Raw genomic sequence first — 144179 nt, 5'->3', positions numbered from 1 at the left:
CAAACAAAAAAAATCCTAAAGCTTTTATAGAAACACAAAGACACTAAGTAGCCAAAGCAATCATAAGAAAAAAGAACAAAGCTGGAAGGCTCACACTACCTGACTTCGGAACATATTACAAGCTACAATAATTCAAACAGCATAGTCCTAGCATAAAGGCAGACACATAAATCAATGGAACATAATTGAGATCCCAGAAATAAATACACCAATATACAGTCAACTGATCAACAAATATACTAAAAATACACAGTGGGAAAAGAGCAGTCTCTTTGACAGCATTGGGAAAACTGGATATCCACATGCAAAAGAATTAAATTGGACCCTTATCTTACACTATACAGAAAAATCAACTCAAAATGCAATAAAAATTTAAATGTAAGACCCAAAATTGTAAAACTCCTAGAAGAAAACCTAGGGGGAAAACTCCGTGACATTGGTCTTAGCAATTATTTCATGAATATGACAACAAAAGCACAGGCAACAAGAGCAAAAATAGACTAGTGGGAGTACATCAAACTAAATAGCTTCTTTATAGCAAAGGAAACACTCAGTAGAGTAAAAAAAGCAACTTACAGAATGACAGAAAATACTGCAAACTATATATTTGATAAAGGGTTAATTTCCAAAATATGAAAACAAAATCTACAACTCAATATTCAAAAAAGGAATAACTCAACTAAAAAATAGGCTATGGACTTGAATAAACATTTCTCCAAAGAAGACATACAAATGGCCAACAGGTATACAAAAAGATGTTTGATGTCACTAATAATCAAGGAAATGCATATCAGTATGGGAATATCACCACACAACTGTTAAGATGGCTATTATAGGCTATTATATATTTTTTAAAAGGATGAATATTAATGAGAATGTAGACAAACAGGAACTTTTGTACACTGTTGGTGGGAATGCTAAATGGTGCAGCCACAACACAAAACAACATATTGCTTTCTCAAAAAATTAAAAATAACAACTGCCATATAATCCAGAAATTCTACTTCTGGGTATATAACCAAAAAATAAAAATCAGAAATTCAAAGAGGTAATTAGCACTCCCATGTTCATTGCAGCACTATTCACAATAGCCAAGATGTGGAAACCACCATTGATATATGAATAGGTAAAATGCGGTACATAAACATAATGGAATAGTATTCAGCCTTTAAAAAGAATGAAATCCTGCCATTTACAACAAAGTACATCAGTATTGAGGATATTAAGTCAGGAATCTCACAGAAAGACAAACACTGAATGATTCACTTATATGAGGTGTCTAAAATAGTCAGACTTGTAGAAGCAGAGAGTAGAGTGATGGTTCGCAAAGGCCGGATGGTAGGCAGAATGAAGAGTTGTTATTGAATAGGTATAAAGTTTCAGTTAGGCATGATGAATTATAGATCATCTGTACAGCATTACACCTATAGTTAACAATAATAAGTTGTGTACTTGAAATATTAAGAGGGTATCTCTCATGTTAAGTGTTCTTATCACAATGAAATTTAAATACTAAAAAATGGTATCACAGCCACTTTCACTAAATACTCCTTCCATATCTTCATTAATTTTGTCAACACATCTTAGTCAGACAGAATTCTTTAGTTGGTGTGTATAGTCCAAACCCTCATTCCTGCAGGATCCAAGTTCTTGATGTTTGTATTTTTATGTGTTTCTAGAGATGTTTTGTTTTGTTTTGTTTTGTTTTGTTTTTTTAACTGATTACTGGGCAAGGGAATACTAAGAGGCACTCTACTGAATAGTGAACTTCTCAGGTTCCAAATATAGTCCTCATCTCTTCTATTATATAGACCATCTTTCTCCTCATAGTCAGTATCATTTACCTAGGCAATAGAGAGACACTTATTTCAGTTGTTCATTGAGCATCAAAAGGAGCCCGATATGGATACGGGACAGATAGCTTTCAATTAATCTAGAACATAGCCATTTTTCTCGTGGAAACATTCCTTCCTTGATCACCAAATCAACCATAACCAAGATTCTAGGGTAATGAGGCAAAAATTATTTAAGTACACTCTTGAATGTAACAGTGAGTAGGGTCACTTTCCCTTCGTTCCAAAACTGTTTACATTCTCATTAGGGAAGGCTGCATCATTTATTGACACAATTATTGAAAGCATATCTTTAATTCTTTATGATAGTGTCCCATCCCTTTAGAGTGTTCTCTCTAAGCTAGTATCAACACTGAGCCACCAGCAGGCTCTTCCACCATTCTATCAAGTGCATTACTTTAGAGTGATGGAGTACATAGCTCGATGAGTGATTTTCAGGGGCATGAATCAATTACTATAGTCTCTTTTCCCTAAAATGTGTTTCTTGGTAGGAAGCAACATTGCAAGGGATTCCATGGTAATGAATTCTGAAAGTCCATTAATCCATTAGTAGTAGTACCAGATGAACTACTGAGTACAGGAAAGGCAAATCCACATCTAGAATACGTGTCTACTCTGTGAGAACAAAGCAATCCCCCTATCTGATGATCCTCTCCAATGTGACCATGTCATTAATTGTTTTCCATCAGAAAATTGTCGGTCACTACTGCTGGCAAATTGGCAAACCAGCAATGGCCCTAGGTAGTTTAGTCTTAACAAGAGAAGAATCTGCTGTTGACCTCAGACATAACTTCCATCCCTGCTGCCACCAAAGTCGTTTTGCATGTGGACTTACAAAGAGAACAACTGTGGCTGGGCAAAGAGTTTGCCTGTCATCCACAGGATAGGCCATCTAGTTCATGATTAAGATTCTCTTCCAAAATGATTGTCCCTCTGATGGACATCTGTGAAGGACATAAGTGTCTTCACTCTCTATGTGCATCCATATACTTCTGTCTCACATCTCCTTACCACAAATGTTCAACTCTGTTCTTTCCAGCTCTTGACAGCTGACCAACCCATTAGCCATTGTCCATATATTTCTGGATTTAGGCAATTTCTCACTTCATATAAAGTTGAAAAACATGATATGCCATCTAATATAGTTTACCAATGTCTTTCATGGCCACTCCAGGGTGAGGTTTTCTGTAGCAGCCATCCACTTCCAGCTGGTGCTCATACAACATACATAACCATTCCTAAACCAAGCCTGCCCTTCACCTAACTTTGCAAACTAACAGATAATAATAGCGAACAACCCAAGGGGCCATAATGTACCTTAAAGGAGAGGTAGAAAGGCTGTAGGAAAAGATACGATGGAAGTCTGAGCTACTCTCTTATACAATTTGTGTCTTCTAGATGTGCTAAAGCCAACATCTATATATTCTATTTCTATTTTACAACGATATATTGATGATCATGCCAAATGTAAGGGTAAAATGGACCAGATATGCCCATTTCTTCAGGATGGGAAGATCAGGTTGCAGTTATGTGGTGTCCTCTGGACAGAAGCTCAAGTATATACCACGGCCCAGTGGCAAGCCAGATGCCACTTTTGAAATGAAAAAGAATTGCCAGCAGAGGGGAGGTCTGACTTCAAGCACTGGGCATCTGTATTGTGACTTTCTTCATGCAGTGTGACACAGGCTCTCCATTAACATCTCTGTCTGCCCCAGCTGCCTCCAATACAATTGTGTCTACTGAACCTCAAGACTCAAGTGTCAGCTTGCACTGTAGCCTGAACCTGCTGCTACATTTTATTTCTCTCAGTTCATCTATCTGCCGTACAGATTATTCCTAATAAATGTGTCAGAATGAGAGGTGAAGCTGGCTGGGCTTCTGGGTCTGGAGGGGACTTGGAGAACTTTTCTGTCTAGCTAAAGGACTGTAAATGCACCCATCAGCACTCTCAAAACGGACAAATCAGCACTCTGTAAAACGGACCAATCAGCACTCTGTAAAATGGACCAATCAGCTCTCTGTAAAATGGACCAATCCGCAGGATGTAGGTAGGGCCACATAAGGGAATAAAAGCAGGCCACCAGTGCCAACAGCGGCAACCCACTCCGGTCCCCTTCTGCAGTTTTGTTCTTTTGCTCTTCACAATAAATCTTGCTGCTGCTCACTCTTTGGGTCCGTGCCACCTTTATGAGCTGTAACACTCACTGTGAAGGTCTGCAGCTTCATTCTTGAAGCCAGCGAAGACCACGAACCCACCGGGAGGAATGAAAAACTCGGGATGGGAGGAATAAACAACCCCAGACCTGCCACCTTTAAGAATTGTAACACTCACTGGGAAGGTCAGCAGCTTCAATCCTGAAGCCAGCGAGACCACAAACCCACCAGGAGGAATGAACAACTCCAGACACGCCGCCTTTAAGAGCTGTAACACTCACCGCAAGGGTCCGAGGCTCATTCTTGAAGTCAGCAAGACCAAGAACCCACCAATTCTGGACACAAGCGCAGCATGCCCAAATGTGGTACACATTGCCTGCATAATCCAAAGAAGCCTACCAAGCATTGTGATGGGTGGTAGAAGGTACCAGCCTCAGATTACTGGGCACTTAAAAAACTTCATCTGTGAAGCAGACCTCTAACTTCTGAGGGATTTATCTTCCACTGCAATCACACATATTTTTACTAATATATCTGAGAAACTTATTTTTTGCTCACCAGGTACAATTAACAGGGTTTCTTCAATATAATGTATTAATTGAATTGCTGTAGAGACCATCACATCCAGAACAATCTTTGTACCTCTCTTGACAGAGTGGGATCGAGCTCTTATTATCAACCTAGACACAATAAGAGATGTTGGGATGGGAAAGAATTCACTCTGTCTTGGGAAGCAACTGTCCCATATGTAGTCAGGTTTTTTCTTTTTTCTCCCTCAGATAAGAGATTATTCTCTAAGAGAATGAAAAGATTTGTTTCTGCTTACACAGAAATATGGGGGAATTTGGAGTTTTAAGACTCCCAGCTTCATCTATGTCTAAATAAATGTCTTTAGTTTATGTGTCAGGATTTCAGTCCTTGCCACCAATACCACTATCTTAGAGATGTGTGGTAGAGCATTTAATTGGCACTGGAAACTCTGTTTACTTAAAAAGAAAATTTAGATTTCTTTTCCCACAAGAGGGAAATTTTTCCCTCTACTACAGGAGAGGAGGGACTCATTCAAAACTTCAGGGAATCTTTCTACTTCTCCCATGCATATCCCTAATTGCATGCTTACAGATTTTAATTTCTCATATTCCCTGTGTTTGTTCTCTAGGACCAGAAAAAGCAGCTGAATAGCTGCGATATCTGAAATCACTACTATATTCATAACAACTAAGTGAAACCTGATTTCCCTGAAATCCCTCTTCATCCTATGCTATCATCAGTAAAAATGAATGCTGGTAATCATGACACCTTCATCTGTCATAAATTTTCCATGTCTCACCACCTGTTTTTGTAAGGAGCATGTCTCTTGCTTCTCAAATACATGAGCAACCTAATTCTTCTGAATCCTACTGTGAGGTTCTGTTTTGTAGGGTCAGTTGCAGTACCAGTTGCTCTGTGTCTGGGTCCCCACAGAAAACAAAAACAGATGGCATATACAAACAGGCTGATCCAATTATATTTTACTTACAATGTACGTGTGAGTGAGGGAAATCATAAAAGTTGGTTGAATAATTCAAGGTTACTAGCAACGGAGCTGTTGAAATCCTTAGGCTGAGGAAGGAGTTCAGTCACTGAATACAGGAGAGAGTCATGTAGCGGTCACCTGGAAAGATGCAGTGACCTTTAGTGAAAGCATTCAGATCACCTGAGCTCACCTATGAGGAAGGAAGCCAGAGGGGGAGATATTCTGACCTCATTCTGCTTTCTCCTTTCTTCAGGCTCCTTGTTGGTATAAGACAACTGAAAGGCAGAGTGAAGGAAGCCTAATGATATAGTTTATACAGGTCAGCCACCTGGGGCAAAAAGCAGGGTGGAGAAGGGGAGAGAATGAATTTGAAGAGGAGGTACAAATATGCCAGTACATATAGGCCATTCTTTCTTAAGCTTAATCAAGATTCAGATAAATGTTACAATAAGAGAGGTACTGCTAGGCAGAGACAATGAAAGTTGAGATGCATAACAGATACAGGAGGGGGAAGATGTTGCTTTCATTGTCAATGGTTAGCAGGTAGATTGCTTGGTAGATGGTTTGTTTTTAAGGGAAAAGAAGGACGGTATGCTATCTGGGCTCCACTGGGGTTCCAATCCACTGATTAATATTTTAGAAAGATAGGAAGATAATGGAGGAGATGATTTGCCAGAATTTCTGTGAGAGAGAATGGCGCAATTTGTGCCATTTTAGATACTCGCCACCCCCTACTGCTCTGCCCCAAATTTGCTTGGATCATGATATGACTATATCATGATCCAAGCAAATATATATCATATCCAAGCATATATCATGGACACATTATAAAGTACATAGATGTTCTCACATACGGCGTTTGCATCAGGAGGTGGGGAAGGTTCTGTCATAGAATGGCTTCAGAAGTGTCAGACATTGATGAGGGGATGAGAACTGAAGAATCGTGGAGGAAACCTTTGGGAACATATGTGAGATAATTTCAGAGACACACAGAAGTGTGAAAATGAATTTTGGAAGGGCTAATGTATTTTGCAGAAGGTGTCAAGAGCCAGTAAAATTTTAAATATTATTTTTAAATGACACATTTTGAAACCACAGACTATGAAGACCTGGGGGAATACAGTTTGTACTGGTGAGATCAATTTTTAGAGACTTGGTTACCTTTCCTACTTGACGCAGACTAGACGTTTTTCTGATTTTCTGAATTCATTTTCTATGATGTAACTTTGTTGATAGAAATGAAGTAGCCAGAAAGCCCAAGAATCTGCCATTGTTTCCAACATAGACCAATAAGAAGCATAAAAAATTTACTCTCTAGTAATATTTTGTATGGAATATTGCAAAGAAAATTTATTTAAAAATTTTAGGCCAGGTGCAGTTGCTCACGACTGTAATCCCAGCTCTTTGGGAGGCCAAGGTGGGTGGATCATGAGGCCAAGAGGTTGAGACTATCCTGACCAACATGGTGAAACCCCATCTCTACTAAAAATACAAAAATTAGCCGGGCATGGTGGCGCACGCCTATAGTCCCAGCTGCTCGGGAGGCTGAGGCAGGAGAATCACTTGAACCTGGGAGGCGGAGGTTGCAGTGAGCGGAGATCGTGCCACTGCACTCCAGCCTGGCAACAGAGAAAGACTCTGTCTCAAAATAAATAAATAAATAAATAAATAAATAAATAAATAAATAAATAAAATAAATAAAATAAATTTTAAAAAGTAACAGGGCAATTATCTTTAATAAGAGTTTATAAAATACCCAACCCAAACCAAACAATATTAAAGACAGAATAGCCTAAATTTAGAAAGAAATATTACATTAAAAACAATAATTGTTAACATAATTAAACAAGTAAATGTACAGTTATGCACCAGATGATGATGTTTCTGTTGACAATAGACCACATATAAAATTGTGATTCCATAAAATTATAATGGAACTGAAAAATTCCTATTACCTAGTAAGATTGTAGCCATAATATTGTAACATAATGCATTACCCATATGTCTGTGGTAATGCTGATGTAAACAAACCTACTATGCTGCTGGTTTTAAAAAAGTATAGCACATACAATTATGTATAGTACATCATACTGAATAATAATACACAACTATGTTACTGATTTATGTACTTACTATACTGTACTTTTCATTATTTTAGAATGTACTCCTTCTACTTATTTTTTTTTAAGTTAACTGTAAAATGCTTCAGCAAGTCTTTCAAGAAATATTCCAGAAGAAGACGTTGTTACAGGAGATGACAGTTCCGTGTGTGTTATTGTCCCTGAAGACCTTCCCTCGGGACAAGATGTAGAGACTGAAGACAGTGATACTGATGATTCTGTTTCTGTTGTAGGCCTAGGCTAATGTGTGTATTTGTGTCTTTGTTTTCTTAAACTTTTAACAACAACAACAACAAAGTTTAAAAAGCAAAAAAGTAAAAACGATTTTAAAAATAGAAGAAAGGCTTATAGAAGAATATTCAAAAAGAAAATATTTTTTAAAAGATGTACAATGTGTTTGTGTTTTAAGCCAAGTGTTATTACAAGAGTCAAAGTTTTTCAAAGTTAAAAGTTTAAAAATAAAAAAGAAGCAATGCACTAAGAATAATGTATTATTGAAGAAAATAATATTTTAGAAATTTAGTAAGCCTAAATCTACAGTGTTTATAAAGTCTATAGTCATATGCAGTCATATCCTAGGCTTTTATATTCACTCACCCAGTAAATGTAAACTGGCTCACCCAGAGCAACCTCCAGTCCTGAAGCTCCATTCATGGGAAGTGCCCCTATACACCACTTTAATCTTTTATGTCACATTTCTATGATATACCTTTTCTATGTTTAGGTATGTTTAGATACACAAATACCATTGTGTTACAATTGCCTGCAGTATTCAGTGCAGTAATATGCTGTACAGGCCCCGCACACACACGGGCTGGCCAAGCAGCCACTTCCTGGTGCGACCGTCAGTGGCGGGAAGATGGCGGAGGTGGTCGTGGGCAAAGAAAAGCGCCGGCAGCAGCCGCTCCTCTGGCTGCCCCTGTCCCGCATCCGGGTCATCATGAAGAGCTTCCCGAGGTGTCCAGCGTCAACCAGGAGGCGCTGGTGCTCACGGCCAAGGCAATGGAACTCTGTTCAATATCTAGCCCCCTTTTCATAAAGACATGGCAGTGCGAAGGAAAAGAAAACACTGACAGCGATTTAGCAAATACTGCAGAGGAATCAGAAACTTTTCAATTTCTTGAAGATATATTGCCAAAGAAGATTTTAGCTAGTAAATACCCGAAAATACTTAAAGAGGAAAGAGGGAAAAAGATGAGGAGAATGACAATGATAATGAAAGTGACCATGACCAAGTTGAATCCTAAACCAAAGAAGTGCTTTAAAAACCAACCTGGCGAAGGAGGACTGCCCTGGACCCGCTCCACTGCCGCCAAGTAAACACAACGCTGCGCCCCTTTAGTGTCTTCACTTCTTCGCAGACTTCCAGTGCGTGGTATTCTTTCCAGGACAAGATTGAGGTCCTCATGTACCTGTGCCACAAACAGCCAGAGGGAAAGTGACCCAAACAGCAGCCCCTCTTTGACAGGTCCGCTCTACAGCTCAGACACCAAGAAAGCAGCGGATACCGGCAGCCATTGCGGGCTGATCTGCTGTAGCGCCAAACTGCAAGGACAATTTCCTTTTTCTTTCTTTCTTTTTTTTTTTTTTTTTTTTTTTTTTTTGAGACGGAGTCTCGCCCTGTCGCCCAGGTTGGAGTGCAGTGGCACGATCTCGGCTCACTGCAAGCTCCGCCTCCTGGGTTCAAGCAATTCTCCTGCCTCAGCCTCCCCAGTAGCTGGGATTATGGGCGCGTGCCACCATGCCCGTCTAATTTTTGTATTTTTAGTAGAGAAGGGGTGTCATGATGTTGGCCAGGCTAGTCTCGAACTCCTGACCTCGTGATCTGCCTACTTCGGCCTCCCAAAGTGCTGGGATTACAGACGTGAGTCACTGCGTCCAGCTGCAAGGACAATTTTAACTTTTAAATTCACAATAGATTTTGAAGAGCTTCTACAGATCAGTTATGTACATTCATATATGTAAATTTTGGAATCAGTTCCTATAAACAGCCTGATTCAATTTTAGCTAGTTTATAAGTAGTATGTTACATTTGAATTCTTGTCTTTCAAGAAAAGTTGACTATTTGTTCAAATATTATTTTTCTACTGTAAAGAAATATACTTTTCTATTAAAAATCTGTACATATTTTTATGGTAAGATGCTTTATAGAACTAGTTTTACAGCCCTCTATGCCTCTAAGTCCTTGCTTACTGCCTGCAAATTTTGTGAAATTTAAAAATAAGCATTCTAACACTTTTATTCCCATAGAAAAATTGCAAGTCAAATTATCAAACCAAATACAAAAATAAGCCTTACCTCTGGTATAAGCACGTTGTTCTAAAAAAACAAACAAACAAAAAAAACACACATTTTGAAACATTTCTTTGTTGAAGATCTCTCTCATACTGTTCTTTGCTTTAAATCCCTAGTACTTGTTTTTACTGTCTGTAAGAGAAAAACGGCCAGGCGGGGTGGCTTATGTCCATAATCCCAGCACCCTGGGAGTCCGAGGTGGGTGGATAACCTGAGTCCAGGAGTTCGAGACCAGCCTGATGAACAAGGTGAAACCCCATCTCTACTAAAAATACAAAAAATTAACCAGTCATGATGGCGGGTGCCTGCAATCCCAGCTACTCAGGAGGCTGAGGCAGGAGAATCGCTTGAACCCGGGAGGCGGAGGTAGCAGTGAGCCACGATCACACCACGCACTCCATCCTGGGCAACAACAGCAAAAACTTCGTCTCAAAAAAAAAAAAAAAGATGAAACCTATTATAAGACTTTTTTTTTCCACAAAGGGTATATGTTTGGTTCCTCTCTCTCACTCTTTTTCTTTTTGAAGAAAAGGTTTATAATTTACATTCAGTAAAATCATCCTTTTTAGTGTCTAGTCTGTGAATTTTGACAAATGCATAGTTTTGTAACCAGTCGGTAGGCAGGACAGATCCATCACCCAAAACATTCCCCTCTGCCCCCTTGTTTTCAGTGTTTTCTGCCCCCTGGCAATCACTGATGTTTTCTGTTCCTCTTGTTTATTAACATTTATTTTAATATAAAATATTTTAAAATCAAAAATTATATATGCTGTACAGATTTCGTAGACTAACAGCCAGAAACTATACCACATGGCCTAGGTGTGTAGTAGGCTATAACATCTAGGTTTGTGTAGGTATACTCCAGGATGTTTGCACAATGAGGACATCACCATTAATGACACATTTCTCAGAATATAGCTTCATTGTTAAGCGACACGTGACTATAATACTTGGATAAAATTATGCTAATGTCTGTGATATTTGGTCAAATGAAATTCCCTCATATACTGAATTTTTATTTGTATTGCTCTGTTACATTTTCATTCATTCCACAAATATTTATTGAATACCTATGTGCTGCGAAGAGAGAAACTAATGTTAATATGATAGTTTGCCTTCACAGAGTTCATGTTCTAGTGAGAGAGACAGACAATTGCATTGAAGGGCTAAAGTTGTGTATAAAGTTACTTCTGTTCTCAAGATAAGAGGCATGATTCAAATAACACAGAAAACGAATTCCCCTTTCCACTGAGTCTTATGGAAGAGCAAAATAAGGAAGATGTCAATCGCAGAGCCTTCACCAGGTTTGAGCTACTGAAGGACAGCACAGACCTTGGCTAATCTGTTATTTAATAGAGCACTTTAAGGAGTCCTTAGAAGTACAAAGGTGGATCTTAGCTAAAAAGAGGCAGAAAGAGCTAAATTATACTTATTGTTTTTTGAATAAAAAGAGGAGACCGGAATTTGGAGAAGACATCCAGTACAAATGGCCCAGAAAACAGAGAAGCAAAGAAACACTGCATAGTAGGAGGCTAGATCTCACAGAGAAGGCGGTCAGAAATTCCCAGGAAGGAGGACCTAAACTACTTATTTTAAAAATGGAGGTCTGATATTCAAAGTTGTATTGCTAGGACATAGCCCCTTTCCTTGTCTAAACCTTCAGTGTAACTTTGCTTTGTAGGTTGAGTTCCACTTCAGCCTACAACCTTGCTTCTGCAAGAGCAGAAAGCAGTTACTACCATGCTCGCTTCGACAGCACATGTACTAAAATTGGAACGATACAGAGAAGATTAGCATGGCCCCTGCGCAAGGACGACATGCAGACTCCTGAAGCATTCTATATTTTTGTGGGAATTGAACAATGAGATCACTTGGTCACAGGGCGGGGAACATCACACACCAGGGCCTGTTGCGGGGTTGGGGGCTGGGGTAGGGATAGCGTTAGGAGAAATACCTAATGTAAATGATGAGTTGATGGGTGCAGCAAACCAACATGGCATTGTATACCCATGTATCAAACCTGTATGTTGTGCACATGTACCCTAGAACTTAAAGCATAATTTAAAAAAAAAAAAGAAAGAAAGCAGTTACTACCTAGATTTTGGATATCTGGGGTAATGCCTACAACCTGTCACACATTTTAGTAAATCTGTTTTCAAAGGGAAAATAAATAACGGTATAACTATTGAAGAGTGAAGCCTGAGGAAAAATTTAGTCATTTTTATTATGACAATACAGAAGTTTTTATACTTGGTTACGGCAGGAAGGAATAAATGTTTCCTTTTCTAAAAAGAATAATTTGGTTGCTAAGTCTGTGAAGTTTTATGCAAATAACAAGAGAAACTGCAGCTCCAGTTGCCTTAACAGTAACTTAAATATATTGACTGATATAACTAGAATTCCAGAGTTATAGCAGAATTTGGCTGATCCAATTCACCCCAATCACTCTGATTTTCTAAAATAAGTTTTAGTCTAAGGTTAAGATTAATTCCTCTTACAGTTGTAGCAACTGGTGTTTACACCAGTTGGAGAGAAAGCACTCTGGCTACAGTATTCCAACTACATGTCCTAAGGTATATCCAGCTGGCTTGTGTAGTTTACATGGCCAGTACTAACCCAATACTTACAACAGGGGAAAAGAAATGCAGTGATTATATCTGGGACCTACCACTACAGCTAGGAGTTAGTGAAATGTGTTAGTATTGTTTCAGAATGAGGAGGAAGAAGAAAGGGATGCTAAACAGAAAAACAAGTATGTCCATTAGAGTAGATAAGCATGGGGCGTGGAGATAAGGCTAAATCTAAGGAAGAAGAAATTCTATGACTTCATACAGAAGCACATTTTCTCTAGACTGAGAAGACTTTAAATGGATTTGATCACTTATATATCATTTGCTATGAATATAACATTCACAAACTATTTATTTTTAAAATGTAGGTCTGATATTCAAGGTTGTATTACTAGGACATAACCCTCTCCCTTGTCCAAACCTTCAGTGTAAGTTTGCTATGTAGACTGAATATAGCATTCATAGCAAATTATATCGAGTGATCAAAATTCATTGAAAGGCTTCTCAGTCTCATTTCAAAGGTGTTCCTTGCACATTGTATAAACTCTGTGAACTCACAACCTGGGAGAATTTCAAGGTCATAAAAGTAGTTTGAGGCCCAAATAAACCCCGAACTATACAGAATGTCTTCTTTTTTCCAGCAGTTTTATAACATCATAAATATTTTTGTGTCTGATACTGCTAATGAATTCCACAAAAGAATTTTATCCCACAAACATCATTGTTCAGCATTCTCCTTTTGGCAACAGTAATTAGGTTTTTTTATGTGACTATGCTAAAATATATCATGATTATATAGCTATTTTTAAAAAATCAGAATGAGCAAAATTTTATCATATTATCACAAAATGACCACAAAGTTTGTTTTTGTTGTCCTGTTGGTTTTTGTTTGCCTACTTTTTTCAGAACTTAAATAGCAGTGTACTGACTGGTATGCTACCAATAAAACATTGTTGCACTTTATATCATGTATGAGGAATGTGTTAAAGTTGCAACCAGAAGATATTTTTCAGATGGTAACATTAAAGCTAAAATTCTAGTTAGAGTACATTGTACTGCATGCAAGGATCAAAGCTACTTACAGAAATAAAGAAAAGAAACCTGAAATAAGTCTCACCAACTACCCAAGGTTTTGAAAAATTAATTATAAATGTATACAATCTTACAACTCATTATTAATTTTAGAACAATATCCTGTCTGACACAGGTCTAATTCAGGTGCACTATAAACACCGCTTTCCACTGGAATGCATTACAGAGCATATTTTTAGTGACAAGAAGTCCTGGTACCATTAGTGATTAGACAATTTATAGACACAAATAATATGTTTTGATCCTACTCTTATGAAGAATTTTAAAGAATGAGAACTATTTTCCTTCTCACATTCAACTCTTTTGAAATGTTTTGCTGGGCTTTGAGTCCTAGAGGCAGAAGGATTCCCTTTTTCTAGGGTCAGATATAAGAGGCTTTGAATTAAATTGTCATAAATGGAAGGGTGTGGTTCTGAACTTAATAGAATATTAAGGCTAAAAGAGCTTCAACTTCTGGAAAATTTCTTTGAGATGAAGAATAGAGATGGGTGTTTTGTTTACTTTGGTTTTGATTTTTTCTTTTTCCTTGAGAGTAGTGGGGGATGTGGTTCTTCGTAACACATGGAGAAATATGGACTTGAGAGCCACTGAAACCTAAGATGGGGTGGCATGTGGATGCTTGGAGAGATGGAGAATGCCAACAACCATGGTATGGTTAGGCTTCTGCTCATGTTTCTCATGGAAGGATTGAGCTGTTCACATCTGAATAATCACATGGCTCAGAAAATGAGCATCTTGTCAACAACCAGATGTATTGCAGAATGTAGTTCTTCTTCCCGTATTCCAGGCATTACAAATTCTCTAGTTTGTCATGTGACCCTAAGAAGGAGAATGATCTCTCAAAATATAACCAAATTGAATTTCTTTCCACCCTGGGAAAGTGAGGACATTGAGTCAGATTTAACTTCAATTAGCAAAATAAGGGTACCGTGACCTCCCTTACAATTGAGGGTGGAAATCACATTCTCTATTTATTATTATACTTTTGATCAGTATTACAATCCAGCTGACACCAATAATTAAAATTCCCCTTCAGTTGGTGTATTTCAAAACTCTAAAATAATTTCCTTCTTTAAATTCCAAATAGTAAAGACAGAAAACAAAACATTACTTAGCCAAAATACTTCTGTAAAAACACTAAAGCCTTCTTTAATGTAGAAATAAATGAGAGGAAAAAAATGTTATTATATTAGGATGAAAACAATCCTGCACTCAAGCAAAGGCAACCTTTAGAACACCTGGCTTTTGTCCAGGTGCAGTGGTTCACACCTATAATCCAATCACTTTGAGAGGCCAGGTGGGTGGATCACCTGAGGCCAGGAGTTCGAGACCAGCCTGGCCAACATGGTGAAAACCCGTTTCTACTAAAACTACAAAAATTAGCCAGGCTGGAACCTGGGAGGCAGAGGTTGCAGCGAGCGGAGATCATGTCACCGCACTCCAGCTTGAGCGATGGAACCAGACTCTGTCTCAAAAACAAAAAACAAACAAACAAAAAACAAAACAAACAACCAAAAACAAAACACCTGGCTTTTAAGCAATCTATAGAGTTAATGAAAAAGGAAATAGATAGGGAGTTGATGAAAGGCCAAATAGATAGGGATAGTACTAAAATGTCCAAACTTCTCAAACAGCATTTTCTGCAAATGCAGACATAGTTTAAAAAACAGTTATATTACCTATTTTCCAGTCATGATCCAGGCAAGGCACAAGAAGAAGGCCAAGATTAGCTGGAATAACATTTATGCAGCTCAGTTTCTCCATAGATTAGCAAAAGAATTTGGGTCTGAAGGAGCTACTCACATCACAGGGCATCCCACCTCTGGCATTCTTTAAATGGTATTTTCCATTTACTGTCTATTTACGTTTGACCATTAAAATTTTAAAGCAGCTTTTCAAATTCAGTATGTTTTTAAATTATTGTACAGGGAAGGAGTCTAAGGAATATGAACAGCAAATCTTGATCATCAGTCTTGAAATTGTCTAGGAGAATGTTGGACAAGAAGATCTCCAATTTTTATGTCTCATATTAGAGCCAAAATTGCATTATTCAGATAAGTTATGTGTTCACATAAGTGAATATAATTGTGTTATATATGGGAGTAATAATAATTTCTTCTATCCTTATAATATATAAAGGAAAACATATTGCATGCTGAAAGTTCTGGAATATTGTCTCTGCTGAGTACCTACTGTATGCCAGACACTAGATGTTTTAAAAATTCACCTCATTTTATCTTCATGACAACCCTCTTAGACGTAACATTGTTTTATAGAGTAACAAACTGAGTCCTGATATTTTAAGCAACTCTGAACTAGTAGGTGATAGACGAGGAAATAAAAGTAAATTGCATTTAACTCCTAAAACCATATGTGATCCGCTGTTCTAGAATAAAAAAAGAATAAAAATGCATAATAAAATCATAGTAATGAGAAAGAAAATGTGATCCTCGATTTCTGACTCACATGTGCCATCTACCTCGCAGATCATCCCCATACAGGCCTCTTTCTATTCTTCGATTCATTGTTCAATTGTTCATCACACAGTTATTGAATTCCTCCTATTAGCAAGGCAAGGGACTGTTGAAGATACAGTATTAAACAAGTCAAACTGTGGCCCTTGTTCTTATGAAAATATTACTTAATATTTTTTACTTTATAACTACAGACACCAACAATAAGTTAATTTATAATCTAACAAAATAGTTACAGACTGTGATAAGAAACAAGAACAATTAAACAGAGACATGATGAGAAAAAGGGAAGGAGAACTGTCCTTTAAAGAATCGTTGTCAGAGAAACCAATTTGAAGCTGTTATCTTTTCTGGGAACAGAAGGGAAAAAAACCCCACATCTTTTAATACACTTACTTTCAGACTCGAGCAAGAGACACACTTCAAGTAAACCCATGACTATTCCAAGAGAACTCCAATAAAATCCATACAACAAAATATTATGCTCTTAGTCTCTGACTACATAGCTGGAGCAATACTTTAAAACTCGTTACTGGGGAATAAAATGTCGGTATATACTCACTGATAAGTAAGAATATAGCATAGATTTAATCTGATTTATACATTAAATTCTCTAGATCACTTAGAGTGGGAGATTGAGTGATTAAAAGTGCTATTACTATTTGTTGTTATTGTTTTCACATTGAGGTTTAGAAGTTAAAACATTTAAGGATGATCTGTAACTTTTGGACAACATTGTAGAGAACTCTGAAGCCATGTGTGAGCTCAGCAGGAACAGTGCCAGCATATGTGCAATGCACCTAATAAGGGGCAGCAGTGGCAGTGAGGGAAGCCTGATAGCAAAATGCCACCTATTTGCCATTTCTCTTGTAACACATAAAAGTTACTCAGAAAGATGACAGGAATTGGAGATTACTAACCAGGTATCTTAAGCCAGACTCTCCTAGAAGCAGAACCTGAGCCAAAGATTCAAATGCAAATGATTTATAAAGTACCCCCGGGAAAAACCAGTTAAGGAGTGAAGGAAGCCAGCTAGGGAAGGGGAGTGAGCCCAGGAAGGGTGTTACTTCAGGGGAAGTCCCTGATTCAACCTGATCCCTGTGGAGCACAAAGTGAAGCTTCCTTGCTCAAAACAGTTAGACTTACTGGGGACCAGGATGGTCCTCTGAAAGTCCCAAGGTGGAAAATGGGAGGATACGGAGACTCTTAGTGAAGGAAACCAAGGTATGGATGAAAGTACAAACTGGAAATTGAGGCTGGACAGATTCTTCTGTGGCCTCCTTGTCTTTAACTACATGCATAACTGGAATAGATATTATGCGTGAATGAGAAACAGGTATGTTTTTCGCAAGGGGTATAAACTAAGCCTACTTTGGCCCAATTTAAATTGGCCATAGTAAATGGGAACTTTGGAATTGCCTGAGCTCTCCCCAGTAAAAAACATTAAGCAATATAAAAATCCAGAAGGGCGATGAGATATCACTGTTCTGATTAAGGAAATGGGAGAAGTGATTCCCACTAACTCCTCTTTTATTGATCCTGTCTAGATAGTATATTAGGCAGACAGTTGCTGAAGGTTAACAGTAGACAATTTAGAATTACATATAGTGAACCTTTGATTCATTCAGTATACCTGATATGCCAAGGCTATGCAGGAAGTACAACAGGAAAAGGGAGGCTCATATGCTCCCATGTACCTGGCCAAAACCTAATTTTCCAATCTCAATTTTGAAGTCCAGCCAGAATATTTTGCATTCTCCTGGAACAGAGTATACACTATCAGTTTTGCTGTAGGAATATTTTAATTTACCAGCGCAATACAATAGTGTAATGAAGGATCTGAAAACCTTCACAATAAGTTAAACTCCTAAACTAAACTCCTAAACTATACTTGTTTCCTTAGATGGGAAATCTCAGGAGAAACTAAGGGCTAAACCAGTAGAGGCTGGCTGATGAATTCAGATTTAGCCTGGTCTGTGGAATTTCTGGGGATTTCTAAAACCACAAGAAATCAGTTATTATTTCTCACAGATCCTGCCAATAAACAAGAAGCTCAATGATTAGCAGGACTATCTGGGTTTTAGCAAAATCAACCTCATCTAATAATCCTGTTGGCTCCTAATCACAAAATCACCAGAAAGAAATCTAAATTGGAATTGCCCTCTGAGCAGAAACGATTAAAAGAGTCACAGAGAGTGGTGTGACAAGCAGCCCTACTGAGCCCTGAAGACCTAACTGCTCAAATTACATTAGAAATGTCTGTAACCAGAACATTCATAGACTGGACACTTTAGAAAATTTGAATACATCTATCCAACAAAGCTTTCTCAGGTTCTGGATCTGAGAGCAGCCAAAGACAGCTGTTAATCCTAGTCTACTTGAAAGATAATTGTTGTCTTGTTATTGAATGTTAATCAAAATGTCACCCACCACAAAAGGGGTCAGATAAATCTAAGGTCAGAAATATCAGTTAGGACTTAGGTGATGTCAGTGAAGTATTCTAACAGAGAAAGAGCTGTACAGCAAAGATTACTCCTAAAATGGAAGTGGTATATTTAAGAACAGCAAGAAGACAAGGAGTGGGTGAGAGAGTTCAATGGGGTGTATCACATGTACATGAATACATTGCTTCACTGCACATAGACCTTGTGACCTCAGAGGAACTCCTTGCTTCCAATGCTATGTAGGCCAAACCTTTTACTCTCCCAACTGAGGAAAAGTGGGCTTTCTGGTCACTTAGTGGGAGTTCCCAATCTTAGAGCCATATTGCTATTTGGAAAGCACGCACAATGTGCCCAGTGGGTGGTAAAACTTTGACGAAAGAAAGGAAGGGCAAGTTCACGTAGGGAAAATTGCTGAGAGCGGTTAATTAAAAGTAGAAGAGGAATTAGGCTCAGACCCTCTAAAGAGTGTTTGCATATTTATAGACTTGAGCTGTAGCCAAAGGGCTTGCTATATGATCAGGCAAATGGGCTGTAGATGACTGCATGATAAAAAAAATACTACATATAGAGCATTCGGATATGGAGTTCTCTATAGGAATTTAGAGGAAGAGTTAAACTGGTTCATATAGATGCCCACCAAAAAAATACTGTCGTCAGATAAGAAAGGGGTTGGAAAATAAAGGTAGATGCCTAGTTAGCTCATGAGTTCATAAATAAGTGGGCATGTGTGTGTTCAGGACATGTACTCACGGCCTGAGAGATGTCATGTACCTCTCTTCTAGGACCTGATGAAATGGCTAATGAGATAAAAACTGCCTACTGTCGATAGGAATGGAATCAATACCTGCAAAGCTGATTACACTGGACTTCAACCAATAGCCCCAAGAGCATAAACAGGTTTAACTGGGATTGGCACAGATTTCATTCTAGGCTTTTCTTACTCTACATTAAAAAGAACCTTAGATAAAACAATTAAAATTTTGGAACAGCAAATTTTCTACCATTTCAGACCACCTGGATATATTTCTTTTAAAAAATGTATGTACTTTACTGCTACCGATAAACAAAAATGGGAAAGAAATATAAAAGTATATGGACCTATAACATTTTAAAATTTTCATTGGAATAAGCAATTTGAATATTTATTATTCAATATAGGCAATGGGGACATCTTGAACAAATGGCTTAGATGTTTAAATGATTTTGTCCTCACATTGTCTGTGAAAAGAAGTAAGGCAAGGACTCTGCTGGAGAGACTTCTCAGATCAAGAGGTAGGAGTGTGTGAGGTGGTGAAGAATTAGGGCTGGCTATGAATGTACTATCATTACCAAATGGCAGCAACAATGCTCTCATCCTTTATCTGTCATATTCTGCAAGATCTGCTTACAGATAGGATAAATGGGGAAATTAGCAAGGCTGCTACTATGTCCAGCCCTATATGCGAATAGCACATTTGGGTCAGCAAGTCCACCAGGAGGCACAATAAATGAAAACAAGGGAAAATAATAGTAAGTGGAATAGGAACTCATAAGCGATTCACAATCCCAGAAAGGGATGCAATCATAATATTTCCACAAGAGTAACTAAAAACAAGAGAATAATATCTTACCAATGCTCTCACATCTGGCACTGAAGAATGGCTGATTTTTGTGGGCAGTGGGGGAGACCCTTAACTTACCTTCTCTAGAGAAGTAGAATTGAATGCTTGTTGATACATGAGCTCTGCCTAGCAACTCCACCAGTACGATATGGGAAAAAGGGCATCCTGAATACTCAAAATACCTGTAGGCTACTCCAACTATTATTCAGTTTATTGTATTTAGACTATAAGAGCATGAATAATTGAATAATTACTCTAATGAAACTCCATACCTGTCAACAACGATGACAAAGAACTGATACCATCACCCAGGAAAGACTTTTAATTATAATGAAATTTGATATATTTAAAGTTTAGTTCTAGAAGAAGTGACTGAGGGCTGGGGTAAGTTATGCTGAGATGTTACAGGATTGTTGGCTCTTATTGTTCTCTAATGATCCAGTTCTGTGAATAAAAAAGGACATTGTCATTGCCATGGGGCAGTTAGTTAGGATTGAAGAGATAAATAAACAGTACAGTACACTATGACCCTTGACATCAGGCTCCATGAAAATCTGTACTATAATATATGGGACATGGTTATGTCCACAGACCAGATAGAATCCACAATTTACAGAACAAAGGCCTCTAAATACCACCCCAGTTGCTCTGAGTGTATGCACTATATAAAACATGGTTTCTGTTAGGAATGAATGGAGACTGATACTGTCATTTTACTGATGGCTAGTGTGCCATATATCCCTTTTATTTATCTGCCACAGCGCTACAGGTAATACAATATGTGTAGGTCTATAGGTAGAATTAAGTACTTAATGATGACCTCCAGGATGAGAGAAATATTTGAGAGGCAAATTCAAAAGGCCAAGTGATATAAAAACTTTTATAACAGGTTTGCTAGAAAAATAATCATACGTTTACCCTTAAAACATTTGAAATGCCTTCACCAACATGTGCTTTTTAAAAAGTTTAAATAACTCCTGATGCTGGAGTTAAAAGAGTGAGTAAAAAAAAAAAACAACTCAAAGAAACTTGAAAGGATATGGTTACAGTTAGCACGCTTTATAGAGAAAATTCCTCCTACACACTAAATCGTTCAACTTCTGGTTGTTAAGGGGCTTAGGAGCTTCATTATTTAATATAACATGGTCCATAAAATTAAAAAAGAAAAATTATAAAAAGTTCCTGATAAGTATTCATCAAAGAGATGTCAAATGAGGTCAGAAGGTGGACTGGTAAGGAAAAGGTTAGTGGCAGGCCTACAGTAGATTACACCCCTTTATTGTGAATGTGCAGAAAAAAAAGGAGATGAAATCTTCTGGTAAACATGCTAGTGGAAAACTTCCTGGCAAACACATTAGCAGCAAGTGTCCTCATCTTTAGACTGTTGTTAGGAGGATATACCTAGTCTGCCTAGAATCAATCATCATAAACAAACATGAAGTATATGAATTTCATGGCTCCCTGGAAAATATAATGTAAGCCATGCAACTGTTATAATATAAAAGGAAAATGTTTCATGACCAAATAAGCTTCCTTCTGATAAGTTATAAGATCATATACTTCATTTAGAGGTCTGATATGTAAAAGTGAGTCTGCTGTACATACTAATGCATCAAGAAGGGAATACTGTTGGCAGTCCCGAACCTCTGCTTCTGTGTGCTTTGTAATGATTAGCATCATGGAAATTATTACCAAAGATTGATACTGGGTAATTTTTAAAGTGAAGACATTAAGAGGATTGTAGGAGTTTCAGAAAGAGAGGATAGGTAAAATGATGGTGAGGTTATAATTTAAAAAGCAATAACTAAAAATTTTCCCCGATCTAAGAAAGACAAAATCTTTCAGATTTAAAAATCTACAGAGTGTTGACATGGACTGACTAAAATAAATATATCTAATCAAAGTTTAGCCTATCATGTAAAAAGATTTTCCTAAAAGCTACTGAGAGAACAGGCAGATTGCCTACACGAAAATAAGACCTAGATTGATATCATACATTTCATCTGAAACAAGAAGGAAAATAACTTTAAATTTAAGATACTATGCTCAGTTAAACAGTCATTTAAGAGAGAAACAGAGATATTTCCAGATATGTATGAACTCATAAAGTTTACCACAGTACCGAGTGCCCTGCTGAACAAATCAATTTCTAAGCTGGAGAAATAAGTCAAGAGAAAGAAGTAAAAGGCATCCAAATTGGAAAGGAAGAAGTTAAATTGTCCTTGTTTGTAGATGACATCTCTAATATAGAAAACCCTAAAGACTCCACCAAAAACTGTTAAAACTAACAAACAAATTTACTGAATTTGCAGGATACAAAATTGACACGCAACTGTCAATAGTATTTCTATACACTAACACGAGTGATCTAAAAAAGAAATCAAGAAAACATCCCATTAATTCTAGCTATCAAAAAATAAAAATAAAATAAAATATTTAGAAATATATTCAGCCAAGGAGGTGAAAGACTTGTATATTGAAAACTATAAAACATTGATGAAAGAAGTTGAAGAAGACAGAAATAAATGGAAAAAAATCCTGCGTTCACAAATTAGATGAATTAATATTGTTAAAATGTCCATATAAGCCAAAACTATTTACAGGTTCAATACAATGCTTATCAAAATTCCAATGACATTTTTCGCAGAAATAGAAAAGATAATTCTAAATGGAACTACAAAAGATCCTGAATAACCAAAGCAATCTTGAGCAAAAAAAACAAAGCTGGAGGCATCACGCTACCTGATTTCAAAATACACCACAAAGCTATCAATCAAAACATCATGCTACTACATAAAACAGACACAGAGACCAATGGGAAACAACAGAGATCCCAGAAATAAACCCACACATTATGGTAAGTTGACTTTTTACAACAATGCCAAGGTCACACATGATAGAGAAAGGACAGTCTCTTCAATAAGTGGTGTTGGGAAAACTGGGCATCCAAAATTAAACCCTTATTTCACATCATATTTAAAAAACTGAAAATTCATTCAAAACTTAAATGTAAGAACTGAAACTATAAAACTACTGGAAGAAAACATAGGAGAAAAACTCTAGAACAGTGAATTGGGAAATAGATTTTTAGATATTACCTCCCAAACACAAGAAACAAAAGCGAAAATAGACAAATGGGAGTGTATCAAATGAAAAACCTCTGCACAGCAAAAGAAACCATCAACAAGGTGAGGAAAAGGTTAGTAGCAAGGCTACAGTAGATTATTTCCCTTTATGGTGAATGTGCAGGAAAAAAAGGAGATCAAATAAGATCAAAGGAGACATCTGCAGAAATAGAAAGCATACTTACAATATATCTGATAAGTGATAAAGATCCAAAATATAAGAAACTCAATAGCAAGACAAAAACCTAATTTAAAAATGGGCACAGGGCCCGAATAGACATTTCTCAAAAGAAAATATACAAATGGCCAAAGGTATGCAACAAATGCTCAACATCACTAATCAGAGAAATACAAACTAAAACCTCAATCAGATATCATCTCATGTCTGCTAGAATGGCTATTATCACAAAGATGAAATATAACAAATGCTGGTGAAGATGTGGAAGAAAGAGAACCTTTGTTCACTATTGGTGGGAATATAAATTAGTACAGTCATTGTGTAGAGCAGTCTCGTTATAATGTGTCACGGCAAAGTCCTTTTTGTGTTGTATTTTCTTCAGGGTCTCCTAGTCTCCTTTATCTGAGTATCTATTTCTCTTGCTTGACTTGAAAGGGTTTCAGCCAAGCATGGTGGCTCATGCCTGCAATCCCAGCACTTTGGGAGGCTGAGGAGGGCAGATCACCTGAGGTCAGGAGTTTGAGACCAGCTGGCCAACATGGTGAAACCCCATCTCTACTAAAAATACAAAAATTAGCCAGGTGTGGTGGTAAACACCTGTAGTCCCAGTTACTAGGGAGGCTGAGGCAGGAGAATCACTTGAACCAGGGAGACGGAGGTTGCAGTGAGCCAACGCTGCACCACTGCACTCCAGACTGGGTGACAGAGCAAGACACTATCTCAAAAAAAAAAATGGGGAGGGGCTTCATCTATTATTTCACTGAATACATTTTCTAAACCTTTTGTTCTCTCTTCACCTTCTGGGACATCAGTAATTTGAACATTTGGTTGCATTTTGGTGTCCTCTATGTCACAGAGGCTTTGCTTATTCTCTTTTTATTATTTTTTCTTTATTTTTATCTGTCTGGGTTACTTTAAAAGATCTGTCTTCAAGATCTGATTTTCTTTCTTCTCCTTGATCTAGTCTATTATTGAAACATTCAAATATATTTTATATTTCATTCCATAAATTCTTTAGTTCCAGAATTTCCTGAATTGTTTTCCTCATTGGTTTTTGTTTTTGTTTTCAAAATTCTCTTATATCTCATTGAGCTTCTATAGTATCAAAATTTTGAATTTTTTGGGGGGGATTTCATGAATTTCTTTTGGATTGGGATCTGTTGCCAAGAAATTGTTGTGTTTCTTTGCGGGTGTCATATGCCTTCCTTTTTCGTGTTTCTTGTATCCTTACATTGATATTGACACATTTAGTATAAACGTTGCTTCTTCCAATTTTTTGAATTTGCTTGTGTAAGGAGGAACTTTTTCCTGAAGATGTTCCTATGGTGTTGGTTGAGCAGGGCACTTTGGATAGTATCATCTCTGTATGATTTCTTTGACTATAAACAGCATCAGTTGTGTCTGTGATTTTTTTTTTTTTTTTGGGTGGCTTAGGGTGCAGTTGTTAGTGGAGACTGGTGAAGTTTTGTTGGGGACTGAGAGGCTGGGTGGGCCTGTCTTCAGTCCCCAGTGATGGCAGTAGTGGGCTGAAGGAGCCTGTTCGTGTGTCCCAGGGTGGTGTATGCTAGCACCAGTGTTAGCATGTCCAAGCAGGCTAATTCTTGGACCTTCTGGTGGCTTGTGCAGGTACTGGGAATGGTAGCAGTGGCCACATCAAAGGAAACCACCAACAGAGTGAAGAGACAAACTACAGAATGGGAAAAAATATTTACAAACACTGTATCTGATAAGTTGTTAATATCCAAAATATATAAGAAACTTAATAACAAGAAAACAACCCAATTTAAAATATGGGCACAGGACCTGAATAGATATTTCTCAAAAGACGGCATAGAAATAGCCAAATATATGCAAATACCACTGGCTGTGGTATTCAGGGACCAAACTGCTGGTGGAAGGCTTAGGTGGAGGTGGCAGCAGCTGCAATGTGACAATGTTACTGGGAAGGGTGGCTTTGCTTTCTTTAGGATCAACCTTAGGTAGGCAGTGGGGGAGGGTGGGACATGGGCTTCACTTGCACCTTAGCCCACAGCAGTCTGCAGCCCTGGCAGTTGCAGGCAGTGAAATTGGTCCTCAGGATGCATGAAAATACAAGGTCATCTCTCTTCATGGAGGACTGGGTTTGCTGCCTGTGGCCCCCTCCTCAGCCTTGGTTGCAGAGCTGGATGCAGTCCACTGTGGTCTGGGCTTTTAAAATAGTGCCATGCTACTGCTGTTTAGGATTTGGGGTTTGTGAGATCCAATGTGAGCTCTGGCTCTGGAGCAATGCCTTCAGGCAGTTTCTGGGAAGCTCTCTGTGTTAGACTCAAGGCCCCATGATTGTCCAAGGTCAAGGAGCTCTCCTGTGGCTAGGACTGTAGAAGTCCAATGCAAGTCGAGAATGTAGACCTCTTGGAGTCTCTCACTCACCCTTTCCCTGCATTGGGGAGCCTCTCCTGGCTGCCAGTCAGTCCCGGCCTATGAGGCTGCCTGGCTTCCCTCTTCTTCCTTGCTTTGGGATTTCCTGACATCTCTCTGTTGAATTCCAGTGTTCTTTCTTGGATGATCTATTTGAAGTGTGATTATCTACTCACTATTTTGGTTCTTCTTAGTGGAGGAGTCAAGTAGAAAATGCCTCTACACAGCAATCTAGAAGTCCCTTTCAGGTACTTTTTTCTTAATTTTTTTTCAAAATTGCTGATGTGTGTGTCCTTTAATAGAGGGATTCTACTTGTAGTTACTACACAAAATCACAGACATAAATACTGGGAGATAGACACAAAGCTGTTTATTGAAGCTTTGTTTAAAATAATGAAAAATGTTTGAACAAGGTAAAGATTCTTAAATAAAATGATACATGTATATGAGCGAATAGAGTATGTATTTATATGACTAGTTGTAAGAACACTTTGTGAGTAATACATTTATGTAAATTTTAAAATGCTAATATTTGTATATATATTTTCTTTCAAATATTTTAATTTTTTAAAAATACAAGCAAACTAATAATCATGGATGACTCTAGGTGTGATTGCAGAGGACCAAGATAAATGATGGCAGGTGATCACAACTTCAGATATACCTAAGACAATGTATATATTTTCAATTACTTATTGAGAAAAATAAACAAAGTTTAAATTAAATATAACAAAAAGTTAAAGTGATTTGATTCTCAGTGTTGAAATATGGGTAACTCTTATCTTTACAATTTTTCTTATTCCACTATCACCTCTTCCTAGCTCTCTTTTTTTCTCTTTCATACACAGAGGCACTTACACAGAATGTTTAAAAGTATAATAAAAAGGTAGATCAATCATCAAAAGAAAGGAGCTTGCATAAGTAGAGAAATAACCTGGGAACATTACTAGGTAGCAAGAAAAATGTGAATTTAAGACCCATATCCCACATATGGTGAGAGAAAATAAACAGGGACTGCTTGAATTAGACACAGTTTAATATCTATTTCACAGTTTGATATCTAACTTGAACAGTTCTCTGGAGAGTTCTGATTAAGCACAGGCCAGGCAAAGGAAGGAATGAAATACATAAAGCTTAGGGATGTGAAGCTTTGTACTGACATAGGCATTCCAGAGGAAAACATGCAGATAGATGGGAACTAGAGGAGAACTGGGCCACAAACGTAGAAAAAGAGTTGAGATTTGGGCTGTAATCAAAGGAGGCAACTCATGAATATTTGCCAAGATAGGACAACCTAACAAGGCAGGATATTCTGCGTGTCCCCAAGCCTCCTGGAGAACAGGAGTAATGTGGCCTATGTGGAAGGAGTTAGACTTTAGCCTGAATTTTGTATAAATCTAAAAGAACTAGACTAGGTGAGTAGGGAGACAACAGGGTATGCTTCCTTCCAGAACCATTTGGCACATAGCAAACAGGAATTTTTCTTGATGTATGAAATGAAGGGGGATGTGGGGGAGGGTGTAGGTCATTTTATGAGGTGGGGAAGAATGAGCCTGGGATACATACAAGAATGAGAGTGTTTTTAAATGCATAAACACACAAATAAATAAATGGAACAATCTGTTGAGACTAAGTTTTTTTTCCTCCATGGGCCGTCTGGTTCATATCAATCAGCACACTCTTATTTTATTTGATCTTTAACCAGGCATTCTCTGAAAGAGCTCCTAATGTAACCTTAATGTGAAACTGTTGCATATATACATTCAATAGATACCCTGCAAGACTTCAAAAAGGGCAAAATACAGTATGCCTTAGTTGCAAATAGAATACCAATCAATGATGTTGTACTATGTGTATATACACATATATATAATATACAAATATATACACACATGAACATATATGTTCACCTACACCACTCTAATCTAACTTGTTATTTTGTAGGTACAATACACACCAAAGCAGGCAAATAAATGTATTCTAAATTTATGTTAAAAACATACTAACTGACTTATCCCTAAAATTTAAGAGGTTAACATACTTTAGGTCAAATTTCAATGACATTTTCTATAGAACAGGTAAAATGATCTGTCTTGGTTAATTTTTGATACTGTTTACCTAAAGTAATTAAATTACACCTAACGTGTATGTGTGTGTGTGTGTGTGTGTTTCTGTGACAGGGTCTTTCTCCACCTCCCAGCCTCAAACGATCCTCTTGCCTCAGCCTCCTGAGTAACTGGGACCACAGGTGTGCACCACCACACACAGCTAATTTTTGAAATTTTTCGTAGAGATGGGGGTCTCCCTATGTTGCCCAGGATGGTCTCAAACTCCTAGGCTCAAGCCATCCTCCAGCCTCCCAAAGTGTGTAGCAAATATGTTTTTAATGAAATCCTTCATTAACAATTCTTCCATATCTTTTGGGGCTTGTCTCAGTTTTGATTAATTGTTTTATACAGGACATCTCAAACCTTCTCTTTCCCTTTGGTTAAAAAATGAAATTTCCCTTTGATTAAAAAAAAATCGGTGGCTTCAGGAGGCCTTGTAAAGACCCTAAATATTCTAGTAATGGGACAAAGTTTTGCAATATTTTCAAACTACTTATTCTTGTTCTATTCTAGAAGTTATGATACCCTCTTCCCATGTCTCCTCTATTAAAATGTATATGTAGTTGAAACTTCCTAATTTAGTAGTTTAATTTTACTTTAGTGTCTATTCAGCATTATACTTGTAAAGTGTTTAACAACTGTTTCTTCAATAAATAGGTAAATATTGTGGCTATAATATAAAATATATTGCCTTAAGGAGAATTAAACATGATTCTATCAGTTAGACTTTAACCTCATTCATTTTAAGTATGAGTTCAGAATGTAACACATTATCATTTATACTAAATGTTGTTAATTGGATTGTTTGATTAATTGGGAATACCATTAAGTTTAGTAGTTAGATTATGAAACTTCAAAGAATTAGAATACAATAAAGTATATTAACACCTCAATTCTGTTTAATATAACAAAATATTTCCACTATGTTTTAGAAAAAAGGCAGAATCATGGAGTTTTTAGGCTACTTGTTATGGGCATTATTTTTTATTAGTATCATACATGCATGAATTAATGAGATTAAGCTCCATTTTTACTGCATGTTTAACATATCTAGGAAGTTTTTCTTCTTTTTATTCTTTCTTTCAAAAGTTCAGAAGTATTCTCACTTGTTTTTATTTTTCTAACATGTAAAATATGACCCTCGAATATGTGGATTCTGAATTTCTAGAATTATTATATTGCATTGCCCACATTGCATTACTAACATTTAATTATAGACTCTAAGTAAATATTTCAATGACTCCTTTACACAACCAAGAATATCTTAGTATGTATTTTCTAGTTCCTTCTACTGTACCCATCCTTAAGTTATTTTGTATCCTAAATTGATATCAATGATTATGCATGCTAAAATACCTTATGAGTAGAGGTAATATGCATCTGTTGTCAAAATGTCAGTGTGTTTTATAGCCTAACACTCATTATTTTGATAAAGAAATTTAGAAAAAAAAAGAAATGTCAGTAGCAGATTTGATGCTAGAAATTATAGTAGCAGTAAGAGGTAAAACTAGATAATAACTATAATTTTTGTACACTTATGTACTAGGAACTCTGTTGTAAACTTTACATATGAAAATTTACTATATTAAATTCTCACAATCATGTGATGAGGTAGTCATCATTACATATATTTCATAAGTGAGGAAACTGAGGCTCACAGATCTTAAATAATTTGCCAAGGTTTATAAAACTAGTGAGACTCTAGCCTAGGCTGTTTCCAAGTCCTTGCTTGAATCACTATAAAAGACTCACACATTGTAATCAATTATTTTTATATTATGTTAATAATGTATTATTATCAATAATTGTTTGTATTACTCCCCTTTTAAAAATAGGGTAACGGAAGATAAGAAATATTCTTTGACAAAGTTTGCAAGGAGGTTTAAATGGCAAACCTCAAACTGTAGCTCTGGTACTATCACTTCCAATCCAAAGGTCTTTCTACTGCCTTTTCCTGCCTCCTTACATGTTTATGTGTCATATTGGCTTTGGGCTTAGCTTAGATCAGTAGTTTATTTTGCAATGGTGCATGTTTCACAAATATTTCTTAGAAAATTTCACATAAATATTTGGATATTTAAATTAATTCATCTAAAAATTTGAAAGCTTCTAAGATGCCAGTGGACAGAGTGGAGCCTAGTTATTTTTGAAAGAAAGAGCTTTTGAGCCTGCAAATGAATGAACCAGAAAACTGCAGCTGTGTTTAGAAAGAGGTTTTATAATAGTCCAAGGCAGAATTTATTAGGTATTCCCTCTTAATGAGTTCCATATAATATTCTCTCAGTTAATAAGTTAAAGAGCATCTTTGTAGCTGACGAGCCTGCAGATTCTAGCTTAGACTTATGAAAAATGCTGGAGATTCTTACTAAAGCAAGCAGATATGATGCTGCCATTGTGTGCCTTAGAACGTGTAGAAATTCATGTTCTAAGGAGCTGTACGATGTGAGGTTGTAGTCTTCAAATAGAAGCAGATAAGTATTTACTATTGTTAAATGCCATTTTCCTTCTGCTACATTTTCAACTCTAACACTTAAAACAATATCCCATGGGAACATCCAATAAACTGAGTTGAGCTTTGCAAGGGCTAAAATCTTTTGCTTCTTTATCTTGTTTACCATTTCACAAAAAGGGGTTTCTGTTATGTGTCATCAATGGGATAGGGTGAGGCAATGCTAATTGACTAATAAAATCTCTATTCAGTGAGGTAATTGCTAAAGGACCTGTAGTTTGATTGCAATTCTTGCTAAACCATGGGGGTTCTACCCTCCTTTTGGCCACATCACTGTCAATGATATTAATTGAACTGCAATTGCTTCAGGCTGCAAATTGGGATTTACTGAAAATTGTTTCAAGTTATAGGATTAAGATCAGATGTGGGTTTTAGTTAAGAAACAAACATTAGCTAAAGTGCATTACCTCATCAGCTAAGGAAAACTTGCTTTGCTGCTCATTATTTTCTCAACAATGTTAACTAGGAAATAAAATTCAAATAACACTTTAAGGTTTTTCATTTGCAATGTTTCTGCATTTTACAATTCGTATTTTTATTTACTTTTAGTAAATTTCTAGCTTCAAAATCCTATGATGGATTGTAAAATTGCCTTTAGCCATATTACAGTATTTTTATTCTTTTTTAAAACAGGTTTTGTTGTTTTAGACAAATGACTTTGTTTCTTCTTATGTTTTTAAAATAATATATATTATTTTCTGATTTGCATTATAGCGATTTGTATATTCAGTGTCTCTTCCTTCTCACATGATTCACTCTATATCATTTAAAAGCAGAAGCCAGGTTTTATTCATCTTTTCAGTTTTTAGCTAACACACACCTTTAATATATGAAGTAGCCAATAAATACTAACTAGTTTACAGTTTTCTTGTTTAGTATTCACTTAGATGATTTAAAAAGAACTGCTTTGGGTATAATATGTGAGAGCTGAGACATTTGGAATGATATGTTTGGAATACAGAAAATCCAAGGGGAAGAGAATTCATAAACTTTCTCATTGCTCTCGTTAATTAAGGACACATTAAAATGATGTAAATGCATACATAATATATATCTGTATACATACATAGAAAGAATGCAAAGGTTATCAACGTATAAAATATCAAGTTTATGCATATATGGTACATTCAGATAGTATAACCCATTTTGATTATGGCATCCGTATTTTCCATTAATATTAATCACAAGAAAGTCTCCAAGTATTACTCCAGTGATGTGGCTGATGCTTTGAAAGAACTCGACCCTAATCTCTTAAATGGCTAAGATTAGCTTTACCAAAAAATGGGAGTGAATGCTAAATTATTAATACATTGCATAAACATATGCAATTATTTAAAAAATAATTTGAATAAATCTGCTATTGTAAAGCAAGGTAATAATATTCTACCGAGTAAGCATTGAGTAAAGGCTATAAAGTATTTCAAGCTATTTCTCATTTTAGGCTTGAGATTTTAAAATTTTATACCTATTTATATAAATGGAAATTTTCAGTAGTATAAATAATAACTGAGTTGGTTTTAAAGAAGCTTAATTTGAGCACTGCAGATGTAATGGAAAATATTTTCACTTCATTTTTCACTAGAAATGAAACCATAAGATTTTAAAAAGTCACATATTTTCACTTGTATGTTGGAGCTAAAATAGTGGATGTTATGAAGATAGAGAGTAGATTTTGGGGAGGAGCCAAGATGGCTGAATAGGAACAGCTCCGGTCTACAGCTCCCAGCGTGAGCAATGCAGAAGACGGGTGATTTCTGCATTTCCATCTGAGGTACTGGGTTCATCTCACTAGGGAGTGCCAGACAGTGGGCACAGGTCAGTGGGCGCGCGCACCGTGCGCGAGCCGAAGCAGGGCGAGGCATTGCCTCACTTGGGAAGTGCAAGGGGTCAGGGAGTTCCCTTTCCTAGTCAAAGAAAGGGGTGACAGACTACACCTGGAAAATCGGGTCACTCCAACCGGAATACTGCGCTTTTCCGACGGGCTTAAAAAACGGCGCACCGGGAGATTACATCCCGCACCTGGCTCGGAGGGTCCTACGCCCACGGAGTCTCGCTGATTGCTAGCACAGCAGTCTGAGATCAAACTGCAAGGCGGCAGCGAGGCTGGGGGAGGGGCGCCCGCCATTGCCCAGGCTTGCTTAGGTAAACAAAGCAGCTGGGAAGCTCCAACTGGGTGGAGCCCACCACAGCTCAAGGAGGCCTGCCTGCCTCTGTAGGCTCCACCTCTGTGGGCAGGGCACAGACAAACAAAAAGACAGCAGTAACCTCTGCAGACTTAACTGTCCCTGTCTGACAGCTTTGAAGAGAGCAGTGGTTCTCCCAGCACGCAGCTGGAGATCTGAGAACGGGCAGGGCAGACTGCCTCCTCAAGTGGGTCCCTGAACCCTGACCCCTGACCCCTGAGCAGCCTAACTGGGAGGCACCCTCAAGCAGGGGCAGACTGACACCTCACACGGTGTCAGTACTCCACGGGTACTCCAACAGACCTGCAGCTGAGGGTCCTGTCTGTTAGAAGGAAAACTAACAAACAGAAAGGACATCCACACCAAAAACCCATCTGTACATCACCATCATCAAAGACCAAAAGTAGATAAAACCACAAAGATGGGGAAAAAACAGAGCAGAAAAACTGGAAACTCTAAAAAGCAGAGCGCCTCTCCTCCTCCAAAGGAACGCAGTTCCTCACCAGCAACGGAACAAAGCTAGACGGAGAATGACTTTGACGAGCTGAGAGAAGAAGGCTTCAGACGATCAAATTACTATGAGCTACGGGAGGACATTCAAACCAAAGGCAAAGAAGTTGAAAACTTTGAAAAAAATTTAGAAGAACGTATAACTAGAATAACCAATATAGAGAAGTGCCTAAAGGAGCTGATGGAGCTGAAAACCAAGGCTCGAGAACTACGTGAAGAATGCAGAAGCCTCAGGAGCCGATGCAATCAACTGGAAGAAAGGGTATCAGTGATTGAAGATGAAATGAATGAAATGAAGGGAGAAGAGAAGTTTAGATAAAAAAGAATAAAAAGAAATGAGCAAAGCCTCCAAGAAATATGGGACTATGTGAAAAGACCAAATCTACGTCTGATTGGTGTACCTGAAAGTGATGGGGAGAATGGAACCAAGTTGGAAAACACTCTGCAGGATATTTTCCAGGAGAACTTCCCCAATCTAGCAAGGCTGGCCAACATTCAGATTCAGGAAATACAGAGAACGCCACAAAAATACTCCTCAAGAAGAGCAACTCCAAGACATAATTGTCAGATTCACCAAAGTTGAAATGAAGGAAAAGATGTTAAGGGCAGCCAGAGAGAAAGGTTGGGTTACCCTCAAAGGGAAGCCCATCAGACTAACAGCGGATCTCTCGGCAGGAACTCTACAAGCCAGAAGAGAGTGGGGGCCAATATTCAACATTCTTAAAGAGAAGAATTTTCAACCCAGAATTTCATATCCAGCCAAACTAAACTTCATAAGTGAAGGAGAAATAAAATACTTTACAGACAAGCAAATGCTGAGAGATTTTGTCACCACCAGGCCTACCCTAAAAGAGATCCCGAAGGAAGCGCTTAACATGGAAAGGAACAACTGGTACCAGCCACTGCAAAATCATGCCAAAATGTAAAGACCACTGAGACTAGGAAGAAACTGCATCAACTAACGAGCAAAATAACCAGCTAACATCATAATGACAGGATCAAATTCACACATAACAATATTAACTTTAAATGTAAATGGACTAAATGCTCCAATAAAAAGACACAGACTGGCAAATTGGATAAAGAGTCAAGATCCATCAGTGTGCTGTATTCAGGAAACCCATCTTATGTGCAGAGACACATATAGGCTCAAAATAAAAGGATGGAGGAACATCTACCAAGCAAATGGAAAACAAAAAAAGGCAGGAGTTGCAATCCTAGTCTCTGATAAAACAGACTTTAAACCAACAAAGATCAAAAGAGACAAAGGAAGCCATTACATAATGGTAAAGGGATCAATTCAACAACAAGAGCTAATTATCCCAAATATATATGTACCCAATACAGGAGCACCGAGATTCATAAAGCAAGTCCTTAGAGACCTACAAAGAGACTTAGACTCCCACATAATAAGAATGGGAGACTTTAACATCCCACTGTCAACATTAGACAGATCAACGAGACAGAAAGTCAACAAGGATACCCAGGAATTGAACTCAGCTCTGCACCAAGCAGACCTAATAGACATCTACAGAACTCTCCACCCCAAATCACCAGAATATACATTTTTTTCAGCACCACACCATACCTATTCCAAAATTGACCACATACTTGGAAGTAAAGCTCTCCTCACCAAATGTAAAAGAACAGAAATTATAACAAACTATATCTCAGACCACAGTGCAATCAAACTCAGGATTAAGAATCTCACTCAAAACCGCTCAACTACATGGAAACTGAACAACCTGCTCCTGAATGACTACTGGGTACATAACGAAATGAAGGCAGAAATAAAGATGTTCTTTGAAACCAATGAGAAAAAAGACACAACATGCCAGAATCTCTGGGACGCATTCAAAGCAGTGTGTAGAGGGAAATTTATGGCACTAAATGCCCAAAGAGAAAGCAGGAAAGATCCAAAATTGACAACCTAATATCACAATTAAAAGAACTAGAAAAGCAAGAGCAAATACATTCAAAAGCTAGCAGAAGTCAAGAAATAACTAAAATCAGAGCTGAACTGAAGGAAATAGAGACACAAAAAACCTTTCAAAAAATTAATGAATCCAGGAGCTGGTTTTTTGAAAGGATCAACAAAATTGATAGACCGCTAGCCAGACTAATAAAGAAAAAAAGAGAGAAGAATCAAATAGACACAATAATAAATGATAAAGGGGATATCACCACCGATCCCACAGAAATACAAACTACCATCAGAGAATACTACAAACACCTCTATGCAAATAAACTAGAAAATCTAGAAGAAATGGATAAATTCCTCGACACATACACCCCCCCAAGACTAAACCAGGAAGAAGTTGAATCTCTGAATAGACCAATAACAGGATCTGAAATTGTGGCAATAATCAATAGCTTACCAACCAAAAGGAGTCCAGGACCTGATGGATTCACAGCCGAATTCTACCAGAGGTACAAGGAGGAACTGGTACGATTCCTTCTGAAACTATTCCAATCAACAGAAAAAGAGGGAATCCTCCCTAACTCATTTTATGAGGCCAACATCATCCCGATACCAAAGCTGGGCAGAGACACAACCAAAAAAGAGAATTTTAGACCACTATCCTTGATGAACATTGATGCAAAAATACTCAGTAAAATACTGGCAAACCGAATCCAGCAGCACATCAAAAAGCTTACCCACCATGATCAAGTGGGCTTCATCCCTGGGATGCAAGGCTGGTTCAATATACGCAAATCAATAAATGTAATCCAGCATATAAACAGAACCAAAGACAAAAACCAGATGATTATCTCAATAGATGCAGAAAAGGCCTTTGACAAAATTCAACAACGCTTCATGCTAAAAACTCTCAGTAAATTAGGTATTGATGGGATGTATCTCAAAATAATAAGAGCTATCTATGACAAACCCACAGCCAATATCATATTGAATGGACAAAAACAGGAAGCATTCCCTTTGAAAACTGGCACAAAACAGGGATGCCCTCTCTCACCACTCCTATTCAACATAGTGTTGGAAGTTCTGGCCAGGGCAATTAGGCAGGAGAGGGAAATAAAGGGTATTCAATTGGAAAAGAGGAAGTCAAATTGTCCCTGTTTGCAGACGACATGATTGTATATCTAGAAAACCCCATTGTCTCAGCCCAAAATCTCCTTAAGCTGATAAGCAATTTCAGCAAAGTCTCAGGATACAAAATCAATGTGCAAAAATCACAAGCATTCTTATACACCAACAACAGACAAACAGAGAGCCAAATCATGAGTGAACTCCCATTCACAATTGCTTCAAAGAGAATAAAATACCCAGGAATCCAACTTACAAGGGATGTGAAGGACCTCTTCAAGGAGAACTACAAACCACTGCTCAAGGAAATAAAAGAGGATACAAACAAATGGAAGAAGATTGCATGCTCATGGGTAGGAAGAATCAATATCATGAAAATGGCCATACTGCCCAAGGTAATTTACAGATTCAATGCCATCCGCATCAAGCTACCAATGACTTTCTTCACAGAATTGGAAAAAACTACTTTAAAGTTCATATGGAACCAAAAAAGAGCCCACATCACCAAGTCAATCCTCAGCCAAAAGAACAAGGCTGGAGGCATCACCACACTACCTGACTTCAAACTATACTACAAGGCCACAGTAACCAAAACAGCATGGTACTGGTACCAAAACAGAGATATAGATCAATGGAACAGAACACAGCCCTCAGAAATAACACGGCATATCTACAACTATCTGATCTTTGACAAATCTGAGAAAAACAAGCAATGGGGAAAGGATTCCCTATTTAATAAATGGTGCTGGGAAAACTGGCTAGCCATACGTAGAAAGCTGAAACTGGATCCCTTCCTTACACCTTATACAGAAATCAATTCAAGATGGATTAAAGACTTAAACGTTAGACCTAAAACCATAAAAATCCTAGAAGAAAACCTAGGCTTTACCATTCAGGACATAGGCATGGGCAAGGACTTCATGTCTAAAACACCAAAAGCAATGGCAACAAAAGCCAAAATTGACAAATGGGATCTAATTACACTAAAGAGCTTCTGCACAGCAAAAGAAACTACCATCAGAGTGAACAGGCAACCTACAAAATGGGAGAAAATTTTCGCAACCTACTCATCTGACAAAGGGCTAATATCCAGAATCTACAATGAACTCAAACAAATTTACAAGAAAAAAACAAACAATCCCATCAAAAAGTGGGTGAAGGACATGAACAGACACTTCCCAAAAGAAGACATTTATGCAGCCAAAAAACATGAAAAAATGCTCATCATCACTGGCCATCAGAGAAATGCAAATCAAAACCACAATGAGATACCATCTCACACCAGTTAGAATGGCAATCATTAAAAAGTCAGGAAACAACAGGTGCTGGAGAGGATGTGGAGAAATAGGAACACTTTTACACTGTTGGTGGGACTGTAAACTAGTTCAACCATTGTGGAAGTCAGTGTGGCGATTCCTCAGGGATCTAGAAGTAGAAATACCATTTGACCCAGCCATCCCATTACTGGGTATATACACAAAGGACTATAAATCATGCTGCTATAAAGACACATGCACACGTATGTTTATTGCAGCATTATTCACAATAGCAAAGACTTGGAACCAACCCAAATGTCCAACAATGATAGACTGGATTAAGAAAATGTGGCACATATACACCATGGAATACTATGCAGCCATAAAAAATGATGAGTTCATGTCCTTTGTAGGGACATGGATGAAATTGGAAATCATCATTCTCAGTAAACTATTGCAAGAACAAAAAACCAAACACCGCATATTCTCACTCATAGGTGGGAATTGAACAATGAGAACACATGGACACAGGAAGGGGAACATCACACACTGGGGCCTGTTGTGGGGTCGGGGGAGGGGGGAGGGATAGAATTGGGAGATATACCTAATGCTAGATGACAAGTTAGTGGGTGCAGCGCACCAGCATGGCACATGTATACATATGTAACTAACCTGCACATTGTGCACATGTACCCTAAAACTTAAAGTATAATAATTTAAATAAATAAATAAATAAATAAATAAATAATAAAAATAATAAAATAAAAAGTTTTGATTTTGATTGAAAAAAAAAAAAAGAGTAGATTGCTGGTTACCAGAAGCCAGGAAGGTTAGCAGGGAGGAGTGGATGCAGAGAGGTTAATTAATGGGAACAAACATACATTTAGAAGAAATAAGGCCTGGTATTTAATAGATCAATAAGGTGTCTAGAGTTAACATTAATCTATTTTACATTTCAAAATAGCTGAAAGAGAACAATTCTAATGTTCTTAGCATAAAGAAGATAAATATTTAAGGTGATGAATATCCTAATTACCCTGAACTGATTTTATGCAAAGGTATCAAATTATCACATGTGCCCTCAAAATATGTACATCTATTGTGTATCAATAAAAAAAGTAAAAATACCTAATGTTGAATAAATACATATTAGTTAAAATAATTATTTGAAGACACTTAACATCCAAGCCTGGTCCACTTGAAAGAAATTGTGAAATGTAAAATTAACCACTTACTTCAAAGAAAAGGATCTGGCTGAACTTAGTACTCCAATCACTACTAAATGTGATATAAAACAGTCAAAATCAGTTTGAGAAGAGTTTAGGATATGAGAATAGTAGTAGTGTGAGAAATATCTGCAAAGATAAGCTAAACATTTAATAGGGATAATTTCATATGAGAGAGGATTTTTTACTTAGTTCATGTGACAAAAGAAGACACTAAAGATGTTTGAGCAGAATGCCACGATCACAGCTCTATTTTACAGAAATTAACATCAGAAAATTAAACATGATCCTGGAATGAACCCTGAACAACAGCCAAAAATAGTGGAACAATTGGGAAATTTGAATTAATTCTCTAGATTCTAGCATTTTATCAATGTTAACTTCCTGATATTGATATCTTGTTCTACTATGGTTATGAAAGAAAATGCTCTTGTATTTTAGGAAACACTAATGTGTGTAGAGGTAAAGAAACATCATATCCGCAATTTTAATATTTCAAAATAAAATATCTCATGCACACACAGTAGAGGGAGAAAAATAAAGTAAGTATGAGGAAGTATTTACATTTGGGGAATTTAGGTGAAGAGTAAACAAATTCTTCATTAGATTTTTTTTCAATATTTTTGAAAGTCTGAGACAATGTCAAAAAAGATTATTTAAAAAAGAAAAGTAATGTATCCACAACTTTAGACTAAGAGATTACTACTGTGGGAATTTGGGCATATCATGATGAAAAGCTACTTTAGTAGCTTTTTAGAGAGAAAATGAGAGTCTATCAGAATTTAATAGACACTTATCTTTCAATTTAGCAACTCTGCTTTCGGCATCAGCCTCATGGAAATATATGTATTTGTGCACAAAGACATTTATTGCAACTCTATTTTGTATTTGGAGGAAAAACAAACTAAGTTTTTACTTAAAAAGAAATTAAATTAAGACATATTCATCCTATATAATAATAGCAGAAGCTCAATTTATGAACACCTAATATGTCCCAGGTGAGGACTTGGAAAAAACTCTAGGACATGTTAAATTTTAAAAATTGCAAAACCCTACATAAGGTAAAATCCCATTTGGGTAATATCTTATTATGTTACATTATCTTTTATACTTAAAAATTAGATAGATGTTGAAAATGCCTAGAATGAGTTCTGAATAGATACAAAACAATGATGACCTCTGGGGAAGAGACAGAATAGTTTGAAGGAAAAAGGCTATGGACAGCAACTTTAAATACTGACTCTAAATACATGTTTGTTTTGTAATATTCAACATATTCAGGTATTACCTATGCAACTAAAAAATAAAAATTATGAAGTTAGTTCAAAAATAGAGTTATATTAGCATGAGACTGTAGACTGCTGAAAGAGTCTGATTACATAGAATGAGAAAATGAATTAGGAGGGTGTCAGTGGGAATGGAGAGGAGGTGATAGGTATAAGAGGGAGAATTTATAGGACTTGATACTTAAAGGGACAGACTGTATGAGAAAGGAAGATGAATTTAACATGGGCAACTGGATTAGTAATGGCTTTAACAGAAATCAAAAATGAGAGAACCTGATTTTTGAGATAATAATTTTTACTTTAAAGACGCTGAATTTGAGGTATCCGCAGATGCTCCAGGTAGATATACTGTGAATCTCCTAGAAATATATAATACTGAAAGCACACAGATCAGAACTACTCTGGAGTTCTGTGACTAAATCTTTTAGAAGAATTATAAAACAACTGTCAGCAGACACTCGTACTTCTTTGTTATGATCTTTTTCTAGTGTTCCATTTGTAGTTACACATACACACTTAATCCTGGGATAGCGATTCATATATACTTGGGTATTAAAATTGGTCTTAAGAGGCTGCAATATTATATTACAGAAAAGTAATTCATTTATGCTATTTTCCACAAATAAATTTCTATATAATGAGATACGTCTTCAATATGGTACATCTTCCACTTAAAACTCTATATCTAGATCAAATTCCCTAATATGAATGAAACTTGCCAAAATAAAGGAATCAGATTATAAGCAAATATAATTATTACGAGTAAACATTTTAAGTGATTTAAATCCTATTCATTTTTTTTTTTCTTACCACAGTTCCATTAAAATGCTCTTGCCCTGGGTCTTAGAAGATATTAGGTCCATCAACAGGGTTACCTGTAGCACTGTAAAATTATCCGGATATCACCTTTACAACTAGAGGGTGCTGAAGGACTACAAAGGATTCGATTATATCCCATTAAAAATAATATAATCAGTGAGAATCTTTTAAAAATGCAAGGCTTCAATAAATTGAATAGCACTGAATTACATATGGCAATTTGCATAAACAATACTTTATTATTGAATTTGCCATACAAACTCTTAGCTGCAACAAAACTCTCCAGATAATGTAAATATACTTCTTTAGTCTTATGTTTATCTATGTGAATTACTGATAGTTTTATTTCAGATATGGCAGAAAGACAAAGGTGCACTGGATGTGATATTAAGAAATGGTGGTCTCATAAAATGAGACTTAGTGCTTACTTTTCGATTGGAACAAGTTCAAAGTAAGTAAATCTCAATTGTCTAGACTTTTAACAAGAAAGAAAATACAAGTAGAAGTGAAGTCTAACACAAACAAAGCTATTATTTACTTAATCTCTAAATATTTTGTAACTAATCCCAAAATATTCAAATAAAAAAATAAATTCAGAAAACATTTTTAATTTTACTTAAAATATGCAAGCATTTTAATAAAATAAAAAAGTTAAAATCTTTTAATAGTTATGGATTTCTTTTTCAACTTATTACTTCCCCTTGGTTTCTTAAAAATGATGTAAAATCACGTATCTATTACTGCATTCCAATTTAAAAGATGTATGACTCATTTTAAGGCACAATGTTTTGTGTAATATGTACCAACAAATGAAATCCATGAAAATACATTTAGGTTTTAAGGTGGATTAAATAGAATTTTGTTTATCCTAAATATTTCGTCAATAAGGTATCTTTTTTTATTTTGTCAGAATTCAGTATACAGTTACATAAATATAGGTTTCCCTTTGTTTAAAAATGCTTACTGTGTATTACTATCTGATATTTTTGACAACACAAGCACACTTTAAAACGAGCTGATTTTACAAATTAATATTTTTTGAACTTTATTTCTCCACAGAGCCTGCATAATTATAACAGATATATTTCTACTTACAAAGTTTAAACAATATGTAATACAACCTTTTTAAATCTGTGATAATACCATCTAAAATTTTACAAGAATAAGATGGCTTTCTTTGAAAGTTACAAGGAAGGAAATTTGAAATACTACATACATTAGAATGGTGACCATAGCAGGATTCAGCGTGCATATCATTTTATTATCAGAATTATCTGTAGTATTTGCAGTTTACACTAACTGAAGAGAATTGTATGGATTATATTATGTAGTATGCTTGTCCTTCATTTGTTACTAAGCAATATGTTCACTATACATATATACATCGTTATTAGAGCACAGATATTACATGATCATGCTGCCATTCAAAATTAAGGTGCCACAGTTTTATTACAATCAAATGGCATCCAAAATGCAATGTTGCTATGAAAATTCAAAAGTTCTCACAGATTGGCATTTATGAAAGGAGTAGGTCACAATGAAATGGAATTTTATTTTGTACAAATGGAAAAGATTTATCATAAATATATAGACCAATATATAACATTGAAGAACAAGAAGCAGAAAGGAAACAATGCTCTTGCATAAAGATCAATTCGCTTTGCTGCTGTTGGAATAACAGGTTTCGCAGGGGGAGGCTTCTTGTTGTTCTTAGCCTGAGATTTCCCAAGTCCGTTGTTAACTTCAATGGGTTTTCCATAGCAGTCATAATTGGATAATTCAAAATCTCTTGGTAAGCTTCCAACAATGCTGAAGTCATTAGATCTCAGATCAGACTTAGAAGTACAAACTTTTTTGCATCTGGTCTCACCAACCTAAGAATAAATATTGAAGACAATGTATTTAAAATTTTTCTACTTACGAAACACATCTCTTCAAAAGATATTTTTAAAATTGCTAGTTTCTACAAGAAGCATTTGCTTATGTCACAAAGAACTAACAGAGAGAATGGTTATCTGATTAAACCATCAGATTGCCTGAGCATTTAGGGCTCTAAAATATTGCCTACATAATAAGGCTTATGCCATGGAATGAACTTTTGATTGGTTATTTCATGCTAAGGAATCAAAGCTCAGATTGATTTTAGGTGCTACCAGGCTTGTGAAAGTTCTCAGTTGTAGGACTAATAAATAAACATCCATTTTTGCTCCAATATTTAACCATGACAGAGACAATATTCTACAATGTATGGATTATAAAAATGTTCTGATATTACTAGCCTTTGACTTCCCTATAGATCCTATTTCCAAGTAGAGCGGTTTTTAAATGCTAAGTAATTTATCCCTCCAATGAGACAGACTTTCTCTAAGCCACATTCACAAACAAGGACTAAAAAATGGTCACAACTGTCATGAATCAAACGTTTACTAGTGATAGGCATTCCCAACTTGTTGGCTGAACTTAACCAAACACGCTCAGACAATACAAAGGAATTATGTATCCTTCAGATAGACCATATGCTACAGAGATTATTATTCAGTCACTAATTTCTGAATTATTAAATTTGAATAAATTCCCTATAATATATAAAATAATTACAGTTACAACATGGGTTTGAACTGCAAGGGTCCACTTATACATGGGCTTTTTTTCAATAAATACAGTTGCCCCTTGTATCTATAGGTTCTGAATTTACATCCAAATGCAGATCAAAAATACAGTGTTCACAAAATCCATGGATATAGAGGGTCAACTTTTTGTATCCACAGGTTCCACAGGGCAGACTGCAGGGACTTGAGTATGCATAGATTTTGATATCTGCAGGGGATACTGGAACCAATTCCCCACAGATACAAAAGGACATTTATATTTTATGCTGAACTCTCTGTAGTAATCAAAATGCTCTTAGATTAGAGGAGTAGGCTAACACCAATGATTGAGAATAGAACTTACATGTTACAAAAGTCCACAAAAAGGTTAGCTCTTGGCTAGATTGCTTCATTTTCTCACTGTTCTTACCATTGAGTTTTGCTATTCACCTTCAGAATCTTCACTATTGACATTTACTCAATTTTTATTGAACATGGAAACCATTTAATTGTATATTATTAGTATATCACAGTTACTCTAGTAACTGCTTTATTAATATAATTAATACATTGACTAATTCTATAGATTCTATTTACATTTACTAAATTATAGCTGGGTTAAAAACACTATACCTCACACAATAAATAAAACAAATCTTTCCTCAACAGTACTTTAGGTACCAGGAGACTATCCTTTACCTGAATACACATATATTTATATATATATTTCCTAGACAAGAGCCAGATGGCAGTGTTCAAAGGTGGATAGCAAAAATGCCCAAGATAAACTGACTGACAAAGCAAGTTAAATGTATTTATACATCCTTCTGTGATTATACATTTAAATTATTACCATTTCTTCTCTAATTATGAGCATATATTGATGTTATATTTCTTAAGCTAGCATACAAATGTTGGCTTTGTTATTATATACTTTATGCCATATATATATTTGTAAAATGCCAGTGGGTAAGAAACTTTTAAAAAGATATTTATGTAAATATGTTTGCAGAAAAATACCCAAAAAATGTTGATGAGGAATGGGGATTGAGGAACTAGAAGTTCACCTTTCTATACATTTGATATTTGAAAAAAAAGATGTAAATCACCAACATGTTGACTTATTTAGCAATTGTTCATTATAAAATAGCCCAAATGGAAACATAGTCCCATCCTTGTTCAATAGGACTTTAATTGAGGTAGTATTTAATAGCATGATTTTTTATTCTAGACAGTTTCATTATCATACTACCTCATTTTTGTTACCAGTAATTTTCAGAAGTGACAGAAGTTTATATGATGAAAGCAAATGAGACACATATTCATAAGGAACAATTGAGAAATTATTAATTGTAGGTTAATATAGCCAAATTCGCTTTTAAGAATGTGTGTCAAGAAGTAGGCCAATGTGAAAAAAGTGGCTTCTTGTCCCCACCCCCTCACTCCACTTTTTTAATGTGCAGTTACAATTTATCAATTGTGAGAGCTCAACTGAGTGTGAAAGAGCAGTGCCTACATCTGCATGGCATCAAGAAGTACAGACAGGCTTTAGTCCCTATCAATTTATACTCTGTATCTAGCAAAATGTCTGACAAAAAAAAAAATAGGAACTGGTTGATATGGTTTGGATATTTGTCTCCTCCAAATTTCATGTTGAAATGTGACTCCCGGTGTTGGAGGTGGGGCCTAGTGGGAGGTGTTTGGGTCACGGGGCCAGATCCCTCATGACTGGCTTGGTGTCCTCCCTGGGGTAATGAATGAGTTGTCCCTCTGTTAGTTCAAGTGAAAATTGACTGTTAAAAAGAGCCTAGCACCTGCCCTCCCTCTCACTCCCACTCTTGCCATCTGACATGCCAGCTTTCCTGCACCTTCCACCATAATTGTAACCTTCCTGAGGCCCTCATTGGAAGCAGATTCTGATGCCATGCTTCTAGTACAGCTTGCAAAACCATAAGCCAAATAAACCCATTTTCTTATAAATTATACAGCCTCACATATTTCCTTTATAGCAGCACAAAACGGACTATACACAAGTCGAAAGAGTGAGAGAGAGAAAAAGCAGCAACTAAAATCTAAACTCTTTAAATATGACTTCAGGAAATGTACACACACACGAAACATATACAAATATACATCTAATTTTTGCCCCATTTATCTAAATTGAATTTTTAAAAGACTACTTTCATCAATTTGTCCACCACCTCACCTCCAACAGTACTTGTACAGGCATGCATGCATGTGCACACACACACAGACTTGCACACTCACATCTGCCCTATTATTGTTACAGACAGAACATCAGACAGAAGACCACATTTAATCTTCAGTTTTCCAGTGCAGTTTGAGGAATGTGTGAGTCTCCGCATGTGTCAGTGAACTCTTGTAAAGAGTAACTCACTATCTTGATTGGAATAGAAGTGGAGAACAGACTGTACATATCAAATCTTTGCATTGCCCTAAGACTTTCAGAGAAATCTTTAAAATCAAGGACTCTATGTGTATCATAGTTGCTCTTTCTCCCTTTAGAATTCCCCATTCTAAAGGCTTTAGGTGTACTCATTATGCTTTTGAAGCTACTTATCATAACAAAGGAGTACTCTAGATTCTGCCTATAGACTTAATGGCTTAAAACCAGGTATATTTAGAATATACTGTAGAAATGCATTTGCTATAAATCATATTTTTATATCATTTTAGGTGTGGTTTTAGTATCTGTAAATAACTAAACAAATGGCCAAATTTATATAATATTATAACCTAGGCCACAAATAAATATTTCCAATTTTCTAATCTATTTTATTTATATAACCATATAAATTCTGCCAGCAATTTAAATAATATTAGGATTTGATCCAGTATATTCAAACTATAGATATAGAATATTATGTTTATTCACAGAGATTACTTATAGTAAACATGTCAGTAAGAGAATAATTTTTTCAGTGTTGAAGCCATAACATTACAAAGCATTCCAAAAAAGCTGCAAATTGGTTATATTAAGTTTCTAGCCATTTAAGTCTTTAAAACGTCTCTCAGAGATATATTTGAAGATTCTTGTATTCAAGAATAAGTAGAGGTGCACATGTGGGGTGGACGGAACCTCTACTACAGAAGTAATTTTTAATGATAATGACATACTGAATAAAGAACAAGATTAGGTTCCCTAATGAGAAGTACTCAGGGCTTCTTAAATAGGTCATGGTTCATTAAGTAGTTGGCTAGTCTCCTTGCCCCATTCATCACAGATTTTACACAAAGAAAATTTTCTGTTACACCTTATTATCATGTCAAATATATACATGAAAGTACAAATATAAATACTATTTTAAACAGTTATAACATCACATGAAAAGAGATGAAATAAACTCCTCATAAACAAGACATTAACCCTACTTAACACACATTCTTAAAAGCGAATTTGGCTATATTAACCTGCAATTAATAATTTCTCAGTTGTTCCTTATTACAAATATGTGTCTCATTTACTTTCATCATATAAACTTCTGTCACTTCTGAAAATTATTGGCAACAAAAATGAGGTAGTGTGATAATGAAACTGTCAAGAATAAAAAACGATGCTATTAATAACTTTCTAATGCCTCCAACTTTAGCCTCTAAGATTTTCTTTGTGGTTCTTTTAAGTTTCATTCCACACAAATTTAAAAGCAAATAACTTTATGCAGTATTTCTTGACCAGAATAATTAGGCACGATTTCATGTCAATAATGGCATCCTCTACAGACAATAAAATATGTTCAGAGGGAATAATTTGTATATATTTTGCTAAATTTAAGTCCATTAAATCATTACCATTAAAAGATCTCCTTTACATATAAACAGCAGCTTTTATTTTCTAATTTATATAAAATTGTAGGCATAGGTACTATTTTCTTTGTCTTTTATTCATAAAACCTTTGTGTATGGCACATACTAGTGTTAGAAATAGGGTGACATTAACAACAGTAGGTTCTTAACTGCTTTGTTGAATAAAAATAGGAATACATGAATGAACAAACCAAAGTAACCAAGATATTGGAATGACTGAAAAAGCACCACTTTTACTGGGAAAAAAAATCCTCCAGACAATTATATAGGCATGGTAACATGTTTTTGTATACAGGCCACAAATTATAAAAACCTCATAGTAAAAGCTATACATTATCATTTAATTTTTTTCTACTTTTTAAATCATTCATTTCCTTAGGAAGCACAATATTATTTTATACATCAGCTTCAAACATTTCCTACAATCCAAATTATATTATGCTTCTATTAATTATTATTGTTATTCTATTGAATAACAACATTGAAATTATTTGGCAAAAGTTTGCATTTAGAAAGGCAAAGTACATTAGAACAAATGCATTTTGAAACCAAAAGTTTAATTACATTTTTCATTGCAAAACCATTGAATTAAAAAGATAACAATTTATAAATTTCTACTTTTATATCTTCTTTCATGTGTCAATATGTAAAATCTTATGACTCATCAAGTTACACATTTGAGGTAAGTTATTTTTAGACTCATGTTATCATTTTGAAGCCTGTCTCAGGAAACAAATATTCTATGGGTACAAAGTTTATTCTGGAAAGTGCATTTTTGTCCTGTAAAGAATAAAAGTAATTTACATTTATTTCTAAAGACTAAAATTTCTGGTCAATTCTTAACTCTATGCATCTCTCGTTGTCTTTTGGAGCAAAATGTCACAGCAGTTTCAGAATTCAAACAAGTGTGTTTCTATGAGCAGCTAAAAACACAGATAATTAAAATATAAAAGTTCTTATATGTGTTTAACTTTTATTTATTGGGTAATTATTTTAATTATTAGTTTTAATTTTAATGCTTTAAAGATAAAATAACATAATTGGGTTTACTACTTCATGGATCCTCTCATCCTTGATATCCATGTTCATAAATAATCTGAATGTATTCTACAATGCTCTAGAAAGCTGGTTCTAGATAGCCTCCTTCTATCAGTACCCCTACTTGATGGAATAGATTAAGGTATCAGGATCATTGCACATTAGTATTCTGTTACTACATTTAATTTAATGTAGTAACAGAATTTAATTTAATTGCTTATTAGTATTGTTACTACATTTAATTCCTGTGCTTATTGAGGACCTATAATATACCAGCCAATGGAGCTGATCATAGGGATTACCAGGAATCAAGCACCTGTTCTATAGAGCATCCTTGCTTTCTGTATCCAAATCTCTTAACCAGAGGTCAAGTTAGAGGGGATTGGTGGGCTGGAAATGTGAGGAAGTGGTAAAAGATAGGGAGATGTAAATCGAGGAGTAGATAACAAGTGTCAAAAAATCAGGTAGAGAACACTTCCACATAACATAAGGCTCTCATGTAATCTTCCTTCCATTTCTGGCCTGGAGAAATAACTGTATGTTTTAGAAGGGGAAGCACAGTTTCTCACAAACAGTATGCTTTCAATACCAGTTCTTCGTCATGCCAAAGCATGCCCTTAAGCAATCCCTTAGTTCTTCTGGATATTATGTGGCTTCTTAGACTTGGGTGGTAAAAGAGACAAAAAAAAAAAAATACTGGTAAAGGGAATAATAATTACTCCAAATGTTTGTCTTCCTGGTGTAGGACTGTAGTAAGTCTGAAATGACCCAGTAGATAGAACAACAACAACAATGAAAGTGTTAAGAGTAGCCCATTGATAAATCTATTTAATTATGAGAGTGTGGTAGGCAGGGTGCAGGTATGATGAGGATGCTGAGGGCCTCGAAAAGCATAGAGGACTTCTACATCCAGGAAGATAGAGTAGACATACCTTTCCTATTCTTCCTGCTAAGTTCAATACAAAATCCTGGACATTATATTAAAACACACACACACACACACACACACACACACACACTCACACACACAGACAGACTATAAAAGGGAGAGAAGAGGAAGCAGATCAGCCTGGGGACTCAGGATCCAAGGAACCATAAAATGGTGAGTTCCTGCATTCCCTTTTTGTCTCATATAATCCCAGATTTGGAGCTAAAGAAGCCAGCAAGTGGAAATGCCAATGGGTGCAGCCAAAAACACCCCAACAGCCTCCTATGTTTAGCCAGAAGACAAAGAAAGGGGCAGCCCAGCAATACAGAACACTTTTAGATATTAACCTCTCTATTCTTGCCAAATACTACAGAAAAAAATGTGCTCCCACCCCACCCCAACAGACATGCCAGCAATGTCCAAGAGGTGAGGGGGCCAAGGCTTGGACTTTAAAAAGGCTGTGATGATCATAGGTTCCAAGATGGCTGAATAGGAACAGCTTCAGTCTACAGCTCCCAGAATGAGTGATGCAGAAGATGGGTGATTTCTGCATTTCCAACTGAGGTACCGGGTTCATCTCACTGGGGCTTGTCTGACTGTCGGTGCAGCCCATGGAGCAGGGTGGGGCACTGCCTCAGAGGGAAGTGCAAGGGGTTGGGGAATTCCCTTTCCTAGCAAAGGGAAGCTGTGACAGATGGTACCTGGAAAATCAGGACAATCCCACCATAATACTGTGCTTTTCCAATGGTCTTAGCAAATGGCACACCAGGAAATTATATCCCATGCGTGGCTCGGAGGGTCCCATGCCCACGGAGCCTCGCTCACTGCTAGCACAGCAGTCTGAGATCGAACTGTGAGGTGGAAGCAAGGCTGGGGGAGGGGTGCCCACCATTGCTGAAGCTTGAGTAGGTAAACAAAGTGGCTGAGAAGCTCAAACTGGGTGGAGCCCACCACAGCACAAGGAGGCCTGCCTGCCTCTCTAGACTCCACCTCTGCGGGCAGGCCTAGCTGAACAAAAGGGAGCACAAACTTCTGCAGACTTAAAATGTCCCTGTCTGACAGCTTTGAAGAGAGTAGTGGTTCTCCCAGCACAGAGTTTGAGATCTGAGAATGGACAGACTGCCTCCTCAAGTGGGTCCCTGACTCCTGAGTAGCCTAACTGGGAGACATCTCACAGTAGGGGCCAACTGACACCTCATACAGCCAGGTGCCCCACTGAGATGAACCCTCCAGAGGAAGGATCAGGCAGCAACATTTGCGGTTCTGCAATATTTGCTGTTCTGCAGCCTCCGCTGCTGATACCCAGGCAAACAGGGGCTGGAGTGGACCTCCGGCAAACTCCAACAGACCTGCAGCTGAGGGTCCTGACTGTTGGAAAACTAACAAACAGAAAGGATATACACACCAAAACCGCACCTGTATGTCACCATCATCAAAGAACAAAGGTAGATAAAACCACAAAGATAGGGAGAAACCAGAGTAGAAAAGCTGAAAATTCTAAAAATCAGAGCTCCTCTTCTCCTCCAAAGGAACACAGCTCCTCGCCAGCAACAGAACAAAGCCGGATGGAGAATGACTTTGACAAGTTGAGAGAAGAAGGCTTCAGACGATCGGTGGTAATAAACTTCTCTGAGCTAAAGGAGGATGTTCAAACCCATTGCAAAGAAGCTAAAAACCTTGAAAAAAGACTAGATGAATGGTTAACTAAAATAAACAGTGTAGAGAAATCCTTAAATGACCTGATGGAGCTGGAAACCATGGCACGAGAACTACGTGATGCATTCACAAGCTTCAGTTGCCGATTTGATCAACTGGAAGAAAGGGTATCAGTGATTGAAGATCAAATGAAGGAAATGAAGCGAGAAGAGAAGTTTAGATAAGAAAGAGTAAAAACAAATGAACAAAGCCTCCAAGAAATATGGGACTATGTGAAAAGACCAAATCTACGTCTGATTGGTGTACCTGAAAGTGACGGGGAGGATGGAAACAAGTTGGAAAACACTCTGCAGGATATTATCCAGGAGAACTTCCCCAACCTAGCAGGGCAGGCCAACATTCAAATTCAGGAAATACAGAGAATGCCACAAAGATACTCCACGAGAAGAGCAACTCCAAGACACATAATTGTCAGATTCACTAAAGTTTAAATGAAGGAAAAAATGTTAAGGGCAGCCAGAGAGAAAGGTCAGATTACCCACAAAGGGAAGCCCATCAGACTAACAGCGGATCTCTTGGCAGAAACTCTACAAGCTAGAAGAGAGTGGGGGCCAATAGTCAACATTCTTAAAGAAAAGAATTTTCAACCCAGAATTTCATATCCAGCCAAACTAAGCTTCATAAGTGAAGGAGAAATAAAATACTTTACAGACAAGCAAATGCTGAGAGATTTTGTCACCACCAGGCCTGCCCTAAAAGAGCTCCTGAAGAAAGCACTAAACATGGAAAGGAACAACCTGTACCAGCCACTGCAAAAACATACTGAATTGTAAAGACCATCAATGCTAGGAAGAAACTGCATCAGATAATGAGCAAAACAACCAGCTAACATCATAATGACAGGATCAAATTCACACATAACAATATTAACCTTAAATGTAAATGGGCTAAATGCTCCAATTAAAAGACACAGACTGGTAAATTGCATAAAGAGTCAAGACCCATCAGTGTGCTGTATTCAGGAGACCCATCTCATGTGCAGAGACACACATAGGTTCAAAATAAAGGGAAGGAGGAAGATCCACCAAGCAAATGGAAAACCAAAAAAGCAGGAGTTGCAATCATAGTCTCTGATAAAACAGACTTAAACCAACAAAGATCAAAAGAGACAAAGAAAGCCATTACATAATGGTAAAGGGATCAATTCAACAAGAAGAGCTAACTATCCTGAATATATAGGCACCCAATACAGAAGCACCCAGATTCATAAAGCAAGCCTTTAGAGACCTACAAAGAGACTTAGACTCCCACATAATAAGAATGGGAGAATTTAACACCCCACTGTCAACATGAGACAGATCAACGACACAGAAAGATAACAAAGATATCCAGGAATTGAACTCAGCTCTGCACCAAGCGGGCCTAATAGACAGCTACAGAACTCCCCACCCCAAATCAACAGAGTATACATTCTTCTCAGCACCACATCACACTTATTCCAAAATTGTCTACATAGTTGGAAGTAAAGCACTCCTCAGCAAATGTAAAATAACAGAAATTATAACAAACTGTCTCTCAGACCACAGTGCAATCAAACTAGAACTCAGGATTAAGAAACTCACTCAAAACTGCTCAACTACATGGAAACTGAACAACCTGCTCCTGAATGACTACTGGATACATAACGAAATGAAGGCAGAAATAAAGATGTTCTTTGAAACCAATGAGAACAAAGACACAACATACCAGAATCTCTGGGACACATTTAAAGCAGTGTGTAGAGGGAAATTTATAGCACTAAATGCCCACAAGATAAAGCAGGAAGATCTAAAATTGACACCCTAACATCACAATTAAAAGAACTAGAGAAGCAAGAGCAAACACATTCAAAAGCTAGCAGAAGGCAAGACATAACTAAGATCAGAGCAGAACTGAAGGAGACAGAGGCACAAAAAACTCTTCAAAAATCAATGAATCTAGGAGCTGGTTTTTTGAAAAGATGAACAAAATCGATAGACCACTAGCAAGACTAATAAAGAAGAAAAGAGAGAAGAATGAAACAGATGCAATAAAAAGTGATAAAGGGTATATCACCACCGATCCCACAGAAATACAAACTACCATCAGAGAATACTATAAACACCTCTACACAAATAAACTAGAAAATCTAGAAGAAATGGATAAATTCCTCGACACACACACCCTCCCAAGGCTAAACCAGGAAGAAGTTGAATCCCTGAATAGAACAATAGCAGATTCTGAAATTGAGGCAATAATTAATAGCCTACCAACCAAAAAAAGTCCAGGACCAGATGGATTCACAGCCAAATTCTACCAGAGGTACAAAGAGGAGTTGGTACTATTCCTTCTGAAACTATTCCAATCAACAGAAAAAGAGGGAATCCTCCCTCATTCATTTAATGAGGCCAACATCATCCTGATACCAAAGCCTGGCAGAGCCACAACAAAAAAAGAGAATTTTAGATGAATATCCCTGATGAACATCGATGCCAAAATCCTCAATAAAATACTGGCAAACCGAATCCAGCAGCATATCAAAAAGGTTATCCACCACGATCACATTGGCCTCATCCCTGGGATGCAAGGCTGGTTCAAGATATGCAAACCAATAAATGTAATCCATCCTATAAACAGAACCAAAGACAAAAACCAGATGATTATCTCAATAGATGCAGAAAAGGCCTTCAACAAAATTCAACAGCCTTCATGCTAAAAACTCTCAATAAATTAGGTATTGATGGGACATATCTCAAAATAATAAGAGCTATTTATGACAAATCCACAGCCCAATATCATACTCAATGGGCAAAAACTGAAAGCATTCCCTTTGAAAACTGGCACAAGACAGGGATGCCCTCTCTTAGCATTCCTATTCAACATAGTGTTGGAAGTTCTGGCCAAGGCAATCAAGCAGGAGAAAGAAATAAAAGGTAGTCAATTAGGAAAAGAGGAAGTCAAGTTGTCCCTGTTTGCAGATGACATGATTGTATATTTAGAAAACCCCATTGTCTCAGCCCAAAATCTCCTTAAGCTGATAAGCAACTTCAGCAAAGTCTCAGGATACAAAATCTATGTGCAAAAATCACAAGCATTCCTATACACCAATAACAGAAAAACAGAGAGCCAAATCATGAGCGAACTCCCATTCACAATTGCTTCAAAGAGAATAAAATACCTAGGAATCCAACTTACAAGGGATGTGGAGGACCTCTTCAAGAGGAACTACGAACTACTGCTCAAGGAAATAAAAGAGGATACAAACAAATGGAAGAACAGTCCATGCTCATGGATAGGAAGAATCAATATCGTGAAAACGGCTATACTGCCCAAAGTAATTTATAGATTCAATGCCATCCCCATCAAGCTAGCAATGACTTTCTTCATAGAATTGGAAAAAACTACTTTGAAGGTCATATGGAACCTAAAAAGAGCCTGCATTGCCAAGACAATCCTAAGCAAAAAGAACAAAGCTGGAGGCATCACGCTACCTGACTTCAAACTCTACTACAAGGCTACAGTAACCAAAACAGCATGGTACTGGTACCAAAACAGAGATATAGACCAACGGAACAGAATAGAGCCCTTGGAAATAATACCACACATCTACAACCATCTGATCTTTGACAAACCTGACAAAAACAAGAAATAAGGAAATGAATCTCTATTTAATAAATGGTGCTGGGAAAACTGGCTAGCCACATGTGGAAAGCTGAAACTGGATCCCTTCCTTACACCTTATACAAAAATTAATTCATGATGGATTAAGACTTAAATGTTAGACCTAAAATCATAAAAACTCTAGAAGAAAACCTAGGCAATACCATTCAGGACATAGGCACGAGCAATGACTTCATGACTAAAACACCAAAAGCAATGGCAACAAAAGCCAAAATTGACAAATGGGATCTAATTACACTAAAGAGCTTCTGCACAGCAAAAGAAACCACCGTCAGAGTGAACAGGCAACCTACAGAATGGGAGAAAATTTTTACAATCTACCCATCTGACAAAGGGCTAATATCCGGGATCTACAAAGAACTGAAACAAATTTACAAGAAAAAAAAACCCATCAAAAAGTGGGCAAAGGATATGAACAGACACTTCTTAAAAGAAGACAATTATGCAGCCAACAGACACATGAAAAAATGCTCATCATAACTGGTCATCAGAGAAATGCAAATCAAAACCACAATGAGATACCATTTCACACCAGTTAGAATGGTGATCATTAAAGTCAAGAAACAACAGGTGCTGGAGAGGATGTGGAGAAATAGGAATGCTTTTACACTGTTGGTGGGACTGTAACTATTTCAACCATTGTAGAAGACAGTGTGGCAATTCCTCAAGGATCTAGAACTAGAAATACCATTTGACCCAGCCATCTCATTACTGGGCATATATGTAAAGGATTATAAATCATGCTGCTATAAAGACACATGCACACATATGTTTATTGCGGCACTATTCACATTAGCAAAGACTTGGAACCAACCCATATGTCCATCAATGATAGACTGGATTAAGAAAATGTGGCACACATACACCATGGAATACTATGCAGCCATAAAAAGGATGAGTTCATGTCCTATGTAGGGACACGGATGAAGCTGGAAACAATCATTCTGAGCAAACTACCGCAAAGACAGAACACCAAACACCGCATGTTCTCACTCATAGGTGGGAATTGAACAATGAGATCACTTGGACACAGGGTAGGGAACGTCACACACCAGGGCCTGTCGTGGGGTGGGGGGAGCGGGGAGAGATAGCATTAGGAGATATACCTAATGTAAATGATGAGTTAACGGGTGCAGCACACCAACATGGCACATGTATACATATGTAACAAACCTGCACATTGTGCACATGTACCCTAGAATTTAAAGTGTAATAATTAAAAGTCTGTGATGAGGCAGCCGGATCCACACTGAAGTATAGTGTCAAGTGGTGATTGAGGACTTCCATCACTGTAGACCAGTAACAAGGCCCTGATCCCTGCCATAGTGTCTGTGGAAACTATGTAGGGAGTATGGACTTAAACCTACACCCAGCAGTAACAAGAGGCTCCTCCTCTTCTACGCTGAGGTGACATCACAGGGGGCCCTGGAGGGTCAGGACTTTCACCAACACCAATTGGTTAGGAAGGCAACCCCTGCTGCTGTGTTGGTAGAGACAACATGGGGAACTGGTGACCCCCAATCCTGCCCAGCAGTATCAAGGAGCTCTACCCTGACGAAGTGGGAAACCTGGACTTGTACCTCCGCTTGGAAGTAATGAAGCAGCACTCATCCTTCCCCTGACAGAATAGAGCCAGAGAAAGCAAGTTAAAACAGAAGGCTTAAACATGATTTGGAGTCTCATAATGTAATATCAAAATGTCCAAGTTTCAATACAAAATCACTCATCATACAAAAAACTGGGAAAGATCTCAAACTGTATAACAAAAGATTTCAAACTGTGCAACAACAATCTGAGAATTCTGAGAAATCTGAGAAAGATATTACAACATTCATGATAAAAATTATTCAGTGACCAATTATGAACATGATTGGAACAAATGAAAAAAATACACACATACCAAATGGAAACTGTAAAACTCATAGATTAGACCAACAGGAAAATGTAAAGGGCAGAGGAAAAAAATCAGTGTACTGGGAGATTACAGAAGACATTGTCCAAGAAGTCCCAGCCAGGGCAACCAGGTAAGAGAAAGAAATAAAGGGCGTCCGAATTAGAAAAGAGGAAGTCAGATTATTGCTGTTCAACAATGATGTGACTGTTTACCTAGAAAGCCCTAGAGACTCCTCCAAAAGACTCCTAGATTTGATAAACGAATTCAGTAAAGTCTACAAAATCAATGTACAAAGTTACAAAATCAATGTACACAAATCAGTAGTACTGCTATACACCAACAATGACCAAGTTGAGAATCAAATTAAGAACTCAATTTCTCTTAGAAAGTAGCAAAAAAATTAGAATACCCTTACACAAACAAATGGAAACACATCCCATACTCATGGATTGGAATAATCAATATCATGAAAATGACCATGCTGCCCAAAGCAATCTATAGATTCAATGTAATTTCTATCAAAATGCCAACATCATTTTTCACAGAATTAGAGAAAACAACCCTAAAACTCATACGGAACTAAAAAAGAGCCTGAATAGCCAAAGCAATCATAAGAAAAAATAATAAATGTCCAAGTTTCACATTTTATACAAGGGACTTGAGCATTAGCAAACCTTGGTATCTGATAAGAGTCCTAAAACCAGTCTCCTACAGTACCCAGGGACAATTCTATCACAAATCTAGCATTTGTGTTATTGGAGTCTTGAAAAGAGAAGAGTGAGGGCAAGGCAGGAAAAGTGCACAAAGAAATAATTAATAGCTGAAAACTCCAAATTTGGCAAGAAACATACACCTACATTTTCAACAAGCTGAGAAAAATCCCAAACAAGATCAACTCAAAGAAATCCACACAGAGACATGTCATAATTAAACTTCTGATCGTTACTCGACCAAAAGACCAAACAACTTTTTGAAAGCATCCAGAGATAAGTGACACTTTACCTACAGGGGAAAAGCAATTAGAACAATCAGTTTTCATCAGAAGCCATGGAGGCCAGAAGGAAGTGAACACAATACTTTTTAGGCACTAAAAGAAATGCATATAGAATTGTAACCTTACAATCCTACATCTAGAGAAAATATCCTTCAACAATGAAGGAGAAATCAAGACATTCTCAGATAAAGGGAAAGTGAAAAAAATGTGTCACCTGCAGACCTATCCAAAAATGGGTAAAGGAAATTCCCGAAAAGGCATGGTGGCTCATGCCTGTATTCCCAGCACTTTTGGGAGGCTGAAGCAGGTGGATCACTTGAGGCCAGGAATTTGAGACCAGTCTGGCCAACATGAGGAAACCCTGTCTCTACTAAAAATATAAAACTTAGCCAAGCGTGGTGTGGCACACACCTGTGGTCCCAACTAATTGGGAGGCTTAGGTGGGAGGATTGCTTGAATCCAGGAGGTGGAGGTTGCATGAGCTGAGATCATGCCACTGCACCCCAGTCTGGGTGACAGAGTGAGACTCTGCCTCAAAAACAAAAAACAAGGAAATTCTCTAAACAGAAAATAATAAAAGAGATATAACCTTGGAATATATGAAGATGAAAGAAAAACATAGCAAAAATATACAATAACATTTTCTTCTCCTGGAGTTTTCTAAATTATATTTGATGGTGATGCAAAAACTATAATGTGGCTCTAAATGTATGCAGAAGTATTTAAGACAATTATTAACATCAGCTTAAGGGATGAAAGAGAGGTAACGTTTTTAAACATCACAAAAACTAGCAAAATAATGACACTAGTAGATCGTGATGTTATGCATGCATAACTTATCCAGACCAACCACTAAAGAAGTTAAACAAAGAGATACACTTAAAAACAACATAGAAAGCTCAAAATGAAATTCTAAAAAAATGTTCAAGTAACCCACATTAAAAAAGGAAAAAGAGGGCCAAGTGCAGTGGCTCATGCCTGTAATCCCAGCACTTTGGGAGGCCAAGGTGGGTGGATCACCTGAGGTCAGGAGTTCAAGACCAACCTGACCAACATGGAGAAACCCCATCTCTACTGAAAATACAAAATTAGCCAGACATGGTGGCGGGCGCCTGTAATCCCAGCTACTCGGGAGGCTGAGGCAGGAGAATCGTTTGAACCTGAGAGGCAGATGTTGCGGTGAGCCGAGATCACGCCATTGCACTCCAGCCTGGGCAACAAGAGTGAAACTCCATCTCAAAAAAAAAAAAAAAAAAAAGGAAAAAGAAGATAGAGAAACAAAAACCAAAATAAACAAAACAAAGAAAAATAAAACATAGAGTAAAGCCTTACTATATCAATAATTATGTTAAATGGAAGTCATCTAAATATACCAATTCAAACATAAGAGAATGGCAGAGCAGTTTAAATACCAAACACCAACTATATGTTGTCTACAAGAAACTCACTTCAAATATAATGATATAGAAATAATGGATGTAGAAGTATGAAAAAGATATATTGAGGACATCTTTAAGGCCAAGATAGTGCTGGATTAATGCAAATTTTATCCTTATTCTTCATGAAAGGCATAAAAGGGTTCTAAGGCCTCAAGAAGCCTCCCTGAAGGTTTCAGCTAAGTATTTGCAGAGGGTCTTGGCTTTAGGCTCAGAAAATGAGTATAAATGACTTAAACAGTTTTTTAAAGGCCACAGGCAGCACCATACAAGCATGGTTCCTTTGCTTCTGCATCTAAGAACCACATGCGCTCTACTAGTCTAGCATTCTAGGTAAGGGGACTAGTGGTGATTAACAAACTGATGGAGTAATTGTGGGACCAGAGGAAAAGCACGGAAGGTAAGATTTTCAAGATTGTATGATGGAATGGACCTATTGGTCTTCTGTGGAATTTACTGCTCTTAGCTCAATGGAAATGGTCTTCTGGTTGACTGGTCCACCCATCCAGAGGGCATCAATGAGGGGCACATTGCGGTAAATGGACAGCTAACCTCAATCCTTTACACAGCCTGGCACGTTGAGATTTACCATTGCCCACTATTCTTAAACCCATAATTAATTGACAAGGCAGGGTTATGGGGTAAAATCTTAAATATTCCTTCTCCTGCCACTCACTGCTGGGAGGGACAGATTCCTAACTGCAGGCATCGTTTCCCTGAGCCAGACATCCAATAAAGAAGTAGCCTGCCTGACATGCTCCATGTGAAGCTCTCTAATGTAATGGGGAATGGTGGGTGATTTAATCATGAGCATGGGCTTCTCCAAGCCTTTTTATGTAAGGCAGATGATCAGAGATGCCCCACAGTCCTTGGGCCTTTCATTAAGATACATCGAATGAGAAACAATAGGAAGGTCTGTGCTCCATCCAGCAAGGTCTCCATATTCAATGGTGACCATCAAAGCAGAGTTGAATCCTTAAACTCAGTGCAAAGTCCTCAAAAAATTTAATAAGGCATTACTTTTTTCCTTAAGTGGTAATTTGACCTAAACGTTCTGAATGTTTTCTAAAAAGCACGTTTCCCAAAAATTGTGTTGTGCTCAGTTTGTTTTCATCTGTGAGAGAAAAACAAGCAAATGCCAATTCCATCAAAACTTGTCACATACACAAAGGTGTCTCTCTCTTGACACTATGAAGAGGTTGGGGGAAATGATTTCATGGGATAATTTTATCCTTACCTGCAAAGTGCTAATATGAACAGGAGTCCCTGTTCCATTCACAGTATTCTTTTTAGCCGCATTTCCACCTTTTCCATCTGCTTGCTCAGCCTTAGCAATTCTGGCTTTTTCAGCTTCAACCCTTTTGGGGTTGTTCAGCATCACCTGGACAACTGCATACTCCACCAGGGAAGCAAACCCAAAGAGAAGGCAAGCAATAAGCCAAACATCAAGAGCCTTCACATAGGAAACTTTGGGAAGCTCAGCGGCAAGGGTTGTGCACTCAGAGGCCAAGCTGAGGACTGAGAAGATACCTACAGAAACAGAAAGAGGAATGAAAGTTGCTTTTTATCCCTATGAGATGTTCTGCGGTCATTACTCTTTGACTAAATCCGTCTCCAGTAACTTCCAATGACCCATGAACAATTTGTCAGGTCCCCTTAAAGCTCAAAGACTAGAAGAAATAATAGGTACATGCCTTTTCTGTAAGGACTATTGACTATGATTGAGGATTTTGTAAATACTTAGGATTTTAAAAAATAAATAGAAATTTAAACCAGGTTATAAAAATATAATTTGGACCTGTTTTCAATATTAAAGATGGCTAAAACTATTGTATAGTATCTCTGAGGAGGCCACAGAGCTCTCTTATGAGACAGATTATGTATGTTATTTTTCAGCTTTGTTTGAGAAAGATTTCAGTTATAGAGCTGAGGTTTGTCCCCATGAGCAACTAAATCAGAGCAAGAACAGAACATATAAAGCAATGTTTTGATAAGGTTCATAATTAAAAAAAACTAATAGAAAAGAAACAGCAGGAAATATTCCTGTTTAGGGAAAGCATATGATTCCAGATTTCCAAAGAAAGGTATGAAGGTCTGCTCCATGTAATGGTAACCCTTCAATGAAAGCTAACACATTATATACTAATTTAAGTCAAGTAATTGTCTGACTCCAAAGAAGAATTGCAATAATTTATTGCTCTCTTTCTCTTCCCAATTGCCACTCTCCCTCCCATTCCTCTCTCTTTTTCCTTTCCTTCGTATTTTCAAGAGAGAAGATGATGAAATATATTTTATAGTTATAACCTATTGGCATGGGCTACCAGGAACATGCTGAGTCAGAAAAGGAACCTCATTCAGTGTCAAGGGAGACTCACTTTACTTGAAATAGAAAACAGATCTGACTTGGCTCTGTGAGTCCATCTCACACACTGGGTTGAGTATAATTTTTTCTTCTTAGATTTGGCCACTTATGAGAATTAATGTATATATATCACCATAATAATTAAATGTCTACTTGGCTCTCTTTTCCCTTCCCATGAAATTATAAACACTATATTAGTATTAATAATCAGTTAAACATTGAAAAATATATCAATTGCATCATTTCAGAAGCTTCTGAAAAGTGTTTTTTGCATTCAAGAACCTAAGATACTCTCTATTAGAAGGAAACACGTTAAGCAAATATAACTTCTGCAGATGAAAACAATATTCAATATATAACAACTTGATAAGCTCCTAGTTTACTTTTACTATAATTATCCTCGGCCCTAAGGAAAACTAAAAACTAATTAAGAGAATTATATTTTAAAAGTTAATGTAGGTCTTACATTAACTGTCTCTCAGACCACAGTGCAATCAAACTGTGGTCAAAAGTGGAAAGTAACATAAAAATCCAAGACCTTATCAATTACTGCCCTAAACTACAGTTGATTATAGCCATGGGAATTAACTTGGCAAACTGTCATTCTAAGTTAATTTTTCTATTCTTTGCCAAATTTTGTGAGTCAAATTACCAATCAAAAACAAGCCTAACTTATTTCCTTGAGATAAACTATTTTGACACTATCCTCCCTGTTTCCATAGCATTTCATGCTGATTAATAACCTAGAAGATATTAAATTTTAGTAAGCTTAGCTGTATACCTGAATATTTATCCTGATAGATTAGAAACTTTATGATGAAATAGAGAATAATTTCAGATTATAGAAGGCCTTCAGAGTTCTGTAGTGGCTTTTTATACCATGTTTGGTAGAGAATATTCAGAAATTTGGAATTAAGGAAAGAGAAATTACATTATCAAAAGAATACTTAAGTAGCATTACTTTGGTGTGGATATACAAAATAGACTGAGAAAGAAAATTAGTAGTTGGGGAAACAAAGTATAAGGAAATGAAGGCCTAGGTTATGATAGGACAGATGTGAAAAAAAATAGAGAAAACATTTGAAAAGAGTTACTGATTCAAGGAAGAAGGAAAAAATTGAGACAAAGTTATGAACAGGATGACTGGAAGAATTTCCGTAAAAAAGATGGGGAAGGGGCCTATAGAAAAGAAGATGACTTTGTCAGGAAAACATTGAAAGATTAGATAAAGGCCAAGGAACAAAGAACCGATGATCATGACACAGCACAGTGCACCTGGGAATCTGAAAGAACTTTTTGAAAAGATTAGCCAATATCATTCAGATAGATGTCTGAAAAGAGAGAGGACTTTGTGAGGTAAAGATGTTTTGGTGTCAGAAAAGGGGGACTGATTGAAGAAACAGATGAAAGGATTGTCTTTAAAAGGTGTGACAGAATATTTATAGATTTTGGAGGGAAAAGGGGAGTATTCATAATTCCACACATTCGGTTAGAAACAATGGTAGTGAATTCAAGACTTTTATCATATCAGATATAAGAAGGAAAGTTGAAGAAGTTAAGAAGAAGAAAGTGAACACACACTATGTGCCTTATCTTTGGAAAATCATATTATAATAGAAAACACCTATTAGCATTTTCTATCTAAAAATAAGAAATCTGAGCAAATAATGCTACTTTGTAAAAATACTTTAGCATTATCATAATATAGCCTTATATAGCATATATCAAATAAGCTATATAAGGAGGTTGAAGTGAGCAAAATCTTCCATAAACAAGTCAGAGTTGAAGTTATTTAGCTCATCAACATGGAGACAGATTGTATAATGATAAAATCATCTCAATTTTTCAAGATATATACAGTAACCTCTATGATTGTCTATGGAATGTCCACAGATTTCTTGTCCATCCAATCACAGAGGAAGAATCTGCAAAATAATTCCCTAACAGCATATATACTAGGAATGTATTGGTGAAAAGAGAAAAATTGAAAACTAGAAAAAGAAAAGAGAAGAAAAAATAAGGAAAGAAAAGAGAGGAAGAAAGAAAGGAAAAGAAAAGAAATGGAAGGCAGAGACAGTATGGCATTTGCTATTAATAACCAATGCCATGAATCAACAGAGCAGGTCAAGGAGCAATTGCAAGTGCACACATGCCAACTCCTGTCTCAACTCCAAATAATTTATCTCATACTGTGATAATCACCAAATTTGTACATTTGAAATTGTTGTTAATAAAATGAAAATTCATTTAAAAGTACTACTATTAATAAATTATATTAGCATATTATCATTTCATAATTTTTAGTTAAAGAATACTAAAAGGAAAGGGAACTTTGACCCAAATTATTAATCTTTTTGCATTTATAATTGAAAGTTATTTGTTAAAAAAGGTATTCCCTTTAGCAGAAACTAAAGTATTTTGTGTAACAGAAAAAGATACAGTATAGTTTACTTAGTTAAGAGTATTACAAAACATTACTTCAATAGTTCCGTGCATAGATCCTTCCATACTTGGAGAAATAGCTTAAGACAAAAGTCCTTACCTAAAATTCTCCAGGGAATCTTTGATGTTTGTTAACAATGGGGAAAGTTAATCACAAAAAGGCTGGGTGAAAAATAAAAGTAGAATACAAAACTAATTTTTTAAAAAAGCAAAATGAATCTAGGGCAATTTAAAGTAATTACTTTATGCTCTTTATAGTCTGCTAACTTTTAGAACATAAAAACTACAGGCCATAACAAAAGAGACTGGTAAACTTATTTATTTAATCCTTTGGGAGAATGTAGGGGAAAAATAGTAGAGTAAGGAAAGATATGCAGAATCAAAACAGCTGTATTAACTGGATATCCTGAAATTTAGTCTGAGTCAGTATTATTTCCTTTTCTTTTTAGATAAAATTATAATTTAGGGTCTAATAACAGACCTTCCGAATACCTGCAGCGTAATTCCATAATTATAATTGGAGATCTTAACATCTCTCACCAATAACAATAACTACACAAAAGAGATAAAAGATTTCAACAGAGCTACTAACCAACTTGACGGTAATGATACTTACAGAACACAACAACAAACAATGACTAATACACACTGCACGTGCACATGGTGTTTACCAGGAGGCATATGCTAGAATGGGCTGTTTAAAAAAAATCTCAACACACATAAAATAATTGAAATCCATGAGTATATTCTCTGACAAAGATGGAATTAAGTTAGAAAGCAATCACATTCAGGTACCCAGAAAAACTCTACATTTCTAAAGAATCCATGGGCCAAAGAAGAAATCACAAGATAAGTTATGAAATATTTCACCTGAAAGATGAAAATACAATATACCAAAATTTGTGTACTGAAGTTAAAGCAATGCTTACAGAGAAATTTATGACTGTAAATGTTCATGTTAGAAAAGAAGATCTAAAACCAATTGTCTGAGTCCTACTTTCAGCAATTACAAAGAGATCAAATTAAATGCAAAGTAAGTAGAAAGGAAATAATAAACATAGCTAAAAATCAATAAAAAGGAAAATAAACAAATAGAGAAAATTAATGAGATAAAAGCTGGTGCTTTGAAAATATCGATAAAGTAAAAAATCCTTTAGCTTGAGTGATCAAGAAAATAAACAGAAAATTCACGTTTTAATAATATCAGGAATGAAAGATGGAACATTACTACTACAGCCTAACATTAAAAGGAAAAGGGAGTACTATGAACACTTTTTGTTCTAGTAATTCACAACTCATCTAACATCTAGAAATCAATTGGTATAATTCAGCAAATAGGAGGAGGTAGCCCACACAACTGTTTAAATATCTACCCATCTACCTCCCTTTGTGTCAATATACTCTGCCTTCTCTTCTGATACTATGGACCAGGGATCAGCAAACTATGACCTGTAGGCCAATCTGACCCATCTATTTTATAAATAAAGTTTAGTTAGAACACATCCATACTTGTTCAGTTATATATTGTCTATGGCTGCTTTACCATAGAACATGTAAGAGCAGAGTTTAACGGAGTGACAGAAACCATATGGCCCACAAACCTCAAATGAAGGTTCATTGACTTTGTTGAAGTCAACCCTGATTCTACTCTCTGGCCTTCTATAGGAGTTTGCTTACCTTTGGGGCAAATGCATTTTGCTCTTAGCAAAGGGCAATATCTCCATTTCCTGGATCTCATCCCCTCTTCCTTTCTCAAGGTCGCTGCTCCTGCACTTTTTCCATCTCTCAGTTTTTCCTTCACTACTGGTTGTCCTTCATCAAAAACAAACTAAACATACTATGAATTCATCTACTAAAAAATGAAAACCACTTTCTTGACTTTTATTCTTACCCTAGCTATTTTCTTATTCTTTTTCTTTTTATAGTTAACAACCTCCAATGAGTTATGTATACTAAATATCTCCAATCCCCCCCTCATCTTCTTTCCTGAAGCCAGTCCAATCAGGCTTTCTTCTTCTCACTTCAAAGAAACTGTCCATGGACACCAATGACCTCCCCACCTCCTTTAATCTAATGGTAACCTTTAGCTCTAAAAGCCATTGATCCATGAACAGTTGGTTGATCACTTTCTTGACCTAGAAATACTTTGTCCACTTGACTTTTAGGAAACTGCATCATACTGGTTGTTCCTCATTATCTCAGTCCCTCTTAGATTTCTCTGCTTACACTCACTCCCCTGTGATTCCAACCAGAGATTGAAAACCAACTATATTTTGACAAAGTTTAAATTCCTACTCCAGTTTTGAAATTTCCAATTAAACCCAGACTTGCATATCCAACTGCCTATCTGATATCTCCACCTAACTGACATTGGAACCTTAACGTGTCTAAAGCAAAGCTCCTGGACTGCCCATCTTCTCAAAGCCACTGTATTTACTTGCACCTTTGCCCATCTCGGCTAAGGTCAATTTCATATTTCTAGTTTTTCATCCAAAATAATCTTGAAGTTAACCCTGATTCTACTTTCTTTAATCTCACATTCAACATACCTACAAATACCTTTTATCTCAACCTTCACTACCACCCATCATCTAATTTTTTTTTTTTGCGGGGGGAGGTGGGGGATGGAGTCTCACTCTGTTGCCCAGGCTGGAGTGCAGTAGTGCAATCTCAGCTCATTGAAACCTCTGAGACCCAGGTTCAAGCAATTTCTCAGTCCTCAGCCTCCCGAGTAACTGGGGTTACAGGTGTCCACCACCATGCCTGGCTAATTTTTTGCATTTTTGGTAGAGACGGGGTTTTACCATGTTGGCAAGGCTGGTCTCCAACTCCTGACCTCAGGTGATTTGCCCACCTTTGCCTCCCAAAGTGCTGGGATTACAGGGGTGAGCCACTGCTCTCAGCCCCATCATCAAATATTTATCAGCACCTGCACTGCTACTCACTAGACCAAATATTTACCTGAATTATTGCAATTGTCTCCTAACTGCTTTCCTTGCTTCTGCTCTTGCCCGAGGTCATTCTGTTCTCAACAAAGTAAGCAAAGAGATCTGGTTAAAATTTAAGTCAGATCATGTGTAAAAGCCTTTAGCGACTTTGTATTTCATGCTGAATAAAAACTAAAATCGGCCCGGTACAGTGGCTCACGCCTGTAATCCCAGCACTTTGGGAGGTCAAGAAGGGGAGATCACGAGGTCAGCAGTTTGATATCAGCCTGGCTGACATGGTGAAACCCTGTCTCTACTAAAAATACAAAAATTAGCTGGGCGTGGTGGTGGGTGCCTGTAATCCCAGCTACTCGGGAGGCTGAGGCAGGAGAATCACTTGAACCTGGGAGGTGGAGGCTGCAGTGAGCCAAGATCATGCCATTGTACTCCAGCCTGGGCAACAGAGCAAGACTCCATCAAAAAAAAAAAAAGCTCAAAATCATCAGGATTTTTCAGCAGATGCTACATAGTCCACCCCTCATTGCTGTTATCTTTCTGACCTCCTTTCCCACTATTCTCCCTTTGACTTGTTCTACTCCAGTCACAGTGGCCTCCTTGTTCCCCCAATGTCCAAGCATGCTCCTGCCTCAGGAATGCAGCCCAGATGATCACTGTCTGGCCCACTCTGTCCTAGAAATGACTCATTTCTTCACCTCCTTCTTGTCTCTATCCAGTATCACCCTCTCACTGAGGCCTTTCTAACAAACAGTTTGCTACCTCCAAACTTGCTATCTTACATCACTATCTTACATATGATATATTATATTTATTTGGTGCCTGTTTCTTCCCAATAACATATATACTCATTGAAGCTAAGAAGTGTTTTAATGCATTTTATTAACTATTTATTAGCTATTTATTTTGTTAACAACATCCCCATCTTTTTTAATAGTACCTAACACATAACACAAAACAAATATTTGCTGAAGGAATGAAAATATGTAGAACTGCTTTGCAAACTGTAAAGCAATATAAAAATGTAGCTCATTATTAACTCCTGAATGTGTAACATAGGCTTTCACTCATTTTCTTAATACTCCCTGGAGCTTCTTAGGTATTTTTTATCATCCCTATTGATATTTCAGCAGAGTTATTTTTAAAGAAGTTAAATCTGTTGTCCAACTTGTCACAGCTAGTAAATTCAGAACTGGCTTTCAAACCCAAGTTAACTCTAGAGACTGACTTTCAGCCATTGAACTTTCAGCCTGGATATTAAGTCACAGTCCTGATACTCAGGAACCTGGTATCAGAAGTCCTGCAATGAATGGAGATGAAAAATTCTTAAAGGATATGTCAGAAATTGAGATGTCTCCAAAGTAGTCTTGGAAGCCTGACATTTATATCACTGCATGAACATAAGAAACTTCTAATAAATAACAACAACAAAAATTATTTGAGAGAAATATATATTTTTGACAAGTCTAAGAATTTAAATTCAGGTTTTTTTGGTTATTTTTCCAGTAAATATAATACATGTAATAATACATAGTTTTTATCCATGATGAAATTTCTCACATTTTTGGTTATAGATTTGGTCTGTGTGATTTCAATTAGATGTAAAAAAAACAAATTTCTTCTTCAGATGACATTGCCATTTTCATGGCTTCTTTCCTAGTTTCCTACTCTTTAAAATCTGTATTTCATTTAATTCCTCCAATAAGTCAGGAGAGAGATTTGCACAAGGCCTTTTCGATGGAAGAAAATTTAAATGTAGCAACTACATACTCACTGAGGAGGTCAGACATTTCACAGTCTTACCTGTGTGAGTTCCAGGTGATATTCAGAAAACACACAGACATACAATAATAAAAAATTTTGAAACACTCCAACCAACCAAAATTTGTTGATGCAATGTACATATTTTGAAGTTTATTCAATTTATCCATAGGAAGGGCGCTTGCTTATTTCCTTAAGCAAAGGCTTTTTAGCCATTATACAGACACGATTTTCAAAAGACTGGCTGGTGGTATTTCTATGTCACAAAGCATTAAAAATAAATTGGAGAGCAATGGCCCTCAAGGGACAGCCAACCAGCCCTGATATAGCACACAATAACCAATGGTTGGGAAAATGATGGCTACATAATTTTTCATAATTTTTAAAAAGTAAATTATATTACTATTTCCTAAGAGTATGTGATAATACATACTATTTTTCAGAAAGACTTCCTTCGAAATAGTTATTCATTTTTAAGTTTGGCACTACCGAAGGTTTTAGACATAGTTATCTGTGAAAATCACTTATAAATAATTATTTCATGACAGAAAAATAGATTAACTGCTTATAATACTCCAAGGACATGAAAAGAGAAACTTAGCTTAATTATAGAGTGCATAAACATTGAGAAAATCTAGTTCAATATCAAGTTTTGAAGAAAGTCTTTAAACACCGAAATTGGTGGCTAACAATTCTAAAACTCATTGTTTCAAAGTAGTTGATTATATGGTAAGTTAGATAAAGATATAATCTGTTCCTGATGTGACAAAAAAGCATGGAACACCTTACCCAGGGGCACTCTGGCAGCACTCGCATCCGGGTTGATCCAGAAGGAAAGCCAGGAGAGAACAACAATGAGCAGGGTTGGGGCGTAGACCCCCATCATGTAAAAGCCGACCTGCCTCCTCAGGGTGAAGATGACTTCCACACATGTGTAGTAGCCTTTCAGAAGCAAACACATTCAAGGCATGAGGTTTTCACCCACACAGAATGGCAAACATCAATGACAGACCTGGAAACGGTAAGTCACTTCCATCTGAGGCAATTTCACAGAGGAAATGCCTCAAAAAAAAGTTTTTCTTTGCAGATATATAATTTATGTGATCTAAAAGGGTGACATTATGGAACCAGTTTCAGCTGACCTTTCGCAACTTCATTATGACATTGAGAAATAGATCCCACATGCTGCTCTACTGTGTCAGTGTCTAGCCTTTTAGGTCATTGTTCAGAGAATTGGCAATAGAGTTGAACTTTCCCTTACCCGTGGGTCCTCTCAGGGCAATGATCTAAAGGAGTCATACAGGCAGTAGTAAATCAAAGTAGAACAAATCTTAAAAAGAAACACTCCGGGACTACACATTATCAGTATAATTTTTCAGCCATATGTACCACTTCTTATCTAGGATGGATGGCAGTCTACACTGACTCTCATACATAGATAAACCTTAAAAATTAAGAAAGTATTGGAAGTAAACATTAGCAAGTATAGGAAATCAGTGTTTTCAATCCATATACATAAAAGATGTATATGGTGCAAACATCGGATATTCCTCTCAATTCTTTGCCCACCTCTACTTCAGGCTCTCAAAGGTACTCCAACTGAAGGAAAGAACTTTCATTTTCACATGCCAAGACAAATGCAGAAATTGTTTTACAACCTAATTCTAGAGTGGCCATGACATCAACTGGACCCCCAAATTAATCACCAATTACAGGCAGCCTCACAATAGCCTTTGCCGCCTTGAGAAAGAAAATAGTAACACGAATATGCTCACAGTACTGCATTCAAATAGAAAAGGTATTTCCAGATGTTCGAGATTATTTCTTAAATGTTTGCTCTTTTCAGTTAGCTATTTAAATATAATATATAATGCCGAAAGTGCTTAATTTAGATAAGAATGTTATTTGCCATTTTACAAATGTAAGATTGTGCATAAATAGCAAAATAAAATATCTATAATCGTTTTCTGTTTAAACTCTATATAATTTTTTTAAAATGGTGAAACAAATTAATGAACAATAAATAAATGAAATAATTATGGGGGAAAGAAAAATGTTACTTTTTCCTATTTTATAGTTTAAAATAATATTTACCTGGTCTTCCTAATTGGGAAGAATATACATATATCTAACACAAGAATAATCTACATATTTATTCCTTAATAGCACCTACAGCAGTACTTGCACAGAATAGGACCTTAATAAACATGAAATAAAAGAATGGTTATTTATATCCTCAACAAATAGATTAGAAATCTTTTCTTTTCCCAATGTGATTTAGAATCATTGCCACCTCTGAGAGGTTACACAGACAGTAGAGCTAATATGTAACAAAAATAGTTGCTTTCGACTGAAGCAAATTCTATTTATGCCAAATGCTTCCATATTATATTAAAGACAAGAAATGCAAGTGTTTCTTTTTTACAGTTGAATTTAATTAAAATTTGGCAATATATCAAGTCATTCACAGGTTTTCAAAGGATGTAAAAAACATAACAATGAAAAATCTCCCTTTCTTTTCTTTTCCCACCATTCCCCTTAACTCTCTGCCTGGACAAATAAGAACATATGTTTCTAACTAACAATCATGTGTAATATTTCAAAAATAGAATCTTTCATAAGTACAATTGCTACAATTAAGAAGGCTCAAAATATTTCCTAAAACTGATTCTGAAGTACATGACTTTGTAATAGTATCACTAAGTCAAATTAGTTTTCTGTTCACCTAGTGCATATGAAATGTTTCTCAACAAATTATATATTTTTAGGTAGTCTCAGTTGTCACAAATATTATAACGATTTACTACAAAGTAGCATAGTTTAAAATAAAATTTTCCATTCCATCCCACTATGTTTAAATGATAGTCCATTAACATGAGTCCTGCGATTTGAAGCAAGTTTCCATCGTGTCCCTTTTATGAAGGTACCCACTAGGGGAGCTTCACAAGACTTGGATGCATTTAGCAGTAAAATACATGCTTGGATATTATAGTGATTTGCTCCATAAAATTTTATGAGAAACATTTCTTGATCTTTTTTTGATCTTTTCCTAGTATTGTTACATTTATGAGAGGCAGGTGGGCAGCTAATTGATATAAATGTTCATTGGGCAAATTCAATTTACTTTCTATTTCCTGTGAAGTTTTATTCCATTATTCACTCAGGCTTCCAATTTGAGTATTTTTGTATACTTGCTTTCCCACATATTTCTCCACTTTTGTTATTTCTATAATCATAAAAAAGCATAATTTTAATAAAGTTGAAGCTGCATTATTATTTCTATACAAACTAAATATTGGCTATCATTTTTATATATTGCTCATATATATATTTATACTTTCCCATTTTTCTATGCTGTTAACTATTGCATGTATTTTCAATGTCTTATTTTTCTAACTAGATTTCTAATTATCCAAAAATTAAAATATATTTTACTTCTATTCATATGATAATTCATAAAAGTACTGATCAAGTCCCTGAAACATACTAAGTGCCAAAAAATATTGTTAGGCATAAGTTGTTTTGTTGTTATTTTCTGTAGCTAATGAGATTTCAGTGAATTATTTATGACTCAAAAAATTTCCCAGAAATGCTTATAACTCTTGAGTAATCCCCCAAATTCCATACCCGAATACCATAGCACACCTAATTTTATTCTAAGAACTAAAATGAATTATATTTTACGTTGTTTACTTGTTTACCACATTGAAATATGGCTCTCTAAAGGGCAGGGACCTTTCTTTTATTCACTACTGAGTCCCCAAATGGATATTTTTTTTAATGTAGAGCTTAAAAGTGAAAAAATGAACACTCCTAGGACTTTCAAAGCTATTATATAATCATATGCTATTACATAAAATTACAAATAAAATTGCTAGTGTCATTTTCATCTCTAAGAAATTTAAAATTCCAATAGAGTCTCCTTCAAATTTCTCAAAACAATTTAGACACTACTCTTTTTGAAATGTTAAGCATATAATCTGGATGTGGGTAACAATTTTCAAACTATAATAGGACTCCACAGGTATTAATCGTATAACAGTATCAGACTCCCTCTCCCACAGCATCACTGTAACTGTATGACCTTGGGCAAGGGTCTATTTCATTAGCCTAATGTGTACAATGAGGATAATAAAAGTACTTAATTCATAGAATTGTTGGGATGATTAAGTTAGATAATTCCTGCAAAGAACTAAAAACAATGCCTAGTATAGCGAGAGATCAAAAACCTATCTACTAAGTACGCGTTCTTATACGACAGGCTCAAAAATCTCTAAGAACTATAATCTTCTTAATTTGAAGTACAAATGGGAGATGGAATACTACTCTTGGTCCCATGGCTGACAGTAATTTGCCTGGTGACATTTAATAAGTAATAAGTCACCAGTAATAAGTAATTTAATAAGTAATGTATTCACTCTGCTCTTCAGTTATTTTATGTGTTAAATAAAGGAGCTGGCTCAGAATTATCAATTAGATCACTTCCATATCTTACTATCTATGACTTCTTCATTGAATACTTTGATGGTCAAATTTTTAATAGCTCTCCATTTTTTACTTTTAAAAACATCCATAATTATTTAGCAATATATTCGACTATTATCTCTGTTTTCCTAATGTACTATAAGCTTTAAGAAGAAGGAATGCTTACATATTAAAGTTATATCATTTGCTAATGTATTTTGAAGTCAACAATAGATGTTTAACTGTATCCCCAAGCTGCCTAGCATTGTCTTTATCACAACATCGTAAATATGTAAATGTTCTCTCCACCTCTTAATATTAACAGGAATGTTTTAAATTATATGTTGCCTTGATGACATCATGAGGACAGCATTCTAGCTCGTTCTGTCAGCATTCTACAAACATCTGATCTCTCTCAGTTTTAGACAATTATACTATATACATTTTATTATTTCAAGTCAACATGCATTTTGCAATAAAGCTTTAATTATATCTATTTCTGAATATTTTTGTTATGATTTACTTCCAAAGGCAGAATTAGGATTCTGCAATAATTTACATGTTGAACTGATTATTATTACTAATATAATAATCAAAATTGAATAATCTTCTTTATATTGCTAAGTGAAATAACACTATATTCAATATCTAAAACCCTCACTAACCTAGAACTACTAGCAGAAAATAAAAGGTTGAACACTAATCATATTATGACAGTATTGAGTAGTGAGTACTGTACTTCCTGCAAAAGCTCCATGCAACTTAGTGAATGAGGTTAATTTGTTTTCATTTTCATAACTGGCTGTTCTGTGACCTAGGTCAAGAAGACTGTACAGGGAATATTTACTGATGTCCAATTATTTCACATTCTTATTGCTTCCTGCATAGCATAAGGATCAATGCTTTTTAAAATTAAGAATACGGGCCAACCACCATCTAAAAACTACCCAAAAGACAATGGATGAACATATATGGATTATATTGTTTATATCTAAAATGTTCAGCCCCAAATGGAATCCTGCCAGAAGTAGAATTTCTTGACAACATCTGAAAACCACTACCTGAGAGAGTTTTCATTACTAACATAAACAATTAAAAACCTCTCACCACGAGAATTACATAAAGAGAAAGCAAGCATGTCTATCTAATAATTAAAAGTTCAAAAAACTCTAGTGAATACAATTCTGTGAAAGACTTAAACATATGAATGTAAAGATAAACTATTTGCTAATTTAATTTTAAGTTTTGGCCAATTCTTTTCTACTCTCCCCTTGGCTATGTATTAATTAAAATGTATCTTTGAAATAGAACTTCGTTTTATTTAAAGAATATTACTTACCAGTGCCTTTATAGTATTTTGTACAGTTACCATATTCAATATCTTCCTTTTTGATATCAAATTGAGGCAAGGCAATTTTTTCTAATTGCACAGGATCTCCTGACTGCCAGATAAATCGTAAATCATCAGTTGTGTAACCAACTATAAACAAAAACAAATAAATGTTAGTTTAAAATATAATTAATAATGCTTTTTAAATATTTTCATAATTCAAATCTTAAACATAGCAAAGGAAAGAAAATAAGAACTTCTTATATGAAATTGTCGTTTAAAATGTAAAGAGGTAAAACCCATGGTCACTAATGGAAGTACTAGTACAAGAGTTAAAGATATTCATCTTAAAGAAAGAACAAGTTTAAATAATAAGCATACGGCACAGATTTAAAATCCTAGGGCATCATATACAATAACTTATTTCTCTATGTCAGAATTATTTTTTAATGGTCATCAATAAAAAGCTAATAAATAAGTGATGCAAGCTTTCTGAACGTATACATTTACAATCATGTAATATGCTCCCTGGGATTTTTAAAAGAAATGTAATCATTGAAACATCTAAATTTTTTTAAGAAATCGGCCTGGTGCAGTGGCCGACACCTGTAATCCCAGCACTTCGGGAGGCCAAGGCGGGTGGATCACGAGGTCAGGAGTTCAAGACCAGCCTGGCCAATATAGTGAAACCCCATGTCTACTAAAAATACAAACATAAATTAGCCAGGCACGGTGGTGGACGCGTGTGATCCCAGCTACTCAGGAGGCTGAGGCAGGAGAATTGCTTGAACCCGCGAGGTGGAGGTTGCAGTGAGCTGAGATCGCACCACTGTATTCTAGCCTGGGTGACAGAGCAAGACTCTGTTTTAAAAAATAATCATCATCATCATTATGATCACTGCAAAATTCCCTAAAGGAGTTGCATCACCATAGAAGGCCAATAAAATAATCCCTCAAAGGGACATAGTTACAGCATCATTTCAGCACCCTGAAGCACACAAATTTTGGGCTTAGGTATATGGCTACAATTTAAAGAATTTTACAGCATACACTAGTCTAGTATCGAACTCAAAAGTGTATGTATTTTTGAAAGTAATATTTTAGTGCATCCAGTAATGGGATCAAAATGTAAATGCACTGTTGGAAGTTTTCTACAAGTACATCTTGACATGCAGGCACTCATATACAATACATACAAAAACATAAACAGACATGTGCAAACATATAAACACATACATGTGCAAAATCTCATTTTATAGTTAGAAAGAAATAAATATTGCTCAAATTTAGGATCCATTTCGGTACATTATTTAAAAAACAACCACAAAGTAACTTTAGACATATAACCTAGACTACATATGCAAGATGTTTTGCCAGGTAATTATTCTTTACTCTCTGAAGAAATAGACGACCTTATTATAAGATGATCCATGTATTCAGGCTAAACATTCCTTGCATTTGTGTTTTGTTTTTTTTTTTGAGGTTTATGTTCTACTTTTATTTTCAAAAGATAAGCATCATGGGAAATTAATTAGTACATTGTATAGATAAATAATAATTTCAATTAATACACCTAGGGTACCTTTTAATAAATGAAAAATATATGATCAAATAAACATAAAAAATACAATTTTGTAAAAAAGTTGTTTACATTTCTTTACTTTCATAGAGAATGAATGCTCAGTTGGATTTACAGAATATTTTTCAATGTTTTCCGAATTTTCTGCTAAGAAAATCTGGTTTTAACATCAGAAATGCTATTGAAATTAGGACGTCATTTTCTCTTTTACCTTGCCTGTATTACCAACTCAAATAACAATGGCAACTGGAATGTTAGAAGTATACACCTACATCAATGAACTGAAACAAGGCTAGTATAAAAATGATTTATCTTAATACAAGTTAAGATAGTATTAATAAAAGAGTAACTATAATTTCCCTAAATAAATTATTTTAATGACTATTTATAATCAAAGCACTAGTTTTACCACTGTTGTCTAAGATGTCAGTAGAATGTATTACCCAGACATTTTAAACACTTTATTTTCATAATCAATTATGTTCTCATTTACGTACAGCTCTCCAGTTGCATCTTGCAACGTTGTGTATCCATGGGAAACAATGTCAAGTCCAAAGGGCATGAAAGAGTAATAGATAACCTGGAAGTAGAAATGGGTCTTAGAAATAATTTAATATACTTCTCTGTCATCCATTGATTTTAGAAGGAAAATATAAATGCACAAATATGAAATATAAAAGAGTACCTCATGCTGACAAGGACATCTCCATCACGAAAAATAAAGAGAAGGATGTTTTCCTGGGTCACATCATGAAAATTGGCACTTTTTTCATTTGCAAAAAATAAATCAGGTTTCCATAAACACTTGTACATTGTTGGATCCACTGTCAGTGCATCTGAACCCCTAAAATCACTGGGGAGCTTCAGCCTGGGGTCATTCCATTTTTGTCTCAGGAAGATGTTAACTCTATAGTCCTGAAGAAAAAGTACATGCGTGCACATGTGTATGTTTATTGCTATTTTTAAGAACTTATTCGGCCCCAAAACAAAAAGGGTTACAATGATTAGTGGCACAAATATTTTTGTTCTTCCAACATCAACCAAGATCACAACAACTGTGTCACTAAAGGAGAGCTCCATTAGCAGTATAAAGACACTTGTCTCTATGTAATTACTCTCTGCAGACATTCTGTAGCACTTGCTAGCTCAAACATCAGAACATAACCTTGTTGATAGTTCCTTTACCTTTACACAAACACCAATTATTACAGTTGATTAGATGGTAGTACCATAAAAGCCTGAGAATCACTAAGTATTACTATCATTCTTCCGCAAAACTTTTTGTCCAAGTATACACATATCTTAAAATTAAAATTCATAATGAAATTTAGATTCTTACTTAATATGTTATGATTATTGCAACACCTACAAAAATTAATTCAAGAATGTCTAAGACTAAAACCTATCTATCTCATGGAGTGAACGCTTTCAACAGATACAATGGGGCAAACATTTTTATCCATTGCAGGAAGACATGCATGGCCCTCTACTTTAGAGGGAACACACATTAGTTTCAAGCATTTTCTAATAAAATATGAATTATACTACCTTAGCCAAAGCATGTGGCTGATAGCCACTTAACGTTATTTTGAACACTCAATATAATTCATTTCAAATTATTTGCTAAAAATCTTCCTTGAAATATACACACTGAAAATTATTCTATTACATTCTGTATTAGTCTGTTCTCATGCTACCAATAAAGACATACCTAAGAATGGGTAATTTATAAAGGAAAGGGGTTTAATTGACTCACAGTTCAAATGGCATGGGAGGCCTCACAGTCATGACAGAAGGTGAAGGAGGAGCAAAGGCATGATTTACATGGTGGCAGGCAAGACAGCACGTACAGGGGAACTCTCCTTTATAAAACCATGAGATCTCATGAGGCTTATTCACTGTCATAAGAACAACAGGGAAATGACCTCCCCTCTTGATTCAATTATCTCCCACCAGGTCCCTCCCACCACATGTGAGAATTACGGGAGCTACAATTCAAGATGCCATTTGGGTGGGGACATGGCCAAACCATATCACCACCTTTAGGTGCTGTGTTTTATCAAGGTAAATCACCAAAACCCTGTAACTTTGAATTGCTATATTTAAAATAAGCATTCATAATATTATGATAAAATATTATGTCCTTAATTTGATATTAAGGTTCAGTATAATAAATAATCAGATGAAGCTGTGTAGGTATATTTTACATACTTGTTGTTAAAGCTGTGACCCTTTATTGTGATCAATGACCCTTATATCAAAATACACAGGGTGAATTCCTTATTTAATTTTTAAGTTGTTAGAAATATATTACTATCATACCATTATATAGGTATTTACCATGTGCTAAGTATACTTAATGTTAAGTGCTTTACAAAATCACATTTAATCCTCAGAGTTTACACTATCAAAATGCTCTCCTGATGCTTTCATATGCTTCATATGACTGGAAAATAAGACTTAATTGTGTTTTTCTTTTAGTCTTGTAGCTGGGAAGCTAAACATTAACTCTACTACCAATTGCATTAACAATTTATCTCTCATATCCTGGTGCAATTACCATTGTATGTCTCCTACACATTCAGTTCTTTCTCAATTATTTCATTGTATTTTTCTTATCATATACCTCAACTCTTTCTGAAATAGGGATGGATAGAAAATAAAATAACAGTTGAGATATTGCTTTATTCTTGACAAGAGCATTTCAGTATTATTTGGGTGTTGCTGCCAAGAAACATTGCCAATGTGGCTTCCAGAGTTAGAATGCTTTATTTCATCCTAATATTAGTTCATCTCCTTTTGATAGAATATTACATATATGTATAGGGATATAAGTATTAAAATCTTATAGGTATTCTTTATTTATTTACTTTAGATTTTTATTTTTATTTTTTGAGACAGGGTTTGCTCTGTTGCCCAGGTTGGAGGGCAGTGAAACTATCACAGCTCACTGCAGCCTCAATCTCCTGGGTAATTAAAAAAAAATTGTATAGAGATGATATCACATTATGTTGGCCTGGCTGGTCTCGAAAGCCTGGGCTCAAGCAAACTTCCCTCCTTGGTCTCACAAAGTACTAGGATTATAGACATGAGCCACCATACTCAGCCACTCATTAGTATTCTTTATCCAGACCAAAACAAATATCTTTTGGAATGTATACTGGTTGGCTGCTCAGTAATTAATTTCTGAAGATTTTATATCAGTATTTTATAATAATATTCACAGTATTATCTGACAGAAATTAAAGAAATGCTAGTATTTAACTTCAACATGTTTTGCATAACTAAAAAAGAAGTCATTCTATATTTTGGGGTGAAAGTTCATAAATTAAGCCTGTATTATACAATATTCCCCTTAAAATTTCCATACATGCACACATGTTTTGGAAGCATAATTCCATGTTCTACCTATTTTCAAAATGGTATGGTTAACTAATCTAAAATTACATACCAAAAAATAGCTTTGTTTTTAAATTTCTTTAAGAATTTTAATAGTGTTTCTCCATGTGAAGTTTACTATCCTAAATCCTTTTTGAAATCTTATGAATGCTTCTACACAACCCAAGAATACATTTGTATTTTTTATCAGTATATTAAGTTTAAGCATTTTAATCAGCAGAAGCAGCTTTCCTTCATTTTCTTCCCATTTTGCATCCTTGGGAATCCAGCTGCAGATTAGATCATAGACTTTCAGAAAACATTTATTTAAATTCCATCTAAATCCCTAGGTAATTTACTAGTTAGTTCATTCATTCAAAAATTATTTATTAATGATATATTAATTTTCATGGTCTGGTTAGCAAGGATAAAGCTGTGAGCTCCCCTTGCTTTTAAAAAAATAACTATAAGTGATATTGAACATCAGTCAAACATAACTTGAAAAAGGCTATGTAAACATAAAACAAAAACCAGTTCACAATGGACATCTAATTTTGACTCTGAAGATCAGTTTAAGCTAACTAATGAATTGATACCTATACTGAGACCTGTAGTTAGAGAAATCTGGGTCTAAATTCTGTGCTAAATAATTTGCTATATGGGTTTAAGTCAAGTTATTTAACTTCTCTGAGCCTCAAATTCCTTGTCAGTAAAATTAGTCCACAGTTACTCTAAGAATTAAAGGAGATACTCTACTGAAAGCATGAAACCTGGCCCCAAGTGAGTACTCACAAAAGTTTATTACTTTTATTATATGTATTATTAACATTATTATCATTATGTCTATTATCACCATTTTGAATATGCATACATTACTATTGACAGCATTCCTTTTCTATTGTTGTAAAGATGTTACCTAGAAGTTTTAGTTGGCTGCTAAACATTATTAAAGCTAACATTTTACTAATTCTTCAAAAGCTTTTAGAAGGCATTTTTTGTATGTACTAAAAATCAAGCACTATATTAGGTGCTAGCCATACAGAGATCAACACAAAATGGTACTAGAAAACAAATCTGAGATTTTCAGACTATTATTCAGATTTCACTGGCTAGAGATACTGAAGTAACATGGCAAACTTGTTGTGTGGACTACTTGTTATTATGGTCCAGATTAAATTCAGTGATTAAAGAGGCTTATTTAAAAATTGATTTTGCCGGACTCTGTTAAACAATCATTCATTCCTTTGTTTGTTCATTAATTCAACAGTTACTCATTAATAAAGACTTCCCATGTTCTAAGGTCTGAGCTATCTGAGAGGGATAAGAACATGGGGTCCATATCCTCAGGAAGTGATGATTAAACAAGTCATGAAACAATTGGTAAAGACCCTAAGGGATGTAAGAACAAAGCAATACTTGTTGAGAGAATAAATGATCACGTCAGACACCAGCGATCAGGAAAGGCTGTAGAACTTAAAGCTGGTGGGGTTCCCAAAGAGTAAAAACTTTGACAGGTGGTGGGTGACATGTGGGAAAAGCAAAAAAAAGACAGAGGCAAAAAGATACCACTTCTTAATCAGTTTCATCAACAATACAATATAATCAATCATAATAAGAATGATTAAATATCAAGATAGAGAAAATGGCCCAAATAATTCAGGGGTCAAGCAAGAGACAGTGGAAAGGTAGGAGTTAAAATCAAGGCCAAGATATATACAAAGAACTCTTGAAACTCAACCATCAGAAAACAAACAACTCAATTAAAAAATGTCCAAAAGATCTGAACAGATACTACCCCAAAGAATATATACAGATGACAAATAAGCATATGAAAAGATGTTCAACATCCTTTGACATCAGGGAAATGCAAATTAAAACAACAATCAGATACCACTACACACCTATTTGAATGGCCAAAATCCAGAACACTGACAATAACGAATGCAAGGATGTGGAAGAAGTGGAAAAAACTCATTCATTGTCGATAAAAATGAAAAACTGTTCAGCCACTTTGGAGACAGTGGTTTCTTACAAAACGAAACATACTTTTACCATATGATCCAGCAACCACACTCCTTGGTATTCGCCCAAAGGAGCTGAAAACATGTCAGCACAAAACCCTTCACTTGGATGTTTATTGTAGTTCTATTCATAATTGATGAAAATGTCATTCGGTAGATAAATGGGTAAGTAAACTATGGTACATTCAGACAATGGAATATTATTCAGTGTTAAAAAGAACTGAACAATCAAGCCATGAGAAGATATGGTGAAACATTAAATGCATATCATTAAGTGAAAGAAGCCAATCTGAAAAGGCTGCATAATGTACGATTCCAATTATCTGACATTCTGGAAAAGGCAAACCTATGGAGACAGTAAAAAGATCAGTGGCTCCAGAATTTAGAGAGGAGAAAGGGATAAAGAGGCAAAGCACAGATGATTTTTAGGGCAGTGAAACTCTTCTGTATGATACTATAATGGTGAATATATATCATTATACATTTGACAAAACCCATAGAACGTTCTAAACTAGGAATGAAACCTAATATAAAAGATAAACTTTGGAGGATAACATCTAATTATGTTTGATAACAAATGTACCAATTTGGTGTGTTTATCCATTCATTTACTAAGTGACATTTTTGTCAATTATGAATAAAGCTACAATAATGTCTACATTGAGTCTACTCTTAAAAAGTGAATGCAAAAAATACCATAAACAAAATCAAAGTCAAGAAATACAAGGTTAAGAAAAAACATCCAAAATTTTAAGATAAGGCAAACATATTGTTTGTTCTTTCAATATCACACTAAAACAATGTCTAACAAGCCCACCTTAATGCCTGTGATTCTCCAGGACAATGTAACTTTCAATTGCTACTTTCAATTGATTAGGGTTATGACTGTAAAATTAGATAACTTTTAAAAATTGATGTTACTAATGATTTCTGTCTTGTAGAAAAAAAATTCTCCAAGACTATGCCTATACATCTCTGTACTGTATAACATTAACAAGTTTTGTATTAAATTTAACAATCTAATTTCAGCATTATTTCTTTCACTGCAGTCTCTTGAATTCTTCCTTGGATCAGCTTCACTATGCTGTTGGTTCCCTTATTAGTACATCAAATAAATCACTGATATGTCTTCACTATAAGTATGTCTTAAACTTTTAAAAATTATATATTTTCCTCAAAGAGCTAAACACAGAATTTATATATGATTCAGCAATTCCAATCCTAGGTATATACCCCCCAAAATTGAAAGCAGACCCTCCAACAGATACACTTGTACACCCATGTTCATAGCAACATTATTTATAGTAGCCAAAAGGTGAAAATAACCCATGTCCATTAACAGATAAACAAATAACCAAAATTTGGTATGTACAGTCACACACAATGGAATATTATTTGGCCATAAAAAAGGAATGAAATTCTGACACATGTTACAACATGCATGAACCTTCAAAACATTACCAAAAAAAATCAAGACTAAGAATAGGTTTGTTCAAAAGTATTACTTAGAGCAGGAATACAGAACAAAAACAAAAACAAGAAACACAAAAATAACTGGGAGGGTAAGCACTTAAAGGGCTGGCTAGAAGACTGAAAAAGAAAAAAATCCTAAGAATGTGATTTCACCAAACCAAAAGAACAAAAGCTTTGTGATGGTCAACAGCAGTAAGTGCCACAGAAGGTCAAGTACAAAAACAAACAAACAAACAAAAACACTGACTACTTTCAGCAAATGAGGAAGCCACTGAAGATTGTAGCAAAAACATTTTTGATACAGTGGTGTATCAAAAACAAAATTGCAGGGGATTAAGGAGTGAATGGAAGACAAAGTTCCCTTCTATATAAGATAGGGATAATAATCATACACTTACAACATAGAGTTTTAGGAAGAATTCAGTGAGATGTTATATGCAAAGTACATGAACTGCACCTGGAGATATTAGGTGCTAAAAAACTTTTTCATTTTATTAGGAAATATCCTTCATGTTGTTGTTATTCCTTTTTAATGCTTGTAGAGTGCTTAATATGCTTTTTTGCTTCAAAAAATTCTGCATATAGTGTAACATATTTGGGTTTCTCTGTACTGAGACGATCTACCTACAATTACTTTGAACAGTCATTCAGCTCTAGATCTCAAATCTCAACACAGTGCTAACATACATTTTTTAGCATCTCCTAAACTCTTCTTGCTTTAAGCTGCACCATTGTCACCTCAATACACCACAAAAAAAAGCTCAAATGGGTCTCTACCCCAATTATTTTTTTTAAATAGAATTCCATCAGAGTCGTATTCCAATGAGCATCACCAAAACTGGAAATTGCCTACTTCACTGGTTCATTCAATGTATCATCCTGATTATCATGTCTTATTTCATTATGAAAGTGCTTCAAAGATTCTTTTCTATTAGTTATGAGGCCATATAATATTATGATTCCACACAAGTTCCAGCAAGCTTATGCATCTTTTAAGAATATTTCAAATTTTTACAATTTAAGTTAATAGTTTGTGTTGAACATTCATTAAAAGATAAAAGCTCATTAGTTACATGTTTTGGTTAGTGTTTTATGAGTATTTTCAAATAATTACTAGTTATTGGCATTTCAAATGCTTTATATTAAGACAACCATCTTTGAAACCTATTTATTTTCATTTTCAATTATTCAATCACAGTAATTATAGCTCTATCATTTATTTTGCAAGAAACAAATTCCCATCAGAAACAGACCTCTTTTATGAGTGGGAAATTACTTAATTGCTTTTAAAGCACTGGTGACAAATACTATTCATTGTTCATTCCAAATAACACACTATTAATCATTATCTGAAAAAATGGATGGTCTCCAAAAACTTTTAGAACCAATTAACACCCAAATTAAACTATTTCTTCAAGGCAATAAAACATTTCACAACAAGACACTATAATCGGTTAAGTTTCATAAATGATATTTTAATATTAAGAACTTTATATTTTGTAATGTTGTTAGAATAGCTCACATATGTAATCTTTAATTCATTTGTTTTCTTTGCATTATGGCAAAAATTAGCATTCAAATAAATAAAAGAGATCAGCTCTTATAGCATCTGGCAGCATTATAATTAAAGTTCTGTCAATAGGGCTATTAAAAGCCTGGTTTGAAAAGGATTTAAAATTTAGCCTCAAGTCAGGTTAAAATTCCATATAAGAATTGCAAGTTACCCGAATGCCTGTAAAAGCGCTTAGGTTATATAGTAGTGATTTTTCTCAATATACCATTTTTCAAGGTTTTTAATTAAAGATTGTTCAATAAAACCTTATGGATAATTAATTTTTCTAGATCTACGCTCATAGTCCATTTCTATTAGGAGAGCCTGCTAGGTGGTGCTATGGTGCCACACTAGGCTGGAAACCCCATAAAGAATAGAAACCTGCTGAGGCTGAGTATAAAAAGCATCCAATACACTTCTATTAAATACAGGAATGAGGAAATGCCTTCTGTATCATATTGACAGTTCAGTTCAGGAAGTTGTGTAGCATTATTCACACCATTAATTTTTTTCATATCCATTAATAACAATAATCAAATTACTGGAAAGAGAAAACAAAACTTGGACATTTTTCATCCTTCCACAATGCCTAATACAGTACTCTTACTTGTGAAATTTAATCACCAATGCTTCCAAATAATGTAACTTGAAGAAAAAAGGTAATGAGGAAAGTATCCATAACAAATTGTTCAGTTTCATGTACATACACTAAAAAAAGGTAACTTTGACATAAAGGAATAAAGTATATTTTAACTACTAAAAACATATATATAGATATTTAAGAATTACATCCTTAATAGAATTAACCTTAATGAGTGAGAGGTTTAAGTAATTACTCAATAAAATACAACTGATTAGTCTGGCATTTTCATATATGGAAAAAGTTATGTTATGATCAGATAATCCTTCAGCTGGACTTGGGAGGAAGTTACATGCAATCAGATAAACCTCCAGCAGAATTCAGAAGGAAAAAAAAATACTAACAAATGCTCATCAGCATATGTACTAGTTTCCAATTGCCACTGTAACAAAATTACCAAAAATAGTGGCTTCAAGCACCACAAATTTAGTATCTTACAGTTCTGTAGCTTAGAAGACCAAAATCATGTTCACTGAGCTGAAGTCAATTGTTCTGTCTGAGGGGCTGGTTCCTTTGAAGCCTCTGAGGAATGAACCTGTTTCCTTTGGCTTCTTCAGCTCCTAGAGGTCACCTGCATTCCTTGAGTCATGGTTCCTTCCTTGCATAACTACGGCTTCATGCTTCCTGCATCACAGCTACTACCACTGACCCTGATCTTGCTGTCTCTGTCTTATAAGAACTCTATTGAGAAGTGCCTGTTCATGTCCTTCGCCCACTTTTTGATGGGGTTGTTTGTTTTTTTCTTGTAAATTTGTTTGAGTTCACTGTAGATTCTGGATATTAGCCCTTTGTCAGATGAGTAGGTTGCGAAAATTTTCTCCCATGTTGTAGGTTGCCTATTCACTCTGATGGTAGTTTCTTTTGCTGTGCAGAAGCTCTTTAGTTTAATTAGATCCCATTTGTCAATTTTGGCTTTTGTTGCCATTGCTTTTGGTGTTTTGGACATGAAGTCCTTGCCCATGCCTATGTCCTGAATGGTAATGCCTAGGTTTTCTTCTAGGGTTTTTATGGTTTTAGGTCTAACGTTTAAATCTTTAATCCATCTTGAATTGATTTTTGTATAAGGTGTAAGGAAGGGATCCAGTTTCAGTTTTCTACATATGGCTAGCCAGTTTTCCCAGCACCATTTATTAAATAGGGAATCCTTTCCCCATTGCTTGTTTTTCTCAGGTTTGTCAAAGATCAGATAGTTGTAGGTAAGCGGCGTTATTTCTGAGGGCTCTGTTCTGTTCCATTGATCTATATTTCTGTTTTGGTACCAGTACCATGCTGTTTTGGTTACTGTAGCCTTGTAGTATAGTTTGAAGTCAGGTAGTGTGATGCCTCCAGCTTTGTTCTTTTGGCTTAGGATTGACTTGGCGATGCGGGCTCTCTTTTGGTTCCATATGAACTTTGAAGTAGTTTTTTCCAATTCATGAACAGGCACTTCTCAAAAGAAGACATTTATGCAGCCAAAAAACACATGAAAAAATGCTCATCATCACTGGCCATCAGAGAAATGCAAATCAAAACCACTATGAGATATCATCTCACCCCAGTTAGAATGGTGATCATTAAAAAGTCAGGAAACAACAGGTGCTGGAGAGGATGTGGAGAAATAGGAACACTTTTACACTGTTGGTGGGACTGTAAACTAGTTCAACCATTGTGGAAGTCAGTGTGGCGATTCCTCAGGGATCTAGAACTAGAAATACCATTTGACCCAGCCATCCCATTACTGGGTATATACCCAAAGGACTATAAATCATGCTGCTATAAAGACACATGCACACGTATGTTTATTGCGGCATTATTCACAATAGCAAAGACTTGGAACCAACCCAAATGTCCAACAATGATAGACTGGATTAAGAAAATGTGGCACATATACACCATGGAATACTATGCAGCCATAAAAAATGATGAGTTCATATCCTTTGTAGGGACATGGATGAAATTGGAAACCATCATTCTCAGTAAACTATCACAAGAACAAAAAACCAAACACCGCATATTCTCACTCATAGGTGGGAATTGAACAATGAGATCACATGGACACAGGAAGGGGAATATCATACTCTGGGGACTGTGGTGGGGAGGGGGGAGGGGGGAGGGATAGCATTGGGAGATATACCTAATGCTAGATGACGAGTTAGTGGGTGCAGCGCACCAGCATGGCACATGTATACATATGTAACTAACCTGCACAATGTGCACATGTACCCTAAAACTTAAAGTATAATAAAAAATAAAAATAAAATAAAAAAATAAAAAATAAAAAAAATAAAAAAAAAAAGGAACTCTAGCAATTACACTGGTTCACTTGAAGAAACTGGGATACTCTCCCCCGATCTCCAAATATTTAATTTAATCACATCTGAAATGTCCTTTTTAACATATAAAACAGCATATCCACAGGTTTGAAAAGGATATAAAATTTAGCCTCTAGTGAGATTAGAAATTTCATATAAGAATTGTGATTACTGGTGATTATGACATGAACATCTTTAGGGGGCCATTATTCAGCCAACAACAGAGTGCAAACCCTGAAGATGAATAACATGAGAAAAATAAATATGAAATCAGTTTAATGTTTATGATTTTACATCTAAGATGTAAAATCTACTAAGATATGTGAAATAAAAAATGGGACAAATATGTCTAATATTATTCTACAGTAAATTCTATTATTCTATAGTACATGCTTTAAAATTAACAACAAAAACAAAATATAAATAGTAAACTGAGGCAAGTTTTAAGGAAAGCATTTTAAATCTAAATATAAAAATATATAAAATAAAATTGTTTTAAAACAACAAAGATGAGCAATTACCAAGAACTAGAATCAAGCATTTTTAGTGGATCCCAAATATGAATTTTTTTCTTGACAGTCACAGCTGTGTTTCCCAAAAGGAGTTGCAATCTATTATTAAAATAAACAAAAAGTCATGGAACAAAAAGGCATAGAAAGTCTGACAGGATCATGAATTATAGTGCAATAATAATTCAATATAATTACAAAGGATGCCTAAACTAAAGAAAGAAAATGGATTGTATAAACAGGCTTTTATTTCCATGAAAGAGCTCTTATGTATTTCTGATAAGTCAAAGTGTCAGTGTATAGATTATGACAATACACGATAATACCCAGTTTTCCCCACATAAGTTCAATAGGTCACATTCTCAATTATGAAAATCCTGCTGATTAAAGCCAAAGTTAGGAACTGAATGGAAACTCAACAAATATTGTAAGCATAACTGTAGAACAGATGTCACCTAGCCCCTAACAAATCATTCTTCTCACTGTTTTGAATACTCTTATTTCAGTTGTCACAAGCAGTAGCACATAAACTGGTAGAACTAGAACTGACTGTTCCAGCAACTTCAAATTGGGATGATAACATTTATTTGACAATTTTGGTGATGCTACTGTTAATGTTGGTAAATACCACTTATAGTATTGATAATGATACCTTACAAAAATGTAAGGTAGCAAAATACAAATGAGCACACAGACATGAGAAATAGGAACTATAAAGCTTCACAATGAGGCCATAAAACAGGCTGAAGCAGCGTATAACCACAGAGATATGGAAGACCTTAAGGAATATTAATAAGGCTGTAATTTTTCCTCCACTACACAATTATGGTTTATGAATAATGTGAGGTGACTTCTAGTTTAGCCAGCAATATTTAGCATCTAAATTTAGAGAAAAAAAGCAAAAACAAATTTTTTCCAAATATAATTGGTTAAAATTTCCTGACAATAACATTAATGCCAATAACTTTGCTTGCTTCTTTGTTTGATAATCAACATTATCCACTGATGAAATGGGCTGCCCCTCTTCCTTTAAAAGTTGCCCTCCATCTTTCTGACACCTGACTCATAGCTATTCATGTTATATCTACTCCCAGGCTCTGTGTTCTGCATTGTGCTTTCTTTAATAAGCACTATCTGCTGAAGTAGAATGGTTTGAATTTCAGAGGAAAGCACAGAGCAATACTAAAGCTTTTTAAATGTTAAGACTTCCTTTGGCACGATCTCAGCTCACTGCAACCTCCACCTCCTGGATTCAAGTGATTCTCCAGCCTCAGCCTCCCAAGTAGCTGGGATTACTGGTGTGCACCACCATGCCTGGCTAATTTATTTATTTATTTATTTTGTATTTTTAGTACAGACGGGGTTCACAGTGTCGGCCAGGCTGGTCTTACACTCCTGACCTCAAGTGATCCACCTGCCTCAGCTTCCTAAGTTGCTAGGATTACAGACATGAGCCACTGTGCCTGGCCAGGACTTCCTTTATTTTTGTACATCCTTGTAGGGGAGATTTCTAGGAGGCTAGTAATAGACAAAGCCACACATATACAGTAGGACTGCTAATACAATTAGAAATAATTCAGTTTTTAGGATAATATACTATTGTGAAATTTTAAATTAATTTGCTAATGTATGACAACCAAAAAGTCATCATCACTGGCATAGTGGTTGCTATGCCAGTCAAAATACCGTTGTTTTAATTTTGTAACTTATTCCCTCCCTTTAGTAACACAGCAAGGACACAACAGACTCAAACACAAGCCTGTTGGATGACACAACTCACACACAGCCCACCATTATATTGCCATGAATGTGCATCTTATATATAGACAAATCTAATACTCTCTGCTTTCTCAAACTCTTGGGGAACTTTTTTTGTTTATTTTTATTATTTTTGTTTGTTTTGAAGAAGTATCCTCTCATAACATAACTCCTGTCCAGACATGTATACCCTTTTGGGTTACACTTCTGTGTTATCACTATTATTTTCTGACCATTGTTTATAACAAATTATGAAGAAATGAAGTCTAGATGAATTTTTTCTTTTGAAAGATATTTTAATGTCATTTATGTATCTATAATGACTTATGCTTTCCTAACTATTAAACAACAAGGTATTACAGCATTTGCCTTGAGAAGACTGAGCAAATATATGAAATATGACTGTAAAATGATATATGTGTACAATTCTACTTTATAAAGGTATATAAAATAAATATTGCTGGAAGCAAAAAAGAATAATTATGATAAAATGGAATATTTACATTTATTTAATGAATGTAGTTCTGATCTTAAACATTTAGGCATGTCGGTCAATATAAAGTGAAGGGCAGATTGGTTTTCATCCAGGCTATATGATCAAAGAAATAATGAATATAAATAATTTGACTCCTTTAGATAAAGGTTTTCAAAGTTTTCAAAATTACACTCTGTAGTAATGACATTATTCAGTCTGTTATTAAGCCATCTAAATGCTCAACATTAATCTACTGTTTAAATTTGTTCCACCAACCATTTTACTTAACTAAGCAAGTAGCAATTTTATTTGTTCATTTATTCACTCACTATTGGCTAATATAAAAATATTTATTTATGTGTTCACCATTGAGTGCCTAATGTCTTCTGTATTTTATGGAAAAATGAATAAGTAGAATACATTATTGCTAATTTTATGAGTTTATAGTCCATTAGAGAATAAAAGGAATACACACAAAAATAATTTAATTACAGTATAGAAGCTATTAAAGTAACAGACTAATAATAGAGATGAAAAACCCAGATTGAAAAGAGTGCACAAAGTGAGTGAGAATAGCCATGAAAATTTCTGTTTAGAAGAGAAGAAGATCAAGAATAAAAAGCAAGGGTAAAGACTCCATGGTGAGAATTTATTGAATCTGGTGCCAAGGATAAGTTATTCTTGGCTAACTACTGGGATGGGTCTGTGCAGATGAGTGAGAGGATATTAGAAATGATGAAATATTTTATCATAATCATCAAAACTCTGTAAGAATTTATTTAAATATTACATGCTCCCTGGTATTTTCAACCCAATACAGTCAAGTAACTACTGATGGGACCTACCAGAATTCCTTCCTGATAGTTGGAAGGAATTCAGTATTTATTACAAAATAGATACATTAATGATACCTACTGAGCTATGACATATGCAAAGAAGAAAAAAAGATCCTTGCATTAGCTGACCTAAAACTCTCTTGGATCTGATCACAGGGGCATGCAAGATAAAGAGTGGGGATGTTTCCTATAAGACGCAATATCTTCATAGCTGTGTTTCCGTATTAGTGTAGTGGTGTCGTGCTAGATAACCAGGGTACAGAACGGGGTGTGGAGAGCAAATAGATTCCTGCAAAGTTTTACCTTGAGAAAATGATATCTCTTACTCTTGGAAAGTGAAGTATATAGATAGATTAACCACATTTTGAGTTAATGAGTGCTATAGTGTCTCTTGAGTCATATATAGTAGTTTATATTTTATTTCAGAAAGGTCTCCTAGTGATTTATAATGCATGTCTATGTTATTTAAATGATGTAAAAAGTCACTGGAAGTGAATTTTGGACATAATCCCCAAATCTTTTAAGTAATTCTCTAAAATATCTACACTTTGTCCATCACCCAACTTAAATATATACTTCTACAAATAAATAACACTCTCATCACAATTAAAATATAAAAATAGGTGTCATTAATTAAATGCAATGTACAATTGCTTTTATAATGTACTATGCTGCTGCTACTAGGAATAATGGAGTAAATATTTTAAGTAATTATTTCAATAGTCTGAGATATTCTCAGGAAAATTAGACTGTACTCTTGCCATTCTTACTAGGCTTGCAATCAAAATCTTATATTTAATAAAATAAAAGTGTCTCCCAAAAATACATGAAAATAAACCTTAGGTCTTCTTTCTTCCACCTGAAGTATTATTTCACCATGTGGTTTGTCAAAAAGAGCACAAATTTAATATTCTAAAACCTTAATAAGCAAATAGACTTTATCGAATGCCTTTCAAGAGGCTTAGGAAACCTACTAATATTACTTTATTGAAAACTTTGTCCCTAAAGTCCAACTTATCATGGACAACAGCCAAACCTCTCTCGAACCTCTTTCCTATTCCTTTCAAGACACGAGTCTGCTTGTCACTCCTTCCCAGTCTTCACCTTCCTTTCCTGGCCCTTTCATCTTGCTGCACCATCTTTTCAAGGAGTTCACATTGCCCTATCTTATGAAAATCAATTTTCTTATTTGCTTCTTACAATTCCCTGCTCTACATATCACAAAATGAACATAACAGATAAAACAAGGATTCTCCTCAGGAAATTGGAAGAAAAAAACTTGAATACTTAAAACATTTTGAATGTTCCAACATATTAGCATATTAGAAAACAAAAACTGTTGCCCAAGAGTCTTCATGGCATAAGTGCTTTCTCCAGGTTGTATCCAATCACAGTTTTTCAGGGGGAATACATCAATTCTTTTAAGTCTGTAAGTTTTAATGCAATATTAAAGCTAAATGTGAATTGCAAAATTATGTGGGTAACTGAAATCACTGATTTAACAAAATCTAGAAATTTGGACATTTTATACTAGGAAAGGGCATGGATTATTTGAGTTGCTCCTTATTGTTCAATTTTAATGTTACTTTCACTATCTCCCCTATTGAAATATTTGACAAAATATTAAATTAATTACAATCTTACCATTGTTGTTTCTTGAATGGATCCAAAACTGTTAATAAAAATGTTGACTACTACATCAACAGGAATGCCTATGAATAAAAATTAAGAATATATTTATTAGCTGTAAAAAACTTGGTCAGAATCATCATAGTTTTTTTGGTTTACACATTTAATTATTATATTTTTTCCAATCCATATGGAATGCAAAAAATCTATGGTCTCAGTATAACATGTTCATAATTGCTATTAACTTATTTTTCTAAATAGGAATCATAATAAAAATAAAAAATGAGTTCGATTATATTTTATAATGTTCTTTTTTTCAGGAAGAATTATGCCTTAAATTGCAGAGACTCTGTAAAATACATTTACTTTTAAATCTTTTTTTAAATTGCCCTAATACATTTACTTTAAGGAACTACAAATTATTCTTAAAGAATCATTTTGAAAACAGGGTTTAATTTTTTTGCATTTTTCTAATCAGTTCAAATTCTTACTTTAATAGGTAAAACAGTATTCAATAAATTTTACTTGTAATTATTACATTTTAATTTTTAATTCATGAAAATGCAAAGCTAATTGGACACATAGCAGAGTCATTATAAAGATTTTTGCCTGACCTTTTGAAAAATAATTTGAAAGTTCACGGAGTGAGAACTAAGGTATAATGTTGCAAATTTCTTTCTATTTTTTTTTTCATCTCATTGTGGCTGCTGGTTGTGCTAACAAAGGGAAAATGTGAATTTAGCCTTTTAGCCACATAACCACTAACTGATGAAAAACAGGTGGTGAATCAATATATGGTAGACATGTGACAACCCAGACCATGGCTGTTGTTGAAAGTAACTGAATAGGTCCTGGTAATGAACAAAAACCCATTTTTACAACATAGTTGTGTAACTTCAGTTGACTAGAAGCAGCTGCAGACCTTTTTTTTTTTTCTAAAGGCAAAAAAAAAAAAAAAAAATCAAGCCTTATAATGTTAATCTGATCTACATTAATACCTGTCCTTAACCAGCAACAAGGATTATAGTTTTCCAGAGGAGATGTTTTTCATACAGCTTTTTTCTAATTCATCAAAAGTACAAAAAAGGTCTATACAACTGTACAATCTGCTCATGGCTTATTTTATTGTAAGCATAGTTTTGGTTTTTAAAAGGTGCGATAAATGGTAATATCTAATTGGAATAAAAATAGTCTATGTTGTAGACTACGTAATCACTTTTATTCACAAAGCTAACATGATTTTTAAAATCATACGGCCAATTGTTTTTTCAGCAAAAGAATAGAGAGAATTTTCTATTAATGTGAAATAATAACAAAAAGTAAGAAAGACTCTAAATATACATCAGAACTGTTCTCTTTCCCTAAATGAGAAAATCATCATTCTGCAAATTATAACTCTGGTGTCTGTGAATGAAAGCCAGGTCTATTTCCAGAGCCTAAATTTTAAACCACTAAGGTTAAGAATAGTACTTAGAAAACCCGTTGCGGATGTTGGCCTATTAATTCACAGTATATCCTTTTTTGAATTTTTAAAAACAGGTAACCTATAAAACAATTAGAATTCATATTTTACTCATCTGAATATTTTAGGCATTGAATTGCTCTGAACTTAAGGACATTTTTGTTATATATCACTTTGAAATCTTACTGTTTTGAATATCACAAAGCATGTACATATAAAATATCACAAAGCTCTAAACATATAAAATTAATTTTTAAACAATAAAAATGAACATTTATATGGGGGAGACAAACCTTTGAAGTTTGGTCTTATCCTGGGATCATAACTGACCAATAACCTGTTCAAGATATTGCTAGTGGAGTTGGCAGGTACTCGGGCAAGGTCCTCTGCTGACTGCTGACTATAAGAGAGAGAAAAATCCTGATAAGTAGTTATGAATAGCAAACAACAGAAATAGGTAATTCTCATTGGGAGGAAAGACTGCCTTTTTGAGACAAATCCACAACTATAGTATGGCTTTTTCTTCTTTTTTTAAATTTATTTTATTTTATTTTATTTTTTTATTTTATTTTATTATTATTATATTTTAAGTTTTAGGGTATGTGTGCACAATGTGCAGGTTAGTTACATATGTATACATGTGCCATGCTGGTGTGCTGCACCCATTAACTTGTCATTGAGCATTAGGTATATCTCCTAAAGCTATCCCACCCCCCTCCCGCAACCCCACAACAGTCCCCAGAGTGTGATGTTCCCCTTCCTGTGTCCATGTGTTCTCATTTTTCAATTCCCACCTATGAGTGAGAACATGCAGCGTTTGGTTTTTTGTTCTTGTGATAGTTTACTGAGAATGATGATTTCCAATTTCATCCATGTCCCTACAAAGGACATGAACTCACCATTTTTTATGGCTGCATAGCATTCCATGGTGTATATGTGCCACATTTTCTTAATCCAGTCTATCATTGTTCGACATTTGGGTTGGTTCCAAGTCTTTGCTATTGTGAATAGTGCTGCAATACACATATGTGTGCATGTGTCTTTATAGCAGCATGATTTATAGTTCTTTGTGTATATACCCAGTAATGGGATGGCTGGGTCAAATGGTATTTCTAGTTCTAGATCCCTGAGGAATCGCCACACTGACTTCCACAAGGGTTGAACTAGTTTACAGTCCCACCAACAGTGTAAAAGTGTTCCTATTTCTCCACATCCTCTCCAGCACCTGTTGTTTCCTGACTTTTTAATGATTGCCATTCTAACTGGTGTGAGATGGTATCTCATTGTGGTTTTCAAATAGAAATAGAGACTAGTAAATATTGTTAAAAACCCAAAAGATATTGTTATTAAAAATATATATATTTTAACAATTAACTTTACTAAATGTATGAAACATTGCTCTAAATACTCCATGTTACTTTCTATAAAGTAAAATTAAGCAGACAGGTTACTTGTTCTGAAGCAACCTGCCATTGAAACCTAGGCAAGTACAAAGGGAGTGCTCACAATGAGAAAAAAACAGCAAAGAACATTTTTTGAACAATGTGTAATATTAGCCTGCCAACACAAAAGCAATCTGACCAGAGAGATGGTCTAAGAATTCATAAGACAATCATGCTGATGTTCATAAAATGATATTCCCCAAGAAATACAGTGAACATTTTCCTCACTCAGTAAAATATGGCAGCTTGGGAGGCAGAAGGGAATTGGTAAAATACTTTTCACTATTATCAGATAAATGAAACAAGTAAAATACTCTATACTATAAGAGATAACTACCTATTGCTTTTCTGTATATATTTGTCATGAACTCTTTATTAAGAAGAGGAAAATCTGCATTGTTTTGCTATTTTAATTAACTTTGAATAATGATAAGTGACAAAATTGGTGGTTGCTTAAGAGCCCTTTTTTAGAAAGGCACTTTCTTGGAAGCCAAGGAAAATGTTTTGTTGTTTTTGTTTGAGTTTGGTTTATTTTACCCCTCATAAAGTCTTATGCATAATAATTTTTCCCATTACCTACACACACACACAAAATCCATGACAATCACAAGGAAGAGCAAAACTCTACTCGAAGCACCTAGCACAGCCTTTTCTGTATTGATATGGTAAAAAGTCTCAGTTTCATAAATTATATTAATTTATATGAAGGAAACTTAGATGCAACAGGCTTGGCTTTGTATTGAAATCAAAACTCTTTATCTATTAGGCATTTCTGAGTTTATTTTCATACAATCTGCCGATAAGAGGCAACCATTGTAGGTGAGATATAACAGAAAAAAATGTATGACATAATTTAATAATACTATGAATTGATATAGACAACCCTTTCAAATAGAAATTCAGTCAGAGTGCAAAGCATTTTAAAAAATGAAAATCAATCAGTTAGACCTCCCAAAAGTGCAGAGATCATACGGATTTTTAAAAATTGCTTCTTGTGGCTTTATTGGCTCCAATATCACAGCTTCATAAACTTGAGGGCTGGTAATTAGATTTTCCAATTAATTGCAGGTAAAACTATAACTTCCTTACAGCCAGTTGTCATCCTTTAACAAAAGATGGAAAACTCTAAAGAGAATGAGCACACGTGGGAAAATTGGATATTAGGATGCAAATTAGCGTTCAAACCTATCTACAAGTTTTCTCATTCAAAGGAAGAAAAAGAATTGATTGATTACAAAATACACTTGTATTGGATCAATTCAGGACTGCTATTATTGTGTCTCTTCATAGAAAATCTTTTACAAGTACATTCCTTCTAAACAATGAAAAGACAACATGAAGACAATTAATACTAAATTTTGTAGTTTAGAACTTTCCAGCTGATTTTTCTGCTTCTAGCTGTAGGCTGTGTCAGTCAAACTCATTTTTAGCCCTTTATCTCACTACCAAATTTTGTCCTTCTTCCACAGAATCAGTCTCTCTTCCTGGAATATTGTAACTTCCATTCTTTATGGTACTAATCTAAACCAAACCTGTCCTTTTAAACCTCATCTTCTTTGTAAAATCTTGCATCAACCATGCAACCTTACTCTAATAAACATGAACTAATAAATATATTGTTTGGCAATGATTTTGTAGCTTTTCTTTTCTTATCTATGGGTATATTACCAACTAGACAAAATGAAAACAGTATGATTATTGAGGGATTCATGGCTTCTATATATCTGTAGTTCCCTACTGTTTTTATAGTATTAAATACACATTGGTTCAAGTACTTCCAATCTGCCATCTCTTCTAGGTATATTTCAGCCTCATGTTGCCTGTGCTGTAAGGGGTAAGCAGTTCCACTTGTTATTTCCAGAGGAAGAAGAACATTTTGTCCTGTGGCACTCTCTTAGGAGTAATGACTTCCCCCACCCTCAGAATCTTCCCAGCATTGACCATTGCTGAACTACTAGCAAGGAGGAAGAAACATTCATGATTGGCTCAGATCAATAGTCTGGTGCGGAATGAATATTGGAGAATCAACCATTATGTCCATCACATTCTTTCATTTGATAGTCATGTTCACGTGATTAAACAGAAGAGATATTAGCCACACAGAAAGCTGTTATTTTGAGGGAGAGAATGGTAGAAAAACATTGGTAGAAGAGTAAGAGGTAAGTAAATGAACCTGTAGAGTACATGGTGTATGAAGAAACTAAGACAGCAGGGTTAAGAGATTTTTCTAAGGTGGTAGAGCCAAGAATGAAACCTGCTCCATGGTAAGCCTGCCATAGTGTAAGTGAAATATTATCTATCTTCTTATTACCATCCATACACATATTGCTTTAGGGCATATGTATTTTACCTTGAGTTCTATTCATCTTACTAAGCATTGTTAAAAATCATTAGTACTGAAAATATAAATTGGCTCTTTCTATCAGCTCACTCTTCTACCATCTCCAAATGTTTTTCAACTCTCCACTGTTAAAAACAAATTTTTGTTCGTTAGCAACAAAAACTCAACATTGTTTGACAAAAATCTTTTGAAAATCAAACAAGCAAACAAACAACAACAAAAAACAACCCAGGGAATATACCAAATATCATATGGCCCCTTTTCTTCTATTCTTATTTGTGTCAATATATATTTTCATGTCTCAGCTGCAGGTAACTTGGCATAAATGTTTAATCAACAATTCACATTTATTTGTATTAGAAATACAGAGATGTTTTAAAATTTAAATAAAATTCCATGTCGTTTATATTCACATGCATGAACTTAGGGTTTTTCCCACCTAAAAAAAGTTAAAATCATATTTTTTAGCTTATCAATACTAAAATAACATTAAAATTATCTCTACAGACTAAAATATAAGAGATTAAATGGATACAGTCACTTTGTTTTAAAGAGTTAAAACAATTTGCATGTAACATATTTTCCTTTGTCTGTATGTTACTATATATCTCCTTATAATTTAGAAAGTAAGTTAGTATTACTTAACACAAAATAAACATGAAAAAGGAGAGTTAAATGATTTAAATTAGATCACACACTTAATGCCTGCTTTGTTATTAAAGTTTTCATATTCTGAATCTCAGTCCAATGTTTTATGCATTTGACTATGCTATTTTGTTTTATTTTAAGAAATCTATCAACAATTCCAATATATTAAAAAGCAGGATTTATTTCTTGGAAATATAACATTAATTTAAGAAAATAACTTATTCTACTTGGGCAAAGTGATCAAATGACTAGAGAAAATAGAGTTTTATATCAAAAGCCTTTTACAACCAGTCGTCATTTGTTCACTTACCTAAACTTGAACCAATGTCATTACTAATATGTAAAGTTATGCAAGGAATGTGTCAGACTATATAGCTGTATGATGTAATATTTTCCAGCACTAAAGGAAAAATCCAGAAATTTATTTCCAAAGGAGGAAGCTCAGTTTTCTATTAACTGTAGAACATTCTTTTTTTTTACATGACCCTTCAGTGACCACAGTGCACAGTTTCATTTCAAAGCAGGTGTGGATGAGTATATTGTATTAATCTTCTTGCTAAAACTAGAAATCTGAGTCTAAAGGAATTGTTTTATTTCTCCATAGAGCAATAAATGCAATGACAATTGTCAGAGGCCATCTCAGACCTGAATGTAGTAAGTGTGGGGCTGCGCAGCTTTCAGCTGGACATGAACTTAAACAAATACAAAGCCACAGACACAAGGGTAGAATGAGGATGTAATATGTGTTGGTTGTATCATTTCTCATTCTCTAAGGCAGTGATTCTTTGCCTCTTTGTTAGATAACAGATGTCTCTGAAAATCTGATAAAAACTCTACACTTTCCCAAAAAGGGTATACAAAATTTGTGTTTCTGAGGGTTCCTGGACGAGTAGACCACAAGTTAAGAAATTCTTCATGGAAACAGATCAATCATCCTCCCTTCTACAGCAAGCAATTCTGACTCTGTGGGATGTTTTGATTACTGTTAATTCTGCTTTTCAGACACAGCAAGATACAAGAAAACATAAGGTATTATTGTTGGTGGAGGTTTTAGATGGAAGATTCCCTTTCTGAATACTACACTAAAAGGACTCAGAAAGGAATTATATCAAAGAAAACAATATAACTATAAATAGTGGCAACCGTGATGTTATTAGTCATTATTTTAAAGCTGGTAACCTCATATAAAGTGAAATGAGAAGACAATTTTTTTTTAAAGAGCAGGTATCTTACAGTAACAGAAATTAAAGAAATGTTCAGGAAAAAAAAAAAAAAACCACCATAATGGAAATATGTCAATGGAAGGACACCGGAACAAACTGAGAGGGTTCCCAATGGCCAAAGCTGCAATGATTTGAGCAACAAAATAAAGTAGTATTGTATTATAGTACAAAATAAAAATTCCAGTGTCCATACAGATAAAAATAAGAATTGAATAAATGGGGAAATACAGACAAATCACTCATGAAGAATTCCAAATAATTGGTGTAGATCTTCTGCTTTCTAATTGGTGGAAAATAACTCCCCACTCCTTAGTGTGAGCTGTGCATAGTGACTCCCTTCCAAAGAGTTCAGTCTGCAAAGGGGGGTGCGGAAAGAGTAACTTTATGGCAGAGAAACTCCACGGGCACTCTCCTCAGCAGGTGATCAAGTTAACCTCAACCGTGATAAGTCATGTTGATAATATGGACCCTTGATATGATGTGATGAGAATCACATTTTAACCCGTGGGTCTTCCTCTCAAAAACCACATAACCTAGTCTAGTCATGGGAAACACATCCGATAAATCCCATCTGAAGGACATCCACAAAATATTTGACAGATACTTTACTAAACTCTCACAGTCATCAAAAGTAAGTAATGTGTGAGTGACTGTCACGGCCAAGAGAAGCATAAGAAGGCATGACAACTATGTAACATAGTATCCTGGAAGGGATCCTGTGACAGAAAACGACTTAAGGTAAAGACCAAAGAGGTCTGAATAAAGAATGGACTTGACTTATTAATATTCTATTAATATTAGCTCTTTAATTGTAAAAAATAAATAAATAAAAGCACCATACTAAAGAAAAATAAAAATAGAGAAAATTAGGTGCAGGGTATTTGGGAACTCTCTGTACTACCTTGGAAATTTTTCTATAACTCTATAAAGCTATCCTAAAATAAAATGTTTATTTGAAAAAAAAAAAAGGAGAGAGAGAGAAACCAGGAAAGACACTGAGTCAGGAGAGCCAATTGCACTCTCTCCTTCCAAAATCCACAGCCTTAACTGGAAGCAAACTATGTATATAATAATGACATGGAAGTGAAACCTTGATCACGTGTTAAGGCTGGGGCTTATGAAAAAAACACTGCTACTGGTCTGTAAATATAAATGTATTAAAAGTTCAGCATTACATTTCCATCTGTATGCAATAATTTTTAGATAATCAGATAAATAGACATACAAAGACAGACAAATACTTCATGTATTCAGCTAATAAGTTAAATTGGTGGTTATTCATGAATACACATAACTGTGTAATTATTGTGGAGTATTTTTTATTTTTGTATTTTCCTACTTATCCTATAATTTACTATCACCTCTCTTGACAGCTTCTGGATTTATTTTCCATTCTGTTTTCACAGATTAAACTGTGAACAGTTTTATGAATGCAGACAGTGAGTGATACCTTTTACATGATTAGTTTAGTTTAAACTTATTTGAAAAGAATGTGTTTATGAGTGTGTGTCTGTGTGTGGCAAAGTCTGTCATGTTATTATGGGTCAAGAGTCATAATTAAGAAGAGTGTTCCACAACATTCATGTTATTTATCCCCTCACCTGGGTTTCAGGAACTGTTGTAGCCTGTGGAAACCTTTTCAAATCTTCTCTAGCTCCAATTATACAATTACATCATCCATGGCTCAAAGAAAAAATATTTTGCATAAAGTAGAAGCAACTATTTGGAGAGATGCTAGATTTTTAATACCAGCAATTTGCAAATCTCATTGAAGGCTATCTGTTGGTCACTTTTAACTTCATATCTCATGTGAGATTACTCATTCTATGAAAACCATGTAGAAGTATCTTCTATTTATACCGTATATTGCTCAACTGTAAAACATTATACATTCTCACTAATTCTAATGGGTTTGCTAATGATCTCCAAACCTCTTTGACATAAAGAGTTAAACCTCAATCCAAACACAATATTTACTGTGCCATTACTTTCCATACTGTACAGAATAGAATTATATCCTGGCCCAGCAAGTACAAATCCATAGTTACGACTTCTAACTCTGCAACCAACTACAATGATACTTAGCTTTTCTCAATTTTCCACATACAGCAAAAACTTAAAATATTTCCCTCCTGGCCCAACGAAAATATCTATATGAAAAATTACACACACAGACATATACACACACACTAAATTTGAGTAAAGTGTGGGTATAATTGAAAAACACTTCTCTGAGAGTCAAGAGACTAGTGTTCTAACCCTCAGATGGACTGTAAGCTTCACACATGATATTGGGCCAAGCACTTACCCTCTGTGAGCTTCAGTATACTCACCTTTAAACCAAAGGTTAAATTAGGTGAGGTCTCAGAGCTCATTCAGTTGACAATCTGATTCTACCTATGGTGGATGCTGCAGTGCCCCACCATCAAGGTCACCCCTCCAGGAATGAGCTTGCTCCTGGGAATGTTGGCTGCCTACAGTTCAGAGCTGAGTGTCTTCTGGAATAGCATTTGGCTGAAGTAAGGTGTCTTGTCCTAGAGGCAGCCCATACCCAGTGACTTTGATAGGGGTATATGAAGGTGGCTGGGTCCCTTTCTACTAATTAAGACAACCCTGAAGGGCCATCCCATCTTCAGAGTTCCCAATGGCATGGACTGATCACTCAGTTGCAACCCCACTGTTCCTGTGTTTAAGGCTGCTTTACTCCCTCTTAAGACATGTTCCCAAAAGTAATCCCTTTTTTTCATGCAAATTTTCATCTCAATGTCTCTGTCTCTAAGAGAATTCAACCTACAACATCGACTAAATACTAAGTTTCCTTAAGGAGATTTACCAGTTATGCAACCACCAATATGCTAAATTTCTCTCTCACTTTAGTCATTCCTTAATTCATTTAACAGTTTCAGAGAATTTCCTATGTGCCATGCACTTGCTATGTACAGGTTATGCACTTGAGAATCAAACATACATGATCTTTATTCTGATATAAAAAAATGGTATTTAAAGCTGTGAGTTTAGATAAATTTCTTTATGGATTCTTAAGGTTGGAAATAGATTGGATTCAGCTGAGGAATTCTAGAAACTACTGATACCTCATCCCATCACCCATATCTAGATTTAATTAGTTTTGGATGTGGCCCAGGCATCAGGGTTTTTAAAAGCTCTTCAGATGATTTTAATTATCAGAAAAATAATTTGTTTGAAAAGAGAGTTTATGGTTAAAAAAAAAAGACATGGAATTGAAATGTGAGGAATTGCAACATTTAATAAGCAGATAGGAAAAGATAAGCCAATAATTCAAAGAATAAATAGCCCAGGAAGAAGGGGTAAATCCAGCAGTGTGTGGTACCAACAGAACTCAAGGAAAAAAAAGAATATTTCATGAAAGAGTTGGCTAACAGGGCCAAAAGTTGCTGAGAGGTTGAGATGAGGACTGAAAGCTTTCCATGGGATTCAGCAAAAGAAAGAACTTTTTTTCAGTTGAGAAAGAGTCTAGATTGGAGTGGATAGTACAGCAAGTAGTAGGTGAAGAAATGAATGAGGGACTGCATATGACTCTATTGAAAATCTGTTTCCCTAAGAGTGATGTCAGCAAGATAGTGAAAAAGGAATCCCTGGATTCTTACTCCCCCTCAAGGACATAACAATTCAACAACAAATGGATCAATCTTCTTTGTGAGAAATTCTAAAACTAGTTGAGAGTCTTCTGTACCTCAGTTGAGTATGAAATCAGCCACACTGAACTCGTAGGAAAATAAGACACCCTCCAGCCCTAATTCCCACCCCTAAAACCCCAGCACAGCATAATATAATCATGAGGGAGTCCTCAGCTTACAGCTTCTTCCTCTGGAGTGAAGCAGTTGGACCATACACTTAGCATCTCAGCTTTTGCATATACTACCAGAGAGACGGTCTTCTATCTCTCCTGTCTTGGAAAGCTGATAAAGCACATCATACACTAACACACTAGGCCCCTGAGGACTACAGAGAAAAAAGTAACAGTTTTCACTAGCATAAAGACATGCCACAGCTCCTCCCCAAAGCTCAGTGCACAGCAAGGAAGGGAAGTAAACCCTAGCTCCCAGCTTCTCCCTGAGAACACTTGAACCACGTCTGCCATCCCAACTTTTTCTGGTGCTACTCAAGGGACTGGATTTCTCTCATCTGTCTCAGAGCACTGATAGGACCCAGTATACACTAGACCACTGAAGGCTATAAAGAACAAAGCGGTGCTTTGAACAAGTGTGCAGAACTCATCACAGATGCTACCCGAGCTCAACACAGAGTGAGCACGTAAAAAACACCAGTGCCCAGATTCTTCTTGGGGAAGGAAAAGAGATGGATCATAGATCTGGCATTCCAACTTCTCCAAGAGCTACCAGAGGAATTTACTTCTACCCACCTTTCTTGGAGGATAGACGGCCTAACAAACTCTGGACACCTGGGAGCCACTTAAAAAAAGGCAGTGATTTAGACTACCAAGAAGGTTTGAGAGACGCACAGAAACTGGCCAGGTTGAATGGTGAAGGTCTTCTCTAGCACACGATCAATCTGTGGAGACTGGGAGATGTAGAGGTTTTTCTGCTGCCTAGATAACAATACAAAGACTCAAGAAAAATAAAGAAACAGGCAAACATGATCCAAACAAAGGAATAAAATAAAACTCCAAAAACCAACCCGAATGGAAATATATGAATTACTTGACAGAAAATTTAAAACAAACAGTCATATCTTTATAGATAATAAAATGTTCAACATGCTCAGGAGAACAATACACAAAGTATGAATTTCAACAAAGAGAAAATTTTAAAGTGAAGCAGGTAGAAACCTTGAAGCTGAAGAATATAATAAACTAAAAAATTCAATAGAGAAATTCAGTGGCACATTAGAATAAGCAGAAGAATGAGCAAACATAAAGACAGGTCATTTAAAATAATTCAGAGCAAAAAAAGAAAAAACAAAAGAGTGAAGAAAACTTAAGGGTCTTATAAGACACTGTGATAATGTAACTGATAATAAGAGATATATATATATGATCTTCATTCTTGCTTCCTAGAACAGAGCTCCTAAAACCTGTAAACACTCTGGAGTGATGAATGTCTTCTGTATGCTAATAAGATGACTGGCAGTTAATGGCCCCTAGAATAGCCTTAGGATGGGGGCTGGCCACCAGAAAGACCAAAACATGATTAAAGAGTTGGGACTTTCAGCCTTACTCCCACCCCGCAACATTCAGGGAGGGGAGAAAGGTTGAAGGTTGAGTTGATCACCAATGGCCGAAGATTTCATCAATCATAGCTTTATGATGATGCCTCCATAAAAAACCCAAAACACAGGGTTTAGAGAGCTTCCAGAAAGCTGGAGACATAGAGGATTGTAAAGGATGGTGTACCCAGAGAGGGCACGGAAGCTTTATGCCCCTTCTCACATGCCTCATTCTGTGCATATTCTCCATTTGCCGGATCACCTATATCCTTTGTATAATTCCTTCACCATAAATGGGTAAAAATAAGTGAAGTGAAGTGTTTTCCTGAGCTCTGTGAGCTGCTCTAGCATATTAATCAAACCCAAGGACATGATCAGGGGAATCCAGATTTACAGTCAGTTAGTCAGAAGTACAGGACACAACCGGGGACTTGTTATTGGCATCTGAAGTGTGGGGCAGTCTTCTTGGACTGAGCCTTTGAGCTGTGTGATCCAACACTATCACCAGGAAAACAGAATTTAAAAATAAATTATAGGACCAACAATTGGTATCCCCTAGAGAACTGACTGGTTGGCATCTGAAGCAAAATGCCACACACACATCTGTTGTCAGAAGTATTCTACTGGAGAGTACAGTGTAAAAAACACACTTAGGCTTTTCCTACAGATTCCATCAAGCAGACCAAGATAGGCATTATGGGAATTACAGAAGAAGTAAAAAGGGAGAAATAATTAGGAAACTAATTCTAAGAAATAATGGCTAAAATCATCCCAAATCTGAGGAAGGAAATGAACATTCAGATTCAGAAATCCCAGAAAGCCCCCAAAAAGATAAAACTAAAGTAATACACACAAATTGTATTAGTCCAGTTTCTCCAGAAAGACAGAACCAATAGGAAATACAGCCATACCTCAGACATATTTAGAGATCAGTTCCAAACCACCACAATAAAGTGAATATTGCCATAAAGTTAGTCATACAAATGTTTTGGTTTCCCAGTGCATATAAGAAACTAAACTGTAGTCTGCTAAATGTATAATAGCATTATGTATTAAATAATAAACATACCTTAATTTTAAAATATCACTAAAAAATGCTAACAATCATCTGAGCTTTAAACAAGGTTTCATCTTTTTTGCTGATAAAAGGGTCTTGCCTTGATGTTGATGACTGCTGACTGATCAAAGTGGTGCTTGCTGAAGGCTGGGGTGGCTGTGGCAATCTCTTAAAATAGACAAAAGTGAAGTTTGCTGGATCAATGGACTCTTCCTTGTATGGCAGATGTGTCTTTAACATGCAGTGCTGTTTGATAGCCTTTTATCTACAGAACGTCTTTCAAAATTGGAGTCAATCCTCTGAAACTCCTGCTGCTTTATAAACTAAGTCCATGTAATAATCAAAATCCTGTGTTGTCATTTTGACATTGTTCTCAGTATCTTCACCAGAAGATCTGAGTAGAGTCCATTTCAGGAAACCACATTCTTTGCTCATCCATAGGAATCAATGCGTCTTCTGTTCAAGTTTTATCATGAAATTGCAACAACTCAGTCACATTTTCAGGTTCCAGTTTTAATTTAAGTTTTCTTGCTATTTCCACCATCTCTGCAGTTAATTCCTCCACTGAAGTTTTGAACTACTCAAAGTCATCCAAAAAAGTTATAATCAACTTCTTCCAAACTCCTGTCAATGTTGATATTTTGACTTCCTTTCATAAATAACAAATGTTCTTAATGGTATCTAGAAGAGTGAATCCTTTCTAGAAGGTTTTCAATGTATTTGGCCCAGATCCATCAGGGGAATTACTATCTATGATAGATATAGCCTTAGTAAATGTATTTCTTAGATAATAAAACATGAATGTCAAAATGGCTCCTTGATTCATGGTCTGAAGAATGGATGCTGTATTAGCAGGCATGAAAACAACTCCTTGTATAATACATCTCCGTCAGAGCTCTTGGGTGACCAGGTGCATTGTCAATGAGCAGTAATGTTTGAAAATGAGTCTTTTTTCCTGAGTGGTAGGTCTCAATAGTGGGTTTAAAGTCTTCAGTAAATCATGTTGTAAACAAATGTGCTGTTACCCAGTCTTTGTTGTTCCATTTCCAGAGCACAGAGAGAGTAGATTTTGCATAATTCTTAAGGGCCCTAGGATTTTTGAAATGGTAAATGGGCATTGACTTCAACTTCAAGTCATCAGTTGCATTAGCCCTTAACAAGAGTGTTAGCCTGTTCTTTGACTGGGCATTGACTTCTCTCTAGCTATGAATAATGGTGTCTTCTTCCAATATAAGGCTGTTTAATCTACATTGAACATCTGTTGTTTCGTATATTCACCTTCATCAAAGATCTTAGCTAGATCTTCTGGATAACTTGCTGTGGCTTCAACATCAATACTTGCTGTGCCACCTCACACATTTGTGTTATGCAAATGGCTTCTTTCCTTCAACCTCATGAACCAACCTCTGCTAGCTTCCAAATTTTCTTCTGCAGCTTCCTTACTTCTCTTAGCCTTCATAGAATTAAAAAGAGTTAGGGCCTTGCTTAGGATTAGACTTTGGCTTAAGGGAAGGTCATTGGTCATTTGGTCTTCTATCTAGACCACTTAACCTTTCTCCAGCTCAGCAATAAGACTGTTTCACTTCCTTATCATTCATGTGCTATGAGAATGGCACTTTTAATTTCCTTCTAGAATTTTTCTTAGCATTCACAACCTGGCCGTTTGACAAAGAGGCCTAGCTTTCAGCCTATTTTGGCTTTTGACATACCTTCCTCACTAAGCTTAATCATTTCTAACTTTTGGTTTAAAGTGAGAGACATGCAGCCCTTCTTTTCACCTGAAAACTTAGAGACAATTGTAGAGATATTAATTGGCCTAATTTAAATGTTGTTGTATCTCAGAGCATAAGAAGGCTTGAGGAGAGGGAGGGAGATGAAAAGACAGACTCCCAGTTGTTCACACACCACATTTAGTAAATTTGCACTCTTATGTGGGCATGATTTGTGGCACCCCAAAACAATTACAACAGTAACACCAAAGTTCATTGATCACAAATCACTCTAACAGATACAATAATAATCATAAGATTGAAATATTGTGAGAATTACCAAAACATGACACAGAGACACACTGGGAACACAAGCTGTTGGAAAAATGATGCCAACACACTAGCTCAAAGCAGGTTGCCGCAAACCTTTAATTTGTGTTTTTTAAAAAGGCAGTATATAGAAGATGAGATTTAATAGTGGTATTGGCTCACTCAATTAAAGAGGCTGAGAAGTCTTAGGATAGGCTATCGGCAAGTTGGACACCCTGCAATGCCAGTAGCATGGTTCAGTCCAAGTCCAAAAGTCTCAGAACTAGGGAAGGTGATGGTGTAATTCTTAGTTTGATATTGAAAGCCTGAGAACCTAGAGGGCTGAGTGCCAGGTTCCAAATACCAGGGAGCCTCAAGTTCCGATGTCCAAGGGAAAGAGAAAAGGTTGTCCTAGCTCCAGGAAAAAAAGAGAGAGAGAGAGAAATAATTCACCTATCTTCTGCTGTTTTATTATATTCAGGCCCCCATCCAATTGGGTAGTGTTCACCCACATAGAAGGCAGATCTTCCCTACTCAGTACACCAACTTGCATGCCCATCTACTCTGAAAACACCCTTACACACACACACAAAGGTAATGCTTTACGAGCTCTCAAGATATTCCTTGTTGTAGTCAAGTTGACATCTAATCAACATGCACATTCTAATGACATTGTCAAGAGCAAAAACAGAGAGAATTGAGAAAGCATCAGGCTAAAAGCCACTTGTCAAGTACATGTGAACCTCCATAAGACTATCAGTGGATTTTTCTGCAAAAAATATCATACATCCCAAAAGGCAGTGGGATAATACATTCAAAGAGCTGAAAGAAAGAAAAAAGAAAAGAAACTCAACCAAGAGTACTCTACATGGCAAACTCGTCCATCAAAAATGAAGGAACAACTTTCCCAAAACAAACAATAGCTGAGGGAATTCATCACCACTAGATATGCCTTATAAGAAATGCTAAAGGGAGTTCTTCAACTTAAAATGAAAGGATGCTAAAATGTAAAACTTGGTAAAGTTATATATAGTCTAATAAAGAATATCATATTACTATAATGGTGATGGTTAAATTATTTTAATTTTGATATAATTTTTTTAAAAAAGAGATCTACTTTCGATTTAAGGATACACATAGGCTGAAAGCAAAGAGATGAAAAAAGATACAAATGTTAACCAAATTAGAGCATGGAATGACTATACCTAGATAAAATAGACTTTAAGTCAATTATTATCATAGAAGACAAAGAAAAACATTACATAATGATAAAAGGGTAAATCCACCAGGAAGATGTAACAATAATAAGTGTGAGTGCATCCAACATAGGGCCACAGAAATTTATAAGGAAACATTGATAGAACTGATAAGAGTAATAGGCTGCAATACAATAATAGCAGGAGACTTCAATACCCTACTTTCAGTAATGGACAGAACAATCAGACAGAAAGTCAACAAAGAAACAGTGAACTTTAACAATATTATAAACCAAATATAAAAAAAAATACAGAACATTTCATCCAACAGCAGAAGAACTACATTTTTCTCAAGAAGACATGGAACATTCTGCCAGATAGATCACATGTTAGGTTCCAAAACAAGTCTTACATAGTTTAAGAAGATTGAAATTACATGAAGTATCTTTTTCAAACACAATGGAATGAAACTGGAAATCAGCATCAAAAGGAAAGCTGAAAAATTCACACATGTTGAAATTAACACATTTTGAACAACCAGTGGGCTAATGAAAAATATTAAAATTAGAAAATACGTTGAGACAAAAAAACACAACATACTAAAACATGGGATGCAAAAAAAAGAAGTACTAAGAGGAAAGCTTATAATATAAATGTCTATGTTAGACAAGAAGATATAACTCAAATATACAGCCTAACTTTATATTAATACCTCAAATAACTAGAAAAAGAAAAAAAAGCCCAAAGTTAGCAGAAGGTAGAATATAATAAAGACTAGAACAGGAAAAGAAATAATAGTAATTTAAAAAATTTTTAAATAAAATTCATAAATGTTAACAAAATTTACAGCTAGAATAACAAAGAAGAAAGAAGATGCAACTAAATAAAATCAAAAGAAGAAATCAAAATCAAAATGAAAGAAGGGGCATTACAACTGATGCCACAGAAACACAAACGATTGTAAGAGACTACTCTGAACAATTACATACCAACAAACTGGATAATCTAGAAGAAATGAATAAAATCCTTGGCACATACAATCCACTAAGACTGAATCATAAAGAAATAGAAAAGCTGAACAGACTTCTAACTAGTAAAGGGATTGAATCAGTAATCAAAACCTCCCAACAAAGAAAAGCCTAGGAGCAGATGGTTTCACTGGCAAATTCAATCAAATATTTAAAGAATAAAAGCCAGTCCTTCTCAAAATCTTCCAGAAAATTAAAGAGAAAGAAACACTTCCAAAGTCTTTGTGAGCCCAATATTGCTCTGATACCAAAACTAGAGGAAAAAAAAAAACACATCAAAAGAAAACTACAGGCCAATATTCCTGATGAACAAAGATGCAAAGATCCTAAACAAAATACTAACAAACTCAATTCAATAGCACATTAAAAGGATCATACACCATGACCAAGTGGGATATATAACCAGGATACAAGGATAGTTCAACATACAGAAATCAATTAATGCCATAAACCACCCAAATCAACAGAATGAAGGATAAAAATCACATAATCATATTAATTGATGTATAAAAGGCATTTAATAACATTTAACATCCTTTCATGATTAAAAAATGCCCAATCAACTAGGAATAGAATGAAATTACTTCACATTATAAAAGTCCTATATGAAAAGCTCACAGAGAACATCATTCCCAACAGTGAAAACTGAAAGCTTTTATACTGAGATCAAGAATAAGACAAGGATGCCCATTCTTGCCACTTCTGTTCAACATGGTACCTAGCACACAGAGTAATTAGATAAGAAAAAGAAAAGGAAGACATCCAAGTCAGAAATAAAGAAGCGAATTGTCTCTGTATGCCAATGGCATAATCTATATAAAGGAAACTCTAAAGACTACACACACACACACACACACACAAACACACACACACAGTTAAAACTGATAAACAAATTTCAGTAAAGTTGCAGGACACAACATAAAAACATCATTTGCTTTTCTATATACCAATAATGAATATCTGAAAAGGAAGTTAGGAAAATAATTCCGTTTGTAATGCCATCAAAAATAATAAAATATTTAGGAATAACCTTAACTAAGGTAATCAAAGACTTGTCCACCGACAACTATAAAACACCGATGAAACAAATTAAAGCCACAAACAAATGGAGAGACAGCCCATGTTCATGGGTTGGAAGGCTTAATATTGTTAAATGCCCATACTACCCAAAAGGATCAGCAGATCAATTCAATCTCTATCAAAATCCCATTGGAAATTCATATAGAAAATTTTTACAAAACAATTCTAGAATTAATGTGAAACCACAGAGTATCCCAAACAGCCAAACAATCTTGAGAAAGAACAATGCAAGAGTTAAGAAATGTAGAACTATGCTTGAAGTATAAACTATGTTCTAACTGCCATAAGATTTTAACTTTTCTTTAGCAGCTAAACAAGCACTGGCCTCAAGGTAAGCACAATTAAAGAACTGCAGCTCACCACCAGACACTGACTAACTGACCCCCTGTTCCACAAGCCATAACTACAGCTGTGATTGGACGAGAGACTGATTTCAGCAACTTTCTCCTGATAAGAAGACCACTGGCCATGGACTGGTTTTGGGCAGTTTCACAGAGGCTGAGCATTTGAGTGCCTTTGTGTCCCTATTGTCCCTACTTCACTTTCTTTTTTTTTTTTTTTTTTTTCAGACGGAGTCTCTCTCTTTTGCCCAGACTGGAGTGCAGTGGCGTGATCTCAGCTTACCACAACCTTGCCTCCCGGGTTCAAGGGATTCTCCTGTATCAGCCTCCTGAGTAGCTGGGACTACAGGCGTGCATCCCCATGCACAAGTTAGTAGAGACGGGGTTTCACTATGTTGGCCAGGCTGGTCTCAAACTCCTGACCTTGTGATCTGCCCGCCTTGGCCTCCCAAAGTGCTGGGATTACAGGCGTAAGCCACTGCCCCCAGCCCCTACTTCACCTTTTGACATAGAGAACCTAATTGTAACACATTTAAATGCCAAGTCTCCACCCCAAGGTGAACATGGGATACATGTAACATGTTTGCTTGCATACAACCTCCTTTCATGAATATTCAGAGTTCCTCCCACAGCCTGCCGAATATATATACTTGGCCAACCTGTTCAGCATAAATTCCTGTCTCGATTTTCCCTCCATCAAAAGTACTTGCTTTTATTTTTTTTAAGCTGGAGGCTGTGCTTCCTGCCTGAAGGTTGTAATCTCCTTCTTAAAATAAAGGTCTCCTTTCTAAATTTATATATTGTGTAATTTTTAAGTTTATAATAGAAGAAAATATTACTTAGCCTTTAAAAAGAAGGAAATCTTACTGTATGCAACAAGACAGATAAACCCTGAGGACATAATGTTAAGTGAAATAAGCCAATCACAGAACGACAAATACCATATGATTCTAATTATGTAAGATACCTAAAAGTCAAACCCATAGAAGCGGAGAGCAGAATGGTGGTTTCCAGAGGCTGGGGGTAGGGAAAATGGGGAATTGCCATTGAAGAGGTATAATGTTTTAATTATACAAGATGAATAAATTCTAGATATGTGCCTATAGTTAACAGTACTGTATTGTACAATTTAAAAATCTGTTAAGAAAGCAGAACTCATATTAAGTGTTCTTGCCATAATAAAATTTAAAATAAAACAACCTCTAGTGATAATCCTCCCAAAACAATCCACACTGTATGTATACATACAACATGATGACTTTTTGAGCTATTGCTCAATTTAGCACAGAAAAAAATCCATTAAAAATTAGTTGGCACCTTTTTACTGAACCAATTGGGTTATTATTATTTGAACTGTTTGCATAGCTATTACTTGAAAACACAATTTAAATTCTTGGCTTTCTGCTAAGGAGAATCTGGCACATGACAAGATAAAAAGTGAATAGTACCAGGATGAAATGTCAATGAATGTAGTTCTAAATATTTCAACTTTAAAAATTAATAAAATACATCTAGTTTTTTAACAACCACTCCCGCCCAACCCCAAACCCTCCCCCCAACCCAAAAAAAAAAAAAGTTTGACTCTATGGACTCTAGAAAAGGAGAAAGACAGAGTGAAAATTAGAGATGGGTGTAGGGTTAAGAAATGTGTTGGCATTTCTCTTTTTAATAGACTGTAATGGAAAACCTAAGTATACTACAGAAGATGCAGTTGAAGGAAAAACTCGCAAAAGTTAACCCCAATTTCAGATCCCCCCTCACCACAAAACAGTAGGCAATGAGATCTAAATCTCATCCGAATTAGTCTTAGATGAAACAAAGGAGAACTTTCTCATTGTAAGGAGGGGAGAGGTGGAGTGAAATGGCAATATAGGGGAGATTGTGTGTCTGTTAGTGGAAGATTGAGTCATAGATTAAGTTTCCTCCTTAAAAGTTTCAAGTTAAAAATTGAGAACAATGTTCTTATGTATCTGCCAGAAATTAAGAGGTCTTGCATGAACACCTAGAAGATAAAATATGGAATATACTACATTGTATTTTAGAACAATTCAGAACATTATAGGTCACCAAAAATATATTATTTGTATTTTATGTTATATATTAATGTGGCTGCTTTTAAAATTTATTTTAAATATATTATGATAGAGTATTCAGTACTGTTAGTAAATGATTAATACCATGAATGATTAATATCATCTATCACCTGTAATTTTCTGCATTTTTCTAACACTGCTTTTGGGGGAAAATGTTCTTTGAATGCAAATTTTCAAGTGTTGAAATTATTTGTCCCTTGTAGAATTCATACTTAGAACTACACAGTCTGAAGACTGCCACATGTAGATACCTTCATTCATTCAATAAATGTTTAGTAAGTGTCTACTACCACCAGGCATTTCTCTCAGCCCTGGAAAAATACTAGCAAACAAAACCCACAAAAACAGTTGACCTCATGGAATTCAACCCCAAATTCATAACAGTAATTGGCCACAGGGTGGGCACCAAAAATTTCCTAGTTCTCATTTTTCAAAATGTACTATTCAGTGTCATAGTTTGTATTTGCTAAGGTTCATATAACCAAAATCCCAGATCTAGCCACATTTATGAAAAGGTGATTATTCCAAGCTGAAAGTAAATGTCTTCATTCCCAACTGGTTTCTGTTTGCTTTGCCTTCATGTTTTTTTTAATTTAATGTTTGAATACAAATTAGAAATAATTGAGTCCATACTATGTCAGTGAAAACCCCAGCATTTTACCTCTGTGTGTATTAAAATGGAAAAGCTAACTCTAAAATATACATCAAAATGCAGAGGACTTAAAATAGCCAAGAAAATACTGGAGAAGAACAAGACTAGAACAGGATATACCCTACTAGGCATTCAGCCTTAGTAATAGGGGAGTGTGTTACTGGCACAAGACTAAACTAATATACCAGTGAGACAGAAAAGAGAAGCAAATAATTGATTTACAATAAAGACACAACTGCAATTTACTAGTATTGTACAGGATTTTTCAATAAATGTGCTGTATTAATTGGATATGCCTATTTTAAAAATGAGTCTTAACACTATCCCATATCATATAGAAAAGCAAGTTGAAATGGATTACAGATCTAAATGTGAAATATAAAGTAATAAAGCAAAAATAATCAAAATAAACTGATGTTCATTATCTTGAAGTAGAGAAAGATTTCTTGAGACAAAAGAATTAAAAATGAGTAACAAATCAGATTTTATTAAAAATAAATTCTTCAATTCATCAAAACATACTGTTAAGAAAGTTAAAATGCATAAAAAGAATGGAAATTTGTAGTATCTATACCTGACAAATGATTTGTCCTAGAATATATAAAGAATGCCTACATGTTAATAAGAAAATCAACATTTTTTAAAGTAGGCAAACACTTGAAAAGTCATTTTGAAAAATAAGTTTACAGGCAAAAAGGTGCTCAATAACATCAATCATCAAGGAAATGCAAATTAAAACTACACTGAGATATCATTATACTCACAGAAGATGGTTAAAATTAAAATGATTACCAATAATATCAAGTTATTATGTGGAAGTGGAACAACTGAGACTCGATGATGGGAGTATAATTTGAAAACTGTCCATATCTTCTAAAGTTCAATAAACATATATTCTGTGATACAAAAAATTTTACTCTTGGATATGTGCCCAACAGATATGAATGTTTATGTCCAACAAAATACATGTATAAAAATGTTCATAACAGGCTGGGCAAAGTGGCTCACATCTGTAATCCCAGCACTTCAGGAGGCCAAGGCGGGCAGATCACTTGAGGCCAGGAGTTCCAGACAGCCTGGCCAACATGGTGAAACCCCGTCTCTACTGAAAATACAAAAATTAGCCAGGTGTGGTGACACATGCCTGTGATCCCAGCTACTCGTGAGGCTGAGGCAGGAGAATCGCTTGAACCCAGGAAGCAGAAGTTGCAGTGAGCTGAGATTGTTTCACTGTACTCCAGCCTGGGTGACACAGTGAGACTTTGTCTCGAAAAAAAAAAAAAGTTAATAACACCTTCAGTCATAATGACCCCAGACTGAAAACATTATGAATATTCAATAGTGACAGCTGAACTTCACCTGAACTCCTAGAATACTGAATGGTTAAAAACTAACTCCAGTCTTCATGTTACAGGAAGCACCTTACTGTAAATAACTACCCTGCCCCATATGACCTAGACAAGACCCCTGGATGACCCCCTTGCTTGCCTATGATAAGACCAGACACAGACCTTCCAAACATCCCTTCTTTGTCTCATAAACGAGTAGCTGAGCTGTTTGTCCTCACTGATCAATCTGAACTAAATGTTCACTAACTCAACTTGACCAAACTTTAGTTAGGTTTCTCCCTTCCCTACATGTCCCTCAATTTTCTCCTGCCCCTGAGGTTAAGCAGTCACCAGAAGGCATTCTCCTTTTATGAAAAAAGTGATTTTCAGCCGGGCACGGTAGCTCATGCCTGTAATCCCAGCACTTTGGGAGGCCAAGGCAGGTGGATTGCCTGAGGTCAGGAGTTCGAGGCCAGTCTGGCCAACATGGTGAAACCCCGTCTCTATTAAAAATACAAAAAAAATTAGCCAGCATGGTGGTGCGTGCCTGTAATCCCAGCTGCTTGGGAGGCTGAGGCAGGGGAATTGCTTGAACCAGGGAGGTGGAGGTTGCTGAGCCGAGATCATGCCATTGCCCTCCAGCCTGAGTGACAGAGCGAGACTCCATCTCAAAAAAAAAGAAAAGAAAAGAAGAGAAAAAAGTGATTTTCTAGGATTATCATCCTTGTTTGCAAAGGGCTAACTCTCCTTAATGGCCCCTCCTAAGAATCAGCTTATAGCAAAGAAAAACTGTCTCATCATGGTACCTGCTCATCCCACTCCCCAGCAGCTGGTTCCTTCCAGACTCATTTATTGCTATAAAAGAGAAGCCCTTTCTGACCTTGGAGAGGCTAATAGATCTTACAATCAGAGCATTCTCCCTATTGCAAAAGTCTTTTCAAATAATGTCTCCTTACCTAAGTTTGGATTTGTCTTTTCATTTGACAGTAAAATCGATAAATATAGTATAATATATTCATAACAATTAAATAGTACACAGCAATGAAAAGGGAGGAACTACTCCTATACCAACAAGCATGGATGAAATCTCACAGATATGATATTGAAGAAAGGAATCTAGATACAAAAGAGTATAAATTGTTATTACTCCATTTATATTATGGTCAAGAAGAGGCAAGACCAATCTAAGGCAATAAAAATGAGAACAGTAATTAACACTTGGAAGGAGGTATTGACTAGGATAGGGCATATGGGAAATTTCATTTTTTTTTTTTTTGAGACAAAGTCTCACTCTTGTCCCCCAGGCTGGAAAGCAGTGGCAGGATCTCGGCTCACTGCAACCTCCGCCTCCCAGGTTCAAGCGATTCTCCTGCCTCAGCCTCCCAAGGAGCTGGGATTACAGGCACCTGCCATGATGCCTGGCTAATTTTTGTATTTTTAGTAGAGACGGGGTTTCACCATTGTGGCCAGGCTGGTCTCGAACTCCTGACCTCAGGCAATTCACCCGCCTCAGCCTCCCAGTGCTGGGATTACGGGCATGAGCCAGTGTGCCTGGCTGGGAAATTTCTTGACTACTAGAAATGCTCTATTTGTTTGTCTGGGTGGTGGATTCATGAGCTGTATGTAAAAAGTCATTAACCATACCATTAAGATTTATATATTTTGCTGAATGTTGGAACTCAACTTTTTTAAAACATGGAAAAAATTAGGTGGACAAATTTGGGTGCCCTAATACATAGCCCATCAAAGCCTTCCATTAACTAAAGCAATAGAAACAAATTTTGTAATTTATAAGCAAACATTTGTTCTATATTTGTATCTCTCATACTTAAAATTGCAAGAATAATAGTTCAATTCTTAGGCTGGGAAGTGAATACATAGGTGTTTATTATCATTCTAGAAAATCACTTCTTCATAAAACATCTGTTTTCATATTTAAATTAGGCGATAAAAGTAACGAACATAGAGTAGCATCTAACACTTTGTGTGATAACCAATTCACAGTAACCTATTTTATGTCACATGTAGAGAAAGAGAAATCAATGTTACAAAAGTATTAATAAGAAAACTAGTCAGAAAAAATCTAATGGAGTCCAAACCAGTTGAAAATTATCAATATATGGTTTGGCTAAGCAAATACACACAATATCTTGATTTCTTATATATATCCACACACTATAAATTCATCTATCTTATTTTCCAAATCATTACTCTAATTTTAATGCTCTAGAAATTTATGGCACCAAGTTAATGAAAGGAGGGCAGTTTATTGCTACTACAAACTAAAACTTAAAACCAAGGAATTAAGCAAAGAAAAGTCAGAGCAGAAATTGAGAACTGAAACAAATAATTTAAGCATCATAGCTCCTTGAGTAAATTACCTCAAAGCACACTACAATGCCTTGGGATAAGAGAGTTTTTGCTATTTTCAGGAAACTTAATAAACTGAGTGAAAAGACTTCAAAGGCCACCCCTGCTATGTAACCTGTTTCTGCTTTAACTACTTTCTGCAGCTTCTCTTTATATAATATCTTATGTGTAACATGAGTTGTAATGTTACAGAGACAAGAAGACTATCTCTGTTGAATTTGAATGATATCTTCATTGAAATATTCACAGGCCAACACATCTGAACAATGGTATGTGTCCTGGGCACAGATCCCACTCAGGCTATAGGAGGCAACAAACATGAATGCTATTCTGAGGGATAAACTGCCTCCTCGCAATATAAATGTGGTGGCATCTGGATATTGAAAGATAAGCCCTTCTTGTCCCTCTTGACCATTGTTTGGAAACCAATGTAACTTTTTATTGAATAAGCTAGAATCTGCAGGCCTCAATTATAAAGAAATTCTATGTTTTCCCACAACATTTATCCAAACTGGCTCTGTGAGGTAAGACTACCCAATATACCTGGATGAAATCTCCAGCAAATCTCATAACATTTTCTGTCACTCTCAGATAATAAAAAGTACCCCCTGGCACTTTCAGTCTCACTAAAATTAGCACTTCCTTAAGTAAGATGTCCAACAATCAAAATCTGAGCTTGATTTAAAAATGATATCCTCTCCTTTCTTAGCCAGGCCTTCCCCAGACAGGGAAGCCTGCTGAGGAATGGGGGTGTGATTGGCTTTTGCACTGTTCCCCTGCCTGGCTAGCTTATAATATCCTTGTGGTTTTCTCAAAATCCCCTTTTTGAGCTCCTCTAATTTCAATTCCCAGGAAAGGACTGTGACTTTTCTCCAACTGGCCACTCCCAATTCCAGCCATCAGCCCCAGGCATTCTGCAGTCCACACTGTGGGCGTCCACTACCCACTTAGGCCCTTTTAGGCAAAGTTCCTATGTTGTGAGCTCCAAGCCAGTGCTTCCACTTGTCCTTGCCCTCATGCTGTCTGGTGGTCTCTTGTGTGACCACATCTGAGGCACAGTGAATATTCGAGCATGACTTTTCCTCCTCAGACAGAAACCACCCCCATTCCAAGGCAGCCCTCTCTGATCTGATCTATTTGCTCTACCCTACAGTCACAGCCGGCTTTTACTTCTCCAGTATGAGTTCATATCAGTCCACAGAGAGCCCTCAATATGCAAGAGACAGACATGATCCTAGCTTTATGTCTTTTTTAAAAAAGTTTTTGTAGAGATAGGGTTTCACCATGTCCTCATTCTCCTTCACCTGTTCTTCCATTTCTTCAACCTCATTCCCAGTCACTTCTCAGATATCTTTACTTTTCTAGCTAAGTCACTTTTTAAGTGACCTCATCTAGTTTCATAATTTACAACTCTTTAAATGTATACCTCCAGCCTAGACTATTCCCTGGAATTTCTGACTCTATATTCAACAGCTTATTGGATATTTTCTCCTGATGTCTAATGGATACCTCAAACTTAACACATCCAGAACTAAACTCTTGTTTTCCCCTCATTTCCTATCTACTCTTCCTGTAGTTTTTAACAGATATCTCAGTAAATAAAAACCTTTTTTTTTTTTTTTGCTCAGGCACAAAACGTGGGAATCACTCTTATGATGACCTACCAAGGCACATATTATTCAGCCATTACAACCTTTCTGACCTCATATCTATCACTCTTTCCATAGTTCACCCTCTTCCTAGTCTACATGGTGTGGTTTGAACACATAAAGCCTGCCATAGAAATTTTGTATTTGACACCTGTTTCCCTGAAATACTACTCCTCTATAAATCTCCATGGCCTTCCTGTAGCCAACTCAATGTAGATCAGCACGACCAAAGTTCTAGTTCTCCAATCTATGTGGTGCTGAATATTATTGTAGTGTGAAAATTTTTGACTCTTTTGAATCAATAAAGCACTTCTAAGTGTGACAAAATAAATATATTTTATAATTACAGATAGTGCTTCTGTAAACTTTCTTGTACGTATTTTTTTGGTAAACATGTACACATTTCTGTTGAGTACTGTATACACTAGAAATAGAATGGCTGGTTCATAGAGTATATGGATTTTCAGTTTTAGCGGATGCTTACAAATGGTTTACCAAATGCTTATGCCATTTTGAACTTTCACTAACAGGATTTGAGCATTGTGGTTCTTCACATTCTCTTCTTCTTTCATTTAGCCATTCTGGTGGGTGTGTATTCGTATACCATCATGATTTTAATCTGCACTCCCTTGATGACAAATGAAGTTGACCACTTTTACAAATTTTTGTTGGCCTTTAGGCTACCCTCTTTTGGCCTTTAGGCTACTCTCTTTTCAATTAGGTTGTCTGCTTTTTTCTTAATAATGCCTAAAAGTTATTTGTATATTCTCAACAACTTTTTATTGGTATGTGTGTATAGGTGTATTTGGAAACAACCCAAATGTTTATGAAGAGCAAAACAGAAAAATAAACTGCAGTGATTCATATAATGGAATACTAGGCAGCAAGACAATGAATGAACTGATGTTACATATAACACTGTGAATGAATCTTACAGAGTTAGTGAGCAAAAGAAGCAGTTACAAAAGATACATACTGGATTATTCTACTTACATGCAGTTTGAAACTAGGCAAAATTAATTTACTGAATGGTAATCACTGGAGTTGGCAATGAGTAATTTGGAAAGAAAGTGATGTCTAATGTTTTGGACATGTTCTGTTTCTAGGTCTGTGTGCTGGTTACCAAGGTGAACATTTATTAAAGCTTATGATTGGTGCACTTTTCTATATGCATATTATACATACTTCAAAAAGGTTTAAAAATAAATGCCCAAAAAAACTTGTGTTTAATTATTTGTGTGTCACATATACAGAGAGCAAACACACGCATAGACAGATTGAGGCAGAAAGACAGAGAGAGATTGCATAAAGCAATTAAAATATGATATTATAATCTTTGATCAGTTAAAACTAAGTCTCTATGTAATATTCTATATGAGAAAGTAAATGCCTGTATCTAAATTTTTCACGGTGGTTTAAAAGATAACTCACTTTTCTCTCTCTGAAGAACTAGTCTATTGCTTTTTATCCCTTGAAAGCAGAGCCAAGGGGAACAATGTATTTTTTTTTTTTTTTTGAGATGGAGTCTCGCTCTGTCGCCCAGCCTGGAGTGCAGTGGCACGATCTCAGCTCACTGCAACCTCCGCCTCCCGGGTTCAAGCGATTTTTCTGCCTCAGCCTCCCAAGTAGCTGGGACTAAAGGCATGTGCCACCACGCCTAGCTGATTTTTGTATTTTTAGTAGAGACAGGGTTTCAGCATGTTGGCCAGGATGGTCTCGATCTCTTGACCTCGTGATCTCTTGATCTCGTGATCAGCCCACCTCAGCCTCCCAAAGTGCTGGGATTACAGGCGTGAGTCACTGCGCCTGGCCAGAACTATATATTTTATACTTCGCTTCTTTTTAGCCAAGTGTTTGTGATCTTATTATATGAATACATATGCATACATATAGCATGGAAAGGAAATAAATCATATATTGTCTCCTGACTACAGTAGCTTAGGAATGGTTTCTTATTTACAAAATGTCCATTGACAGCTAACATCCAAATTATATACTATTAAACTAATGACTAGTTTTTAGGTGGTGGAACACACATCCATGAAAGGGAAGATTGTCAGATTGTGTGCTCAGAAAGTAGCATTCTATTATTTAGAAAGAACTTTAATAAACTTTAAATGTATGTAAAAGACCATAAGTAAACCCAATATGTTGCTTGAAAATGGCAAAGATATTCAAAGGCTAAGTGACAATCAAGAAGAAAAATGTGTTCCCATTGGAGAGGGTAATGACTAAACATAAATATAGTGGCAAGAACATTAATGAAAAAACTTGGAATGGGAAGCAGAAGACCGAAGTTTAACTGCCAAATCTGCCACTAGCTAGCGGTAGGCCATTAGGAAAGCCATTTTACTACCTTTTGTGACTACTGTTTTCGAGACTTCCCAATAAACAAGGAGGACTCTGATAGGTACAGTACAACTAAAGAGTTAGCTTCAAGCAACCACCTGACTACTACTGACTGACTTTATGACCTTAAGAAAGCTATACAAACACTCTCCACATCCTACGTTCTTTATATATGAACGCTGAATGATGCTGCTTGCAGTACAGATTCATTGTGAAAAGTCGATGGCCTCCCATGTGACAAGCATCTGGCACTAACTCTCACATAAAGAAGTCATGCCACAGATGTTTTACCTATCCCAGACCTAACACTCTGAGTTTATGAGGAAAGCTATGTGTAATAAGGTGACCCAGATATTTTCCCCATAATTAGGTGTTCTATATTTAACTATTAGCTTAACTAATGGTCAAAAAAATAAAAACGAGACCAAGAGTAATAGTAAACATGCAAAACCACTTTGAACTCTTTAAAGAGGTTCTACTATCACAAACATAGGTAATCCACCTTGTAGAATATTACAGTTAGAAAATAATTTTACATATAATTCCAAATTATACTATCAGAGAAGCTGTGTGAATAGGTACAGATTCTTATTTCTGTTTTACAGATAAAGTCTTACAGAAGCAAAGTGATTGCTTATTCTAGGTCACAAATGTATTAAGTGATCTATTCTAAAGTAGAACCTATCTCTTTTTACTCAAAAATACCATTTCCATCTATTAAAAACCCCAGAATAAACTTTTATCTCAATTACCCTAAGAAATCACATTGTTAATGATTTTATCTTAAAGATCAGGACACTTATCCCAAAAAGAATCATCTGAGGATGCACTATTGGTCAGTAACAGAGTCAGCTAGAGCACAAGTCTCCTGAATTTTCAGTCCAATATTTTCTCCTCCATATTAATTCAACCAATTTCACCTTAAATTTATCATCATTGATTTTTTGTAGCATTTGATTTTGTATAATGTTAATGGCAGGGAGTTCATAGAGTAGTTGACTTAGCTGGGACTAGAAGGATAAGGAGGGATGTAACAGATTAAGGGGGAAAGGACAGGACAAACCCTAGGAAGAAGTTAAAGAATAGACAACAGAATAGTGTCACGAAGAGATCAGGCTGCCCAGGAACACCAAGAAGTGCAGCATGGCAGGAGAAGATACTGGAAGTGCAGAGCAGAATTGAAAAGAGAAAAGGTGGGTCACAAGCAACGAAGTAAGTGATTGGATATACACTGAGCATCACTCACATTGACACTATAGAGTAACAGCCCTCAAAGTGTGGTCCACAGCCACAGGCTCCTGAAGGTACCCAAAACACTTGCAGGGGGTCTGTGGACAACACTTTGAGGAGTGTTACCCAGTGTTACACATTCTGTTACTGTCCACAGAGTCAAAACTATTTTTATCATAGTAATAATAAAATGTTATTTACTTTTTTCCACTATGTTGACATTTGCACTGATGGTACCAAAGCAATGGTGGGAAAAACTGTTGGTGTTTTAGCACAAATCAAGAAAATAATACTTAAATGTACTCATAGCCATTGCATTCTTCAACATCATATAGTAGCAGAAAGAAAAAACAAGAATTTTAAAAGACAGTTTCCTAAGCAATGTTCCTTAAGAATTAATAAAAAATATTAATTTTATTAAATGTTGAAACTTAACATCTTTTTAATGTTGTATGACAAAATGGAGAGTACCCATAAATCATTGCGCTGCACGCCAAACTATTATAATCGTTTCAAAAACATTACTTGAAAATTACAAGTGTAGTTATATGTAGAGATAGAGTGATTGTTTGACTTACTAGACAGACTGAACTTAATAGATTTAATAAATAGATTGAACTAGATAGACACTTTCCATGAAAAGCCATTTTCATGCAACACCATAGAAAAACTGTGGTAATTCAGATTTGAATATTTAGGAAAATATTTTTCAAAAGTGAATGAAGAGAACCTGTAACTTTGAGAAACACTACTCTATTTGTTGCCAGTGATAAAATGTGACCTTCCAAACAAAAATTGGAATCTTAAAATTAATATTAGCCACCATGAGTTTGACAGCTTTCCAACACTCACAGACATTCCAATGAGATCATAAGTGATATTAGATAGATATGATTTTTTTGATGTTGTATAATAAAATATGTCAACATTTGGAAAAACTGCAAAACCCAGAGAATCAGTATTTTCCAAATGATGTTATAAAATCACAATTGGACAAAAGAACCACTCAAAGTGCAAGACAGACTAGTTGATTTTGCTGCAACAGAGGACAAAATGTTCACTGATCTGATTTCAGATTTCACATTGCACCTCTCTTGTAAGAAACTAGCACTGGTTAAATTTTGGCATGACATTAAAGAAGAATCTTCACAGTTACAAGGCCATTAAAATACTCTTCCCTTTTTCAATTTTATGTCTGCGTGAAGTCATAATGTCTTCACGTACTTCAACCAAAACAATATATCACAACAAACTGAATGCAGAAGCAGATAAGAGAATCCTGCTGTCTTCCATTAAACCAGCCATTAAACTGATTTGCTACAGTTAAACAATGCCCCACTTTTCATTAATTTTTTTCTTTTTGAAAATGTAGTTTTCATAAAAATAAGTTATTCATGTTAATATCCGTACAGTTATTTTAAGTGATTTAATCTTTTAAATTTGTTTCAATTTGTAATAAGGTAATTTCAATAGTATAAGCCACATAAACTAGAGCTCTTTGTGTCCCTAAACATGCTCTAGGTTGTAGAGGGGACCTTAGACCAACAATTTGAGATCCACTGCTGTAGAGGATGAGCAAAGTAGAGAGGACAGGATCAGGTTCAGGAATCTAGGAAAGTACTGCAATAACAGATTCAAGGTGACATGACTATGGCCTGACAGAGACCATAAAAGCAGAGATGAGGAGAAGTAGCTAGATGCAATAATCATTTCTAAACCATCAACAGAATGAGTAATTGATGAGATGATGAAAGTGAAAGGGCATGAAGGATTTGAAGATGCTTTTGTCATTTCTCATGAAAGGCTGGGTGTAGAGCTGGGGAATACAGATAGGAAAGCCAGTTTAATATGTTGGGTATGTTAATTTTGAGGTCCAGTAGGAAGCTGAAAATAATTACTTGGAAATCAAGAGTGAAGTTACATATAGAGATAAAGATATAGAAGCAATCATAGATACCAATAGATATTACCCAGGGGAAAATTGATAAGCAAGAAGCTAAAAGAACTAAGGATGAATATCTGGAAAACCCAATATGTCAGGAAGGACAATAAGAAATAGCCAATGAAGGTGGTTAATCAGCTGTAGTCAGAGAGGTGGCTAAAAAGAGACAGGAGTGAGTAAATTTCAGGAAGCCAAATGTGGGATGGGTGAAATCGGAGATTGTTTCCGTTTACAGAAGATAGCTAGCCCTTACTGAGTAATAACAAGGACCTAAAATAAAGTCACTATATTTGTTTTAAAATAATAAAATTCGTATCTTCATTTACTTATTTCTTTGAAACAGGGTCTCCCTCTGTCGCCCAGGCTGGAGTGCAGTAGCATGATCGCAATAATGGCTCACTGCAACCTTGTCCTCCTGGACTCAGGTGATTCTCCCACCTCAGCCTCCCAAGCAGCTGGGATTACAGGTGTGTCCCCCCTCCCCCATGCTTGGCTAATTTTTTTTTTTATGTTTTGTAGAGACAAGGTCTCACTATGTTGCCCATGCTTGTCCCGAACTCCTGGGCTCAAGTGATCCTCCCACTTTGGCTTCCTGAAGTATTGAGATTACAAGGGTGAGCCATGGCACCCAGCCGAAATCTTTATTAAAAGTAGAATTGTGTCAGGAGTCAGTCTTAATAGAATGATTAAGTGGTAGGTATTGTTTCATTTGTTGTAATAATGTTGCACATCTTTTGTAATTTAAGGAAATTCAAGGTAAGTGAAGAAAAGAACTAGTGAGTTAGAGCTCAAAAAGTATAGGCCATTTTATCCTACTAGTTGAAGAAACATAGTAATTAACAAAGGGGAAAACCACAGTTAATAAAATAGGAATATAAAAACTATATACATTTTTCCAGGTGGGTGACCCTTTAATATGTTTGTAAGCACTTAGGAAAAAAAGAGCCAAAGAAACGAAGAAAATTTAAAACATAGGGGAGCAAAGTAAGCTAAAAGGTACATCTCAGAAGACAGTGGAGGAGATGGGATCCTAAAAAAGTTCTTTTTTTGCTAAATCAAGAGAAAAGGAGAAAAGGAAGGATGATGCCTCAGGTAGCTTTAGAATGAAAATCAAGAAAGACCGAGGGGATTCCCATCCAAGGACTTGTATTCTTTTCCTTTAAAATAAAAGTTAAAATGTTATGCTGACACTGAAAGGAACAAGATAAAAGACAGAAACAATGTGGAGAGAGAAATTTAGAGCCTCTGAGGGGTAAGGAAAAGAATTTGGAACCAAAATGAAGACTTAGCCAAGACTAGATCAAAATAAATCAACCAAGATTCTAGATCACTGAAAACATCTACATTTGTACCATTAAGTCGAAAATATTATAGAGATTCCAGACACATACAAGTAGAATGTATAGAGAATATTAAAGAATGTTGCAATAAGACCTTTAGATTATTTTGTCAGCCATGCCCATGGTATCACTGAGAGTTAAACATGATACAAAGAACACCACACATCCACTCATTAATAGGTAAGCCTTTTGTATTAGGTTATTCTCAGCAATCAGCCCAGGAGCAGTAAACTCCTACTATTGTTTTCTTATACGAAGAGTAATAAATGTCAGATGTCTCAAGGTACCCAACATATTTTATTAGCAATTTAATAAGTGCTTCACTGTTATTCCAATCAGAGCCCTAAAAATATTATTTCATATTTACATCATTTCTCAGAGGAACCATTTGTATGTACATAAATTTGAATAATTGGCTTCATGAATTCTAAGTGTAAATTTCCATAAAATACCCATGGTAAAGGAATTCATTTATAAAGGGACCTCAGCTCTCTTTAGCAGAGCAATGATATGTCTATTTCAGGTAGTAGCATAAGGAAAATATAGGAGACTTTTGCAAATATACCTTTTTTTACTGTATTACAGAAATTATTTGCCTCCACAAGAAAAAAAAAAGGATACATTTCAGTAAGTCGATTCCTTAATCTGTGAAAATTTGGTAGGCTAAGAATGCAGACAATTCACCTTCCTCATACCTTACTCTTCTACTTTGGAGTTCAGTTAAATACCTATGTTTTGATAAATCAACTCTGAAATTAGATTTCCTTTGGAGTTAACTTCCCCAAGAAATAGAATTTTGTGTATTCTTCTTCCACTGGTCAGGCTTGAATGGTTAAAAATTGGGGAACAAAAAGCACCAACAAAACACTAAAATAGTTAACCCTGATTATAAAGTTACCAAAGCAATCGTAAACAAAACCGCATTGTATCATAAAAGATATGGCTGCCATAAATTAATGAATGAATAAAATTAGGAGATTATTGAGATCAAACTTTTCACTATACAAATGAGAAAACTGAGACTCAGATAGATTAAGTAACTTATTGAAAGTTACACAGCCAATTAGCAAAAGTGCTAAAGGAGATACAGTGGTGTTCTTTCTGCTATCTTATTATACAAGGTCTTTGCCATCATGATTTAGTAGACGTACAAAGTAAATTTTAAACAATATATGTTTTATCTCTAAACATCTAAATACAGTCCCAGTGAACCACTATCCCATCAAAAAATTAATTTAGGATTTGTCTATATCATCAGCTATCCATTTAATTTTCTTTGAACTAGCAAGCATAAATGGAGCTCTTATGCAAACAATTTTGAAGTAGGGCAGGATATAAAAGTATATATAACCATTTCATCTCAAGTACTTAAAATGTAGTTATAGAGTTAAAACTACACAATAGAGTCCAACTAGAAAATAAAAGACATCACTGCATAAAGAACTAATTCTAATCAAGTGTCAAAACATCAAGTATGCACAGAAAGGATTCTGAAATATCAAGAACAGGGAGTTTAATTTCAGTTTTAATCATAGGCCCATGAGATCTTGGGCATAAAAAGAAGTTCTAAATACTTTTAACTTCCCATTGATGTTATTTGGGTCGTGTCCCTACCCAAGCTATGTTCAGTCACTCCAGCAACAAAGAAGCTCCTAAGGAAACCCATTTTCTCTTTGGACAGTTCTATATTTTCCTTTAATTGAACTTATCTTCCTCTGTTTCTCTCTTTGGTCTTAATTCTATAACTTGGAGTCATACAAAGAAAGTCTAGTTATTTTATATGACAACATCTCAAATAGAAGGTAATTTCTATTTTTCAGAGAAAATAATGCACAATAGAATTAATCGAACAACACAACAGACTTTTACATTCGTGCAAATACTGATCAAGATTCTCCAAACAAACTCACATGTAATTCTAACTCTCATAAATTATGGCAACCAGAATTCAACATAATGCTTCAGGTAATATACTCACCATGAGATTAATACTTTTTTATTTCTAAACATTGTATTTCTATCAATATCCAAGACATCAAAGCATTAGTAAGCCACAAGACTATTAATTCAGATTAATCATATTCTCAACTAAAACTTATTTTAAATGTTTTCTAAAGCAAAGTAATATCTAAGATGAGCTCTGAGGGACTAGTAAAGCCTAGATATATTAAGCAAGAAGTTGTCATTCCAAACATAAACATGTCCAAGCATACATAATAGCAAGGGAAGATTAGGAACAATGGCAGATAAGCCTTCCCAAAATAGGCGAGTAGGCTTGGGTATGGCTGATACCTGTAACGCGAAGTCTTTGGGAGACCAAGGCGGGAGGACCACTTGACACCAGGAGTTTGAGGTTGCAATGAGCTATGGTCACACCACTGAACTCCAGCCTGGGCAACAGAGTAAGATCCTGTCTCTAAAAACATACATTCATATATACATACCTACACACATAATATAAGAGAGTTGTTTCACATAAATTTAGAAATATAAGTTAGGGAGCCCCTTGAAAATCAAGGTAAGAAGTATGTACTGGAGTTCAAGAACCATCCGGTAGTAAGATATTGTGAGTTTTTAAACATAAGAATAACAAGATGAAAATACAGGCCAGGCACAGTGACTCACGCCTGTAATTCCAACACATTGGGAGGCCGAGGTGGGTGGATCACGAGGTCAGGAGATCGAGACCATCCTGGCTAACACAGTGAAACCCCATCTCTACTAAAAACACAAAAAAATTGGCAGGGTGTGGTGGCACGCACCTGTAGTCCCAGCTACTCGGGAGGCTGAGGCAGGAGAATCACTTGAACCCAGGAGGCGGAGGTTGCAGTGAGGCGAGATCATGCCATTGCACTCCAGCCTGGCTAACAGAGCGAGATTCCATCTCCAAAAAAAAGATGAAAATACAGATGGCATGTTAAGATGGATAATAATGATAGAAAAGCTAGGGTGAATAACTAGGAAGATATAGTAACACATACGTTAAAAATAATGGTGGCTGGGCATGGTGGCTCATGCCTGGAATCTCTGTACTTTAGGAGGCCAAGGCAGGAGGATTGCTGGAGGCCAAGAGTTGGAGGCGGCAGTTAGCTATGATCACAACACCACACTCCAGCCTGGATGACAGAATTAGATCCTGTCTCCAAAAAGGAAAATAAAATAATGGTAAGAGCAGATGTAGTGAAAAAAAAATTGAACATGGCAGACATAGGAGATCATTTTAAGAGAATGTTAGGTTCCATTTAACCTTCATGCCTAGGTAACTGGAATAATAAGGATGCTGATTTCCTTTTGGAAAAAGAAGATCAATTCAATTGATTGCAAAATAACAGCATGCCATTAAAATTGTTCAATAAGTAATAAGAAAATACATAACTAAACATCAGTGAAAAATTCAATCTAGATATGTAACAGTGATAACAGGCAATTTTCAATAGTATCCATTTTATAGATTATCCATATCCTTTTCCAATCAGCCTTTCATCTTTTGGCCAATGTCTTTGTCTTGAATATTTCCACTAGGAAGTAAGAAACTGGAATTATACTAAAATCTATTTCATCTCTTAATGAATAGAAGATAAAGGAGACAAAACAGTCAGAATAGGAAGATGGCTAATATAATACCCAAGCAGCATATAGTGGCATTGAATAATCAATGAATAATCAACAGTAACCTACCCTTCTTAGTACATACAGACTGAAGTATGAAAATGCTATCATTCAATGGTACAATCTCTCTCTGAAGGAGACAAAAAAAATCATAACGGCATCAAACCATTTACATATGCACACACAATTTTTAGTTTATGAAAAAACTAACAAAGAAATCACATTTTCTCAACACACACACAGAACAAGAATAAAAATTAAAAGTTATTTATGTAATTATTTTAAAGCTAGAGTTCCAACAGCTTGAAGGAAAGATAATTTAGAAGGTAGGATAATAAATGCTAACACTGCTGTAAATAATAGCAGCCCTCAACACTTAAGGACTTGTTATTAAGCTTCCCAGACCTAAGATACAAGTATGGGCCAAAATGGGAGAAAAGAGGTGAGATTTCCAATGCAACTTTCAAACATATTAGTTTCACTTACTGTAAGCTATTAAATGTTTGAAATTCAAACAGTCTTCAACAAAAGATAGAAGTTTCCCTAATGGTAGTGGCAAAAATATGTAGTATGTGACAAGGAGTTGTATAGCTTGGCCAAATTCACTATTAAAAAGTGCTTATTATGTCGGCTATGAGCAAAAATAGAAATGGCAAACAATATTCAGTTTTATTTTTAATTGAGGGAGTTCTGGTTTTTTAATTACTGTTATTCAATAAAAAAATCTGAAAGTTTATTTTAGGATGTTCTAGTTTCATATATGATGTACCTACAAATATAAATCCATAAAACTATGCCTTATAAATTATGGCAGGCATTTATTAGATCATTATATTTGTTATCCTGTTCATTTGTTATCCTGATCATTATTTCTTGAAAATTATAGTAGCTTGACATATTTCTTCTTACTATTACACCTAAGGTCAGAAAAGAGAAAAGTTTTTCTGGGTTTGAAAGAAGTGTTTTAAAAAATATTATTCATGAAATTTCAAACCTTAAAAATAAGATTTTAAAATCCTTATTATTAACACACCACCAACATACATTTATCTTATGTACTAGAGCTTTCTAAGTCAATTCCCCTGAAATAAAGACATACTTAAATAAACAGATCAAGATAAAATTTTTAAAACATAATTCTCTGTGGGTTACTTTGCTATTAGATAATGATAAAGCTGTAATCAAATACAATGTATTAGAACCACTGAATCTTAAAAATTGCAAAAGGTGAAATCACGTTATATCAGTCTCTGGTCTAACCGCCTGTGTAATGCTCAATCTTTCTCTAAAATATGCCCACCAAGTAATTATCCCACGTGCCTGCGTATCTCCACTTATCATGAACTTCACTACCTCCCTTCCTAATCAATTACATCTAGGCAGAACTCATCGAAAGTTCTTAACTTGGAGCCAAAAATATCCCTCCCCGTAGCTTCTATTCATTAGTACTGCTTTTAATTATTGGTGCCAAGCAACAAAATCTACTTTCTCATCACCATCACAGTTTTTAAAACTTTGGAGACAATTTTCAAGTATCTCAGTTCCTTCAGCTCTTCCTAATATGATATGATTTTAATTACTTCTACTATTCTTATTTCTCTCTCCTGAAAATATTTCTGCACTAGCACAGAGCAGAAATCTCTGTAAACCTTGCTTTAAATACTTCTAAAAAGTAATACACTTAACATAAAATTATCAAAATAGTTTTACTATTAAAATAGTTCTTATTTTACTAATTTTATGTTAAGAATATGTTAATTTTAAGAATGTCTTTCTTAAAATATTAAATTGTATGTATGTGTGTATATATACATATATAAAACACTATTCATTTGTCTGATAATTATTATGTAATATTTTTCCCAAATGTGCTCTGCTAAGCTATGTTTTTCCTCATCCTGTACTTACCCAAGTGGCTTCTAGACCAAAGTGCAATTTATTCTTCAACAGTGTTAGACCTATCTCATTTAGCCCTTCAAGATCAGATTGGATCCTAATTCTGTCTCACATATTCACTACATATCTGAATATCACAGAGCCCCAGTTTGGATTTTTTCTCTGTGTAGTTTTATTTCAGTCATTGACAAATAATTGACTATGATGAGGCCAAAACCGAACCAGGTAACATAATCCAGGGTGAAGGTGTTCCACTAATTACCTAGCTGCTAACTCACCTAGGTATCCTTATATTGAGACCATATTTCTAAATTTTCCACAGGGATCATATCAGTCAATTTCAGGTAACTTAACAAAATCCAGATGTAATGACTTAATAAGAGATAGTCAAAGATCTTTAGGTTTTTATTCACTTCATTAAATAAATTTTTATTATATGTATATTTTGTGCCAGGAGCTATGTTGCTTGCTGGTGATTAAGGTAATCAAGACACTGCTCTCATGGAGTTTACAATCTAGTGGAGAAAGCAGACAATTACAATAGATAATTATCATACTGTATTATGTATGAGTGGCAATTGGGGAACTGTGGGGGCACAGAATGTGATTATCTAAATCCTCAGGATTAGGAAAGGTTTCCCAAAGAAGACAATAGGGTTTGAGTCTGAGTTAAGTTTGAGGTCATTATGAAACAATCAGATTAAAATGTTGGATGTATGGGTGTGGTGCTCTTCAAAGAGGTACGGGCTGTATATACAGACATAGAAATCAACAGTAAGTGGTAGTTACAGCCATGAATTTGGATGAGACCCACGGACACAGGCTAACTAAAAAGAAGAAAAACATTGGCATTTCAGGGAAAGGGAAGAACACTTGCAGAGATGTGAAAGAGCACGGGTATATGAGAGTTGATGTGTGTGAGGCTTAGGCAGAGGCAGGGGTCGGGATGGGGAAGATACTGCTGGAGGTATCAGAGGCTAGTTCATCAGGAACCTTGTGTGTGGAGCCAAGACATTTCCACCTTATCCAGAACACTATGGTGTCCTTTAAAGTGTTCTCAATATTGACATGACCTGACTGGACTCAAGACACTATTGGGAAAATACACGGTAAGGTCAATGTGGCATATAAATTAATGGAGGAAGATAAGATGCAGGAAAGCTGAAAAGGAGTCAATGAAGAGGGTGGGAAGGAGTAGCTAAGGCAATGTCCCACATGGGAATGAAAATGTAAGACGTATTCCAGTGATAGTAATTGATGAGTTCTGGTGACTACTGAATTTGAGAAGCTAAGGTAGAAAGAGATGGTCTAAGGTGATCCCCAGGATTGTAGTATGAATGAAAAGGTGGAAATGGTGTCATCTGGTGAGAAGAGGAGTTCACCACTCTTAATACAGTGATTATTCATTGTATTATTCACATGATTCTGAGTTCAGGTTTTATCATTTCAAGTTAAATTTGAGTTTCATGACGGGACGGTCAAGTTGAAATGGTGGATGTATGGGTGTGGCACTCTTTAGAGAGATCTGAGCTGTACATAAAGACTTAGGAGTTAACAGTGAGTAGATGGTAACTACAACCATGGATTTCTACAAAATCACTCAGGTAGAATGAAAAATCAGAGGAAAGACCAAAAGATTAAAGGCAATGTCAAATGTAAGCTGTAAAATAAAAAGGTAACTGTCCAAGGACTTATCTGAAATATTTTTATTAATTTAAAATGTATTTCTTATTTGTTAACACATATTAAATTTCTAAAGTTTTTGGAAGCAAATTTATCAGATACTTTGTCAATCTGGTACTAGTGCTTCACTTACATATCAAAAAAACAACAGGTTAGAAAAAAGAAACAGCAAAGAGGCCAAGAAAAGTTTATGATCTGACTCAAGCTCAGCATCAATATTAAATCCTAGAATATCAAGGAACTCAAGTCCTTTATTTCTCCTACATTTTAAAACATGTTTCCTCTATTTACAGTCTTGAGGGGAAATGTTGTTATAACAGTAAAACTGGAAGATTTCACTCTGGATTGCTGCACGTGAACTGCTTATGTCTATGCACACACATTGCTTCATCCACTCTACTCAAAAAAAAAAAAAAAGTATAAACAAATGAAAACATCACTGGGCAAGAATTTTACCATCCTGAGGAGTATTAGGGTAGTCTGTACTTGATTTCTGGGTTTTGTAATTTTCAATATTCCTCTTAGTCAAGATGTTTAATAAATAAGCAACTTACACAGGCTAAGCAAACTGGATCATTCTCTGAGATACACACAATTTGCATATTCTTTCACAGCCCCTTATTATAGCTCAAATTCTTAATCAAGGCATCTGAAAGAAATTTGATATGATAGATCCAATCATAGTCAGGGACAACCCTAGTCTTCTAAAGTTCTTAAGTCAGTGATAATCAGAATTCTTAATAAAATGCTCAAATGAAAAATATACAACTCTAACTCTCCAAGGTACATCCACTTTTTAACAAGCCAGACTTCCAGCAGCATCACATCACAACTGTTAATAAAGCTTGATCTAGTCTCATAATTATTTTTAAAAAACGCATAATGTAAAAATTCAAAGATAAAATTTCAATTAATTACTCAACATATCTAAAATATTGAGATGTGGGCTTAACAGGTATATGTTGGGTCTTCCACTTGAAGATGTCATATTCATCAGAAGAGAACTCTTATTGTTATACTCTTTATCTACTAAATTTAACTTTGAAAATCTGTCTTAAATAACTATACACACCATAAGTATATACAGTCTACACATAAGGCTATTTAATAATGTAGTTGTGAAAAGAGAATGTCCTCTAAAATACTCTCGTAATATATATGGTAGTTATAAGATTTGCTGTTGCCATCTTCAGAATAATTTGATTATGACATTTGATGTAGGATGGGGGGTGGGTGTACTGGGAGAACAGGAGCCTTGTCAGCTTGCTCAGATAGAGAAACCCAAGATGGCTTGATTCCATACATAGAATTACAGTGACTATATGCCATAGATAACAGTTTGTGTTAATGTCCCAACATTCATCAAAGAAAAGGTAATAGAAAGAATATCTAAAACACAAAGAAGTGTCCTTTCGCTTAGGAATACTAAGGCCTGACAATGTCCAGTTCCCTAAAATGCTAATCTCCAGCTTGTGGCACAAAAACAGTAACAGTGAAGAGTTGAGATGGTTGTAGATTGTGGTTATTCCTGAACCTGCCTCCATTGTTCCCAGCTGATATCCAGCTGGGCAGATGGCCAAGGAGGGACACACAAACATAATTCAGGGCCATTGTGTCATATACCCAGAAATTTGGCCCTGACATCAGAATATGCTGCAGCACTAGAATAAGCAGAACTATTAAGGATGAAAATCAGGAAATATCCCTTCACATGGAGCTGAATTTAATGCTAGACATTACGTGGATCATGATACTCTCTCCAGAATTTTACTCTCACAAATTCATACAAACACCTATTACAAAATACCAATTCTAGTGTCCTTTCTTTACAAAATATACTTCCCAAAATGTACCTCATCTCTTACGGAACATCTGTAAAACCATAATAATCTCTATTTAAATAATGATGATGCTGGAATAAAATGTTATCTATGATCAATATTACATTTGAGAAATATTAATTGAAGATGACCTGTAATAGAAAATTAACTTTTATTCCAAATCACTGCATATATTGCATTATTACCTAAAAGCACGTTATATTTTGAGAAAGTTGTTTACTTATATACTGTACAATTGCTCTATTTTACTTTCATTGACCAGTAATGTTAATCTTTCCTATTAAAAAAAAGACTTGGCCAGGTGCGGTGAACCACGCCTGTAATCCCAGCACTTTGGGAGGCCAAGGCGAGCAGATCACCCAGGGTCAGGAGTTGGAGAACAGACAGGTCAACATGGTGAAACCCTGTCTCTACTAAAAAATACAAAAATTAGCTGGGCGTGGTGGTGGGCACCTGTAATCCCAGCTACTTGGGAGGCTGAGGCAGGAGAATTGCTTGAACCCGGGAGGTAGAGGTTGCAGTGAGTAGATATTGTGCCACTGCACTCCAGCCTGGGTGACAGAAAGAGACTTCATCTAAAAAAAATAAACAAGACTCCACACCACAAAACTTTGTCTTTTGTGGGGGGTGTGTTGGATTTAGAATTTGTGTTTTCAAGTAATTTCAAATTTAATGACCTGCTTTCTACAAAATATCCTAATCTCCTAATATAACCTATTTACAATTACTAAATTAGAAAATTGATCTATCATATGAATTTCCTTTTGCCATGCATACATATGAACTGACCTTAAGATCACAGTTACCTATCTGACTTTTAAATAAAATATTATTAAATATTTTAGGGTTTTTTTTAAAAAAAACTTTTTGAACTGGTATTTGCTCAAAACACAGTATATCAGTATCCAATTAAAGTTGCACAGCACATTTAGCATAAGAAAAAAATAGTGACTTTTTCTACTTTTGTAAACAGTGTATAAAAATTATATAAACCCATGGCATGATTTAAAAAAAGAAAACTATAAAACCACCTTGAACATCGGGAATTAATTCTTACATTCTAAACCTCTCTTCACCCTATCATTTTCTGTCTCTGTAACAGATGGATATATATTCCGATATGAAAAGTTTTGTTGATGTGTGTCTTCATAAACCACCTTACTTTTATAAAACACGCAATAACATTTCTCCATATAAGAATATAAGACATGAAGAACATACGATGGGCATAGATACTGCTTCTTTTTCCCCTTCCCTTTCTTTGAAGACTTTTCCTTAGAATAGGCTTCTTCCACCCACAAGGAAATTAAAATTAAAAAGGCAGTTGTCAATAAAAACTTCATCTTGAAAACTTAAATTTCAGAAGATCGATCTACAAGAGAGAACAAGAAAATGTTTACATTTATGAAGTAAATGATAACTATATGACTGTCCCTTTAAACAGTATAAGCATTACTACCCAAAGGGCAAGTACATGTGTACATCAAATCCTCATTGCTCAGTCCTATGTGGTAATACTTCACAACATATTTAGTATTTTTTATATAGTAGTTGTAAAGACTTTTTTATATAGCAGTAAAAGTCAGTTTAAATAACGGCACATAGAAAACAAGACCGCCAATGAGATATAATAGGTTACTGTATAACATTTCTGATTCTATAGCTACACAAAATTATAAATTGATATTGAATTGCACAGTATATCAAAAATATGTTCAGAAAGATATCTGGAAGCATGGTTTAACACAGCGTTAAAATGATTATCTTCGGCTAGTACTTTGGAAGTATCTTTTTCTTTTTAAATTTTTATATTGTTTGAAGTTCTTATGTATATTTTTTCAAAAATAATGTATTTTAAAGAAAAAGAAATTCTAAGTATTAAAAAAGACAGATAAAAGAAAAAATTAATATCAAAGAGTTCCACATTCAAAATTCATTGCTTTTTTATTTAAACACATTACATTGGCAAGCTACCTTTTTGCCCCAAAAAGGTGCCTCTTAAGTTAGCTTTAAAGCTTTCTTACTTATTTGCTACTAACATTTGTCATCAAAAAGATTACTTCAGAAATTCTACAACAAGAAATAAAACAAGTGTTGTTACATTTTTTTCAAATTATCGTCCTAGCCATATTTTAATAACATTTTCATGCTCAAATCAGAATCATATTCTTGCCAGAGATTCTGATAAATAAAAGATAATTAAGCCTCTACCTACACTAGAGAAGTTCAAACTCTTCTGCAACCTTCATTTCCAAACCATAAATTGTTTCTCTTTCATTGTTTTCCGCAGAGTAAAAGACCTGTCATATTCTTCAACGCTAACTTAATTCCCATCTCATCCTCAGAAATTTGCTTCTCCTTATGTCATGTTTTTCATCTCTCCCCCCCACCCCAGGATTCTTCCCCCCATATTTATCTTTTACACACACTCCAGGCAAGCCAGAGGGGCTTCTCCCTGGGTACTTTAAATTGAAGACAACAGAGGGGGCTCATCAGACCAACAGCAACAACACAAGGTTCTCCTCTGGCAACTTCACAGCATTGGACGCTCCCTTCCCCCATCCGACAGCGGCACCTGCTTCCAGACACCTTGCCCACAGCAGCAGGTACTGCTCCCACTTTCACATCCTTGCCCCCACAAAAAGGAGGGCCGAGCCCCCCTAACGCTTCGAAAAACAGAGAAATTCAACACTCTGCTCTGTCCTCACCCCCAATCTTTCAAGGGGGACAGCTGCATTGACTGGAGGATCCTCATAAACAAAACAACGCAAGGAGCCCTCCTGGCCAACCTTGCGTTCCCTAACTACCCCGGCCCTCTGCATCCCTCCACCCGGAGCGTCTCCGCGGGCGCCACCGCAGCGGGGACCCGGCTGCCGCTGCCAGGCGCCCCGCGCCCCTCTCCCGCGCAGGGCAGCGCGCGTCCTCCCCTGCACGCCGCAGTGCTCCTCGCGCTCCGCCGCCCCGGGCTTGACCCGCTGTTTCCGCAAAGGCGTCTATTCCTGTCCTCAGACCACCGTCGCCGCCCCAACCCGCGTCCCCTCCTCCTAAGTGGAGCTCCTGGCACTTACCCGGAGGCGCCCCTGCCCACAATCGCCGGGCGAGATCGTGGAGGCTCCGGGCCCAGGTGGCAGTGGCTGCTAGGGGTGCAGCGGGCGCCGAGCGGGGGCAGCTGCGTCCCAGCCGCCCGCGCCACCGCCGAGCTCGGCTGACGCGCCTGCTCGGGCCGCGGAGCCTGCGCCGTGGCGCGCCGCGGTCGGGGCCGCAGCGGGGACAGCGCGGGCCGCGGGGGAACCTGGCGACCGCGGGCGGGGAAGGGAAGAGGTGTCCCGACAGAGCAACGTCACGGCATCGTCCCCTTCAGGCATTGGAGGGGTTACCGAGCAGAAATGTGTACCCCCCTCACTCCTTAGGGGACTAAAGGAGTTGGGGACGACGGGCGGGAATGATAGTGTCGGTACAAAAAGAAAAAACCTTTCAAGGAGCTGGGATTGCTTGAGGTCAGCTTTTGACCACTAGCAACAAACAACAACAGAGCAACAAATGACCTTCTTGGGTCAAAGCGAACAAAACACATTTTCTGTCATTTCACCATTTGCCTGGAACCCAGACATCCAGCTTAATCTCCGGGTCTTCCAATTTCTAAAAGCCTGAACTTTCTGAGCAAGCTTAAATTGGTCAAAATTACTGACAATATAGTCATACAGGTAATACTATGTTTAACATCTGTTACATAATTAACATGTGTACAGAACTTGACAGTTGCAAAACACCTTTCACTCGCCTTATCTCATGTGGCCCTCACCACATTCCTGGGCAAGTTTTGTCATTCTTCCCCTTCTGTAGATGAAGAATCTGAAACTCAGTTATATTAAGAGATTTACTTAGAGTTACAGATCTTGAAAGAAATTTACCAGAGATTCAAAGTTAGTGATTTTTGCATATCTGAACCAGATAGGGTCTCTGCCTTATAAGAGCAAAATACTGTTGTCCTCATCCTTGTGAAGAAGTAGCCCTTACTTGGATATGCAGCCCTTAGATAACAGATAAGGCTATCCTATTACCTCTTGAATGTATGCCTGATTGATTTTTTTAATTGTTATTTTTTAAGCAACAGGAGCTCACTTTGTTGCCCAGGCTGGAGTGCAGAGGCACAATCATCGCTCACCGCAGTCTTGAACTGGGCAATCAAGAGATCCTCTTGTCTTGGTCTCCCTAGTAGAGTAGCTGGAACAACAGACACAGGCCATTGTGCTCCACTAATTATTATTATTATTTTTTAAGAGACAGCATTTCTGGCTTTGTTGTCCAGGATGGTCTCCAACTCTGGCCTGAAGCCATCCGCCTGCCTTAGCCTCCCAAGCTGGGGGGATTACAGGCTTGAGCCACCCCACCCCACTGCACCAGGTCCTGATGGAGTTTTTTTATTTAAAAAGCATTGTCTCAAGTGAGCATCACTTAGCATTGTATTGTGGACCCACAGATGTATCCACTAATAAATTTTTCCACCCACAGCATATGGAGGAAAGGAACATTTCCTGCATATAACCGTGTTCCATAAGCTTCATGAGATATTCTGCTGCCTAAGAGTAGTGATCATTAATAAGTGATCGTTACCTTATTTACATTACAAAATGATCATTATTCAAAGAGCTGTACTGTTTGGAGACCCCCCCACCAAAGTGGATCAGGATATAACTTTGGATTTTAATGCTTTATTAGAGAGAACTATATTGATAATATACGTTTCATAAGATATAACTTTTGGTGAATAGGTCATATGAACAATGATAAAGGAATTAGTTTTCATGCAACCAGGGGAGTTTAGAAGTTGGCGAAAACCTTACACTTAGTTTTCAATTAATCAAGAAATTATTAAGAGTTTAGAATAATAGGAATTCCGATTCCTGTAATAAAATGAACATCTTTTATTTACAAACTCTAATGTCCACATTTGGAAGAACTATGCTGAAAATACCTACAATTGACTTGCTCACCTTCCCTAGTATTGTTTCTGTGCCATCCATGGATGTTATATTGGAGAATTAGGTTATTCAGAAGAAAAGCAAGTCCAGCAGGTTGGATGGGTTTGTGGGGTTTTTGCCCAAACGTTAAGAAATATAGTTGATGCCCTAAAAGCACTTCTTCTAGCCTGTAAAATGGTCAAGTTCAGAATTTTGAAAATTTTTTCTATGAAAGTGATCTGCTTACCTATATTTCTATAACTTTTATATCATAGTGTGAAAAGGGATGCTTCTAAATAACGTCATGAAATAACCTATTTTCCCCAATTCTGTCAAGTGTTGATCTACTTTTCTCTATTTATTTCTATCAATATTCACTCCTTTAGTAACTTCATCTGGTCACAAGGTTTTAAACACCATGTTGATAGCTCCCATATGTACTTCTCCTGACTAGACATCTCTCCAGAACTCCAGACTCATCTATCTAACTGCCTTTTCAACATCTCAACTTGTGTATTTGATAAACATGTCAAACTCAGTGTGTCCCAAACTGAGCTGTTGTTCTCCCTAAAATCTGCCCCACATTCAGCCTTCTCCTTCTCAGTTCACGGCAACCTCATCCTTAGGGTTGGTCAGGCTAAAAATCATGAAGTTGTTCTTGATTCCTCTCTTTTTCTCACACCTCACAACCAAATCTCTGAGGAAATCCTGTTTACTCTCAAATGACAACAGGAATTCAGCTACTTCTTATGATTTTTACTGCAGCCAACCTAGACTCAGTGACCTTCATCTCTACATTAGATTACTATAATAGCACTTTAGCTACTCACCCTGCCTCTATCATTGTCCTCTCCCACCCTTGAGTAATCTCAAAACAGTAGCCAGTGTGATCCCTTTAAAACATGTCACAGGTCATATTATGTCATTCCTCAGCTCAACACCCAGCAATTACTCCCCATTTTATAAACCAAAGTGTTTACAATGGTCTACAAACCTTCAATTGTTATGCATCTCCTCCCCCTAACTCTGACTTCTTCTCTCCTAATGGCTCGCTCTCTTTCAGCCCTGCTGATCTTGCTGCTTCTCCAACATGCCAAAGCCAGGTATGGTCCCATCTTAGGTTATTGGCTCCTCTGTCTAAAATGCTTTCCCCCCAGACCACCACATGACTGACTCCCTCATATCTTCAACATCAACCCAGATGTCACCGTCTCACAGAGATTTATCCAATGTTATTTAAAAGTGCAAACCCTCTCCCATCCAAAGATTTCCAATCCCCCTTTGCCTGCTTTTCTTTTTGTTTTCATAGTACTTATTACCTCCCAACTCATCATACAATATACTTACAGTTTGTGGCCTCTGTTTCCTTGCTAAAGTGTAGGCTTCATGAAGGCAGAGATTTGTATCTATTTTTGTCCATTGATGATGCCCACACACCTAGAATACTGTTGAATGAATGTGTAAATCTTGGCCTCATTTATTAATTTCTTCAAATTTCATGTTTCTTTATTAGCAAAATGAAAATGACAATGCATAATTTGCAGGATTGTTCCAAGAAATAAACAGGTTAATTGACGTTAAAAATCTGCTGCAGAGAAGAAAAGTCACAAAGAATTACCCTCCCCTATTTTTGCTTGTTTTTATTTGCTTAATGGAATGATAGAATTTTGTTGTGGCTGTTTTTTTTTTTTTAATTATTTTTAATTTTTGTGGGTACATGCATTTTTCGCTTACTGGGACCCTGTTATCCATTTCTTTCTTGTACGTCTACACTGAAAACATTTTGTAGGCCTACATCTAAACACTAAAAACCTTCTAACCTTCTTTTCTTTCTTTTTTCTTTTTTTTTTCTTTTTGAAACAGGGTCTGGCTCTGTCGCCCCGGTTGGAGTACAGTGGCATGATCTTGATTCACTGCAACCTCCTACTCTCATGCTCAAGCAAACTTCCTACCTCAGCCTCCTGGGTAGCTAAGGACTCTATTTTCTATGCATCCATCTTCACCTGACCTATAATATATTTATTTTATTTGACTTGATAATAAAACCTAAATACAGCCCTAAATATCTTCTGTTATACTAAGAAATCAAACTTTGGATACAGAGAGAGTATTCTCACCAAATCATTTTTTGTGTGTGACATAAGTACTCATCACTGTTGCCATTGCCTAAATAGCCTTACAACATGGTTTAAAGATATAAATTATTTTTTTCTGTATTCTCTCTACATGAGTCATACTTCCTCTTTAATGACAGCCTGCACTCTAATAGTCATTCATGAAATTTTTCATCAAACTTCCAGTCCATTTACCACTATAATGATCAGATATTTTCAATAAAAGTATGTCCAGCTGTTTTAGATATGGTTCTCCTCCAAATCATCATCTTTAAACATTTATCAAAATAGATAATGGGAGAATAAATATAAATAAAGAGAAAATTACAGCAGAAGATGATGAGAATAGTGGGACAGTAATTCAGCATCTTGCAAACACTGTTCATAAAACTTAAAAGACAGTAAAACTTACATTAGGAAATGTTGATGTGTAGCCAGTCTTATTAGAATAATAAAAACATTATTTGATATTTGATAAAATCACTTCCATATGTTTTCTTCAAATAGCATATTATCCTTAAAATGTTCTGCAATCTCTTATTTTTAAACTAACTTTTAAACAATAATAGCCATCTTTCATTGATTACCTATTAATTGCAAAAAAATTTTCTACATTATGGTTTTAAAACTTCAAAATTTACTTGCAAGTTATTTTCATATCCATATTTTTGATGAGAAACCAGAGGAGAGGCTCAGAAAGGGAATTTAACTTATCCGGAATATTAGACTTGGAAGAGGAAGAGATAGGATTATTTCATCTTTCATGTCCTTTACAACATTAAGACTGACTCCAGTTGCACATAGGCAAGTGAAAGAAGCTTAGTTTTTAGACGTAGATGTCTTTGTACAGAATACTGAATGCAAATTTAAAAAATTGAAATCAAAGGGGTTGTTCTTACCTCCAATTCCAGATTGGCCTTAAAGATGAACTAATATGTGAGTCATTTTTTACTTAATATTTTGGCCTTAAAGATGAACTAATATGTGAGTCATTTTTTACTTAATATTTTTTCTGTTCATCATATTAATAATAGCAAAAATAATAATGACCATCGTCATTGATTGACAGCAAAGTACTTTGAATTTATTATCTCCTCAATACCTTTATGAGGTTAATACTTTTCTTGTTGCAATTTACAGATAAAGATCCCCAGGCATCATATAATTTTTCCGAAGTCAGTTTACTAGTAAGTGATTAAGAGAGATATGTATCTAATTATGTCTGATTCTGGAAGCTGGCCCTTAAAATATTTTTGTGTGACTCTAAATTGTATATTCAATAACATCTTATGATACACAGAATGACAATACTATTCAACCAAAATACCACACTAATTATGATGATATGAGAAGAGAGAAGAAATGTGGATATTTCTATTTACAAATTTGAGTGTCACACTGTCTTTCATTTAATTGAGGAAACAGTCAAGAACAATTAAATGGCCCACGTTAGTATCTACCAATCTGCCAACAGTGCTTACCCCCATGGGGAAGAATCATGTGTGCCTTGATGTGTGTGGACTTAAAACAGATATCAAGAGTGTAATGCATTGTCAAAGTATTCACTGCTATGACACAGCTTTTTAGATAAATTAGACATATATCCTAAGTCCTTAGCAAAAAGAAAAAAACACCTTCCTGTATGAAAATGACATGTTATTATTAGTGTATTTCAAGAATATGTCTTAAAAACAAATAAATCTATTGTTATTCAGAGTTCTATTATTAAGGCAGTGTCAATATTCATAATACAGAATCATGAATTTTGGCCAAAATTCTTTATATCCAAGTAGGTATTACCAAGCAACTGTCAACCACA

General features: G+C 35.8%; 1 protein-coding gene, 1 non-coding gene and 1 pseudogene across 5 annotated transcripts; 2 read left to right on the top strand and 1 right to left on the bottom strand.

Annotated features, from left to right (window-relative positions):
• Window positions 1-8501: 8501 nt before the first annotated feature.
• Window positions 8502-9236, top strand: LOC107974457 (chromatin accessibility complex protein 1-like; annotated as a pseudogene).
• A 2442-nt stretch (window positions 9237-11678) lies between these two features.
• On the top strand, window positions 11679-11785 carry LOC112209177 (U6 spliceosomal RNA). The gene has a single exon (XR_002943824.1). It is a non-coding gene; the product is annotated as a U6 spliceosomal RNA (small nuclear RNA).
• Window positions 11786-40977: 29192 nt separating this feature from the next.
• GLRB (glycine receptor beta) lies at window positions 40978-138502 on the bottom strand. 4 transcript variants are annotated; one of them, XM_016952446.4, is made up of 11 exons: window positions 138354-138502; window positions 136507-136657; window positions 94018-94124; window positions 92278-92345; window positions 76386-76615; window positions 76198-76280; window positions 74131-74271; window positions 69117-69269; window positions 65302-65436; window positions 60058-60350; window positions 40978-42636 (listed from the first exon to the last, which is right to left on the bottom strand). In XM_016952446.4, the coding sequence occupies exons 2-11, from the start codon at window positions 136626-136628 to the stop codon at window positions 42340-42342; spliced, it is 1629 nt and encodes a 542-aa protein (XP_016807935.1). In that variant the 5' UTR covers window positions 136629-136657; window positions 138354-138502; the 3' UTR covers window positions 40978-42339. The 4 variants fall into 4 exon arrangements, with proteins under 4 accessions (XP_016807935.1, XP_016807936.1, XP_517504.1 ...); XM_016952447.4 differs by lacking the exon at window positions 138354-138502 and adding an exon at window positions 137994-138129; XM_517504.8 differs by lacking the exon at window positions 65302-65436.
• Window positions 138503-144179: the final 5677 nt, after the last annotated feature.

The sequence above is a fragment of the Pan troglodytes genome, chromosome 3 (genome assembly GCF_028858775.2).
Source record: "Pan troglodytes isolate AG18354 chromosome 3, NHGRI_mPanTro3-v2.0_pri, whole genome shotgun sequence".
Lineage (NCBI taxonomy): Eukaryota > Metazoa > Chordata > Mammalia > Primates > Hominidae > Pan > Pan troglodytes.
This window is presented reverse-complemented; position numbering and strand designations above follow the sequence as displayed.

Excerpts from the sequence above, each read along its gene's own strand:
- GLRB (XM_016952446.4), bottom strand. The coding sequence starts at position 136,628 with ATGAAGTTTTTATTGACAACTGCCTTTTTAATTTTAATTTCCTTGTGG. Across the intron at positions 94,125-136,506 it reads AAGCAGTATCTATGCCCATC|TCAGCAGTCAGCAGAGGACC; the intron begins GTATGTTCTTCA and ends TCTCTCTTATAG. Across the intron at positions 76,281-76,385 it reads GATGTCCTTGTCAGCATGAG|GTTATCTATTACTCTTTCAT; the intron begins GTACTCTTTTAT and ends TTCTACTTCCAG.